This window comes from Ursus maritimus, unplaced genomic scaffold, assembly GCF_017311325.1.
Source record: "Ursus maritimus isolate PB19 unplaced genomic scaffold, ASM1731132v1 scaffold_16, whole genome shotgun sequence".
Taxonomy (NCBI): Eukaryota; Metazoa; Chordata; class Mammalia; order Carnivora; family Ursidae; genus Ursus; species Ursus maritimus.
In genome coordinates this window covers 29,950,879-30,095,057 of record NW_024424008.1, presented here as the reverse complement: position 1 = coordinate 30,095,057, position 144,179 = coordinate 29,950,879, and the positions used below count along the sequence as shown (strand labels likewise).

Genomic DNA, 144,179 nt, shown 5'->3' with positions numbered 1-144,179 from the left:
TCATAACCTTAGTCAAAGATGTCAATCCCCATCTCAATAATTATTACAACATGTAGACAGAAAATGAATAAGATATAGAAGACTTGAACAACTCAATCAACCAACTTGACCTAATTGACATTTTTAGAACACTCCACCCAAGAACAGAAGAATATCTATTTTTCAAGTGCATATGGTATATTTATCAATATAGACTATATTCTGGGCCACAGGACAAGTCTCAATATATTTAAAAGGATTAAAGTAAAAGCAGATTTATTCTTAGACCACAATAGAATTAAATTGGTAATTAATAACAATATGACCTCTGGAAAAATCCCAAATGTTAGGAAACAAACTGGTGCATTTTAAATAATGGATCAAAGAAGAAATCAAAAGGGAAATTTGATATTATTTTAAACCAAATGAAAATAAAAACACAACATACTAAAAATTCATAAGATGCTGGTACAGCAGGAGGGGCAGGGGCCAGGGAGAGAATCTACCTTATTCGGTCTCCAACTGGGCCATTGCTCTCAAGCCATATCCTCATCACTTTGTGCTCTGTAATGACGTTGTTTCCTCAGCCTAATAGATGAGTTCTGGTGATCATTGTTTTTCTGTTTTCCCACCTTCCTTTCATTGAATTCTGATCAAAAGTTATGCCAACCTTAACTGCTAAAGCCACACGGGTTTGGAGAGATGTGATAAAAAAAAAAAAATCCATTGTCTTGTCCCTGATCCAGCTTCGGTTCTTTGAACAAAAGAATAAAGCCTATTGTCCAGAGCTTAAAAAGATATGCCATTTTCTAACTTTTCCTTCTCTTTTGTCTCATAGTCCTCTCTCTTTTTGCCTCAGACATCTCTGTCTGACTCTTCCTCCAGAATAATCAATCCCTAGTACCCTTGTTGGGCATTAGAATTCCATAATTGCAGGCATTTGGTGATTGCCAATGGATTTATCTGATTTAGCAGAACTTTTAAATGAACTCTGGTCTTGCCATCTTCTGGCTCTGCTAGGAAGCAAGGGAGTTGGAGAGGGAGGTTTGGGGCAGTGGAATGTTGGAAGGATAGAAGAACGAGGGGCGGGAGGGAGGGAAGGGTGATTTTTCTACTCTGAGTTGCAGCAATTTTTTTCCCCCAAAGGCATCTGAAATGAAACATTTTACTACCATGAGAAGTCATTTCCTTCTTCAGACTTTCCTATCCCCAGTATGGGAAATTAGAGAAATTCAAATTCCTTCTTTTGGCCTATTTCTTGGAAAACAGTAACACAAGCTATGGATAGAGACTGCCTCTTTCCACCCTAATTACAGTCCACAACTTTCTCTCTCTGCTTGACAATTAGGGCTCCATAACTTCATTCTGAACCCATGTTTCTCTTTTGAGCACTGGAGTGAGGAAGAAAGGGGAGTTTTGGTTCACTCTACCAATGCCACCCCTCAATTTGGATAAACTAAAGGCTCCAATCAACAAGCAATTAATCACAAGATAACCTACAGTGGAGGCTATCATATAGGGTGGACAAAGAAGAAGATAATTGGTTATTGGCCATGTAGGTTACCGCTCCTACTGTTTCTGCAGAAACATCTAGAACAGCTTGGCCCTTGGTAGGAGGCAGTGGAATACATGTGAGTGAAGGAGCAGGGTACATGGAAATAAATGAAGATTACCTAAATGAGAACAAACAGAGGCCATTTATTCAGAGTTCCCTTTAACAAGGGAATCAGCTACCATCATTTGCCATTTGGTAGAGATTCAAAGGCAAGCAGGAAGCTTTACAGTAAAACAAACAAACAAACAAAACTTGGGGATAGCTTTGGGTATGCTCTGATTGGAGTTTGTTAGGACAGGGAAGGTGGAGGCCAGATAATTAGAAGTGAATATAATTGATTTGGAAAGCATATTTGGCATTTTAAGCTTGGTCCTGAGTTGAAAATAAGGGCAAAAAATCAGGAAGTGGGCAAGGTCTGTTGGGAAGATGGAGGAGTAGGAGGACCCTAAGCTTGTCTTGTCCCATGATGCTAGATAATATTCACATCAGTGTGTAAATAACCCAGAAAATGACCCAAAGACTGGCAGAACAAACTCCACACCTAAAGGTAGAGAAGAGGCCACATTGAAGAAGGTAGGAAGAGTGATGACATGATCTGGAAGGAAGGGTGAAGATCTGGCCATCCATGGTGGGGAGGGAACTGGTGGTGCAGAGAAGGGTGAAAAACAGACTTTCACACCAGGAAACCCACTAATGAACAGGAAACAGGGAGGATGAATCCCCATAACACTTGCCTTTGAAAGCAAGAGGGGCCAAATTTCATGAGTTCTTATAACCAGTGGGACTTAAAGCCTGGAATTTTAAAACTCAGGGCTCAGCTCTGGGAGAGCCTAGAGGGCATTAGGAAGTAGAATCCCTGCCCTTGAAGAGATAGCATGACAAACAGCCCTTGCAGATACAGCGTAGAACCAACACTTTGAAAAATGCCAGGAGCAGACAGGAGGGAGAATGATTTGCCCATCTCAGAGCATGGCCTGGGAGATGAGGATCATGGGGAGAGGCCTCCAGGAACAAAGGAGCTAGCAGGCACCATTTCCCTCCCCCACCCCACCCCAACATAAACAATGGCCACCTGTGGGATGCTGCCCCAACACTTGCTACCTAACTTGCTTACGCCAAGCCCTGACCCTATACTTTCATGAATCCACTCTTCCCAGTCAAGATGGCCTTAGTACCAGGGCTGTGGGTGCCCTCGCCCAGAAGACTGGTGCAAACCCTGTCAATAACACATCTTCTCACCTGCGTGTTTTGTGGGACCTCAGTTCTAGCAACAATAGGAGCAGACCTCATTTCACAGGCAAACCACCACACACCTTGTTAAAACACACTCCACCCCTGCTGGAGACCAAATGCTGCCCATAATAGGCATAGAGGGCCTCTGCAGAAACTGGATTGAAGGAAAAAGAGGCCAAAACTCAATAGCAGAGCACACATACCATTCCCTAAAGCAGCAGGCTCTGGGAGAACAGAGGACACAACTGCAGGGCACTACCTCTTCTTCATAAGGCTATTATTGTTAAGATCAAGAGAAGTAGATGACTTTCCTAACACAGAGAAAGAGACACAGAAATCAAACAAAATGAGGAGACAGAGAAATATTTCCCAAATGAAAGAATAGGACCAAACCACAGCAAGAGAAAAAACCCAAATGGGTATAAGTAATGTGCCTGATAGAAAATTTAAAGTAATGATCATAAAGATACTCACTAGACTTGAGAAAAGAGGGGAGGATATTAGTGAGGCCCTTAACACAGAGATAAAAAAAAGAACCATTCAGAGATCAAGAACACAATAAATGAAATTTAAAATACACCAAATGGAATAAATAGGCTAGATGAAGCAGAGGGACAAATTAATGACTTGGAAGACAGAGTAATGGACAGTAACCAAGCTGAGCAAAGGAGGGAGAATAAAATTACACAAATTGAGAACAGTCTTAGGGAAATGAGTGACTCCATCAAGCATAATACATTCACATTATGGGGGTCTCAGAAGAAGAAGAAAGAGAAAAGGGGGCAAAAAATTTATTTGAAGAAATAACAGCTGAAAACATCCCTAATCTCGGGGAGGAAACAGATATCCAGATCCAGGAGGCACAGAGATCCCCCCAAAAATTCAACACAAAGAGGTCTATACCAAGACACATAGTAATCAAAATGGCAAGAAGTAGTGAAAAAGAAAACATTCTAAAAGGATCAAGAGAAAAGATTGTTACATAAAAGGGAAACCCCATAAGGCTATCAGCAGGTTTTTCAGCAGAAACTTTGCAGGCCTGAAGGACGTGGCAGGATATATTCGAAGTGCTGAAAGGGAAAAATCTGCAGCCAAGAATATTCTATCCAGTAAGGCTATCATTCAGAATAGGAGAGATAAAGAGTTTCTCACACAAAGAAATACTAAAGGAGTTAGTGACCACTAAACCAGCTCTACAAGGAATATTAAAGGGGACTTTTTTAATGGAAAGGAAAGACCATAAGTGAGAGTATGAAAGGTAAAAAAAAAAAAAAAAAAAAAAAAAAAACCACAAAAAACACAAAAAACAAAACAAAAAAAACCGATAAAAGCGGTAAAAAATAAGTATTTCTGTAAAAATCAGTCAAGGGATTCATAAAATAAAAGGATGTAAAATATAACACCATATGCCTAAAATGGGGGCGGGGAGGAGAGGAGTAAAGAATGGATTCATACTTAAAAGACCATCAACTTAATATAGACTATGTGCAGAAGATGTTATATACAAACTGAATGGTAACCACAAATCAAAAACCAGTAACAGATATGCAAAGAATAAAGAGAAAGGGTTTCCAGTATGTCACTAAAGAAAGCCAACAAACCATGAAAGAGAGAAAGAGAAGAAAGGATCAGAGAAAATCTATAGAAACAACCATAAAACAAGCAACAAAATGACAATAAATATGTATCTATCAATAATTACTTAGGATGTAAATGGCCTAACCCTCCAATCAAAAGACATAGGGTGATGAAATGGATAAAAAAACAAGATCCATCTATATGCTGCCTACAAGTGATTCATTTCAAACCAAGACACCTGCAGATTGAAAGTGAGGGGATGGAGAAATATTTATCATGCAAATGTATGTTAAAAGAAGCCTGGAGGGACACCTGAGTGGCTCATTTGGTTAAGCATCTGCCTTCAGCTCAGGTCATGATCCCAGGGTTCTGAGATCATGTCCCACATCAGGCTCCTTGCTCAGTAGGGGTCCTGCTTCTCTCTCTGTCTGCTGCTCCCCCTACTTGTGTTCTCTCTCTCTCTCTGACAAATAAATAAAAACTAAAAACAAAACAAAACAAGAAAACCACACACACACTTAAAAAAAAAAAGAAACCTGGAGCAGCAATACTTATATTGGACAAAATAGGCTTTAAAACAAAGACTATAACAAGAGACAAATACTACATAGTAATAAAGGGGACAACCCAATAAGAGAACATAACAATTATAAATATTTATGCACCCAACATGGGAGCACCCAAGTACATAAAACAGTTCATAATAAATATAAAGGAACTAAGTGATAATAATACAATAATATTAGGGGACTTTAACACCCCATTTACATCAACAGACAGATCATCCAAACAGAAAATCAACAAGGAAATGGTGGCTTTGAATGACACACTGGACCAGAAGGATTTAATGGATATATTCAGGGCATTCTATGCTAAAACAGCAGAATACACTTTGTCTTCAAGGGCACATGGAACATTCTCCAGAATAGTTCACATATTAGGCCATAAAACAAGTCTCAACAAATTAAAAAGAAAAACAAAGTCATACCATGCATCTTTTCTGACCATGACACAATGAAAGTAGAAAACAACCACAAGAAAAGATCCGGAAAGGGCACAAATACATAGAGGTTAAATAACATGCTGCTAAACAATGAATGGATCAACCAAAAAAATCAAAGAAGAAATCAAAAATTACATGGAAACAAATGAAAATGAAAACACAATCGTCCAAAATCTTTGGTATGCCCCAAAAGTGGTTCTAAGAGGGGAGTTTATAGTGATACAGCCTTACCTCAGGAAGCAAGCAAAAACTCAAATAAACAACCTAACCTTATACCTAAGGGAGCTAGAAAGAGAAGAACAAGTAAAAGCCTAACCTGGCGAGTGGAAGGAAATAATAAAGATTAAAGCAGAAATAAATGATACAAGAACTAAAAACACTCCAGAATAGATTAATGAAACCAGGGGCTGGTTCTTTGAAAAGACCAATAAAATTGATAAACCTTTAGCAAGACTCACCAAAAGAGAGAGAGAGAGAGAGAAAACCCAAATAAACAAAATCACTAACAAAAGAGAAGAAATAACAATCAACACCACAAGAATACAAACAACTGTAACAAAATATTATGAAAACCTATATGCCAACAAATTGGACAAGTTAGAAGAAATGTATAAATTCCTAGAAACAAATGACCTATCAAAATTAAAGTAGGAAGATATAAAAAATTTGAACAAACTAATTACCAGCAATAAGATTGAATTAGTAATCAAAAAAACTCCCAGCAGCATTGTCCACAATAGCTAAATCGTGGAAGGAGCCGAGATGCCCTTCAACAGATGACTGGATTAAGAAGTTGTGGTCCATATATACAATGGAATATTACTCAGCTATCAGAAAGAACGAGTTCTCAACATTTGCTGCAACATGGACGGCACTGGAGGAGATAATGCTAAGTGAAATAAGTCAAGCAGAGAAAGACAATTATCATATGATTTCTCTCATCTATGGAACATAAGAACTAGGAAGATCGGTAGGGGAAGAAAGGGATAAAGAAAGGGGGGGTAATCAGAAGGGGGAATGAAACATGAGAGACTATGGACTATGAGAAACAAACTGAAGGCTTCAGAGGGGAGGGGAGTGGGGGAATGGGATAGACTGGTGATGGGTAGTAAGGAGGGCACACATTGCATGGTGCACTGGGTGTTATACACAACTAATGAATCATCGAACTTTACATCAGAAACCAGGGATGTACTGTATGGTGACTAACATAATATAATAAAAAACATTAAAATTAAAAAAAAATAAAGATTAAAAAAAAAACTCCCAACAAAGAAAAGCCCAGAATCAGACAGTTTTACATGCAAATTCTACCACACATTTAAAGAAGAGCTAATAACTATTTTCAAACTTTTCCAAAAAAATACAAGAGGGAGGAAAACTTACAAATTTATTCTATGAGGTTAATATTACCCTGATACCAAAACCAGATAAAGATACCACAAAAAAAGAAAACATCAATAAGAGAAAGGATAAAAACCATATGATCATTTCAATAGTTGCAGAAAAGGCATTTGAAAAAGTACAACATGTATTCTTGATAAAAAAAAATAGAACACACACACACACAAAACCCTCAACAAAGTAGGTCTAGAGGGAACCTACTTCAACATAATAAAGGCCTTTTGTGAAAAACCAATAGCTAACATCATACTCAATGGTGAAAAACTGAGTGCTTTTCCCCTAAGGTCAGAAGCAAGACAAGGATGTTCACTCTCACCACTCTTCTTCAGCATAATACTGGAAGTCCTAGCCACAGCAATCAGACAACATAAAGAACTAAAATGTATCCAAATTAGTAAAGAAGTAAAACTCTTTTATTATTTGCAGACAACATAATACTATACATAGAAAACACTAAAGTCTCCATCAAAAAACTACTAGAACTGATAAATAAGTTCAGTAAAGTTGTAGAATACAAAATCAATGTATAGAGATCTGTTGAATTCCTATATACTAATAATGAAGCAGCACAAAGAGAAATTTAAAAACAATGCCATTTACAACTGCACCAGAAACAATAATCTAGGAATAAACTTAACTAAAGAGGTGAAAGACCTGTATTCTGAAAACTATAAAGCACTGATGAAAGAAATTCAAGACGATGCAAAGAAATGGAAAGACATTCCATGTTCATGGATTGGAAGGATAAATATTGTTAAAATGTCTATACCATCCAAAACAATCTACAGATTTAATGCAATCTCTATCAAAATACTGACATTATTTTTCACAGAACTAGAACAAACAAACCTAAAATTTGTATGAAACCACAATAGACTTCATATAGCCAAAGCAATCTTAAAAAAGAAAAAGAAAATTGGAGGTATTACAATACCAGATTTCAAGTTATATTATAAGGTAGTTGTAATTAAAACAACATGTTACTGACATATAAACAGACACAGAAATCAATAGAATAAAAAACCCAGAATTAAACCCACAATTATATGGTCAATCAATCTTCAACAAAGGAGAAATGAATATACAATGGGGAAAAGTCTCTTCAACAAATGGTGTTGGGAAAACTGGACAGCAACATGCAAAAGAATGAAACTGGACCACTTTCTTTTACCATACACAAAAATAAACTCAAAAATTATTAAAGACCAAAATGTGAGGCCTGAATCCATAAAATCCTTGAAGAGAGCACAGGTAGTAATCTCTCTTACATCAGGTGTAGCAACATTTTCCTAGATATGCCCCCTGAGGCAAGGAAAATAAAAGCAAAAATAAACTACTGGGACTACAGCAAAATAAAAAGCTTCTGCACGGTGAAGGAAACAATCAATAAAACTAAAAGGCAACCTACTGAATGGAAGAAGATATTTGCAATTGACATCTCTGATAAAGGGTTAGTATCCAAATGTATAAAGAACTGATACAACTCAAGACCCAAAAGATAAAAAAAAAAATCAGAAGACATGAACAGATATTTGTCCAAAAAGACACCCAGATGGTCAATGGACACACGAAGAGACGCTGAGCATCACTCATCACGAGGGAAATGCAAATCAAAAGTACAATGAAATACCACCTCACGGCTGTCAGAATGGCTAAAATCAATAACACAAGAAACAACAGGTGTTGGTGAGGATGTGGAGAAAAAGGAACTCTAGTGTATTGTTGGTGGGAATGCTAACTAGTACAGCCACTGTGGAAAACAGTATGGAGGTCCCTTAAAAGTTAAAAATAGAACTACCTACCCTATGATCCAGCAATCACACTACTGGGTATTTACCCAAAGAATACAAAACATGAATTCAAAGGGAAACATGCATCCCTATGCTTATGGCAGCACTATTTACAATAGCCAAACTATGGAAACAGCCCCAGTGTCCATCAATTGATAAATTATCCAAATAAAGAAGATGTGTACACACACACACACACACACACACGCACGCACACGCACAGACTGGAATATTATTCAGCCATAAAAAAGAATAAAATCTTGCCTTTGCAACAATATGGATGGAGCTAGAAATTATAATGCTAAGTGAAATAAGTCAGTCAGAGAAAGACAAATACCGTATGATTTCACTCATGTGGAATTTAAGAAACAAAACAACAGAGCAAAGAAAAGAAAGAGAGAGAGAGACAAACCAAGAAACAGACTCTCAACCATAAAGAATAAACTGATGGTTATCAGCCAGGCAGTGGGTTGGAGGATGAGTGAGATAGGGGATTAAAGAGTACAATTATTATGAAGAAAGAAAGGAAAGGAAAGGAATGGAAAGGAAAGGAAAGGAAAGGAAATTAAAATAAAATAAAATATAAAATGAAAAAAATCAGGAAGCTAGTAGTCATTGACCAAGTACTGACCATTCTGGGACAATTGGTGCAGAGGCTATGATTTAGCTTCCTGGACTGGTTATTGCAGACTTCTCTCCTAATATGTGGTCTGGTCATTGTCCATGTATGTATTCAGTCTCCCCATGTTTAACCACCGCATTTTGTCTGATCTTACAGCTACTCGGGGGCCCCCCTCAGGAGCCTTTGTGTCCCCAGGTTCTAGACCTCCATGGAGGACTCCCATCATCAACTTCGTGTAGTTATCTACAGCTGTGTAACAAACTACTACCAAAATTTAGTGGCTTAAATCAATATTCACGATCACAGTTTCTGTGTATCAAGAATCCAGGTGTGGCTTAGCTGGTCCTCTGGTTTAGGGTCTCTTACAAGTATGCAATTAAGATATCACCTGTGTCTTGTCTGTTTGGGTTACTATTAACAGGATACCTGGACTGGGTGGCTTATAAATAACTGGGATTTATTTTTCACAGTTCCAAGGGAACTTGGCTGGGAAGTCCGAGATCAAGGTGCCAGCGCATTTGGTGTCCGGGAAGAATGTGTTTCCTGGCTCATAGACTTAGGTCTTTTTGCTGTAACTTCACATGCCAGAAGGGGTGAGGGCTTTCTAGAGTCTCTTCTATAAGGGTACGAATCCCATTCATGAGTGCTCCATGACCGCATTACCTCCCAGAGGCCCCACCTGCTAATACCATCATATTGGGGGTTCAGATTTCAACATATAAATTTGGTGGGGAGGAGACACAAATATTTAGTCCCTGGCATCCCAGTTCTGTAGTCATCTTAAGGATCAACTGGGGAAGGATCCACTGCCAAGTCCACTCACAACTATCCCACTCACACGGTTGTTGGCAGGATTCCGTTTTTTAAGGCTCATTGGACTGAGGGCATCAGCTCCTCACTGGCTGTTGGTTAGAGGCCACTTTCTGTTCCTTGCCTTGCCCTTTGTTTCTCTCCATGGGTCTCCTTAGTCCACACCATGGCAATTGTTTCATCGGAGCCAGGAAACCAAGAAGAGCCAGAAAAAGAATGCAAGCCAGACAGAAATCAGAGTCTTTTGCAACCTAATCTTAGGAGTGACATCCGATTGCTTTGGCCATGTATTCTATTCACTGTAAGTGCCAACTTTAAACCATCAGGAGGCAATAGTTAAGCCAAAGCATTTATTTAGGATCAAAGAATTGCAATTCAGGGTACACAGATTTGGGCAGCAACCCAAATAGCAAAAGTCAGAGGCTTTTAAAGACAAAAAGGTAATGCATGTATAAGTTGTTTACAAAGAATTTTGCTTGGTGTTGGCGGCAGAAAACTATCTGGGCTAACCATAGTTGGTTGCTAAGCCTATCGCTAAGCAAAAGTCTGTTACTGTAGCAAGTGGCAAGCCTTCTTGCTTGCACAGTCCTTGAAGCATTTGCAGTTTGGCCCTGCTCAAAAGTTCATGGTTCCCACCGTGAGGATATGCATAAGACCCATCTCTTTAATGGCCTCCCACTTTCATTTTAAAATCCCTTGTCATAAATGACTCCCTTTTATTTTACCGTTCTCAGAAGCAAAGTACTAGGTCCAGCTCACACTCAAGGGGAAGGATGATGCAAGAAAATGAACATGGGGATCATTGGGGGCCCTCTTGGAAGCGATCATAAAACTCTGTCAAATAAAGATCAGACCCAGATGAGTAAGAGACTTCATTGGTAGGGATTATTGTAAGGGGAGAGAAAGATTATTGCAATAAGGAGGACACTGACCAAAAAATGAGCAGGCATCTCACGTTTGGGAAGTTTTCTTTTATAAAGCAGAGTATACAAGGCTAGAAAGAACCCACGTCGTGAAACGGGATGAAAGGAGCTACTACCTGTATGAAGGTATGGCAGTTCAGAGAATGTCTTACCCTGAGGCCAGCCTCTCTTCCAAAAGGCCCTTTAAGGAAAGGCTATATGCTGGCTGAAGCAGAGGGTGGGCCAAAGTTCTGGGCCTGAGAGAACCAGAGAATTGTATCCTAGGGTCAGTTATCAGCGTTTTGTTCCTATTGTTCAGTGGGGACAAAACCAGTTCATTTGATCATTTATGAGGCCAAGAATGGGAATTTGGATAATAAAGAGGGTACCCAGGAGCCTTATCCAACTCATACCAGAAGGATGGTTCTTTGCGTTAGGTCATTTCCAGGAACACAAAGGGTGAGGAGATGTCTTAAGCTTCCCTGCTTTCCCTGCTCAGGTCAAATTCAGTATTTTCCTTCCCATCCCTCCTGCTCCCAGCGTGGGGTGCTTCCACAGAGGCCAGCCAACCTTGGTTTGGCTCTGCACCTCAGTTCTTTGCTCAATGGGCTGCTTCAGGCAGGTTGTGGAGGAAGAAGGCCAGGAAGAGGAAAGACAGGGAGACATCTACTGAGCAGTTGCAGGTGTCAGGAGTGTCTTCAATGCCTTTTCCACATTGCCTCATAAAGTTCCTCTTTAGCCACTTCTGGTTCTCTCTCACCCGTCCTCCAGGCCCCAGCCCTGACACGCCCCACTTCCCAGTCATGAACTCAAGCTGCCCCTCACTACTCAGGATGCCACTGCCATTCACCCCCTTCACTGCCTTACTATTATTTATAAATAATTCCTAGACTGAAGGTTGAGTGACCCACGCCCTTTTGCCAGTTCCTGGGCCTTCCTTTTTTTTTTTTTTTTTTATCTGTAAAAACTGAGACTGGAGAAGAAAACACCATGTTGGGTTTATAGAATCTTAGATTTTCTGATTCTCAGGTGACCACCAACCACTGGAAAACAGCCAACTCTCAAATCCATCTCAGAGAAGGAAATTTTCTTAACAATGGCACTTATCAGGCGCTTCTCATTGTAACAGAATCTTCTGCAACATTCTACCAAGGCCATCCCTCCTCTGATCCCACCACAAATAGAGCTCCCTCCTGCCCCATAGCAAATGCTGCCTGAGGAGTTTCTTATCTCCTTTCCACAGTATTCAAGAATTCCTTGACATTCAAATTACTTGTTTCTCCAACTATACCCAACTTCCTGGCACCTACCATAGTGTTTTATTTTTTTTTTATTTTTTTTTTAATTCAACCTATCCAACAAGGAAGTCATTTCCTACAAAGAAAGCCACGAAACACTATAGATGAGAGGAAATGCAGAATGTAACAAAGGAAGGTAATCCCATAATAACGCTAAGAGCTGCTTGGCCTCGGGGAGAATGAAGCTCACTATCTGCAAAATCACTGCTTAGAATACAGAAGTGGAAAGCAAGCACATCCTAAACCCTTTTGTTTTTTAGAGCTGTAAAAATCTATTGTGTTAGGAAATAGGCCTCTGTAAAGATTAACCCTCAGCTTCCACGTCAGTAGAGGCAAACCTTGTGTCATTGTGCTTTGCAGATAAATTTTTTACAGATTGAAGGTGTGTGGTAACCCTGTGTCAAGCAGGTCTGTTGGTACCATTTTTTCCAACAGCATTTTCTTACTTTGTGTCTCTGTGTCACATTTTGGTAATTCTCATAATATTCCAAACTTTTTCATTATTATATTTGGTATGGTGATCTGTGATCAGTGATCTTGGATGTATTGAAATTATTTGGGGGTACCACAAACCTTGCCCACATAAGACGGTGAATTTAATTGATAAGTGTTGTGTGTTTTGACTGCTCCACTGACCAGTCATTTCCTGCTTACATCCCATCTCTCTTCCCTCTCCTCGGGCTTCCCTATTCCCTGAGACACAACAATATTGATTTAGGCCAGTTAATAACCCTACAATGGTCTCTAACTGTTCAAGTGAAAGGAAGAGTCGATCTTTACAGCAAATTTCACTGTTGTCTTACTTTACGAAATTGCCACAGCCATCCCAGCCTTCAGTAACCACCTCCCTGATCGGTCAGCAGTCATCAGCATCAAGGCAAGATTCTCCCCCAGCCGAAAGATTACAATTCACTGAAAGCTCAGATGATTGTTAGCATTTTACAGCAACAAAGGTATTTTTAAATTAAGGAATGTACATTGTTTTTTTAGACATAATGGTATTATCTCAAGCTAAATAGACTACAATATAGTGTCAACATACTGTTTAAATGCACCAGGAAACCAAAATATGTATTCAACTGATCTTGCTGTAATATTCACTTTTTTATGGTGGCTGGAGCCAAACCTGCGATATCTCCAAGGGATGCCCATACACAGTAACAAATGCATTATTGTCTCCATTGTGTGAATGAGATTACCAAGTCTGGGAGCACACTCAAGGTTACAGAGCCTGTAAGTGGCACAGTGGTTTACAAGCCAGCCTGACTCCAAAACGTGTGCAATGAGCCCATGTACCCTGAGTGCTTCTCCCCTCTGCTACCCCCCCACCCACCCAGTGCTGTGTATTCCTGGAAGGCATGACGATATTTAACAATTATTTGTGCAACTTACATAGTGCTTTGTACATTATCAATCTTCAATAAGTGTTTAGAATTCTAGACCTATGGAAACCTATCAGTTGGAAATGGTTTCAAGAGCATGTAACAGAAAATCCAAGTAACAGGGGATCAGTTAAGTAGGGCCTTGTTTTGGTCACGTAACAATGTTTTGCTCACCTGGAGGTAGATAGCTGGCTTAGGTTCACATCTCTGGAATGCTCTTGAACTTTCAGAATGGGTGTTGGGTCAGACAATAGGCAGCGTTGGACACAGGCCTTTAGAAGGCATCTGGTCCCAAACCTTCATGTAACTGGTGAGGGACTGCAGCACACAGAAGTTAACTAACTTGCTCAAGATCTCACAGCGAAGTGGCCAAGCTCAGGTTTAAACCCAGACTCCCTAAACCATGGTCTTTTCTGCTTCCAAGAATTGATCCCCCTGGGATCCTGCTATCTACTAGAACTAACCTGATAGTGGATTTTAAATTGGTCTTTGATCACCCATATCCTCACCAGATTAATGGATTTATTTATAACCTAACCTGAGATTTCAATGACTCATTCCCAAGCAGTGGTCATAATGATGGAAACCACACTTCCTGTGTCATGCAGAGTGAGGAGAGGTCATTTGGAGGCCAGGGTTGGCTGTGTCTCCTCAGTCATATAAAAAATTGGTGACTCACTCAGGATGTCCATCTACTGAACTTCTGTTCAATCTTCTAAATCCAAGTGTGCTATAATAAAGAATTTGTCTCATTTATACCCAAGGTTCCTGGCATGGAGCCCCCAAAACCCTTGGAATTCCATGATTGATAGCAATGTTTTGTTATGCTACTGAAGTGACTCATGGTTGGCCCCTTGATAGCTTCAGGCTGGGGCTGATCACCATAAAGTCCAACTCACGATTAGGGGTTTGGAACTTTGGGCCATCCTAACCTCTGAGGAAGTGAGGGGGGCTGGAGATGGAGTTCAGTCACATGCCAATGATGTAACCAACCATGCCTCTATAAGAAAACCTCAATAAAAACTCTGGACACCAAAGTTCGGTGGAGCTTCCTTGTTGTTGACACTGATATGCCAGAGGGTGATACACCCCGACTTCATGGGGAGAGGGCACAGAAGCCCTGCATTCCTCCCATACCTCACCCTATGTATATCCTTTATATTAAACTATAATCATAAATATAGTGTCTTCACTAGGTTCTAGTGAATTATCCTACCTGAGGGAGCATGGGCACCCGTGAATCTGTACCCAGATAGTCAGAAGTGTCGGTGGCCTGGAGGCCCCTGGAACTTGTGGCTGATGAGGGCAGTCTTATGGAGGAGTTTGCCCTGAACCTGCAGGATCTGTGCTCACTCTGGGTAGTTGGTGTCAGAACTGAATGGTAGTGTACCCATTGTTGTTAAACAGGTTGGGGTGGAAACGGAATACCAACTCAGAGTCACCCCCTCCTGGATGCCTTTCCCTCTCCAGACAGGCATCCAGGAGGACAGCCAACCCTCGCTCTCCTCTGCTACCTTAAAATAAGCTGTATTTATCACACTGTATAGTGATATATTTATATTTTTGTTAATGCCCTCCAACAAGATCATTAGCTCCTAAAAGAAAAAGATTCTACTCTATCAATTTTTACCTGTGTTTTTTTTAAGATTTTATTTATTTATTTATTTATTTGGAAGAGAAAGAGTGAGGAAGTGAGAGAGAGAGCACAAGTAGCGGGGAGAGGCAGAGGGAGAGGGAGAAGCAGACTCCCCACTGAGCAGGGAGCCTGACATGGGGCTCAATCCCAGGACCTTGGGATAATGACCAGAGATGAAGGCAGACACTTAACCCACTGAGTCATGCAGGCACCCCTTACATGTGTTTCTATAGTACTTGGCAAATATGAGTGCTCAGTCCATTTTTAATGACCTAATGGATAAATGGATGAGTGTGTGACACTCTCTATTCAGCACCCCTATCTCTCTGCCCTTGCTTTGTTCCTCATGCTGTCCCGCTTCACTCTTTCTTGCACACACCAGGATAATTGTTCCACATAAGCACCACTTTATCATAGCTGCTCTTTGTTTTCTGCTGAAGAACAGAGGCTGCCTGCCACACAGGACGTTAATTTGTTTGTGTCTCAGGCGCCTCAGTGGCTCAGTCAGTTAAGCGTCTGCATTCCACTCAGGTCATGATCCCAGGGGCCTGGGATCAAGTGTTGCATCGGGGTCCCTGCTCCATAGGGAGTCTGTTTCTCTCTCTGTCTCTTCCCTCACCCGTTTTGTCTCTCTCTCAAATAAATAAATAAAATCTTTAAAAAAATGTGTTTGTGTCTCTGAGCCCTATGCCCAAATGACAAGTGACTGGCAGGACATGGCTAGCTGAAGAGCTGGTGGGTTCACAGGTTCTGAGCATCTCTCAGGCACTGTTCCCTGCTCAGTCCCCACCCTCACTGCCCTGAAAATGGAATGGTGTTGTTTATAATGATATCAGTTACTGTAAGAAGTAGGTGCCACCCATGAAACATCTGGAGCACAATAAGAAATAATTAAATAATCATATCCTAATCTCACCAAGACCCCCTCACCCCACCTTGACTGCTCTTCTGCTCCCTTGCCATATTTGACTTGGCCCATACCTCTCTATGAAGTTCTAAGTCTCCTCAATCCACATCTGAGAAAGCAGGACACCAGCCTAGGTTCCTCAATCTCTTCCACACCCATGTGCGTGTATCTAGCATCAGCCCCTCCAAGGCTTGGGGAGGGAATCATGGGCTGGAAGAACTCTTGTTCTTTTCTCTCCCCTTCTCCATCTTCACAGCATGACAGAAGTTTCTCCTTCCTTTTCCTATGTGACAGGAGCTCACTCTTGTGTCATTTCTTCTTTCTTCCTTGCTCTGTGGTCTTCTTTCATCTAGGTGATGTTTACAACGCCTTCTCTAAAGCAATAAGTCTTATGGCCAAAGCTTAATGCCTTTTTTTTTTAAAGATTTTATTTATTTATTTGACAGAGATAGAGACAGCCAGTGAGAGAGGGAACACAAGCAGGGGGAGTGGGAGAGGAAGAAGCAGGCTCACAGGAAGGAGCCTGATGTGGGGCTCGATCCCATAATGCGGAGATCACGCCCTGAGCCGAAGGCAGACGCTTAACCGCTGTGCCACCCAGGTGCCCCAAAGCTTAATGTCTTTTTAAATAAAGATTTTATTTATTTGTTTATTTGAGAAAGAGAGAGAAAGAACGAGTGGGGAAAGGGGCAGAAGAAGAAGGAGAAGCAGACTCCCTGGTGAGCAGGGACCCTGACGCATGGCTCAATTCCAGGACCATGAGATCATGACATGAGCTGAAGGCAGGTGCTTAACCAACTAAGCCATCCAGGTGCTCCCCCCACCCCCCCGCCGCAAATCTTAATGTCTTAAGGGCCTTTGAGGATGGAAATAATATCTCTAAGAGGAGAAATACAGAAGTCTTTGTAAAATATTATCTGTGTTATATAGACATCTAACCAACATTTATTTCTAGTTACTCTGTGCTGGGCAATCAAGAGAAGTCTAACCGAAAGGTAAGACATAATTTCCTCCCTCAGGCAGCAACGAGTAAATGGGAGAGACAGACAAGTAAAGAAGTGAATACAATCCAGAGAGTTTGAGGAAGACCAGAGTTCTGAGCTTTCACAGAAGAGGGAATCCTAACCCAGACTTTGGGGTCATAAGGCAAGGGGCATGATCCTGAGCTGATTTGTGAAAGACATGTAGAAGTTCAAAAAAAACCTTTGGTAAATAAGGGATAAAAGCAGGAGCATCTGTCTGTGCAGAGGTCCAGAACGTTAAGGAACTTCAAGTCAGTAGTTTGGCCTAGCAGGAGCTGAGGCAGGAAGAGAGGGAAGAGGTGAGACTCTGTGAGCAGGTAGGCTTTTGTAGGCAATGAGGGCCAGCAAAATGTTTTAGTCAGGAGATGACAGGCTTAGGGTTTGACTGCTTAGGATGAGGCTCTTGAGAAGGGGAGAGAAAGATGTTTTTTCTTCTAATGTGGGAGCAACTTCATCAAAAAAGCAATGGGGGCTCTTCAGTGTAGTTTTAAGAGCCAAGGTGATGTTGAGGCAGGCAGTGTCCATCCATGCCCAAGGCAGCCTCACAACAGAATCTAAATCCCTTGGTACCCACAGTTTGCTCCAAGGCAATGGCCTTCAAACACATTTAGGGCAGATGCCCCTACACAAATCAATCACAAACAAAAACAAAAGCCTCGAGAATGGGAACAAACAGAGATGCAGAATGGGAAGAATAAAGCTTCAAGGTAATTGTCAAGAGTAAGTGAGTGAATAGAAAGTCCTGGCAGCATGGTCTCCTCCAGAGTCTTTGTTCCATCAATGGTAATTCACGTCTCCTTCCTTTCTGAGCTATACTAGGAATCTTATAAGTGATAACAAGAGTTGCCATTTAACCAACATTTATTGAACATTTATCGAATTACAAAAGAATAAACACTTTACATGCATTATTTCATCCTTACAACCCATTTCACAGGTAATGAAATCGAGGTTCAGAGAAGTTAATTGAGTTGCCTAAAAGCACACATGGGTGAAATGGATTTAAGCCCATTTGTCTAACCCTAGCAGAGCTGTGGCATTAACCACGACACCCTCCTGTCCCTCCTGGCTTCAGAGTCACAGGATGAGACAAATCCCCAGCAAAGAACTCTTCACTGAGCCCTACCTCCCCAACAAGCACCTCTGAGGAAAGAGATTTCTCAGCCTTCCTGAGAAAACCATCCCATGTCCTCAAGCCTCACATTCACTACTCAGAGAACTCTCCTCTGTCAGAGCCTAATGGCTTCTTGCTCTAATTTCAACTCATTGTTTCTTCTTTCGTTTAGTTGGTAAAGCTTAGAATAAAATGGAATTGAAGTGTTATTTCAAAATACTTGTGTCTCCATCCTTCGTAAAAAACCACTCCATCCTTTTTTGGACTTGTTGGCAACAGTGATTTATTTCTTACTTTCAAGACCATGCTCTAGCTAGTAAAAATAAAAAAAAAATTTTTTTTTGGCTGGCAGGGGGTGGGGGTAGCAAAAATAAAAATTATTCATTGCCAAGGGAAAGAAGCTCGAAAATCATTTTTCTTTGAGGAGAATTTGGGAAAAAAAGAAAAAAGATCTAGAATGCTGTCCAAGCTATTGGTTTCTTCTTTGAACTTTTTTTTTTTTTTATATAAGTGCTGTGCTTTTTTTTCTCATGCTGAGGTTTGAGGACAACTTCACATCCTACATATGCTCAGATTAGTCTATTTCTAGCCCCCTACAGTTCTAATGACAAACATTCACCAAACAACATATACTGAACCTTCACTACTTTACCTGAAAAAGAAGGGGAAAAAAGCAAGCTGTTCAGGTCTCCTTCTCACAGGACAGCAGATCCTTGATATTTTCAAAGGGGTGTTTCCAAGACTTTGGCAAACTCCTAGCAATGACTTTTGTGAGAATGTTTAGACTGGTACCTAACTGTCCTTTAAATTAGTTTAATCAAAAGTCACATGTCTCTTATATACAACCACACAATCTAAGTTAATTAAAAGTTTTTATTTTTCATTTAAATTTTATCTTCCACCTAATAAACAAATTAGGGCTAACTGGACACTCACTGAAAATGCCATAAAATCCCCTTTACCTTGGCCCCCCCACCCTTTTCTTAGAGAAAGAGAGTGCACAAGTGGGGAGGGGAGGAGCAGAGAGAAAGGGAAAGAGAGAACCGCAAGCAGACCCCACACTCAGCACGGAGCCTGACGTAGAGCTCGACCTCACGACCCTGAGATCATGACCTGAGCCAAAATCAAGAGTCAGATGCCTAACCAACTGAACCACCCAGGCGTCCCCCACCCTTTGCCTTTTTTTATGGATTGGTCCTGTTCACATTAAAAACCTGAGTCCTTCCTAAGGCATCCCTCCTTAAAGTAGCCTGAACTTCTAATCTCTGGACAATCACAACTACTTTCTCTTAGAATAAGTGTAGGAAGCTATTTTGGTCATTTTTCGAGGTAAGTAATCAAAATAAGTGGTATAAATGTAACAGAACGAGAAAGGGACATTTAAGCAGATCATTCATAATAATACTTGTTATGGACTGAATTGTGTTCTCCCAAATTCATATGTTGAAGCCCTAATCCCCAGTGTGACTAGATGGAGATAGGGCCTTTAGGGAGGCAATTCAGGTTAAATGAGCCATAAGGGGGGTAACCCAATCTAATAGGACTGGTATGTTTATAAGAAGAGGATGAGACACCAGAGAGCATCCGCGCTCTCTTCCCCCCACCCCTAGCTGGAGCATACAAAAGAAAGGCCATAGAAGGGCACAGTGGGAAGGGGGCTATCTGCAAGCCAGGAGGGGAGGCCTCACTAGAACTTTGGTGGCACCTTGGCCTTGGACTTGTAGCCTCCTGAACTGTCATAAAATAAACTTCTGTTGCTTAATGCACCCAGTCTGTGGTGTTTTATTATGGCAGTCCTAGGAGACTCATACAATACCGCTGGATGGAATGAAAATGATTATTCAAGTGACAAAAGAAGGAAGAGTCCAGGAGAAGTGAGGAGGTGCAGAATTGTAAGTGAGCTGATTACTCGTGTCTTATGACAGGGAATCAATAGATATTGGAGCAAACTGATAATCAAGAAAGGGGAATTTTGAATACATTATTTAAAGTTACAGAGGTAAAACATTGAAGAATGCTTCTGCTTCAGTTAATAGAAAATTGCACATTGTGGGTTGAATAAATAGTTGTTTTTTCTCCCCATCCCTCATAACAAGCAGTGCAGGGGCAAGTAGTTGCTGGTATTAGTTCAGAAATACCCATTGTCAGGGCCAACATCACCATAATTCTGCGGCCTTCTCTTCATTTTTTTTTTTTTTAAGATTTTATTTATTTATTCGACAGAGATAGAGACAGCCAGCGAGAGAGGGAACACAAGCAGGGGGAGTGGGAGAGGAAGAAGCAGGCTCATAGCGGAGGAGCCTGATGTGGGGCTCGATCCCAGAACTCCGGGATCACGCCCTGAGCCGAAGGCAGACGCTTAACCGCTGTGCCACCCAGGCGCCCCTGGCCTTCTCTTCATGATCACAAGTTGGGTGTTGCAGCTCCAGCCATTAAGACCTCATTCCAGACAGGATTAGGAAGTGAGGGAGAAGGGATTGCACCAGCAGACAGCTTACATTTTTGGCCAGAACTGTAACATGGTTACCCTTAGCTGAAAGAAAGAAGGGGCTTAGAAATGGGTATTGCGTTAACCTTACCTACACATCTGTTACCAGAATGGTTAAAAGTAGTGTCCTCTAAAGTGTGAGGCCATGGGTAGATGGTCAGAGACTTTTGTTTCTATTTTGATCTTTTTCACGTTCAAAAATTTTTAAAACTTTAAAATTTTGAAAGCTTTGGAGGATGAAAAGAAATCATGCCTCAGGTTTGTAAATTACCACATGTCATGGACAACTTGGGGTGTGATCGTTGAAGCCACAAATTTAAAGCAAGGACTGCCAAGAATCTACTTGGTGTGATGTTTCCTGGGGTAGCTCAGGGAGGTTCCAAATTCATTTAGCACCTCTGAGGGTCTCATAGCCAGGTATTGAAGCCAGCCTCCTTGAACTGTCTACTCCAGGCCTGCATCATGGCTACTAGGTAATTTTTGGCAAGACCACAACTACATAGAATAGTGGTCAAAAGCATGGCCAGTGGAATTAGAAATATTTGGGTCTCACACCCACTACACACTTCTTACCAGTTGTGAAATTAGACAAATCACTTCAGCCTCAATTTTCTGCGTCTGTTTCCCTGCTTTCAAAATAGAGATGATAACACTCCCTAACACTGTTTACAGTGAGAATTCACTACTGTTTTGCTAGCACTTAGAATGCCTGAAACAATAAATATTTGTTGAATACTTCCTGAACCTTTTCATTCACAATTTTCCTAAGAATTATCATAACGTCTGAAATGGGCACATCATGTTCAGTTTATGGTGACTCTTAAGTAAGTTTTTAACCTTCAGTGGACTAAATTGCATATTAAATTGCATCTCTCAAGTTGTTAATGCATAACACATAGAAGCTGGTTTTAAAACACATTTTAAGAAATTCTTATGCAAAGTGAATGATTGAACTTTCTGTTCAAAATGTGTGCCTGGGCTGATGCAGGTTGCTCTCTGCCTACTACAAACACCTAGCAAAGTTGTTCAAGACTAAGAAATGGAAAAATCCAAATTCTATAAACAGGGAGTAAACTGAAAGCTAAGCTGGTAAGAAGGAGTTGATATCAGAACTGCCCATGAGAGGGGCGCCTGGGTGGCACAGCAGTTAAGTGTCTGCCTTCGGCTCAGGATGTGATCCCGGCGTTGTGGGATCGAGTCCCACATCAGGCTCCTCTGCTATGAGCCTGCTTCTTCCTCTCCCACTCCCCGTGCTTGTGTTCCCTCTCTCACTGGCTGTCTCTCTCTGTCAAATAAATAAATAAAATCCTTAAAAAAAAAAAAAAAAGAACTGCCCATGAGAATATCAGGATTGACTACATATTTTAGATGCTGAGGTTATACTGGGGTCAGGGCTGGAATTTCCTGCCTGAAGCCGGAAGCCTATGAGTGGCTGTGCTCTCAGACTAAATGGTGGAAGTGGAACTAGGAGATGGAAAGCCAGGGGAAGTGACATGGAAACTTCCCACTCATTCTGCGCCAAGGGTTGAAAATAGAGTTCCCCACAAGAAATTGGAAATCTAAGCCAACTCTACGCTTGGATGTGGGGCCAAATTCACACTACTCATGGGGTTTGGAAAGCCTATGCTGAAAATGACCTTACAAACTCATTCAGAGTGGTAATAACAGAAAATCTAGGTTGGATTAATCTTTTTGTATTAACAACTAAAAATCTGGAAAAATATTTTAAAGCAACTTTAGAAAGGCATTGGAGAGGGGAAAAAAAGCAGGTAGAAATGGGAAAGAGCTCACTCTTGATATACAATGACAACTGGTGTGATTTGGGAGTCAGAGGCTTTTGTCTACAGACATTCCTCAATATGCATGAAGCTCAGGGTGGCAGAAAGCCAGAACCTTCCTCCTTGAGATAGCACAAAGCAAAGTTCAGGGCTTAACGGCGTGACCAGAAATTTATGGGCAGAAATTGTGGAGAAGAAGAGTTGCAGAAGGAGTGAAACACAAAATCCTAATGTAAACTGAGCCCAAATCCTTGGCAGATCACTAAGCCATGCATGTGTTGGGGAAGCCCTGCAAAGCCCAGCTGTTAAGCAGCAGGTGGACATTGAGGGGGTTGAGAAGAGATTTTTTTCTACTGGACACCACAGGGGATATCAAGGTTACTGCCTGCTAGACCAAAATAAGAGAAACAAAACTCTTCAGAGAAACATAAAATCCAGAATCTGTTCAACATATCATTGTAATATTCATAATGCAGTCAATCAAGAAAAAAAAATCACTAAACATGCAAAGAAACAGAAATACATGACCCATTCTCTAAAGAAAAATCAGGCAATAGAAACCAATTCTGAGATGATCTAGAAGTTGTGTTCAGCAGACAAGAAACTTATTTAAAACAGCTACTATTGGAACTACTCAAATATTTTACAGGAAAATATACTCATTGTGAATGAACAGAGTGTTAATCTCAGCAAAGAAATAAAAATTATAAAAAATAATCAAATAGGGGAAGGACAGGACCTCTGTAATGGTGGCATAAAAAATTCAATTTCGATAAAAGTTATAAAATGGGACATTATTTAAAATAATTTCTGTTCTATGAAAGATAATGTCAAGAGAATGAGAAGACAAGCCACAGACTGGGAGAAAATGTTTGAAAAAGACACACCTGGCAAAGAACTGTTACAAAAGCCTCTTTAAATATAATAATAAGAAAAGAAACAACCCCATAGAAAAATGGGCCAAAGACCTTAACAGACACCTCACCAAAGAAGATACACAGGTGGCAAATAAGCATATGAAAAGATGTTTCACCTTGTCAACAGGGCAATGCAGTCAAACAAGAATGAGTTACCACTACACACTTAGAATAGCCTAATCTGGAACCAATTAAAAATTTTAAAACTAAAAAATACAACATCTAAAGTCCATGCCCAACACTTTAATTCACTATGGCAGAAGAAAATCTAGTTAGTATAAGAAGACAAGAAAATGATATGATAGTCATGTATATTACAAAGAAGAAGTAAAGCTGTCTTTATTTGCAAATGACATGATCATGTACACAGACAATTCTAAAGAATCTACAAAAAAAATCTAGAATGAATTATTGATTTAGCACAGTTGCAGGAGAAGAGTTCGATATAAAAAGAAAAGTTTTCTGTATCTTGAATCAACAGAAAGGAATGAGAATTCCAGAAGTGATGGCCTAACAAATGCCTTTCGGGCCCAACAGAGGCAGGGAACTTTAATGAAACATAAAATTAGGTGGGAAAAGTGCTTCAGCAAAACTTTGTATGATAAGGAAAAGAAGAGGTTCCAATATCCCCCAGAAAGAAAATCACGCCTCTCACTGATAAAATTGCTTTGGATGGATAAGGACTGAAAATGTATCCAGGATTTCTGAAGCACAGAGCTAGGTAATTCTTCCTTTGAAGTGACTATGTCTGGGTTGACTACCTGTACTCTTTCAACAGCTCTGCAGAGACTTCCCAAGGGCCCTCCCATGCTTTAAATCCCATGCCTGGAATGCTTTAAATTTTTGCATATTCCATAACTTGCAGCTAGCTATCCTAATGTGTCCCAGGTTCTGGCAGACACAGTCACAGAAGTGAGCTATGCAAAGGTGACTTCAGTAGACCTGGGAAGACCAGTGGGCTGAGTGAAGGTCAATGAGTTCTTCTCAGAAACACTGAGCTTGAGGCATTTGGTTGATTTGTGGCAGCTGCAGCAGAGATTCTACAATGCTGGGTGGTGAATGATTGTCAGTTGCCTCGGTGGGTTTCTTCTAGCCTTGTCCCATGGAGTAATGGAGCATTTCTCTTGGCTGCTGTGCTTCTGCTTTTAAAACATCCCAACTAGGTTCCCTAGTGTTCCTGAAAATCTTCTCTCTCTGATATCCTGTAAAAATGGCACTTAGATTTAAACTAGCTAGCGTGGGTTCTGTTTTCTGTAACAAAGACATTGATTACTGAAGAATTTGTTCCAGAACTGGTGGCAGGCTATAGACTTTCAAAGAAATGGGGATCTGGAATTAGTTATCTTACTTCATGGAGTTTGAAGGCAGTGGGGATTGGGCTAGCATTACAGGATGAGGCACAGTTGTTCTAGAACATGTTTTGGCTGAGCAGTCAAATGATCCACCGTGGTCACTTGGAATGAAATGCATATTGAAAGCAAAGCTTTGGTGGCCACAGCAATTGACCCTTATCATGGACATAAGAAATATATGAGTTGTGGGGACCTGGGTGGCTCAGCTGGTTAAGGGTCCAACTCCTGGTTTTGGCTCAGGTCATGATCTCATGGTCGTGAGATCAAGCCTTAGGTCAGGCTCTGCATTCAGCATGGAGTCTGCTTCAGATTCTCCTGCCCCACCCCCTGCTTCTCCCCCTGCTTATGCTCATTCTCTTAAATAAATAAATAAATAAATTTTAAAAATCTTTAAAAAAAGAAATATATATGAGTTCTAATCTGGGATGGATGCTTCTAACTAACTTATAATAGTTTTGTTTTTTGGGTTTTTTTAAATTACAATAATTTTAAAAAGAAAACAATACGCTGAGAATTTTACATCAGAGAATGAGGGATATTCTACCATTGTCCTGAAAGACTTTCCTGTATCTCCGAACTGCAGGACCAATGTAGCTAATAATAGTGGTTAATCAGACACAGTGGGCTGCCAAATTACAACAGAGTTTCAATTCACAGCCTTGTTTTGTCTCTAATGTGAGAGTTAAGGCATTTATAGGGAAAGTATGGCATCCTGAAAATTGGAATGGGAATATTTGTGGGTATTCACATGACTCCAATACCCCCACACTTCACTGAGCCTTTCTTGCTAAAGAAGCAGTTGGTCCTCTCCATCGATGAGGCCAGCCCACCCTGATTACAGACCTACAGTAACCTCATCAGAGAACACCAGAAATGAAATGTCAGGCCTCTTCAAGTTCCAGTGCTAATGCTAGGGCCCAGAGTGCCATAAGGGGCCATTTACAACAACAAACCCAGAGGTGATATTACACACCAAACAAACTGTATGATTTAAATAATTGAAATACATAAACATGGAGGTAACATACATTAGAATGGATGATCAGAGTGCTAGAACAGGGAGGAAAGAAATTAGGCTGAATTTATCAAATTGGGAAAACACACCAGAGATTCTGGAGTCAGCGGGTTAAGTTTGGGCTGCTGTGAATAGCTATTTGTTTTTGATATGCAATTTACATTCTTTTTTTAAAAATTGTGATTAAGGGGCATGGGTGGCTCAGTCAGTTAAGCATCTGCTTTCAGCTCAGGTCACAATCCCAGGGTTCTGGGATTGAGCCCCACATAGGGCTCCCTGCTCAGTGGGGAGCCTGCTTCTCCCTCTGCCTGCTGCTTCCCCTACTTGTGCTCTCTCTCTCTGTCAAATAATAAATAAATCCTTAAAAAAAGAAAAGAAATTTTAAAAATTGTAGTTAAAATACATATCATGTTTATATGTATACTGATATTCTAAAATATTTATAATACTTATAAATACAGATACTTACCATCTTAAGCTTTTTTTAAAGTAATATAAGACCAAAAAAAAAAAAAAGAGCATATGGTTCTTTTTTTTATTATTCTATTTACCATGGTAAGTGATGTTTACCATCTTAATCATTTTTAAGTGTACAGTTCAGTAGTGTTAAATACATTTATATTGTTGTGCAACTAATCTCCAGTACTCCTTTCACCTTGCAGAACACCAAACTCTATACCCATTAAACAATTACATATTCTTTCCTCCCCCAGCCACTGGAAACCACCATTTTACTTTCTGTTTCTATGAATTTGACTACTCTAGGTACCTCAGAGAAGTAAAACCATACAGTATTTGTCTTTTTGTTACTGACTAATTCACAGAGCATTATGTCCTCAAGGTTCATCCATGTTGTAGCATGTGTCAGAATTTCCCTCATTTTTAAGGCTGAATAATATTCCAGTGTGGGTATATATACCACATTTGTTTATCCATTCATAGACTGAGGGACACTTGAGTTGCTTCCACCTTCCAGCTCGTGAATAATGCTGCTATGAAGATGGGTGAACAAATATCTCTTCAAGACTCTACTTTCAAATCCTTTGGATTTTAAACCAAAAGTGGGATCTCTGAATCATATGGCAATCTATTTTTAATGTTTTGAGGAATTCTCATACTAGTTTCCCTAGCAGCTGTTCCCTTTTGTATTCCCATCAACCATGTATAAAAGTTCTAATTTCNCTACATTCTCTCCAAACTGGTTATTTTCTGGTTCTCTGATACTAGCCAGCCAAGGGTGGTATCTCACTGTGATTTAGATTTGCATCTCCCCTAATGATTTGTGATGTTGAGCATCTTTTCATATGTTTCTTGGTATATTTTCCCTGGAGTAATTTCTATGCTAATCCTTTGCCCATTTTTTAAAAGATTTTATTTATTTATTATTTGAGAAAGAGAGAGAGATAGTAAGAGAGAGCACAAGCAGGGGGACTGGCAGAGGGAGAGGAAGAAGCAGTCTTCCCGATGAACAGGGAGCCTGACCTGGACTTGATCCCAGAACCCTGGGATCATGACCTGAGCAGAAGGCAGACTCTTAACCGACTGAGCCACCCAGGTGCCCCTCCTTTGCCCATTTTTAATTGGATTTTTTTGTTGTTCTTGTTGAATTGTAGGAGTTCTTTATATATTCTGACTATTATCTCCTTATCGAATATTTGATTTGCAATTATTTTCTCCCATTGCATAGGTTGCCTTTTTACTCTGTCGATTATTTCCTTTGATGCACTGAAGTTTTAAATCTTGATGTAGTCAAATTTATCTTTTATTTTTATTGCCTGTGCTATTGGTGTCCTATCCAAGAAATTACTGCCAAATCCAATGTCATGAAGATTTGTTCCCTATGTTTTTTTTAAGAGTTTTATTGTTTTAGCTCTTATATTTAGGTCTTTGATCCATTTTGCATTGATTTTTGTATAAAGTATGCGGTAAGGGTCCAACTTCATTCTTTTGCATATGGATATCTAATTTACCTAACATCGTTTATTAAAAAGACTCCTTTCCCCCATTGGTCTTTGCACCCTGGTTGAAAATCATTTGACCATATATGTGAGGGTCTATGCCTGGCCTTTCTGTTCTATTCCATTGGTCTTTATGGCTGTCTTTTCGCCAGTATCACATTGTGTTGATTACCACAGATTTATAATAAGTTTTGAAATCAGGAAGTGTGAATCCTCCAACCTTGTTCTTCTTTTTTCAAGATTATTTTAGCTATTTAGGGTCTTGAGAACGGTTTTAACTAATTTAATAAGGAATAATAATTTTATAATTAATTTAATGATCTGCTAGGTTTCTATTATCTCTGGGCTCAGTACTGGTTTATGCCAAACAAGCTTGAGATGTCATAAATTCCTTTACAAGTTAGGAGAAGTAATGCAAAGACTTTGAGAAATAGGAATAGTGCGGTGGATTTATTAGGTATGGCCCATGCATTTACCCTTAAATATGTCCTCTGAGAGGGGCCAGACCTTTCCAAGTCATAGAGAAACATACTACTGAGAGAAATGCAGACATATATAAAGGTGCTAGAGTGGATCTTTGCCATGTATCAGAAATGATTATGAGGATGCTGTCTTTGAAATGGACTCCCTAATGTGAGTGAGGTTGATGGGATTGGATTCTGGGGTGGCAGAAGCCAAGTAGTAGTACTCACCTCTAGCGACACAGAGAGTATGGTTACTATGAGAATCAGCAGGGTCAGCTCATTAATCAATGATTTGGCCCACAGGAACTTCATAGTGACTACATTATCAGAGGGACCTTGAATAAACAGAAGGACATTCTACTAAGGTACTACTTGATTTGTGTAACAAAATAAAACAAAAAACATCTGTAGGTCTGGCAAATGGAGACCTAACTTTAGCTACCACATCTGAAATCAGAGCCCCTCATTTAATTTCCATACCCAAGTTAGTTTACAGATCATGGATCCCTTGAATAAAGAAAAGACTATGACAGTATCACTATAAGTGCTATAGTTCTCCCAATCAGCTTCTCCAAAGGGGCTTATGGAATGATCAATCTGGGGATAACTGGACTGGCTTTTCATTCACACCAACTCTTAGAGATGAAAAAAACCACTGTGGTCCACAGGTGAAAGTAAGAACTTGTAAAGGTCAAGTGATAAATGGAATTTTGGCTTGTGTCACACTCATATGGGGTCCATGGGTCTATCCTGTGGCTAATTCCTGAGTTCCAAAGTGTAGAGTTGGAATACTTAGCAACCGACAGAATCTACACATGAGGTCAGTTACAGTAGAATCAAATGGAAGCCCCCGAAGCTCCTCTTCCCAGTGAAAATATAAACCAAAAGCAATGTCATCTGTCTGAAGGAATCACAGAGGTTGTGCCAATATTAAATACTTCATAGGGGCAGAGGCAATGATTCTTATTATAGCCATTCAACTTACCTGCTTGGTCTCTACCTAAAATAGATCATCAGGTTACGTACATAGGACAAGGAATCAGAAAGTATCCAATTTCTCAGCAGAAGTGCTGGAAAGTAGGTGAGCAATGCTGGTAGGCAGAAAAATGGCCCCCCACATCCTGATTCCCAGAACCTAGGAATATGCTCAGGCAAAGGAGAGATAAGGTTGCAGATGGAATTATGGTTGCTAGTCACTGATTTTAAAATAAGAAGATTATCCTGGATTATTCAGGTGGATGTGATGTAATCACAAAGGTTTACAAATTACATCCTTGTAATCACCTTTGAAAAGTGGAGGGAATGAGCAGAAGAAGAGAGAAGGAAATGTGACTTTAGAAGGTCAGAGAGATGTCATGTTACTGGCTTTTAACATGGAAGAAGCGGTCCATGATCCAAGGAATGTGGGTGGTCTCTAGAGGCTGGACAAGACATGGAAATGGATCCAACCCAGAGCCTACAGAAGAGAATGCAGCCCTGAAGACACCTTAATTTTAACCCCATGAGACCTGTGTCAAATTCTGACCTACCTACAGAAGTGTAAGATAATAAATTTGTGTTGTTTAAGCCACTAAGACTGTGGTCATTTGTTATGGCAGCAATAGAAAACTAACAGAATGTCTTCAAAATTCAGTTAGTTTCTATGTACCTTTTCTTGGGCAACTGCTAGAGAATGTGGTCTTTCAAAATAAAGGAGTAAAGTTAAAAAAAAAAAAAAGAGGAAGACAGGGATCTAGGAAACTGCAAGACCTAGCCACTGGGTAGAGGTGAAGGGGGATCCTGGGAAAGCAGGTGTTCTACAGACAGAAAGAGCTGCTAGTCCCGGGAAGATCTGCTAGTCCCGGGAGGAGCAGCTGACAGCCCAGAAGGTATGGAGGAGAGGGGTTGGCAGACACTCCATGTGCGTGGTCAGGTCACAAAGGGGCTTTTAACTCTTCTGAAAAATTGGGAAGGAATTAGTGATAGTGACATCAAAAAGTAAGCCAGAAACGAAGAGGAAGTTTAACTCCAGAAGAGCAAGGTTGTTTGTAAAAAGGAAATATAATTGTCATACCCTACTTGTCTTGGAAATGAACTCTATTTGTGTGTTTTAATAATACAGACATAGGGGTAACTTGATTGGAAGGATACAGGGAAGAAAAATAAAGGCTTGGACCTCTAGATCTCCATTTTTATTGGTTTACTGCTTGCTTGTTTGTTTATAGACTACAGAGGCACAGAACTGAATTAATCATAATCCTTGGTTTATGGCTCCCTCTTAATGTTGCTCCCAACGAAAGCTAGAACCTCGACAATTACTTATAACCCATCACCCGACATGTCAACCCACACCACTTCTCCTCCTCTCAAGTAACCAACAGCCTAAATCCTGTATTCATGATCCCTTTGCCTTCTTCACTTTTAATCTGAGTGCTTTACATTCATGACGAGTCTGAGGATAAGGTTCCTGCCAGGCTAGAAACAGGAGGAGAGAAGCTATTAACATCAACCTCTTTGTACCCATAAAGCAACAAATAGCTTATTCTCAGCAAGAGAGGCTACAAAGTCTCAGAAAGGAGAGTGAACTCCAGGGCTTTCTCACATTAGAATATTCTTTAAGTGCCATCCAGCATTGCACGTACCTTATTGGTTCCCTCTTTAGCTACTCCTTGAAATGAGAGAGAATGGCGGGGGCAGGTACACAGAGATGCCAAAGGAAGATGCTAATGACCTGATCTCAGCACTACGACCATCTTTTACCACCTACAGGCAAAACTCTAAGACGAGCTTATTTTCCCAGGAGATGTTCCCCTGACATCTTCCAGATTTGCCCCTAGCCCCAGACACTCTGGTATGCCTCCTATTATCCTAGAGCCCGTACCTTGGAGAGCTGCACAGAGGCCCTGGAGGCATGCACATTATACCAGTTTGGAGCAGTGAGGGTTTTAGCTGAGTTCTGCCTGTGCCATCTGAGGACCCCGAGGCTAAAAAACAACTGTTTGCCTTGGCAACCTACCATGGTCGGTCAAGCAGGGCACCAGCAATCTGGAAGTCACTTACGGTCTGTTTGGAAGATATTTCTAACTAGAATTGAGTTCTCAAGGCAGCATGAGATCCTGCCTGTACTAGAACCAAGAACTCATTGGCCATGGAGCTGTGAGGGCCTCAGGGTCCGCCTAGTCAAGCATTTCCAAAACATGTAACTCAAGCACTTATTTTTAGGATGGCTAACAGGTTTTACCCCCAAAGTGTCTCAAAATCAAGGAAATTTGTAGAATGTTGAATTAAAAACAAATCAAAATTCTTTTTCTACATGCTTTCTCAAAATCTAATTTCCCAGAAGGTAGCGTTTTCCCAATTTTGCTGTGTGATCTATAGCTGAGCCTGTCTCCTCAACCGCAATATAGAAATGATACCCTAGAGGATTGCTGTGAGGGTGAATGAGATCATGAGCTGAGAACCATTTAGCATAGTATCTCTCATATTAGGTGTCAGCAAATCTTACTTCCCTTCTCCTTTTCATTTTTCTTTCAAGTCTTCTCCTAGATGCAGTAAATTACCTCTATATACAACCTTCCGTGAAATTATGTGATGCTGAATTCCTGGGCTCTGGGTGGCATCAGAGTAATTATGTATACCACGAAGGCCCCTACCCAGCTTACCTGGTAGGACAAGGGGACCCCAGGCCCAAGGGGGCAGAAATCCTGGTCAACACAGGAATGTGGCATCCATTGCACACTGTGAGTGGCAGAACCAATCCCAAAGCTCCAGGGGCAGCTCCGCCTCCTCCCGAATCACCAAGGACTCACGAGTGGAGTCCTGGGTCCTCAGCACAGATTCATAATCACCAAAGAGGGGACGTGGCAGCCAGCTCAATGGAAGAAGCCCTAGACTGAGATCAGAGGTTTCCAGCTGGCTATTTACCCTAGCCAAATCATGTCTGTGCTTCCTCAGTTGTAACACGCAGCGGTGTGGGCAGATGGTCTTCATGCTCTCTTTGTGATCCACATGGACCCCCGTTTTAAAGGTTACCAACTGTGGTTTAATCAGAAGTCCAAGAAGCATAGTCCATGCATCCTAAATATATTTTATTGAGACTGGAGCATTTACAGTAAAGTACTCATTATGACACATCAGAAAGACTCAAGTTCAACAACTTTTACATTCACAAATACAAATTGTCTTTTGCTCTGAGGCACACAGAGAACAAGGGGAATGGGGGAAGACAAGGTACTGATGGGAGACCCAGACCTAATGGGCCATCTGTGGGTCTTCCCCTGCAGAGAAGGGCCTCCTCTGACTTGGCAGCATTTCTAGATGCCCTCAGCAAGGAGGAAAAGTGACGCTTTCCCCATGAGTCCAGAGCAGGACAAATTATCTGTAGTCTTGCTGCTTTTCTTTCTGGTTCAAAGAATTTCTATGGCAGCATTAAGATGAAACCATTAGCTACTTGACATCACAGAGACAGTAGGCACAGGCCTGGAAGCATTCAACCTGAAAAATCCATCTTGGGATCCATATGGCTTAGAAGCCTCTCTGTCCCATGAAAGTCAAACATTTCAAACATTCTCATAAATAGAGAGTAGGAAGCAGATGATATGACCAAGTTCAGTTTCAATGAGCAGTCAAGAGACCTAAGTGAACCTTGGACAAAGCCCTTCTCCCCAGACCTCGGTTTCCCACTCAGCTCCATATCCATGTTTGCTTTCAAGATCTATCTGGTGCTAGAAAGAAACCTAAAACCAGTGTGCAAATGGCAATTGTTTAGGGTGGGTGAATTTAGTTCTATTCTGCCTGTGTCTCCTGGGTGACAGTGAGTCACTCAGGACCAGACGGAAGGTGATGAAAACATTCAGTCTCTGGAATGAGATTTCTCTGGCATGTTGAGTCCTTAAGGACTATCACGGTGACATAGGTTTCTGAAGGTGACATGTGAGCTGCCAGGGTGATGTTGACAAGTGAGTCGTCTTTGGGGAGCTGGCATGAAGAAGCCTTTTTATTCAGACAACACAGAAAAGTGGCCTGTCTAGACAGCTTGGGAGGATTTGAAGTGTCTAAGTGCAATTATTTCCGGCATGTTGGAGAGCCTGCCCCATCATCTCCTGTAAAGGCAGGGCAATGTTTTACCACCTCTTGTTCCATGTGAGTGCAGGAGAGAAGGAATTATGCCTCCGAGATGAGTTTTGTTCCCCGGCTCATCACGATGGCCGCCATCCGAGACGAGGTACTTCATCCAGGCCTTTCCCACCACTGGCTACAAGATGAGGGCAGTCTGTTGGCTCCATGACAGCCTTCTCCTTGGGTTCCTCTCCCACCTCTTCTTCCACTTCTTCTGGTGGACACCACTCCTGGGTAACAGTTCTCTGTTATGCCCTGTTTCTTGCTTATCTCTACATGGAAAACTGTAATTCAGAATGGAAGGAAGAGTGCGCGCACACGCACACAAAGGAAGAAGTTGCAGATAAATCCACAGCATATTAACGAAACTCATCACCGTTGGCGGCAGAAGGGGGTGGTTTTTGTTTTCTTCTTTGTGTTTTCCTAATTTTCCCAAGTTTTAATAATAATTCTTCTTTAAGAGAACTCAGTAATTCCTCTTTATTTTAAGGGACCAAATTGGTTCTTTCTTGTCATCTATCCAGCCAGATGCCACACCATTGTGATTCATCCTGGCACAGGTCTTCAGAAAGTGAGGCAAAATAAACCTTCCATGTCAGCGGTGGCTCCCTCACTTTTCACTGGCCAATGAACCTTGTTCAAGTACAGTTCTGTGCATTGGGGTCACACTCAAAGTATGACTCAGTTATCCTTTACGAACATTCGGTGGCAGGGAGGATTGTTAGGCAGCTGGCTGAGTCAGCCCTCGTGTGGGCTGAAGCTGTCCTGGGTTTGCTGGCTCAGGGAACCAGGGTGATACACCTCACAGCATTTCTTAGACAGGAATTCATAAACACATGTCTAATTGGTATTTGTCTTTTAGTTTTCACATCAAATGGGGTAGGAGGCTAGACAGTGTTTCCTAGGCAATCAAGGGTCCTATGGCTTCTATAGGACCTTGTTTCCGGCACTGTGAAGGTCATGTGTGAGAGGACAGGCTTTTTTCCAGGCTCTGTCCTCAGGCCCTTTTACAACCTCAGCTGGAGACAGAGCCCTCCCCCTGCCTCTTCCCACCACCCTCTAACTCATTGCCACAGTGGGCTCCACAGAAGACAGGTCTGTCTTCCCAGACTGGAGTTGGGAGGAGGGCAAGAGGTTGCTGGCTAGTGGAACCCTCCGGCCACTGCTCTTCTCTGTCCAAGCCACCCTGAAGGAAGGGACTGGGGAGGGCGGCCTTTCCTCCTGGGGCTTGGGCAGCCTTTGGCACATGCTCAGTAATGCCTTCAGCTCAACCCTAAAGTTCTCGTTGAGCCAGCAGTAGATAAACGGGTTGTAGCAAGTGCTGCTCGTGGCAAGCCAGTGGAAGGCGAAATAGAGGGCATTGTTGGTGTGGATGACCTTGCTGGACAGGAGGAGGACATAGCAGTTGAGGGGGAACCAGCAGAGGGCAAAGAGGACCACCACCAGCATCAGCATCTTGATGGTCTTCTTCTTCTTACGCCGTAGGGCCAGGTACTGCTCTGTGGTCACATCCCCAATTGTGTTGCACAACCACAGCTTCTTGGCCACTCGGGCGTAGGCCACGGAGATGATGAGGAGGGGTAGGATGTAAAGCAGGATGAAGGTGGCCAAGTCCAGGTACTTCCAGAAGAGGTCAGCTGGCTCAGGGAAGTCTGGCAGGCACAGGGAGCGGACAATGTCCTCACTGGTGGCAGGGGAGAGAGGGAGAGACAGAGACAGAGAAACAGAAAGAGGCAGAGAGAGAGAGAGAAAGAAAGAGGAGGGTTTGCCATTAGCGTGGAAAGGCCTCATCCCAAGAAGCACTGCCCTTTCTCCCCCTTGGGCTCCTGGCACATCCCTTAGAGTGCTTTTGCTATAGTGCAATTATTTGATACATTTCTGGCTCTCCGACTAGGCTGGGAGTTCTATAAAGATAAGGAAAACACCTGCTCTCTCTGTGTCCTCTTAACCTTATATTATTCTTGGCCTATAACACAGACCCAGTAAATACTTGTTCAATGAATGAATGTAACAGTGGTATTCCTAGTCTTAGAACTAACTCAACCTGAGAGTACAATGTACTCAGGAAATCTTGGAATTCCTCATTTTACTACCTACTTTCATTCCAGAGGGGAATTAAGGAGTGGGGCAAAGACATGATGGGTTTTAAGAACGTGAGTGGCAAAGCCTGAACTAACATACCTTCAGCCATTCATGTAACAAGTATTTATTTTTTATGGAATGCACCTGGTCCTCTTTGAGGAACCCCCAGAGCAGGGTTAAGAGTGTTAAGAGTGTTAAGACTCTGCAGATTATGACCTGCTGATTGAGGAGGCACGAGCCACCCATGCAGGGTTGGCAAGTATCTCCCTTGGCATCCAACCTCCCACTTTGGCGAAGTGAAAACCCTAGGGCCATTTTGATGGAAGGTGCAGTTTCAATACACTCACACAAAGGAAGCAAAGTCACAAGATTTATTACTTACAAATCCCAGAATGGAGGCACAGGGAGCTGGGGAAAGGGCAGTGCTCTGTCCCGGGGTCATGAGCAAGCAGGAGATAGAGGGCAGGGTTGCAAGCACCTATGTGTGGAAGGTGGTTGGGGCGGCGGTCACTCATTTTTCACAGCCTCGACTCTGAGTGGTCATTTTAGGAGGTGACCCGGGAAAAACAAGGCAGGGACTTGTGGTGGGAATCCTAACCCCGTGTCCTAATCTAAATGTCCAGACTATGGGTATGAACAGGGTTGTCATATTGCAAAACGTCTGAGCAGCAACTCAAAATGGCTGCTTTCTCCTCACACCATGTGGCTTGTTGCTCTTGTCGTATGTGCTGGTGGCCATCACTACTAAAAGAGAGAGAATTCTCTTTGCTTTTGTTAGCAGGAAAAAAACACAAAAGCCCAGCTCCCCATGTGTACGGGCAGATGGGAGTCTGAGTGCTCGGGGATTTGGGTATGTGATTCATTTCAGTATCGTAGAATTTGGGAAGGGAGCCTTTATAAATTACAGTTGACCCTTGAGCAACATAGAGGTTAGGGGTACCGACCCCTGCACAGTTGAAAACCCATGTATGACTTTCGACTCCCCCCAAATTAAACTACCAATAGCCGACTATTGACCGGAAGCCATATTGAAAACATAAAGTTGATTAACACATATTTTGTATACGTATTATATACTGTATTCTTCCAATAAAGTAAGAAAAAGAAAATGTTATTAAAAGCAGAAGGAAGAGGAAATACATTTATAGAGCTGGGCTGCATCAATTGCAAAACCCACACCGTTCAAACGAGTGTTGTTCAAGGGTCAACTGTGGCTGAACCAGCCTTCAGGGCTTACTCTCTTGACCCTGCCTGTGTCACAGAAATGTGTGTTTTTAACTGCACCCCTCAGGAGGAGCAGCACATGGCTACCACACCAGCACTGTACCCCCCTCATCCCCTCAGATCCCCTCTACTGGTCTGGAGCGCCAGGCCGCTAGCTCCCGGCCAACCCTGTGATCTTGTAGGTGCCGAGCTTCAGGGGCCACTGAAATCATTTCCTACAGATCCCCTAAGAGCCACAATAAGAGCCAGAAGGGGCTGGGAGTTTCCATTTTCCCCAGGGAAGCCTGGAATAGGAAAGCCCCGCTCCCTTGCCTCAAGGCCGAATGCACTCTGTTACCTTTGCTCTAGAGTACCCTGTGCAGCTGGCTGTGGCTACCCAAGCCATCCCTCCAACCCCCAAGCTCCCCCTTCCCTTCATCTCTCTCCACTTGCTATCCTACGTCACCACTCCCTCAGCCATGACCCCTGTGAGCACTTCCTTAAAATCACAAAGCATGACCTGTATCTCAGGGTCTGTTTCTAAGGAACCTCATCGAAAACACCTATGGAACTGATGAAAATCACTCGAAGCTCATTCATTCATCCATTCATTTATTCAGTAAGTAAGTATGTGCTGAGGGCTTGTTATGTGGAGACAGTAAGTCAGGTATTAGGTGACAGGAGGGCAGCAAAATCAGACATGGCGCCAGCTCTCCCCAGCCTTACAGTCGAGCCGGGGACAGCACCTTCAGTGAACTAGTAGCACACACGAGTGTTTAAGTAAAAAAAAAAAAAAAAAAAATGAAGTGCTTTGAAAGAAATTCTCGTTCTGTGAGAGCATATGACACAGAAGCCAGAACGGGACGTAGGGGAAGTGGAGCTTCCTGCCTCGGACACACGGACACGGGCATGTTTCGTCCACAGGTCGTGCGAGGGAATTCAAACATCGCCACTTTAGACAAGGCCCGCGTGACCTTGAATCTCAGTCTGTGTGCGTACACTTCCCCAGGGAAAGAAGTTGTTCGCTACTGCCTTGACCTTGCAGATAAACTGGGTGGAGAACAAGGAGGGAGCTAAAGTTGTTGAGAGGAAAAGAGGAGAAAGAGCGGAAGGAATGCTGCAGATAGGCCCGGGCTCAGAAGCAGGAGGTCGGGAGAGAGACAGAGCCAACAGCGGCGGGCAGCACGTACTGGGGAGCTCGCAGGCAGAGGGGCTCAGACTCCCCTCCGTCAAAGTCCTTGGAGGCCCCAGGCTGCTCCTTGCTAGTTAACTCACCTGTACTTTTTTTCTTTTGAATTTTTTTTATTTTTATGTTAGTCACCATACAGTACATCCCTAGTTTTTGATGCAATGTTCCATGATTCGTTAGTTGCGTATAACACCCAGTGCACCATGCAATACGTGCCCTCCTTACTACCCATCACCAGCCTAGCCCATTCCCCCACCCCCCTCCCCTCTGAAGCCCTCAGTTTGTAACTCACCTGTACTTGAAGGTAAATAATTTCTGGCAGATGGCGTGTGGGAGTGAAAAAAACGTAGCCATGGTCCAGATGACTGTGACGTAGATGGCACCTTTTGTGATGGAGATCCGGGGTTTTAACGGATGCATGATGACCTGGAAAACAAGGAAAGTGTGCATCGCCGGCTGAAGAAGTTCTGAAGCAGACGGAGTCCTGTGTGGCATCGCGGTAAGGCAGGTAAGTCCTATTTCTCGAGAGGCACCCCTTCTTTCAGGATGAAGCCCCTGGGCTGCCCCGGCCCCACAGCTCCCCTCCAGGGTGTCGGCTGGACTCAGAGGTCTCCTGTCGCTCATATGTGGCAGAACCAGGGTGCAGCGAGGGGACGGGGCAGGGGTGGAGTAGGAGGTCCGCTTGTGTGACAGCCACAAGGCCAGCAGAGGAAAAAGCCATGGTCAACTCCACCTTGGGATCTGATCACGCCCTGCCCCCCCCCCCAATTAGGTTATGGAGGGCTCTGAGAGGGTCTGAGGTGACAAACGTGGAGAGGAGACTCTCCCCACCTGTCATGCGAAGTTGCACTGACATTTATTTAAGGGTTCACAACACTGGTGATAAAATTCTCTGATTTGTTTATTTAAACTATTGCATTTATTGCTAAAATTGCAGTGGGGTCCGGTTTTCCCATGCCTATAGTAAAGCTGGGTTGTAGGCTTTGGGCTGAAAGGCATCTTGGAATTTCTACAGTATGACAATCCATCCTCCTGAAAGGTTTAAGTCAAGACTTGGGAATTTCAAGGCATCCTCATTTTAAGAGTAAGAGCATTATTTCTTGAAAAAGGCATCCTGAGACGGGTGACTCCAAGGTCAGGGGGAGAGGTCATGAAGAGCTGCCACTGCCAAAGATGTCGTCCAAGGATACAGTGAACACTCTGGCTGCATCCCCCCAAATTTTTCTCGTTTTTTTCTAGGTTTTATGGGAGGAAATGACTAGGCTTTAGAAGCTGCTCAGCACATCCCCCTTCTGGATTTTGTCATCTCTGCCCCTCACACTCCCTCCTTGTTCGGATTGCTGAAGGAAGTGAGAGCCTGGGTCCGAGGCCTGGACATCACTCGAAGATTTCAATGGCTTTGGGACAGGGCCCTATTTCTTGGGTTTATGTCACAGCAATATAGTCAATGTGGGCAAGACTTATCCCCTTGTTCCTCAGACTGACCCGTCTTTGGCCCAAGGGTCAACTGTCCCTTAGCTATGTTAAATGGGTGTAAGCACAGGCCAGGTAAAGGTGATCCAGAGTCCCTCTTGTTGAATGAGGGGAGAAGGTTAAGAAAAGGCAGAAAAATATTTGTATGCAGCCTTTTCAGATTTTCCCCAAAGCATTTGCAATATAAATGCCAAAATGATGGAATTTCAGGGCCAAAGAAATCTCATAGTTTGCCAACCCCAGATCCTTACCAGATGATGAATGTCCTCTAAAACACCCCTATCAAGTGTCCCCAGCCCTTGCTTAAAAATGGCCAGGAAATGAAACTCATTACCTCCCCAGGCAGCTTTGTTGTGTTAGAAAATTCGTTCTCATACTGAGCTGTGTCTTTGAATCTGCATCTTTGAAGCCTCTCTCCCTTGGTCTTTGTTTGCACCTCTTGGAGCTACTGAGAATAAATCCTACCCTCTCTTTGTCCTGCTGGCTCTTATGATGCTGGCCTTGTAGGTGCCCCTGAGCCTTCTCAGAGTAGGGGGGGCTAGTGATCAGAGCAGAGGCTTGAAGCCAGACAGACCTCAATGCTAATCCTAGCTGCATCATTCACCAGGCAGGTGATCTTGGGAAAGCTAAGCGTGCACTCTCCTGAGCTTCCATTCCTCGATTCAGCACAGACCTAAGGCTGCAACATGGATTTACTATGTTAGCACCTGCGAGGTTCTTGCCACGGAGCCATCCTCTTCCAGGATAGGCACGCCCAGGCCCTCGTTGGTTTCCTTAACCATATCCACCCATGTGCGTCTGATGGGGCAGGACAGTGAGCAGGGCCTTCCTGCCCTACCCTGAGGCCTGCTCCTGCCGCCTGGACACCCGAGCTTGTCCTCCTCAATAACTGGGACCAGGGAGTATCTATCTCCCTTGTCTCTTCCCTGCAATGATTTGCCAATCTCCTTTCATCTGCGATTTTCAGGTTTGCTTTTCTACCCCCCAAACAAGCTCATTAACTTCTGAGACACAAAATGGAAGCAATGAGCCTTTGTTGGAACAAACTGGGAATAATGACTTTTTGTAGCACTCAGCACACATGTTTTAAAATGCCTCATCTAAGTGCTCTTACTGGCCAATACGAAGACAAATACACTTATTGGAAAATGTGCTAAACAGTGTCGTGAGGGACCCTGCAGTTCCCTGAGAAGCAAAGCCTGAGGGGGAAGGACAGGGTGTTGGGGGTAGGTGCCCTCACCTGGTGGCGATCAACAGCAATGGCCGTCAACGTCAGTGCTGAGACGTGCAGGGAGCAGTACTGGGCAAAGCGGCTGACATGGCACATGCCTTTCCCGAACACCCATGTGCTGTTCACAAAGCGGACCTGGAAACCGGCCCACAGAGTCAGAAGACAAACAGGCCTTGACCCTGACACCCACCCCCCGTGGCCTCTGAGGAGTATCCCTCAGGAGGCTTCTTCCAGCTCCTCCCTTCCTCCATTCTACCTACTCAGTTGTGGGTCACCCATGATGTTCTCCAGTGTGACTCACTTTCAACCACTCGATTCAACAAAACCTAATCATATTGCTGGAGCCAAACCTTGTGAGGTGTCAGGAGAGCATGGGAATCCGTGAACTTTGGACTTGGACTTGCTGCCTCTGCTAGTTTCTAGCTGTGTGACTTTGGGCAAGGTATATAGTCTCTCTGAACCTCAGTTTCCTTATTTGCAAAACAAGGCTTAAAAATCTCTACCTTGTACGCTTATTGTAAGGATGAAGGTTTTAAAAAGTCTATAAAGGGTAGAATACCATGTCCGGCAGATTGGTAGAAAGATATTATTAGAAATAAATAGTAGCTATTTTTCTGGTAATAATAAAATCCATTCTTAGCCCACATGAGTTCAGACTTAATAGGAGAGACACATCTGAAAAATCATAACACAGTGTGGGGGCTGTGCTCTCTAATGTTGACTAAGCAAACCTTGCAATTTCATCGGGGAAGGGGATCGAGGGGCCTGGAGAGGGGGTGGGCAGGGTGGGGAGAAGACAAGCTCCAGGACAGCGCGGGGCCCTGGGAGCAGGCCCAGGCCTCGTCCCACATCACCCAAGGCTGCCTGTTCACTCCCTCAGCGCTCCAGCCTCTCCTGAGTGATGCCCCACACCCAAGAAAGATCAAGCGCTGATTCTGAACGAGTCTGGGGAGAGCACTCAGCTATCTCAGGCTGCAAGAAGGAAAGCATTCAATGCCCTACAGAAGGCCTGCACGAAGGGCATGGGGGCCACAAGCTGGGGTGGGAGGGGGCTGACAGAGAGAGGAAAAATGATAGAGAAAGAAACAGAGCAAGTCAGTTGGACAGAAAGAATGTCATGCAGTGATTTACAACAGAGGATTTGCCCCTTACGACTGTCACCCGGGACAAGGCTCTTAGGCTCTATGAGCTTCGCCGTCCTCATGGGTAAAATGGGCGAACCATTGTCACGAAAATCAAACAAGAGGTAACACGCGGAAAGTAGGTAGATCAGTGCTTTGTACAGAAGAAGCACTTACCACGATGAACTACCCTTGTTATGACATATGCGACACTTGAGAGGAGCTTTCAAGAGTAAGTAGCCTTTGTAGCTGGGGCTGTACTTGGCCCGCAGTCGGAAATCCCAGGCCCTGTCTGAGGAATAAGCAGTGGGATGGTTTAGCCGGACCGTGTGGAAGAGAGTCGTGAGGGACGACGAGTGTGGCCAGATGCTGAACTAGGACAGCAGACCGTAGCTTTACTCTCTCTGGGGTTGGCGGGTAGCAGCCATACGAGGCTTTCGAGCAGTCCGTTAACATTATGGAGCTAGACATCCTTAGCGACTCCTACTTCTCACCTCCCACATTCCATACATTACAGAGCCAACCAGGGCTGCCTCTCAATGGCTTTCAGATCCATTTCCTCTTCCCCAGTCCCAAGGCCCCGGCCCTCGTGGAGTGCCCCACCATTTCTCACTCGGACCGTTTACAGCCTCCTAGCGGCTTCCCCTGCCCTCCGGTCTTGTCCACTTGCCATTCAGCCTTCACACCACTGATGGTAATTTTCTTAACTAAAAATCAGATTATTGTCACCTTCCCACTTAGCATCACCTTGGCCCTCAGGACAGACCCAGATGCCTCTGGAGTATCCAGGCCCATTCCCAAGCTGGCCACAGCCTTCCTTTGTGGCCCATCTCCACCTGTCTCCAGCTCCCGCACACACCCCCACTGCGCTTCCTGCCTCACTCCTCACTCCAGCTGCCACCGCTCCTGCCTCACTGCTCCAGATCCATCGAGCCACTCAACATCCCCTCAACACACCATGAGCTTTGATGCCCTTTGCCTTTGTTCTCCGGGTCCCTCTGTCTGCATGGAATGTTCACCTCGACCTGGAAAACTGCCCTTCCAGGCCCCTTTGAAATGTCACGTTCTTTGTACAGTCTCCTTTGACCCTCTCCTGGGCCTCTGGCAGGACGGAGTAAGTGATTCTCTCCTCCAGCTCCCACCACACTCCGTGCACGCCTCTGCCATGGGAATTGTAACTGTTTGCTTTTCTCTCAATGACCAGAGCTGAACTTCATGCTCACCGTCGTGTGTAAAGCGGACAGGAAAGGAGACCAGGGAGGAAGAATATTGTCACCAGCTCGCAGGAAGACAGGATGCCTTACATTAGAAGACCCTTCCCCAACCCTTTCATCCTCCCTGCTGGCCAGCACCTTGTAAGCTCTGACAAGAGTTTAGATTGGGGCAGTTCCACGGGTCAGGTTCAAAGCCAAGCTGTGCTGGGTTATCTTGGGAGGAGTTCTGGGTTCTCAGGACCCTGCCACTTCCTCTCTTGCAGAATCATCCAATGCAGGACTTGTCAGGTCTCAGCAACAGCCTAGGCTGGGGTCCATGGCTTCTCTCCCTCCCCTCTTGTGTCTGCTGAAGATTCATTCTGCATCCTTCTCTGGGCAGCATTTCTCATCCTGGGTGGCCCAGCCCAACCCCAGCATTGCAGACTGTCAGGATAGAAACCAAGGGTTGGGGGGCAAGCCAAGGGGAGCCAGGGATAAACTCTCTTGTGCTTCAAGGTAACAGGGGGTAGGGGATGGGGTAGGTATTGGAAGCCCTTTTGTCCTTGGTTAGTGACGAGAAGATTCTGAGTAGCCAGGAATCGATACATATTAGCTGGCCAGAGAGCAGGAAAAGTCCATGGTTTGGAGTAGTGGAAGCTTAACATGGTCCTCATGAGGTGGCTTAGTGGACAGACCCCTGGACTTGAGTCAGGAAAGTAATTCTTATCCTGGCTCTGCCAATTACTAGCTAAGTGACTTTGGACAAGGGACTGAACCTCTGTCTGTGCCTTGGTTTCCTCATCTGCAAAATGCAATGTTCTCATAAGTGAGGACAAAAGAGAGACTGTAGTTTTAAAATGTGAGATTCAGCAGGATGTTCACACAGGTGGATGGACTCGTGGGAGTTCACGCTCTTCCTTTGGCGTGTCTATTATTTCTAATTGAGAGTGTGTGTGAGACAGACAGAGAGAGGTGTGAACAGATACTACTTTGGTAATAACTCACATAACAATAAGGTTATTCCATAAAGTGAAAAATCATAACTCATGCTACAGAACCCTAAGGGATAACGAACCGTCATTAAACTGTTCAGTCCTAGCCCTCACATCCCACACTACCCAGGAGCACCACACTCCCAGGTCACGGAGGGACGGAAATGGTACCACTAAGCCGAGCAGCCGGCATGTGGAGGGGAGCCTCATCTGCCGCCCACGTGCACGTGCCCCCAGCCTGGTCCTGGGACCCAAGCCCACCTCATCCCCATCTCTTCCCCAACACACACTTCCTACCACAGGCTCACAGTCAAACCACAAAAGAGAAAGGCAATTTAAGTGGTCCAAGAAAATGCACGTGAGTTTCCAGTAACAATTAGTAATTGTTTGATATTGCAGCTGTGGCACAAAGCAGCATCTTAGGGTGGCGGTGAAGGGGGGCACTGAATGGGCTGGACTTCGGGGATGAGGGGTGACTTAGCAATCCCTGCCAACATTTCCAGGAGCTTCCATATACTGCTTGATATCAAATAGCCCAGTGCCCAATGATATTAAATAGGAAGTGGTCATTCGCTCCTGGGTGACTGCAGACACTCCAGTCATTGACCCCAGTGCCCCCAGCTGCAGAAGCTCAGGCTCAGAAGGTGATGAGACAGAGACAGAAGAGAGAGAGAGAGAGGACAGAAAAACAAAACCACAGACAAGGACAGGAAGAGAGGGAAAGGGGAGCATAGAGACCGGGAGGGAAGGACAGTCACAGGGAGGGAAAAAGATGCAGGCACAAAGAGAAAGAGACAGCAAGGAGGGACAGAAAGTCTGCAAGACAGAACAGAGGACAGAGTTGAGACTTGAGCGAGGAGGGCAGAGGGGAAGGAGCCGGAGAGGCGCAGCCAGCCAGCCCCAGGGAAGCCGGAGGAGGAGAACTGTGTGGCCCGAGGAGAGGGGCCGGGGGAGCCGGACGGGAGGGCACGGAGGGCCGAGGAAGTAGAGCCGCGCCCGCCGAGGCAGGCGCGAGCCGGGGCCTCACCAAGGTGAAGGGCGTGTTGAGCAGCGTGATCATGATGTCGGCGACCGCCAGGTTGACGATGAAGAGGCTGGTGGCCGAGTGCATTCGCTGGTTCTTGAAGATGACATGACAGACCAGGACGTTGCCGAAGAGCGAGAAGACGATGATGAAGGAGTAAGCCACGATGAGCAGGGCTTTCACCGTGGGGTTCTGGGACTCGGCCCCGTAGCGCCTCCGGCCCACAAAGTTCTGCCAGTCGGAGAAGGTGTAGTTGCTCCAGAAGAAGTGCGAGGCGTTGGGCACGGCCAGGGCCGCCTCCAGGCCCGGCTCTTCGGCCCGGCCCTGGGGGCGCTCGGCGGCTCGCACCAAGGGGAGCAGGCAAAGCAGCACCCCGCGCGGGCCCATCCTGCGGGAGCCCCGCCGCCCGAGCCCGAGCCCGAGCCCGCGCCGACGTCCGCGGGGAGGGGAGGGCGCGCGGCTGCGCTCCGGGCTGCTAGCCGCACCTGTCCGGCTCTGCGCAACACCGAGGCTCCGGCTCCCGCTCCCACTCCCGCCCAGGCTCCCGCTCCCGCCCCGGCTCCCGCCCCGGCTCCCGCCCCGGCTCCGGCTCCGGCTTCGGCGGTGGCGCGCGCCCGCTCCGCCAGCTCCCGGCCGGCCGGATGCCCCTGCGGGAATGCAACCCCGCGGGGCTTGCAAGGCTCTTTACCCGGCGCGCCCTTTCTGGCGCTGCACCCCGCCCGCTCCCACGCCGGGAATGCAACCCTGCGGGGCTTGCAAGGCTCTTTCCCCCGCGCGCGCTCGCCCGCTGCCTTCCTGGCGCTCCGCACCCCGCCCGCTCCCACGCCGGGACTCAAACTCTGCCCGGCTTCCAGGGCTCTTCCCCGAAGTCACACTCGCCGCTCCATCCCGCCTCAGCCTCGTTACTGTCAAGGGAGCAGGGGCGGGCGGAAGCCGCCCCCGGGGGTGCCTGGCGACCGTGGCGGGCACGCCGTCAGGCTGGGTGTGCGGGCTCCAGGCGGCTCCCCGAAACCGGGATGCGTTCCACCCGTTTCCGTCTGAGCCTCAGCCGGGCGCGGTTTCCACACGGCGGCGGATCCCTGAGTCTGGCCGTTTTCGAAACAAGGCGAGCTTCTCCAAGCCCCTTCACGGACCAGACTTCAGATTTGCTGGAGCGCTTCCTAGGTTTTGTGTCCCTACATGTATTAAAACAAGGAGGGGGGGTTCCAAGGAAACTCTTCAAAGCGGGGCAATCTGCTGACAGGATCAAAGAATCAAAGGAGATAGTAGCTCTGTGCCTCTTCTTGCCACAGAAGCTTTGAAGCTGTAGTTAGGGGTATATTACCCCTGTGTTCGTTCTCTGCCTGCTTCACAGGAAATCTTGGTATCTTGCTCACCCGTTTTCATTCCCACTGTGTAGCGTCTCCCAGTCACCCCAGCCCGGCCACCCACCGACCCCATCCTGTGGAGTCAGGTTCAAATCACAACTTCGTCACTTCTGAGCTATGAAATCCTGGGCAAGTTTTTTAACTTTCCTGGCCTCGGTGAAAAGCTTTCCGGGGCACCTGGGGGGCTCAGTTGGTGAAGTGTCTGCCTTCAGCTCAGGTCCTGGGATTGAGCCTGGTATAGGGCTCCCTGCTCAGCGGGGAATCTGCTTCTCCCTTTGCCTGCCACCGCCCCGCCCCCGCTTGTGCTCGCTCTCTCTCCCCCCCAAAAATAAAATCTTTACAAGAAAAAAAAGCTTTCCTTTCCTTGCATGTGAGGTTTCCAGAGACCCCTGTAGGGATCTCGCTCTCTGGTGCTAGATATGCAGTATTCCATTGACTACTTGAAACTGCAGGTCTCACCCCCATTCAAATGGTAAAGGTCAGGTAGACTGTTATTGTAGCATTCACCCTGTTGGGACTCCAACAAATGACTTAAGCCCAGATTCCTTCTGAGAATTCCACTTGGCCCAGAGGAAAGCCTGCTCCTTTGTCCCACGGGAACCCTGGAGAATGGGCCCCTTGCCCCAAAGTCTTCTTTTCTCATGAGGTCATGAGGAGAGGCCCCAGCCACCTCTCACTTTGGAACTTTTCCGGGAAAGTTAGATGTCAGCTTCTGTACCCTCGTCAAGCTTCAGGGATGCAGTTCAAGCTCACCTCCTAATAAGCAGCTAGGAAATGGTTTAAGTGTCATCATAATAAAATACAGGTGCACTTATCCAGGTGGGAGGGAGTTTGGGAAGTCTTCCCAGAAAATGATACTTTGGCTCAATCCTAAGGCACCAGCAAGAGATAGGTCACAGAGGAGGAGGCAGAGGGAAGAAGATGGAGTATTCCGTGAGGAAGGAACCATGGTACACGCAAAGACATGGAGGTGAGTATGCTTGTGGCACATTCAGGAACTGCAGGAGTGATTTGAACGCTTTCCCGAGGGCACTGGAAATTCACAGAAAGGCTGTAAGTACAAAACTAACAAGATCAGGTCTGCATTTTAGAAAGAACACTGTAGTGACTTCCTGGGAAATAGAGGGGCTGTAGCCAGAGACAGGAGGTTTGGAGGCTATTCAAGTGATGCAGGAGCAGAGGTGAGACCTGAATCAAGGTGCTGGCAAGGGGAGGAGCAAGGGTGACAGAGATAGGAGGGACAAAGCATAGCTGATTCCCAAGTTTTCAGTTTGAAGTCAAACACAAAAAACACAAAAGATCCTCCTGTGACCTCACCCTCTCCTGGAGCTTTGAGCCTATCTTTCTCCATTATTTTATCAGCAAGTTCAAAGGAGTCCACTCCTGTCTCCAGTTTTCATTTCCCATTCACTCTTTAGGCTACTATGTGTAGGGGAGAGGATGGCGAGCAGATATCCTTCAATTCTGCTGATGGACCTGGTGGGTCCTGCAGGATTAGGTGGTCAGAGGGATTAGGTGACTGGTCCTAGGAGAAGGGACAGGAGTGCCAAGCAGATGAAGTAATGGGTATTTAGCTCTAGAAAAGAAACCAAGAAACTGCCTGTAGCATGTAATTCAAGAGCTTGGGTAGACTTGATATTCTACTGAGGTGAGTTGGCAAGAGTCAGGGAGGCAAGGCTGGACTGTGCTGGTAATTTAGAGAACAGAAGCCTACTTAATCACACTGTGCGCACTGTTGAGAAAGAATGAATGCACAGACTAAAGCTAGTCAGCATCGAGCGCAGAGAAAGGAATCAAAGGTAGGCAGTGCCCTTCCAAGCACTGTCTTGCAAGTACCCTGCTCGGTGGTCTGCGACGGGCGCACTAAGCTAACGCCTTCGCTTTGATTCCTTGCTCCCCATGCCCACCTCGTAGATGTGAGGGCATTTATGCCAGGTGCCTGAAACCTTGTCCCCAAAAGACCGGGTGGCATGTTTTAGCTCTTAGCTTTCCACAGAAGCAAACCCTGAGACAAAGATTCTAGAGCAAGGGTTTATTTGGGAAGTGAAGGCAAATACCAGTAGGGAAGTGGAAAAGCAAGACAAGGATGGGAAGGTGGCCAAGAAAGAGTCTATTGTCAGGCCAGCTACTACTGTGAGCAACTGGAGCTTCATCCTGTTGGGAAATCCATTGTAAAGCATACAGGTCAGCTCGCGGAACCAGTGGACAAGAGCTGGATACCCACCCACCAACTCCTGTCAGTCAGCGGTTAAGGCCGCTCCCAGGGGTGTGATAATTCTCTTGTACTCCTGGCCGTCAAGTAGGCAAGTAAACACCGGTGCTGGTAGTTGGAAGTTGGACTGATGAGCTCTGAAGGGGTGGAGGCTACTCACAATATCCAAGGTTAAGCACAAACCCTAGAATCACTTCCTCTTCCTCTTCTCTGGGCATTTGGCTCTCCACTCAGCCTCCCAAGTTCCCAGCGCCCAGCTCTCCTGGCCCCAATTTACCCTCAACTGTAGCAACAGCCCAGTGCTTAATGAAAGAAGAGCATCCCCCCACCCACCCCACATCAAGACTAGGTTTTAAAAAGAAGTTCCTTCCTCAGGGACTTTAATGGTTCTGTAACATTATCATTTGCTATTATGAAGAAGAACTGGGAAGACACAAAGGTGCTCTTACAGAATGAGACAGCTCCTTCCTTTGTGCATTCTGAATAAAACTGAGGACACCGTGTGTAGTCAGGATGTGCCAAATAGTAATTATATTTCTGTCTCTAATAATAGTCACACGTATTAAATATACCGAAAAGCAGAGAGTTTAACTCTTTCAAAAGGACTTGAGACAAGAAAAATAGTAAATCAGCTCCCCAGCATTCACAAGACAAAGAATTATAGAATAATAATACCACACAGAGGCCTCAGAAGGAAGCGTTTGTGCGCCTCACTACATTAACAGTGCCGGCATCGCAAGCAATTGCTCCTTTAACCCCAGTGTCACTTCCTAAAAAGGTCCTACTTGAGTTAAAAACTCCCCACACCCACAATTCTTTTCTGGTGCCAATCATAGTGGCAGAGGGGAAGAAAGAACAATTAGCATCATGTCAGGCACATGACAGTCACTCGAAGTTGACCTGTTTTAATGGCAAAGGTGGGATGTCATCATAGTGTAGTTACAAATGAATCAAGCAGACCTGAAATATGAAGTATGGCTTAAGAAATTCCCAATAAAAACACGGTGTGTGGGCATGTTACCCTCGGTTTCCAAGTGCACTGGAAATATTCCAGTACACTGGAGCCATAGGCTAAAATGACGTATTTCAGTGACGCCTGGGTGGCTCAGTCGGTTAAATGCCTGCCTTCGGTTCCGGTCATGATCCCAGGGTCCTGGGATGGAGCTCCCACATCGGGCTCCCTGCTCAGCGGGGAGTCTGCTTCTTCTTCTTCTCCCTCTGCCTGCTGCTCCCCATGCTTGTGCTCTCTCTCTGATAAATAAAATCTTTTAAAAAATGATCTATTTGGGATAAGTAAAAGGAAGTACACCCAAATTCCACAATTTGTGGCTCCAAATACTTCTGTAAGTTGTTTGAACTTACTCTGCACTTTTACATAGGAAGTTTTATAAATGATGGAGTGGGTACTGGGCCAACTCACAACAGCCCATTTAATCCATACAGTAGACAAATGGTAGCATTAGTTGTACCACTACAGAACTCCTACTACTGTTGGTGCTCCAGAGTGCCATTCTCCATTGTCTGGTCCTCTTGAATTAAATGTGCTCCTGGGTGACCTCAACCATCTCCATTGGTTGAACCATCACTCACAAGTGACTGCAAGATCTGTATCTCTACTTACCAATCCTCTTGAAAGTTCCAGGTTGATATTATACATTCAACTGTTGCCTGGACATTCCCACTTGGAATACCCCCACACACTTAAAATTCAACATGCTCCAAACTAAACTCATTATGTCCTCTTCTTCCCTCACTTTCTTACACTTGCTCCTTTTCTTGTTCCCCTTTTCACCGTGGTTAGAATCTTGAGGTCATCTCACAGCCTGCCCCGTTCATGATGCTATTGCATTCGAAGATGCTATTTCTGTCTATAATCATCCTGATTCCAGGGCCAGAAAGACTCCTCTTCATTGAAGACCTAGCTGAAGTGTTCTCTCTCCTGTGAAGACTCACTGACCCCCTTGATTTCCACAACCTGAGAACAAGCGGTGTTGCTCTATCTATTCAGTTAAAAGTGCTCTTGTAACTTGACATCCATTCTCTGATGTGCACTTCCCTTGTGGTACTCTATTTGTGACTTATCTGTCAGCTCTTCCAGGCCAGGATGGTGTTATTCCCAATGTCACATCTTAGAGCCTTGCACAGTGCCCAGACAGGGAAAATGGTAGTATATATTGTGGTAGACATTGGACCTGGAGTCAGACAACCCAAGAAGCAAGACTTAGTTTTTCTGGGTACGCCTTTTGCTATCTAGTAGGATCCTGGGGCATATCTAAGTTTTCATCATAGAAAATTACATAAACCTTCATCTTCTAAACTCAATATAAAACCTAACTTCTGTGAAAATATCTCCTGATTCTGTTGCTAGTTAACGACTTAAAATGAGGATTCCTTCGTTAGATCTCTGAGAAGGCAAAGAGAAGATAAGATTCCTCTAACAGGTGGAGCCATGGAGTTCATGTTTCAAAGAGGTTTTCTGTAATCCTACAGGTTGAGTCATATTTCCTAGCACAAGCTCTAAGTCTATGCTCTTAATTGCTATTGAGCTATTTTTCTACTTCTCTTTTATTTCTGCTGTGTGCTTTGTTTCAAATCAGATCCTTAGAAAGTGAAAGAAAATTAAGCATGGTATCTAAACTATTTGGTTAACACTGTATCTTATGGAGGGAGGAAGGATGTTTTCTGTTTTTTTGTTTTTTAAATAATGCCAAGTAAAAATATTTCTAGAACGCATCACTGGATCTGCAACTCATTTTCATAGGATGTAAGTAACAACTATCGTCGATCTTACACTCTTGAAAAGTGTTTTGTTTTTTTTTAATTGTCACTTGAGGTCATTAGCTTTGAGGGCCAGAAAAAAAGTTGTCTTTTCTCATATTAATTTTGTGATTTCTATTTTAGAAAGGTAGTACAACAATAAAGACAAATTCTAGCAATTACGGTTGAAAATTCAGCTTGCAGGCAGTGGAATCAAGGAAGTCTGTGGTGTTTGAAATATGACGATCACAGAGGAAGAGTTATACACAGTGAAGTAAACAAGTCGGATCTAAATGTAAAAGTCAGATCTCGACCAGCCTGGAATTAAGGGCTTACCAGTAATAAAATCTACTTTAAATTGTGTGGGGAAGATGACCACACTACTTATACGACACCTAGAAAGTTACTTGCTAAATAAAGGATCTTAGCAGCAAGTGACTTGAAACTATAAGCATACAAAAAGAGTATGAGCAAATTCCTCTGTAACTTGGGTATAAAGACAGACTTTCTAACTAAGTCCAGATGACGGGGAAAAAAGAAAAAAAGAAAGAAGAAAGAAAAAGAAAAGAAAAAATAGGACTACATTAAAAATAAACTAGTGCATTACAAAAAATACTATAAGCAAAATCAAAATACAAATAACAAATTGGAAAAAATTGGCATTATTAGACAAAGGGCTAATATCCTTAATATAAATTTTTTTTAATCAAAAAAGAAAAGGGAACTAAAAACCTTAGAAAAATGGACAAAACACATGAACAGGCAATTCACCAAAAATGGATACAAAAATGGCCCTTAAACATGTTTTTGCAAGTTCTTCATTCATAATAACAAAACTGCAAACTAAAAGTCCAGTGAGATACTCATCCATTAGATTGGCAAAAAAATCAAACGCTTGACAATAAATTCTGATGCCAAGGCTGTGGAGAAACAGGCAGTCTCACACATTGCTGCCAGAACTACAAAATGGTGCAATCTCTAGAATAGAGAATTTGGCAATGTTTAATAGAACTACATATACATTTACTCTTTGACCTAGTTACTCCAACTTCTAGGAATCTACTCTTGAAGATATACTTCCAAAAACATCAAAATACTAACACATGAGATGAGTATTACTGCATTATTTGTGTAATTGTAAATGTTGGAACTACTTAAATGCCCAAATATGAGAGAATGATAGTGTAAACTATGGTATTTAAACGCATTTGAATACTACGTGGCTATGAAAAAGAGGATCTTTGTAAAATGACATGATTTCCAGCACAGATTATTCAGGGAGGAAAAAAAGAGTGCGCGTGCGCACAGACACACACACATTTTTGTGTAAGAAAGAAGGGAAAATTTAAAAATACACAAAACTGCTTATTTTAGCAAAAAGAAATGCAGAAAGGGTAAACAGAATGGAATTGCTTACCTACAGTTGGTAGAGCAGAAAGGAGTGAAAGGGTTAGGGAAGGGAGATTCTGAGTACACATTTTGAATGGTTAGACTTCTGGAAGCATGTAAAAGTTCTAGGTATGAAAAAATAAAATTAAATCCTGGATTAAAGGGAAAAAACGTACTATGTAAGGAAATTATTGGGACAACTGACAAAATTGGAATATGGACTATAAAGTATTAAAAAATAAATAAAGGGGCGCCTGGGTGGCACAGCGGTTAAGCGTCTGCCTTCGGCTCAGGGCGTGATCCTGGCGTTGTGGGATCGAGCCCCGCATCAGGCTCCTCTGCTATGAGCCTGCTTCTTCCTCTCCCACTCCCCCTGCTTGTGTTCCCTCTCTCCCTGGCTGTCTCTGTCTCTGTCAAATAAATAAATAAAATCTTGAAAAAAAAAAAGATACTTTAAAAAAATATATAAATAAATAAATAAATAAATAAAATTTTGGGGCGCCTGGGTGGCTGTTAAGAGTCTGCTTTTGGCTCAGGTCATGATCCCAGGGTTCTGAGATCGAGCCCCAAGTTGGGCTCCCTGCTCAGCGGGAAGCCTGCTTCTCCCTCTCCCACTCTCTCTGCTGGTGTTCCCTCTCTCGCTGTGTCTCTATCTGTCCAATAAATAAATAAAATCTTTAAAAAATAAAATAAAATAAATAAAAATTTAGTGTTAAATCAATGTTAAATTTTCTGAAAGTCTAACTGTATTGATGTCATGCAAGATAATATCCTTACTCCTAGGGAATATACATTAAGTATGAGGGGTAAAGAAAGGAGCATTACTCCTTGAAACCTACTCTCAAAAGACTGAAAAAAAATTGTATTTATGTGTGTGCATATTCACGTATGCATATGAATATGTATGTATGTAATATACACACATATATGAATAATTTTTTAAATGACAAAATGTTAAAAATTAGTAAATCTAAGTAAAAGGTAAAAAAGTTCTCTATTATTCTTGCAAATCTTCCACAAAATTCAGTATTATTTTAAAATAAAAATTAAAAAAACATGATCTAGGGGTGCTTGGGTGGCTTACTGGTTAAGTGTCTGTCTTCAGCTCAGGTCATGATCTCAGGGTCCTGGCACTGAGCCCCAAATGGGCTCCCTGCTCAGCAGGGAGTCTGCTTCTCCTTCTCCCTCTGCTCTTCCCCCACCCCGCTTGTGCTCTCTCTCTCTCAAATACATATAAAATGTTTTTTAAAATTAAAAAAAAAAAAACCATGATATAGCTTTAAACCATTACTAAAAAACTCTGTATCGAGACTGGGATGCTAAATCACTGGGGGCTTTTGTCTATGATGGATGGATAGATGGACTGACTGATTTCAGTATTTATAGTAAGGCATTTTAATAAATGCAAAATGGATACCTTCATTTCAGGCATCCTATTTCCAGACTGTCATAGGACCAACAGAAACGCAGTTGTGCCTCTCACCCTATTAAGCAATGGCTTTTTGCCTTTGGCAATTTGCTCCATGTCCAGATACACCCTGTAATCAATTCAAATGCACTAATAGGTAGACTGGAGTTATATTTATAAGCTTACAGTTGAGCAAATACTGATTTTTAAATACAATAAACACGAAACCTTTGAAACTAAACAGGAGATGTGATCAAGGGTACTTAATGCAGTAACGCTGGTACGTCCACGTGAATCATCGGGACTGCAGAGTGGCTCTAAGAAGCAGAAGAGTGTGGCGCAGGTCAACCTGCCTAATACCCACTGCGCTTCTTTCAGTTAATCAACTATCACGTGCCAAGAGCCCTTTGAAAATCATCTTACCACTTTTGATAGCAAGGCACACAGATTAAACATTCTTGCATTTGACCCAAATGGAGTGCTAACATTTCAGTCCTGCGTTGAAAAGCAGCAGTTAGTCCTCAAAACAGACAATGGTGGTTTAACTAAAAGAGGTTGACAAAGCAGATGTGGAAACATCAGCATGTCAAGCACCAAGCTGAAAATACACCTTGATACAGGGACTAAAATATTTGAATACATAATTGGGGGTTCTAATTCAACAATTTTTGTCAGTAATCATGCTAAAGTAATTGGAGAAATATGTACCTAATTGTTGGGAGTTAAGTCTGGGGAGAGGATTACAGGGAAATATACAATTTTTAATACATATTCCGATTTTTGAATTTTAAAGAATATACATTGCCTTTATAATTTAAGAACAGCTAAAACTGGATCTAGTGAACGAACAGTAATGTTCAAGATTCAACTGGCTTTACAGAGATCAAACTAAAATTCTAGTGTCTTCAGACCCAGCTAATGAACATTGAGTTAAAGAGGATTAAAAGGGATAAGCAAATGACAAAATACAGACATTTTTTATTCAAGAATATGGAAGCTCGTTGGACTTAGAACACAAATCTTTATTCTATAAAACTTTTACAATAATCTTAATGGTAATTAGCTTTAAAAGCTACAGAACACCATGAGTTAAATGCATGATAGATTAAAAAAATCAGAGTACATTGGGGAAAAGTTATTTTTAAATATTGTACATTTCAAAAGACAAATTTTACAATGGGAGACTTTTTGATTTAATTTTTCTAATAAAGGGGTTTTCTCTTTGTTTATTAAAACATAAAATAGTTTCTTCTTGAACTGATACTTGCAAAATTTATCAAACTGGCAATTTCCTTAGTTACGGGCGGAGCCAGGTGAAATCTGTAAAGCAATTTACATCTAAGATTAGAAGGCTAATTTGGTATTACTGCATAGGCTTAGTATTAGTGCATAGGTTCCAAATGTACTGCAAAACTATACCAACTTCCTCCTTTCAGATTTGCTGTTGCATCATCCCATTTGCCATCTAACGGGGGAAGCACCACCTTGTGGCAAAAATAAAAGCTTCTCAATGACAGAAGTCAAGACTGGTTAGCTGGAGAGAACACTCAGTGGGCTTCCGGGGCACTAGTGAGTCTATTTCTTGACCTGCATAGAGATGCCATGAGTGCTCACTCTGTAATTCTTTATTAAACCACATGACTTGTCTGTTTTTGTACTCTGTAATTTTAAAACTTTAGGGAGAAAAAAACGATTTCTATGTACCTGAATTAAGTCATATGCCTAACTGCTTGAACTTTCTAAGCACCAGTCCTATTTCCTAAAATTTCCTAGAACTACAATGCATTCTTAACCTTGTAAATGCACTGCTATATTTTTATGATAGGAACAAAACACCAGAAAGAGGCATATTCTTTGGTAAATGAAGGAAGGATTTTTCCCTCGGAATGTTTTCATCGCTGCTCTCTCGGCCTCCCAGAGCAACTGCACGTGCTCTGCGATCGTCTGGAATCACCTACACACACCTGTACTAACGTGTCTGAAAACCCAGAAAACCCTAGATTTTATGGCATAGATACAGAACAGCAAAGCTGTATGGCATATTTATGTTAACAATATTCAATCAGAAAGGATTTTCTTTCATGTTTTATTTACCATATTGAAGTGACACAAACTGTTAACAAAATGACTTGGATTTGCTGAGAATTTCACTTCTCTAACTGCCATGGAATCACCTTTCTTAGGAGCTATCGACACGACATTTAGTACCTTTGTCATACCATGGAGCAATTTTTCGAGAAAAAGTCGTCTTTCTTCACAAGAACCTGTCAGCACGCTTTCGTGACTGTCTGCTCTGCGATGACCCTCACGCAAGCACATCTTGGTGGCAGGAGAGAAGAGCCATGAGCTGGCACTGCCCTGCATGCGGGCAGCGCTACATTGCCCAGATGCCGCCACCCAGACTGTCTTCCACTCCACATGGAAAGCAACTCTCATTCCTGGCTTCACTTCTGTGGGGAATAGTAAAGATGTCGGGACATGTACCTGAGAATATTTCACAGGACAACGCTTTCACTTAGTTAATGCTATCTGCTCACCTAATCTTTATGATCAAGTTGGGTACAGAAAATGTTTTTTAAAAAATATTTAAAACAGATGTTTTATCCCAACATCCCACAGAATGTTATATCCCAGTTCTTGACCAAGGCCATTTCAAAGGGCTATAATATGGAGAAAGCCACATGCAAATGTTCTTTTATAATTTGACATAGTCCAGGTGTGACCATGCCAGTAATCATGAATATTGCTCAGTCAAGTATTTAATTCTACAAGTGAAGAAATGTCAGGCTGTTGGACCACCACGATCTGTGACTTCCCTAAGGAGTCTTTAAATACAGCTACCTCAGAGATGAAAAGAAGAACTTAAATCTGAAGAGGTCAAATTGTTATGTCCTCCCCTGAACATCAGTGAAGAAACACAAGCTTGCCCACGGCCATACCCCCTCAATGTGCCTGATCGTGGAAGCTAAGCAGGATTGGGCCTGGTCAGTACTTGGATGGGAGAAAAAAAATGGACTTAACAAGGCTGCTTCATTAAGATTTCTGGAACTGGCCATGTCTGATGTTAAGATAAAATATTATTAATATGAAATTCTGGCACAGATAGTCCACAGAAGTTATATTTCAATATTTTAATCTAATCCAATGTTCAACTAATTACTCTATCTGAAAAAGTTCTACAATATTTTCTAAGAAAAATAAAGTTAAGAATTAGGTTGTTTTTTTTTTTAAACTTTTCCTTGTAGAAATAGATGAGAGAGCGCTAGAATAAGAGAAAGAGAGAACCATGAAGAATGAAGAAAATGACTAATGGGAACCCGATGGGAACACAATCTTTTAAAAACCTTTAAAACAACTAAAACACAATCTTTTAAAACATAATCTTTAAGAAACCTTTAAAAACAACTAAAATCAAAAACAATAAATCTGAGATTTTTCTCTTTTTTAATACAAATATATCTAATTCTTCAAAGCATAAGGTGCCTCTAACATTCTAAAGTCTCAGTGGTGGACACTATCACAAGCTTTAGAAAAAAAACAATACATAGTAATGAACAGCGAGCTTAGGCACAGTTTCACAAAGACTGTTTTACCTTCAGGAAATCCAGAATCTCTAGAAATTATTAAAATTATAAAGGGGTCAAATTTTATAAGGTGTTTTCCTCAACTGTGGCTAAACTTAACTACATTAAAATACTCATAGTCTTTGATCATGAAGCAGAAACATATAGTGATAGATTTCTTTTAATCCTTACTCTCAAGAATGGTATTTAAGCAAAGCCCTCATTCCATAAGACGTTCACTAATATATGTGAAGAAAATAACATTCTGATTTTATAGAGCAGCCCCAGGTAATGTTAACAACTAGATTAAGAAATAAGGAGAACCAGTATTATCCTGTATGTCCTTGAGCTAGGAAGCTTCTCAATTAAAGGAGTCATGTTCAGGAAATGATACTCAAAAACACAAGTTCTTTACATTAAATTTCCCTGTTAAGTAAGTCTCTTTCAAATTCTTTAGTTAACAGCAATACTTTAAAAATCGTCAACTGTAAACTCTTAGCTTGCAATGTTTTGATTCTTCCTGAATCTTGAAAACTTCCAAGTTATATTAAATATATTATCTTCTGTTTCTTCTTAAAGAACTCATGTTCATAAAAGGATCGTCATCGTCATCCTGAAATGACATACAAATGTTATGTGAGTGACTGCTCCATGCTTCACTCAGACAAGACAGATATGCTCACGGGTAAACAACAATACCCGTAAAAGCCATTTCCTCCTTTCACAAGAAGACTTTCATTATTCTATTACCTTTATAAATATGAATAGTCTGTTCATTTAGCTTTCCTCCCTTCCCTAGTAGCTATTTCACCATGGAAATAAGTCAATTAAATTCTTAGCAAGCACTGAAAATAATTCATCCTGATATGTGTGTGTGTGTGTGTGTGTGTATCCCTACAATATATACCATATGTATTTCTCTCAATTATTAACCTTAATAAAGGCAAATAAGGTATGGGTAAGCCAGGAAAATTAATACTCTTCAAGTCATTTCTGTTTGCTTTTTGAACAGGTTTTTTTCCAATTACATTTTATTACTGGTGTTACCTAATGTTCTGGAAATTCACCCCCCAAAATAATGAAGGCACATGACCTAACTCAGAAATAGCTATAATTCTTATTTCCTGTTACCCATTTCATGCCAGCAGTAAACAGCTACTCTCAGGCTGCTGCAAAAAACCACCCAGCAAATCAATCTTCCAAATATCTTTCTGGAAAAAGATGCAGTATGAAGAGTTCTCATGCTGGAATGAGGCTGAAGATTATATGCATAGTAAGAGCAGACAGGAATACCAGATATTAGAATTAGTAATTTGCTTAAAGAGTAGGAAAACTAACAAACCTCAGGTAAGCCCAAATTATAAAATTTGATGAGGATAACTTAGAATTGATTCTTACATATTCTCTAGCTAAATATTCAGAAGAAAGCAAATCTGCCTGTAAATTTTTTTTCTTTTTTAATTAATTAATTAATTTGAGAGGGAGAGTGAGCGATGAGAGTACAAGCAGGGGGAGTGGCAGAGGGAGAGGGAGAAGCAGGCTCCCCAATGAGCAGGGAGACCGATGTGGAACCGAGATTATGACCTGAGCCGAAGGCAGATGCTTAATCGACTGAGGCACTCAGGCACCCCTGATTTATGATTCTTTTAAGACATTAATAAAAAGGGATAATTATTTGGTATTAGGATTTGTTGGTGATATCACCATCAACAAATTCAAATGTTAGCTAAGTTAGCTATCTCTAGTGAGAAATGAATGCCTTGAAAAATACAAACTCACATTCATTGATTCATTTTCTGCTATTAACAAAGGCAGAACTTATTAAAAACCAGAGATAAATCCAACTTAAGGCATAATAATTTGCTAATTGTTCTTCTTTGCAGTTAACATGAACTATATACAAATCTTTAACATTTAACATGTCTATCTAGACGCTTGGAATGAACAAATGGGTCCACAACTGCTTGCTTCCCGCCTGGAGGCAACACAGTAGGTATTTCACAGGGAGCCTGAGCTCATGCTGCCATTTTTCTCTGCAGCCTACTGCTGGTGAGTCCTCTCCTCAAGCTGGCTCAAAACCACAGCTGGGATACAGGAACATGACAGCAACAGTTGAAGTTCAAAATGAAAGGTGTGAGTCACATGCTACAGCAGGGATAAACCTGCAGGACATTATGCTAAGTGACATAAGCCAGTCATTAAAAAGATAAATATTGTGACTCCACTGACAGCATGTATCTTGGGGAGTCCAATTCACAAAAACAAAAATTAGAATGGTGGTTACCAGGGGCTGGGAGGAAAGGGAAATGAGGAGTTGTTCAATGGGTGGAGATTTTTAATTCTGCAAGATGAAAAAATTCTGGAGATCTATTTGCACAACAAAGTGAATATACTTCACACTAGTGCACTGCACACTGAAAAATGTTTAAGATGGCAATTCCTTTTAATAAAGATTTTATTAATTTATTTGAGAAAAGTACAAGAGTGAGAGAGAGAGCATGAGCAGGGACAGAGGGAGAGGAAGAAGGGAGAAGCAGACCCCCGCTAAGCAGGGAGCCCAACATGGGGCTTGATCTCAAGACCCTGGGATCATGACCTGAGCCAAAGCCAGATGCTTAAGGGACTGAGCCACCCAGGCACCCCTAAGATGGCAAGTTTTACACCATATGTTTGTACCACAATTAAAAAACTTTTTAAATAAAAATAAAGAAATGGGGTGCCTTGGTGGCTCAAGTCAATTAGGCGTCTGCCTTTGGCTCAGGTCATGATCCCAGGGTCCTGGGATCCAGCTCCTGCTCAGCGGGGAGTCTGCTCCTCCCTTTCCCTGTGCCCCTCTCCCTGCTTGTGCGCTCTCCCTCTCTCTAATAAAATCTTTAAAAATTTTTTTTTAAATCCCCAAAGTAAATAAAAATAAAGAAATGAAAGGGATTATAGAGCTAAGAAAAACATGTGAAAGCAATTCAACAAAAACTAGCCAAGGCCCCTCAGCTGGCTGCCATGGCGGAACGGGAAAGGCCAGGCTTTAACGCCGCCGCTGAACCAACGGATGAATAAAGCCAAGAGGCGAGTCTTGAGTCTGCCTCTTCCCATTCCTTCTCATTCAGGTTAGAAGAGATTTGATCGTTTTCTGGCCCAGACAGAAATCAGAGTTTCTTTCACACGTCCTGCCATGTGGCACTTTAGGCAATATCTGAACACCTCTGTAAATGAAAATCACCACCACGTACATTTTATATATGAAATGTGTAAAGCATATAGTGAGTACTTAATATTTTATTAAAGTAACATTGAAAACTTCTAGAATATCACCACTTCTCCAAATATAAATGACAGAAGCTGAGAAAAACTATTCTGATCCACAATTAATAGGGCAAATTAAGTAGGAATTCAGTGAATATCATATTTTAAAAATTGGCGGGCCTTTTATATTTGAGTATTTACATTTACAGGTACTCAACAAATGCTACTTGTCGACTCTGAACATTAAGTACAGTTCAAAGGAAGGTTATCAATGCAAGTATTTTAAAAAATAATTTCAAGCAACTAGCTTAGCAGTCCTTATTTAAATTTTATAAACAGCTAAAAATAGATGAGATTTAACAATATTACTTTATTACCTCATCAGATTCAAAATCAACCCCTTTAGCTATCTGGCTCTGGGACATGCGCTTGCTTGATGATGATGTGCTCGACCACCTGAAGCAGAAACATGGAAAACACAAAGAAAATGAACCAGAGAATTCATAAGCCCTTTTAAGATAATTTTTCATTCTAGTAGCAGCCATGAATAAAAAAAGCTGATACCTTCCCTTCAATCTACATTAGAGACAGTAAAAACTTAATGGTGAGGAAAAGGACTCTGGGGCCAGGGTCTGAACTCCAGTTTTGTCATTTATTACTATGTGGCTTCAGACAAGTTACTTAGCCCCGCTGCCTCAATTTCCTCATCCATAAAATGAGGATAATAATTTTTCAGAGATTTACTGTGTTAATATACTAAAAGACTTAGATCAGTGCCTGACATATATTAAACACTACACCGATCCTTGCTTATTATAGTGCCTAGCATACATTAACATGCCTCTACTACCATCCCCCACTCCGGAATACTTTAACACTGAAATATTTGTGTTCAAATACCAGTATATGCTTCTGTAACAAGATAAAGGGATTTCAGGAGAGGCTCACCACTTTCTAGGGCTGCCTCACTGCTCATATTATTCACGTTCAATCCAAATCAAATAGCAAATATATACTGAGTGCTTGCTCTTTTCCAGGTACTCTGATAGGTCCTGGGAAATATCAGCAAACAAGATCATGATTCCCATCCTTATGAAGCCTAACTTGTGGTAATGAACTCATATTCATATGTCTTTTTATCAGTAAGAATTCTAAATCCTCTTCGATCAGGCCACTGCGGCCTATCCAACCTGCCTGGTTCTTTACTGCTTATGAACTAAGAATGGTTTTCCCATTTTGAAATGTGGTACATTTAAATGGTTATACAAATACCTATATAATATCCTCAATTTTGCCTCTTGGTCTGCAAAGTCTAAAATATTTAACCATCTGGCCCTTTGAGAAAGTCTGCTGACTCCCATCTTAAAGCAGCATTAGCTAATTAATTTATTACCATGCTTTGGAATGTTATAGCAAGAGAAGTACGTCTGAAGGTCTTGTCTGGACAAGGAGGTTGAGAATCAAGAGGTCATGTGTCAGAAGGAAAGAAAAAAATCACAGGTTCTTCTGCATAAAAGTAAAGGACAGGAGGATCTGTCATGCAAACTTGAAGGGCAACATGGCTCTGAGAGTAGAGATCAAGGATATTTATCAAGTGACCCATCTGGGACGTGCCGTGTGCCCATCTCTCTATACTTGACCTAAGCAGGAACTCGTAGTTGCTGACTTGTTTCTATCTGTGACAGGAAGAAGCAGATCATCAAAAGCATAAAGCCACAGTGGCAAGGTAGCAAAGTTAGGTGAATGCGTTCTTTTTGGGGGTTGGGCAAAGGGGGGGCTTATGGAAGGAAACACCCACTGAAACCCGACTCTGCTTCTGATGTCTCCCCAAATAACCAATAGGGTCCAGAAACAAGCCAGTCATCTATGATGGACAGTAGCTTATCTGATCATAGCAAGAGTCCTGAGTTCTGCATCAGGGAACCCCACAGACCTACAGATCTCACCTATAAAGGATCCCCTATCCTTAGAAGTCAACAGTGGGGAGGGAAAGAAATGGTTATGCTGTTTTTATTGCTGGGTCGCATAAATGGGCCTTGTCCTGGATATGAGAAAAGGTTTAATTTGATTTAGCTTCATGTGGAAGGCTAAAATAAATAGAGAGGGTGTGTCAAACTGAGTGCCAGGAGCTGTCATTTTTTTCCCTTTTTGTTCAGATATCATTTGGGGCCATAAACGAGAGTTCCTGTCTAGAGCTGTTCAGCCAAGAAGTCAGTTGTAGCAGCGTTATAAGCACAAGGTAACATGTTAAATTAGCCTTATGTTGTGCCTGGCACATAACAGGTGCTACAAAAATGTGAGTTCTCCACCACTCCAAGGTTGAACGGAATCCTCTCAATCTCTGCTCCTCTCCCCTGGCCCCATGGGGCTGGGTCTTCTCTTATTCGCTGTTTTGAGGGAGGGTCCTCAGTTTATTTGCCACCTCTATCGAACCTGAAGGGTCCTCTTATTCCTAGTACAAGGACAAAGTTAGCAACAACTTTTCCAGGGAAAAGTAGGCTTTCTGTTACCCATCTGGCAGAAGGGAGTTTTACAACTGGAAGTTATTTCCTTTTTCAAGTTAATTGCCAGACATATTAGTGCCTTTATTGCTTACCATTCCTCCTGTTACTCTTGTTCTATTTTCCCTAGCCTGTTATTTAATTTATTTAATAAACACTTACAGAGCTGTTACTGTGTGTCAGGCACTGTACTTAGCACTTTATAAATATTAACCCACTTAAATCTCATAACCCTATGGGGTAAATATAATTATATTCATTTTATAAATGAGGATACTGAGGCACAGAGAAGTGAAAAAAACTTGTACAAGGCCCATACCTAGTAAGTCGTAGGGCTTAAGAACCATAAATAATCAAAATAACCATACAATCCACGCCATTAGTAAATAACGCTTCAAAACCCGCCTAAATTATGTCATTCAGTTGCTGTCACCAGAAACACAAATCTACCGTGGCTGATTTCAGATCTGCTGCCAAAATGTTAATTTCTAAATTGCCTCTCATCATTTAAATGGTTCTTACTGCCTGCACAACAGTTTGAGAGGTAAATCTATTATGCTCCGAAGTGACAGCAGAGACAGGTCTGGAGCAGAATGCCTGGCTGTGTGACTGGCTGGGCCACTGTAGGTAAGTCTCTTAACCTCCTGTGCCTCACTTTCTTCCAAGGGACAATGGGGATAATGTAGTTGTAGCTTCATCCCCCTCCTGGGGTGCATGTGAGCACCACACAAGCTAATTCACATGCAAAGGCTCAGAAGAATACACAATTCAGTTATTCGTATTACCTTACGAGTGAATAGGAAAGCAACGGACATTTATTCTACTGAAAAGTAGACAACCCAAAATGGTAACAAAATCAAGATACTTTTCTTTAATACCCTTAAAATATATGTCAAACATACTAAGATAGTATTTTCATTAGTCCCAATAATGAAAAATAAGGACCTCATGCAAGGTAAACTTCTATAATCCTCTCAACTACTAACGCACTACAGGAAAAAAAAAAAAAACAACTCGGAAACCTACACTTGTTTTTTGTTCGTGTGTGTGTTTTAAATATTTTATTTATTTATTTGATAGAGAGAGACAGAGCACAAGTAGGCAGAGTGGCAGGCAGTGGGAGAAGCAGGCTCTCCGCTGAGCAGAGCGCCTAAAGCTGGGCTTGATCCCAGGACTCTGGGATCATGACCTGAGCCGAAGACAGACTGTCTGAGCCACCCACGTGCCCCTGTTTATGTTTTAATTCACAAAGATAAGAATGACCAAACAGGTACTGAAAGGGACTCTCTCTCTTCGATGGACTGAATAAATCTCCTTTCAATAAATCTCCTTTTCCCTAACCAAATTTGTGTTAGGTTTCTATTGGACCAAAGAACCAAAGGAGTCTTGATTAATATAGGACTCAAATTTAAGACTGTAACTCAAGACTAAGAAATTCTACCCCAATTATCCTCAACTATGGACCACAAATACACAATCTAACCGGCACCTGAGCCCGTCTTGCTATTTTGCACTCCTACCAAGGCCGGCACTGGCTTTGGCAACCCCATACTCTTCTGCGTCTTTCTCATTGCTTCTACTTTTCCTAAATTCTAAAAGTTAAAACTCAAGTACTGGAACACAAGCCCTCTTTTCTAACTTCTCTTTTAGGGTGATAATCCATTCCAATGGCTTCAAGTTAAATAACTGTATATCAGTTATATGCTGTTGAGAAGTAAATTTAGGTATCATTCAAACCTCTTATCTGAGCTCTGGACTCATATATCCAATTGCCTACAACCAATTCCTTCATATAAATTACACAGGCATCTCAAACTTCCCACGTCTAAAGCAGAACTTCTGATTATCTGCCTACCATCCCTTACAAAAATCTGTTTCTCTTCTTCTATGCCTTTCTCAGTGTATGGCACTAGGTATTCAAGTAGGAAACCTGGAAATCAACCATGATATCTCATTATCCTTCACTCCAAATATTCAATACACCCTGACCTCTGTCGTGTCTACCTCCCAATATACCCTGAAACCGTCTACTCTCTTCCTTTCCCCTGCTACTCCTCAGTGCAAGCCTCTGTCATCTTCTGGGGACTACTCACAGCATGCTCCTTTCAGGTCAGCCTGCTTGTACCCTGCCTCCTGTGCTACAGGGATCCTTTATAAACGTAAATCAGATGGTGCCACTACTCTCTCAAAATCCTTCCATGGATTCCCTGCATGTATAATAAAGTCCAAATACCTTACCCTGCTCAACTGTTCCTGCCTCATGATGTACTCCTGCCTTTCCTACTCCTATCTAAAATCCCTTCTTTTCCATGGTTTAGTCACTGGCTCCTAAACTACAGCAAGGTTGTTTCTTTTTCAAGAGATGAAGGATCTGTACTCCAAAACTACAGAACACTCATGAAAGAAATTGAGGAAGACACAAAGAAATGAAAATGAAAAATGTTCCATACTCGTGGATTGGAAGAACAAATATTGTTAAAATGTCTATGCTACCCAGAGCAATCTACACATTTAATGCAATCCCTATCAAAATACCATCAACTTTTTTCACAGAGCTGGAACAAATAATGCTAAGATTTGTATGGAACCAGAAAAGACCCTGAGTAGTCAAAGGAATGTTGAAAAAGAAAACCAAAACTGGTGGCGTCACAATTCCGGACTTCAAGTTCTATTACAAAGCTGTAATCATCAAGACAGTATGGTACTGGCACAAAAACAGACACAAAGATCAATGAATAGAATAGAGACCTCAGAAATGGACCCACAACTCTATGGTACTAATTTCTGATGAAGCAGAAAAGAATATCCAAAGGAAAAAAGACAGTCTCTTCAACAAATGGTGTTGGGAAAATTGGACAGGCACAGCAGAAAAATGAAACTGGACCACCTTCTTATACTAGAAACAAAAATAACCTCACAATGGATGCAAGACCTAAATGTGAGACAGGAATCCATCAAAATCCTAGAGAAGAACACAGGCAGTAACCTCTTTGATCCTGGCCACAGCAACTTCTTGCTAGACATGTCTCCAGAGGCAAGGGAAACCAAAGAAAAATGAACTACTGGGACTTCATCAGGATAAAAACTTTTGCACAGCAAACAGTCAACAAAACTAAAAGGCAACCTACAGAATGGGAGAAGACACTTGTAAATGACTTATCAGATAAAGGGCCAGTATCCATAACCTCTACAGAACTTATCACTCAACATCCAAAAAACAAAAAATCCAGTCAAGAAATGGGCAGAAGACGTGAACAGGTATTTCTCCAAAGAAGACATACAAACGGCCAACAGACACACAAAAAAACACTCAACATCACTCAGCATCAGGGAAATACAAATCAAAACCACAATGAGATACCGCCTCACACTAGTCAGAATGGCTAAAATTAACAAGTCAGGAAAAGACAGATGTTGGTGAGGATGTGGAGAAAGGGGAAACCTCCTACATTGTTGGTGGGAATGCAAGCTGGTGGAGCCACTCTGGAAAACAATATGGAGGTTCCTCAAAAAGTTAAAAATAGAGCTACCCTATGACCCAGCAACTGCACTACTAGGTACTTACAAATATATACGTGTATGTATATGTATACGTATATGTATATATATATGCATATACATATCTCGGGGGGGATATATTTTTATAAAGATACAAATGTAGTGATATCAAGAGGTACCTGCACCCCGATGTTTATAGCAGCAATGTTCACAATAGCTAAACTACAGAAAGAGCCCAGATAGCCATCAATAGATGAATGGATAAAGAAGATGGGGTGTATATATACAATGGAATACTACTCAGCCATCAGAAAAAAAAATGAAACCTTGGGTATTATGCTAAGCAAAATAAGTCAATCAGAGAAAGACAATTATATGATCTCACTCATACGTGGAATTTAAGAAACAAAACAGAGGATCATAGGGGAAGAGAGGAAAAAAAAAGAAACAAGAAGAACCCAGACAGGGAGACAAACCATAAGAGACACTTAATCACGGGAAACAAACTGAGGGTTGCTGGAGGGGAGGGAGGTGTGGGTATGGAGTAAACGGGTGATGGACATTAAGGAGGGCAGGTGATGTAATGAGCACTGGGTGTTATGTAAGACTGATGAAGCACAGACCTGTACCTCTGAAACCAGTAACACATTATACGTTAATTAACTGAATTTAAATTAAAAAGAAAAAACAAACTAATAAAAAAGAGAGAGAGAGAGAGAGAAAGAGACTCCATATGTGCTTTTCCCTCTGCTTTTTGCAAGGCCAAGTCCCTCAGTAAGATTTCAGCTTAAACCTGACCTCAGAGACCTTCCCTGATCTCCCTTTCAAAGCAGATGTCTGTGGCCTGTGACATTACTCTTTATTGCTGCACCCTGATAATTCTGTAGGGGCCAACGGGCAGGCGACCCCAACATGGGTTACTTTGGCATGACTATTATTTTGAGTTAAAAAGCAATAAAAACTCAGCAGATTCAGAAAAACCTCTTTACTTTCCCCTCCAATGCCTATATAAAGGATTTAGATATTGGGACCTGTTCTAGGAAGAGAGTGATCACCATAGATAAGTAACTACATTATGAACTAGGTATGGTAGACAGGGAGGAACGTAGCAAGGCTGTTTGGTTTGATCAAAGTCCTCTCTGTCCTACTGATTCTGAGTGGTAAACATTTGTTTACCAAGCATTTACTCTCTTTCATCTTCCTGTGAATTGCTTTCTTTCCTGTTAATGTCCAAGATCCCTACACCCCCTTCTCCTTAGTTCAGAATGACATACATACCTCATTTTGTCTGTCTTAGGAATTTCCACGTTTGTGTGGATTCCCCCTATGTACGAAATTAAATTTGATTTCCTCCTATCAATCTGTCTCGTGTCAATTTGGTTCTCCGCCCAGCTAGAAAGACCTTGAAATGCAGAAGAAATTCTTCCTCCTGGACAATTTCTTTTAAACATTCTTACACACCTGTTGAATATCCCCAAATGTTACCTACCTTCTTTGTGAAGTCTTCGATGACCTATTCTAGAAGACAGTGTCACTTCCCTTTAGATTTCATTACACTTGAATAAAACATTTACTTTGTTGGATTATTAGTGCCTTGTAATTAGCATACTGCTAAAGTGGAAATTCCTTGAAGGAAGGAGACATTTCTTCCATATTTCTACCCCTAACTCCTAGCATAACATGTAACTGAATAAACATATGGATATGGAACTACACATACCAATTTTCCCAACACAGACCCTTAATTCACATAAAGCCTACATTTTCAGTGGGGTCAATATCACACCCAAGGAAGAAAAGTGGTTCTAGGAGATGGGTTAGGTGAAAAATCTGAGATACTACAATGGTTTTGGCCTTTCCCAAGCTCAATCCTACCCAGCAAAATTTCATTCTTTAGTATTTATTTCTCTTATTTTAATTAATTTAAATCTAATTTAATTTTTATCCTTAGGTAATAAAAACAAGGTTGAGATCATGAAAACAAGGGTGAGAAAAACTGAGGTAGAGTTTTTTTCTCATTCTCCCCCTTATTGCTAACAGCTCCAGCTCAGGTCATTACTCTAGGCTGTCCTCCTCCACCCCTCTCCTACAGATGCTTCCTATCCCAAAACCTCAGCTAAATGTCACTCCCTCTAGAAAAGCTTTTTCTTCTTTCATAGCCCATAATTCTTGCTCTGTTTTCCAAGGGACTATGAGCACTCACACCTAGTCTGTATCATAAAATTTCACACATAATTATGTACTGACTAATCATCCTTTAATGGATTGAAATGTGTTCATCTCTCTTTTCCACTATAACTTAGTTACCTAAAGGCAGTAACCATGTTAAAACATTTATTCTGTCCCCCATCAGACCTAATATAATGCTCACATAGTAAATTAGAAAAAACAAGCTCCTGATTATTTTCTTAAATAGAAATTTTCATTAACTGAGCTTCAGTTAAGCAGCGTCCACCTAAAATACTAACACAGAGAAAGGCTAACAGTGCTTCAAGTCAGGCTTAACAGCAAGAATAGCAAAACCCAAAAGGGACGGGAAAAAGCACACAAGTACTCCAAAGGCAGGAAAAATCAATGTGGTCCTCTTTTTAGTGTTTGGCACAGCACCCTGTGTAACTCAGTATGTAAAAATGTGATAATGAAGAAGAGAAGCTGAAATCAAATATTAAAAAAAAACACGAAACTATTTCCTGTTAATTAGAGAGAACACAGAACTCCATCAGGAAAATCCTTGAGTAATAAAGGCAAAAGGAAACCAATTACAGGTTCAGTTTCATTGGAAAACACCTACAATAATGCTGCATCACCTCTATGAACGAGCCTTTGCTCTATTTTTCACTTCTCTATTTACGTGACCAGTTGAAAATAAATCTGTTAAACTCCTATGGCATAGAAAAACGTACAGGTAGAGTTCTGGATAATTTTAAATTTTTCAGAGGTTTCTTCTTGCAGAAAATCACTGCACCTACCTTTGTTCTGTTTTTGAAGTGGTAGGAAAAATGTCGTCTTCCACATCGGACTCATCCACCTCAATCACCTAAGGGAAAAACAAAATAGTGACTAGTTTTTAGGGGAACAGAATTTATCTGAAATAAAAATAAATAGTTGCATCTCAAAAAACATTTTTTTAAATATACAAAAATAAAGTCAGAAAAGGGAGCAGAAGCCACATAAAAAGCAATTGTTAAAACTGAAGCTTTGGGGCACCTGGGTGGCTTAGTTGGTTAAGCGTCTGCCTTTGGCTTAGGTCATGATCTCAGGGTCCTGGGATGGAGTCCTGTGTCAGGCTCCCGGCTCAGCAGGGAGTCTGCTTCTCCTTCTGCTCCTCCCTCTTCCTCCCTGCTCATGCATGTTCTCTGTCTCAAATAAATACATATAATCTTAAAAAAAAAAAAAAACAAACACAACCTGATGCTTAGCCTGACCTCCCTCCAGTGTCACTCTTCAATCACAAATGGTATTCTATACATGTCTGAGCTCACTTTTCTTCTGGACACCACGGCAGCAGGGGTACCTAGAGGAATATGCGGTTAAACTGACTGGTGAGTGACTCACACAGGGTCATGTGCACACAGTGCCTGGGGTTTTCTTGGGTTCTAGTGAGGAGTCAGACCATTAGTGTTCCATTTCCACTTTAAAATTCGGTGTAAGACCATGTGGGAAGTACTGGATATCTATCTTTCTATTACATTTATCCCGGTTAAACACCATTTGTTAGTTTTAGGTCCCAGTAGATATTTGTTAATTCTTTTTTTTTTTTTTTAAGATTTTATTTATTTAAGAGAGTGACCAAGAGAGCACAAGCAGGGAGAGCAGCAGAGGGAGGCGAAGAGGGAGAAGCAGGCTCCCTGCAAGCAGTGACCCACCCCCCCCATGCAGGGCTCCATCCCAGGACCTTGGGATCGTGACCTGAGCTGAAGACAGACGCTTAACCAAATGAGCCACCCAGGCACCCCGAGATATTTGTTATTCTTGATTCTATCATCCAAAATACTCCTTATCCCTCTACATTTTGTGTTATCTTGACACTTAATACATATATTTGCTATGTCTTTAATGAATGAGGCCAAGGACAAAACAGTGAAAAAAGAGCACCTGAGATCTCCCCCTCCAGGCTGACATTGAACTATTAATAAAAAATTGTTAAATGTAGTTGTCCAAGAAGCTATGAATCCAGCCAATATTTCTGCATTTTGTCATAAAACTATCAGAAGATTGTCTTATGTGCCTTGAAGGAATCAAATGTATTCAACACTCCTCCAATCTACCACTGTGTAACCACAATCAAAAAATGAAAAAAAAAAAAAAAAAAAAAAAGCTGGTTTAGCACAACTTGTTTCTTCTGAACTCATGTTCCTTCCTTACAAGAGAAAAATCCAGAAAAGAAGCTACCTTGTGGATGTGTTGATTTTGCTTTTAGATGATCTGCAAGTGACAGCAGGCAACAGTTGAACACAAATAATAAAATGGAGCTCAGGATAAAAGTTATTAGCACTGGTACCCACATATCAGCAACAACAGGAAGAAGGGGTGGGGGTGGGGGGGGAGATGAATTTAAGGGAGATAAAATGACAAAATGAGAATCAGAAAAGAGAAGTTTCCCGGAAAAGGAGGGTGGTCAATTGTGTCACATACTCAGAGACGAAGAATGAAATTTGAGAAAAATGCTGCTGGGGCAGGTATGATATAGAACACGGATTCTCAACTGGAGGTGATAATAACTATTATTCTGGAAACATGGACATATCTTGAGAACATTTTTGATTGTCATAATTAGGGGGGCTGCTACTGGCATCTGGAGAGCAGAGGATAAGATGTTGCTAAAAACCCTACATTGCAGTGGACAGCCCCTCCCAGTATGACTTACTTGGTCCAAGACTTATCTGGTCAATAGTGCTGCTACTGAGAAACCCTGACACAGAAGCAAGAGCACTGCCTTAGGCGTAAAGACATGTGGGTCTTGAAAGGCAGGTAATAGAAGCATCAAGACCATATAAAATCTTGGAATCCAAAGGAAGTGCAGAGGGCCTATATGTTAAATCTAGAGCTTAAGACAGAGGTCCTTTCACTCTGACTGCTTAGTTTGTCTTGAGGCTAGCTCCAGCCATGAGCGAACAAGCCACAGTATTATGAGAAGTAACAAAAGGAAGCCAGATTTAAATAAGACTTCTGTCTGCACTGAACTCCAGTCTCCAATATTACTATTTCATGCATGGACCTTTTTGGCTCAACACTGTTAACCATGAAAATATTACTGGAAACATACACTTATGGATTTCTAATCATGAGATACAGTATTTAAAAACAAAAACAAAAATCCTAGAAGCCCTCGTCTGGATAATCCATAAAATTCTTTCCAGCTTTAATGTTCCCCACTTTTTCTTCTTTTATTTACTTTGTAGATCAAAGAATTGACAATTCATAATGCGGCGGGGAGCATAAATTATTAACACACAACTATAAAACTTTTTATCTTACCTCTGAATAATTCTTAGTAGCAACATTTCGGGATGGCTGCTGTCTTGCAGACTTAAAGGCTATAATGTGAAAGAATAAACATCCATCATGTTATTCTTAAAATAACTGAGAAAAATTTGTACGTATCTTTAGCTGAAGATTTTGCAAGCTCTATCTATAAAAATCCATGATCGCCAATTATAAAACATTTATATTTTTTAAAATCTAAAGGGAGGTGGAATTATATGTTCAAATAAATCAATGCCGAGCTGCTAGTCTCCTGATTTCCTGGCTTATTCAAATATAATGACAGGTGATGTTCATAAATACACCTACACTAAAAATATTTTATAGAAACTACATGAAGGATAAAATCTAATGGATTAAACTCCAAATATATTGTAAGCCTCCTCATGTCTTCTTTCTCTTACAGTTGGCAGTACCTTTCCCTGTGGCTATATTAGGAGCCATGTGGTTCCACTAACAGCTTTCTTATTCTCCTCTACTGTGTTAGCCATATTCAGTATCTAAGAAAGAAGAGGAAATCCTAGGAAACAGCGTAATCGTTTATGCTATGATAAAACTTCCCACTAAAATCTTTACATTTCAGCTTTAAAAACTTATGAACATGAAGTTTAGCTAACCCTTTACTTTCCCCAAGATCAAAACCATGATACTATGATTTTCTAATAAGAAATATGTCTTTGGTCTTGGTCCCCATTTCTGCCAGAGCTCCTAAGACCCTAGGAAATTCCTAAGTACTAAGAGCCAGGAAAATGTCTTTTGCTATGTTAATGAAGTGACTTTTGGACCAAACCTAAAGCTGGGGGCTGGTTGCCAGGGGAACCAACCAGGAAATGGGGAAATGGAGGTTGAACTCAGTCCCACCCCCATGATTTCCAAGGAGACACGGGGACAGAGGTTGATTCAATCGCCAATAGTCAATGATTTAATCAATTAATGGTAATGAAGCTGCCATAGAAACCTAAAAGAGGGGCTTGGCAAGCTTAGAGGTGGTAAACCAGAATGCTTCCACATGCCAGGCTGCTGGCCCCCAAACTCTCTGAGGATACAAGTCCTTTGTTTGCAACCTTACCTTCTGTATCTCTTTATCTGGCTGCTGATTTGTATTCTTTGTAATAAACCAGTAATTTAGTGAATAAACCAGTTTCCTGAGTTCTGTGAGCCGCCCCAGCAAATTAATTAAACCCAAAGAGGGAATTAGGGGAAACTGATTGACAGCCAGTCAGCCAGAAGCACAGCTAGATTTGTGACTAGCCTCTGAACTGGAGGGAGGCGATTTTGTGGAACTCAGCTCTTCTTATCCTGTGGAATCTGATACTACCTCTGGGTAGACAGTGTCAGAATTGAGTCAAATTGTAGGAAACCCAGTTGATGTCCAAGAATTGCTTAGTGGCGTGAGGCAACCCACCAGCCTATCCCACTCCCCCCACACTGAATTGGGTGTAGATATTTAAAATCTAGAATAAATTTCAAACTGCCAATTAGAGTTTTATTTTCTCCTAAGCCTTACCAGTTTCTTAAATAAAATAATGTTTTCCCCCAAGACAACCTCCAAACCAAACAGAGCAAGAGGAGAAAAAAAGACTAAAGGCCTTGAAAAGCCAAAAGCTCAAAGAAACCCACAAAGTCCAAAATTCTTGCAGTCTGAAAACTCAGGAATTGTTCTCCCTAGCCTAAATTTATGATTTATGATAAATTCCTTTGGAAACTTTCTTTATCTCTGTTCCCCAAGATACATGCTGGCAATCATCCCCCAAGTGTATGACCCACCAATATACATCTGAAGGGTCTCATGACGGAGTTTTTACTAAACAGTAATAAATGACCTTTCCTAACAACAGCTAGCCCCCTGAGGATCCTGGAAACCTTATTTCCAAAATACCTGGGAGGCTTACACTATCCCCAACCCCCTCTCAACTTGAAAGTATATAATGGGCCATTCCTCATGATCTCCGTGCAGCTTTCCGCAGCTCTTTCTGCCCACGGCTCCTGTCCCTGTGCTTTAATAAAACCACCTTTTTGCACCAAAGACATTTCAAGAATTCTTTCCGGGCCGTTGGCTTCGAACCCTAACATCTTTCCTACGTCATAAAATAGTGTTAATAATAATTCATAAAAGAAAATCTTTGCAAAGATAAAAAGAGGTGGTTAACGGAAACGGTTCTGCCAAGTGCCTAGAAGTAGCAGGTATTCAAATAACGTAGCCAGTGGCAGGAGACGCAGATGCAGCGGTGGCCAGGCAACGATAAACTACACGCAATCGCAGAGCCTTCAAAGGGACTACGCACTTAGTCACCATCCTCCGCAGACAAACTTCAAGGGAAAAATTTGGACTGTCAACTCTTATTTACAACTGCTGCTGGCTGGAAGTGTAATATCTACTGTTCCCAATAAAATTCCAGTACAATAATAAATCTCTACACTCCACGGGCTTGTAATAATAGAATCATACCGTTATAGCTCTCTTCATACCTCCATTTACAATAGGGATTTGGAAGTTTCAGTTTTAAAGGTGCTTTTGTCCCAACGTTACAGTAGCTATAGTTAGTACCCCATGGTTATTTTGTCAGAAACTTAACACCAAATCTAACCTAATAGAAATGTTTTACATGTATGTGTTAAAAAGTCTATTTCACGGGCACCTAGGTGGCTCAGTTGTTAAGCGTCTGCCTTCGGCTCAGGGCGTGATCCCAGGGTCCTGGGATGGAGCCCCGCAACAGGGCTCCCTGCTCTGCTGGGAGCCTGCTTCTTCCTCTCCCACTCCCCCTGCTTGTGTTCCCTCTCTTGCTGGCTGTCTCTCCCTCTGTCAAATAAATAAGTAAAATCTTTAAAAAAAAAAAAAAAGTCTATTTCACTTTTCAAAAAAAGTCCCAATGTCAGAGACAGTTCAATTGTAAACCATCAGACCAAATCAATTTACATAAAAGACAAATTTAGACTAATATTTATAAAACATCCATTTTCATAAGTTTATCTTAAACACTGCCACAATACTAATAGCAGCAATCATTCTTTGGATTCTTACTAAATCCCGTGCTAAGTAATGTGTGAGTTCACCCATGAGTTCACCCATACTTGTGACTACTCTGTGGAGTTAGTACTACACTGCCAATTTTACAGCTGAGGATCTGAAGCTTATGGAAGAGAAAGAAACAGTTTACGCCTCCTGGGGGCTTAATACGTATACATACTACGCCAAATAGTCCACATATATTTTCTCATTAATCCTCAAAAAAACCCAATGAGATAAATGCAATCACCCCACTTACAGATGAGGACACTGAAGATGGAAAGCCTAATTAATGTTCTGAAGGACACATAGCCAGTAAATCAAGAAGTCAGAATTCAAGCCAATGGCTGACTTTAGAAGCATGCTTTTAAACTTAAAGCTATCCAATCTCTAAGTAACTTTTACTCAGTCATTCTGAACTATTTAATGAGTATCTACTACAGCCAGGCACTACCCATACCATGATGAAAAAGAATGACTCCGCCCCTGTTCTGCCATTGTTCGTGGTGTAAGGGCACAGAGCCAGCCAGTGAAGAGCTGGCTGACCATACCAGGTCTAACTCCAAAGCCCAGGTTCTTAACCACACCATCTGCTACAAAAGGCACCACAATCAGATCTTCTCCTAAACATAACTCAGGAAATCTTAATTAAGTTTCATATTAATTTGGCTTACTTTTTGCAAATGAATATTATTACTTTTAAAAAAGGGATTATTTGTGAACATTTTAAAGCACTGTAACTAGTCTCTTGTTTTCTCTATACAAACAGAAGCTTTCTTCCACATTATCAATGGGTAACACAGCAGGGCTCATGAAAGAATATCTGTGAAAAGTCTCACAGGCATAGTAGTTCTGAAAGGAGCTGAGGGTAGAATGTGAAAAAAACAATGCTCACAAAAAGCCCATGAGATATAAAGTTCTAGATGCAAAGGAGGCAGCCACATGTGAGTTTTAAAGAAAGAAAATAAAGGTAAAACCTCTGTTATTTGTTTACTGTGGGCTAGGTTGTCAGACAAACACTGCTGCTCAAAGCAACTCGAACTGTTCATCAAACATATAAAAAAAATTCTAATGGCACTGAGTTGCTCATCACATAAATAATTAACAGGCCAAAACAGAAGAAAAGCTCAAACTCAGAGGCAAGCAGAATCCTTTTCCCTGGAGACCTGTTGACCTGGACAAATGTTCACACTGGTTTTGACAGCTCTGTAGAGAGAGGGAAAGAGCTACCACAGGTTAAGGCCGGCTCAAGGTGGGGGGCCTGATGCATTTCCTCCCTACCTTAAGCTGGGACCCCAATGGTTAAGGAGAGAAGCAGACGTAAACAGGATTTTCCAAGTGCATTATCAGCTGGTCGAACCTCAAGTCACAAATTTAAACGTAGTTTAATGTGGCCCAAGACTTGCGGTGTCCCTAGAAGCCTGGAGGAACAAATATGCATCGACTCTGGGGGAACTTAACTTCATCCCTGATCCCAAATTATTCCTCCTGATCATTCTTAGGGACAATAGATAACAAACATGCAATGAAACAAGTCACCATAAATGAGCACCAAAAGAAAGAGAAATCAGAAACGGACAATAAAAAGAGGCCAAAGACATTCAGACACTGGGTTATTAGACACAGAATACAGAACAAATATCCTTACTATGCACATACATATGCTTAAAAACATCTGCAGGGATTTTTAAAAATCACACAGCGTATTTCAAAAGAAATAAGTGGAATTCCTACCCCATCAAAAACAATGAAAATAAATTCAAAGGACAGTTTTAAGAACAGATGGGCAGGGGGGCTTGCTTGGCTCAGTCCATAGAACAAGTGACTTCTGATCTTGGGGTCATGGGTTTGAACCCCATGTTGGGGTTAGAGTTTACTTAAAAAAAAACAACAACAGATGGGTGAATTGGAAGATCAATACAGCACAGAAAGATAAAACAAGGGAAAATACAAGAGATTAATAGTCATGGGAGGACAGAGTGATTCTTACATTTATTTAACTGAAGACTCCGAAGGGAGGAGAGAAAGAGCACAGAGAAAGGATTTTCTAGGAATGATGAAAGATACCAATTCACAGTTTCATGAAGTCCAATAAATCCTAAGCAGGATAAAAAGAATCTCCTACCTAGATTCCTCAGTGAAACCAGAGAACACCAAAGACAGCCAGCTGGAGGAAAAAACTGACTACTCCAAACAAAAAAAGCAAGTTAACTAATAGTTCATTTCTTAACAACAAAATGGAAGCCCAAAGATTCACTTTAAGTGATTAATTCTGCCCACTGGTGCCAAGGAAAGCTTAACATAAAATAGTTAAGCCAGGACAAAAAAAAGGCAGTTTGGGGAAGGTAAAGGGGGGGGATGCCTTTGTGTCATATGCTAACCAACGTCTGGTGACTTAACATGGAACCCTACGTATTTTTTTCACTTTTCTTTTCTTTTTTTTTTTTAAGACTTTATTTATCTGACAGAGAGAGACAGCCAGCGAGAGAGGGAACACAAGCAGGGGGAGTGGGAGATGAAGAAGCAGGCTCCCAGCGGAGAAGCCTGATGTGGGGCTCCATCCCAGGACTCTGGGATCACCCCGGGAGCCGAAGGCAAATGCCTAAGGACCAAGCCACCCAGGCGCCCCTCACCTTGCTTTTCTATCTCCCATTGTTTTTGTTTTTTTTTTCTAATAAGTAACATTTTGTAAAGGCCTACTATGTGCCAGACTCTCTGCCTTTCATCTTCAGAACAACCCACTACGTAGTCTCTTATGTAAACGAACTTAGGAGTCTGAGTGATTTGCTCAAAGTCACAAGGCTCTTCCATGTTGAACTCTGCCTGGATCCTTTCTATGCTGCCTATTTTTCCCCTTCTCTGCTTTTTATCTCCTGCCAAGAATGGGAGAGAACCTTTTTGGACGCCACTTTCTAAAAGACAACATGCTTTTGAAGTCAAGATGAGAATCTCGGTTGGCTCTCCTCAAGTACTGAATAATCACTTAGTAAAAAATACACCAACAGGGGCGCCTGGGTAGCTCAGTCGTTAAGCTTCTGCCTTCGGCTCAGGCCCTGATCCCAGCATTCTGGGATCGAGCCCCACATCAGGCTCCCTGCTCCCCTGCTCGGCGGGAAGCCTGCTTCTCCCTCTCCCACTCCCCCTGCTTGTGTTCCCTCTTGCTGTGTCTGTCAAATAAATAAGATCTTTAAAAAAAAAATACAGCAACAGAACTTTTAAAAATTATTATTATTATTTTTTCAAGTAGGCTCCATGCCCAGCATGGAGCCCAACACAGGGCTTGAACTTACAACCCTGAGATCAAGGCTTGCATTTCTCCCTCTGCCGCTCCCCCTGCTTGTGATCATTCTCTCTCTGTCAAATAAATAAAATCTTTTAAAAAATTAATTACTAAAAATTAAAAAAAATAAGTTTCTTTAAGAGTCATTTACTGGACTTGTACTATTGATAAATTGTTGAACTCTAAAACAACAACAACAACAACAACAAAGAGTCATTTACTGGATGTGATGTTTGTATCCTTCCTTCAATGTCAGTTGCCAACCAATAAATGTCAAAGACTTCCTCTGATGGTGTCACAATTCACTTCCTTCTGTGGCGGTTTACTCTATCTCCACATTAATTAGATACATTATTCTGTATAATGCAAAGACCTCTCTACTGAGAACCAGTAGCTAGGTCTCTAATCTTACCCTGCTCTGGAAACTAGCAGTACAGTTGACCCTTGAACTCAGGGGTTAGGGGCACTGACCCCTGCGCAGTCCAGAAATCCCCATGTAACTTCTGACTCCCCTAAAACTTACCTACTAATAGCCTATTATTTATTGGAAGCCTTACTGACAACATAAACAGTTGATTAACACTTATTTTGTATGTTGTTTATACACTGTATTCTTATAACAAAGTAAGCTCGAGAAAAGAAAATGTTAAGAAAATCATATGGAAGGGAAAATACATTTACAGTACTGTATTCATCAAAAAAACCCCACATATAAGTGGACCTGCGGAGTTCAAACCCATTCTGTTCAAGGGTCAACTATACAGTGGTTAACCACTGGTTCTGGAGTCTGGGGAATGTGGGATTAACCCAAGCTCTAAAATTTACTAGTTGTGAGACCATGGGTAAACTGCTATCTTTTCAAAGTCTCTGATCCCTTTTCTGTAAAACAGGGATAATGTAAATATCTAACCACAGAGCTTTGAGAAACATGCAATAACTCTTTCATAGACATTAGCTATTATGAGTATCATCTTAAATACAAATCATAGGACTTCCTTGTGCTAACCACAGAGCCGGAGAAAAGCAGCATAAGAAAGTAAACACTACACTAAGAAGCAGCACTTTCTCTCTTGATCATTGCTGACATACTGACCAACTGACTCACTTTTCTGTCTTCATGATCCCTCCTCTATAAGAAGGAAATAATCAAATTTGTCTAAAAGTATGGGATTAAAAAAAAATAATTTTTAAGGTTCACCCTCTTCAATAGCTTATGAATGGCAAAGACCTTTTAAAGAATAATTTATCTTGTAATCCTAATAACCCTTTTGACTCCCCAGCGATGGCAACACAAACCAACAAGGTTTCCTAATGAGGATTTCCTAGGTCTTCCTATGTTGGGATTTATAAATAACTGCTAGATAATCATTTGTAATCCATACTCACCATCTATAATAGACATGTTTCCAGATGTTGACACAGTGGTCTTTGAACTTCTGCTTCGAGTAGAAGTCTCTAGACCAGTGCCTATTGTTAGAATAATGAGCGGTCACTATACAATTCCATCAGTAGCCAAGGTTTTTTTTTTTTAAGACAATGCCAAAATGAAATGTAAATAAAGTTATGTCAAAGCATAGTTTATGTATAAGAAGTCAAAGACATATATAACAAGAAACACATAGTCTAATCAACTTTCAAAAAACTATACTTAAACCACATTTGGTTCATACTCTTCCACTCAAAATTTAAGGAAACACTGTGTCAACTTTAAGGATAATGAAAATAAATTATCACCAGAGTATGAGGATCTCTTTCCTTGGAAATTTTTAACTTTCAAGTACTATTTTACCAGCTTAAAATTCCTATGGATAAATATTTAATAAAAACAATTTAAAAATATTCCTAGAAACAAATTTATACAATGCATCAGGAAGTCACTGGATAACCAATTTTCTATTATTTGGATGATTCAATGACAACAGTCCCACGTTAAATATAATGATGGCAATTCATGTTAATTACTGCTTTAAGAGATCAAATTGTTTTAGGGTAGTTTTCTTTTTGAACAAATTTTATGAAGCCATAAATGCCCATATGAATGTGGGCATTTGTATCTTAGGACAGTAAAAAAATAATAATGTTTATGACTTGGAGTTTCTTTCTGCTGCCAATGGTCATTAGGTAGTCATTTTCCTCAGCAGCTCATATTTGCCTATTATTTTATATGTGTGAGAGTAAATAAGACGTTAAATGTACGCAAAAGGTACTGTGAGAGGAGCGTAGTGAAGTTCCTGAAGAAATGTTAAGAGTCATTAAAACATTACATGCACGTGGCCATTAAAATTTATTTAAATAAACATACACGTTAGAACTGTATTAAGGAGTGACTTTACGCATTATAAAAACAAAATTTCAGAAAACTGCATAACTTAATTTTGACGACAGGAATACAGTCCTGTGTGTCCCATTCAACTGCCAAGTCTGAATATGTGTGAAAGCCAGTACTTAATGCTAACCTCTTCCTCTCTGAGACCCTCCTCTCAAGGCTGAACTCTGCCCTCTTCCTCCTCGCCGGCCTCTTCCTCGGCCTCTTCCTCTGTTGGCTGCTGCTGTGACATCCTCATCAGAGTCATCGGCCATCTGTTCTGCCAAATCTATACTCATAAGATCCTCAGCGCTAAAGGCGGAAGCAGAGTCTTCAGATTGAGATCTGAGGGCTCTGGCCCTTGTCATTGCCTGAGAGGGAAAGTGGAGAAAATACACATTAGTAGATAATGCAGCATCCTAAGTCATTAATCTGGTCATTCGGGTAACATTTAATATCATGAAACTGTCTACACTATTATTTTCACTAATCATGCTATAAAAATGCCAAGCAGGAGAACTCCCCCATCTATCAAATTCAATTCCTATGATTTGTCAGATCAATCTGCCATACTATCTGTAAAATGAGACCTTTTGAAAAGGTGTGCTGAGAACGATAACATTTCACAGAATCAAAACTTTTAGAACAGGTAAGAATACTGGCAATCACCCCTAATTCAACATCACCATTTGTAATAGACTGTCATCATTTGAGCTACTCTGTACAATGGGCTCTTAATAAATAAGAAAAATGGTTACAAAAAAATGGCTGTTATCTCTGGGTGATAAAATTTCACGGTGCTCTTGTTTTCTAATTTACAAATATTATAAATTTTCTACAATATAGTTTTCTAAAATATTACTTTATAATCAGAAAATCATGAGCAATAATCTCTTATAAAAATTAAGGAAAATTAAGAATAAGAAGATAAAAAGAGGGGCGCCTGGGTGGTTCAGTTGGTTAAGTATCCAACTCTTGATTTTGGCTCAGGTCATGATCTCAGGGTCGTGAGATGAGGCCCTGCATCAGGCTCCATGCTCAGTTTGGAGCCGGCTTGTCCTTGTCTTTTTGCTCTTCCCCACCACCTTGTGCTCTCAAATAAATAACTATATAAAATCTTAAAGAAAACAAAACCGAGATAAAAAGAATTAAGTAGAATATAACAACTGAAGGCCTAGAAAAGAATAAAAAGCTTAGGACCAAGAATATGCCACAAATTTTAATTTGATAAGAAACTGCCTAGAAAAGACAAGTTTGAGACTTAATGAAATATTTTAACTCTGAAATGAATACAGATTTTCCAGATAAAAATAAAATAAAAGCAATGCTGCCCTGGGTGCTTCCCTTAAACCAATCAAAATGTAGTTGAGAACAGAAATGAGACATAATATTCTCAATAAAATTAGAAAATAGCTCCAACTTCAAAACACAAAATCTCTGAAGAACTAATGGATATAATGAATATCTGACCTAAGGAACAAGGTAGAGAAGAGTCTTAGTATAGAGCTCTGTAAAACGGATCTATATATCCTCAGTGACCATGACTAGTCTCTCTTGCTTAGAATAAAAAATTCTGGGTCTAAGAATAGGTAGGTGGAGCATTTCTGAGCTCTCTGTGATACCATGAACTAAAGAGAGGCAAGGCTAAATGAGGAGATGAGAACAAAGCACGTAGGGTAGAAGTAGGAGTGAAGTGGGAGGTGGGAGATAATCCAGCTGCATGAGGATGATCTCAGTTTAAAGGAAGTAACAGCTTAATCATGGCATGAAGAGCTCAGCATAACATTACCATGTAAAAAGAAGAAACTTCAGAGAACATAACAAAAAATACAAAGAAAAAATAGCAGAAAAAGATTTCAGCTCATTTTTCTTGTTCCAGGTGAAGTACAGTCAATCCTCATTATTCCAGGATTCTGTATTTGCAAATCACCTACTTGCCAAAATTTATTTGTAATCCCCAGAATACTCCTGATACTTTTGCAGTCATGTGTGGACCTGTGCAGAGTGCTAAAAATTCTGAATCTCCTGACACACATGTTCCCAGATGAAGACGAATGAAACACTCAGCCTTCCTGTTTCAGTTCTCACACTTTAAACAAGTGTTCTTTCTGTAGCATATTTAGTGCCATGTTTTTCATATTTTTGTGCTTTTGGCTGGTGATTCAATGTAGCTGAAGTGCTGTCCAATACTCCCCAGAAGGCTGTGATGTACCTTACAGACAAAATATGTGTGCTCAATAAGCTTCATTCAGCTATGATTATAGGGTTGCTGGCTCTAAATTCAATGTCAATGACTCAACAATATATATTAAAACAGAAACACACATGAAAAAGGTTTGTACTGATCAGTGGATAAAAATGTTGTAACCAGTAGTTGGCAGGAACCCAATCCTGTATTTCCCCTAAGAGCATACAGTTGAGTATTCACTAGTTTAGTGTTTGCAGTGACAAAGACCATAAAGAAATAACAAGAACCAGCTGTACTACATTTTCTTACAGTAAATTTAAAGGGAAAAAGGAGACCTAAATTACTTAATTAATAAGACAGATCTAATTGATGTATGTTGAACTTTCTACTCTGTAAATAAATATATACTTCTTTGCAAGACCTCATGAAATGTTTAACTAATACATCATGGGGTGTTAAGAAAAATATCAACTAAGTTCTAAATAGTAAAGGCTGTTATATAGTCTAATTGACACGAATAAAATAAGAAATTAATGATAATAAAACAAAAACACCTGCCTCCAAACCATAAAACTAAAATTGTAGAAATCTAGAAAATAATACAAATATTGTATACCAAAATACATGAAACAAAGCAGTGTTTATAAAGGAAGCTTACAGCCTGTTAAAAAAGAATGAATGTAAATAAGTAGATTTGATATTTAAAAAGTTAGGACAAATAAAACCCATCCAAAGGCAATTATGAGAAATCAATAAAGATACAATCATAAATAAATTTTAAGCAAAAATCCATTAAAATTAGTACTAATTTAAGAACTGATCCTCAAGGACAAAGCCACATTGATAAAAATCACTAACTTAATAAAAAGGGAAAAAAAAGACAAATATACACCATTAAAAATCTGAATGGAGGGGAAAAAGGATTGAGGGAAAATTAAAAGAATCTTGACAAAATTCTCTTCAATTCTAAGTAATTTGAAAACTCAAATGACCTAAATGGATCCAACAACAGACATACAGTCTCAACAGACTAATAATAGTATCAAAGACTAAAGTGAGAAAATTGTTAAAGGAACAATATCCCCAGAAAAGGAACCATAACCAGAAAGTTTCACAGGAATTCCATCAAATCTTCAAAGAACAGATAATTCCACTATTTCCACAGTACCAGAGCAAAAAGAAAGCAAGTTTCCAATTTCTTTATACAAAGCCAGCAAAAACTGACAAACAACTGCAGGCCCGAAAAGATTACAGGATCTTACTTATGAATATTAAAGTAAACAAAGAGAATCCAGGAACATATGGAAAAACCAGGATACCCATTACCAGAAGGTTCACAAAGGGGTAACAAGGATGGGGCAATGACAGAATATGTTTTAATATAATTCGCCAAATTAATAGAATGAAGGAGGAAAAATCCCACACGCCTAACTCCACAGATGTCAAAAAGGCACTTAATTCATCACCTGTTCTGGATTTGAACAAACCCCAAAACTCTTCTTTTACACGACAAATACCCTAAAATATGCTACCCCCTCCCCCCCACATACTGTATATGCACACTTTCCTGTGAACGCTCTTACAGAAAGACCAATGCCCTAGGCACAAAAACCAAACCAAACACACATTACTGGGCAAAGAACATGACCAGGTGTTTCATGTAAATACAAATGGTTTATAAACATAAAAATCACTGAGTCACTAGTAACAAAAGTAGTACGGGTTAAAAACAATTGTAAGAAACAGTTTCCTCACCCCTCGGATTTGTAAAGATCAAAAGACATCATAATTTGTCATGATGACAAGGACGTGGGGAAATAAGCACTCCCAAATACTGGTAAGAATGCAAACTGGTGTCACATCTCTGGAGTGATATGGCAGTATCCAGCAAAAATTTAAGATGCATATGCCCTTTTATGATTATTTCTTGAAATGAATTACCCACCATCGTTTCCAAATTTTATACCTTCCCTTTGTCTAAATACCATACCTTCATTTTATCATTTAACATTACATTTAACTATTTTAACTCCACTTTTCTGTGCAACAGACTCTGGAGTTTATGGATATATGTGATATATGTTACTTCTAAGAATAAGCAGTGGAATTCTAACTGAGCTCAGGAGTGTAGGTCCAGAGCCATCGTTAAGTGCAGGTCTAGAGCCACTGATAGGACAATATTTCCATACACTTTTTTGTGAGATTCGAAAACCTACTATCCAGGTAGTACACCTTTTTTTTTGTTGTTTTAACTGTGACAAATATACATACGTAAAATTGAGCATCTTAACCATTTTTAAGTGTACAGTTCATTGGCATGAAGCCATTCACACTGTTGTGCAAAATCACCACATCCACCTCCAGACCTTTCTCGTCATTTCAAACTGAAACTGACACTCCATACCTGTTAAAAAATAACTCCCCATTCCCTAACCCCCCTTCCCCTCATTACCACTATTCTACTTTCTGTCTGTACGAATTTGACTACTCTAGAGATCTCATTTCAGTGGAATCATGTAATACTCATCCTTTCACCTGTCTTACTTTGCTTAGTATGTTTTCAAGGTTCGTCCATATTGTAAAATTATTGAGCTTCATTCCTTTTAAGGCTAAGCAGAAGTCCATCATCACACATATACACCTCGTTCTGTTTATCTGTACACCTTCTGATGTCCATTTGAATTGCTACTACCTTTTGGCTACTGTGAATGCTATGAGCATGGGTGTACAAATATCTGAGTTCTTGCTTTCAATTCCTTGGGGTAAATACCTAGAAGTGCAATTGCTAAGTCACATAATTCTATTTTTAACTTTTTGAGGAATCATACTATTTTCCACAGAAGCTTTTACATTCCCACCAGCAATGCACGAGGCTTACGAAATTTCTCCATATTCTTGGCAACACTATTTTCTTTTTTGTAATAGTCATCTTAATAAATGCAAAGTGGCTTTGTGGTTTTGATTTGCATTTCACTAGTGATGTTGAGCATCTCATGTGCTTATTGGTCACCTGTTTATCTTCTTTGCAGAAATGTCTATTCAAATCCTTCATCCATTTTTTAAGTTGTTTTTTTGCTGTTGTGATTGAGTTTTAGGAATTCTTTTTATGTTCTGGATATTAATCATTTACCAAATACATGATTTGCAATTATCTTCGCCCATCCTAGGGGGTGCCTTTTCACTTTGTTGACAGTGTTTAGTATTACAGTTTGAAATAGAGTTATCAACCGTGCCTCAAATTCAGGTAGAACACAGGAAACCAGAGGCTGGGTAAACTATGGACTATGGGCCAGACTAAGAATAGATTTTACATTTTTAAAGGATTATTTAAAAAAAACAAAACAAAACAAAACCAACCACATACACAGAGAAGAATATGTGACAAAGACCACATACGGCCTGCATAGCCCAAAATATTTATTGCTTGGCCTTTTATCTAAACGTGAACTTATAGTTAAAGAAAATACTTAGAGCTTTTCAATGTGAACAAGAGGTTTTAAAGCCTCTTGGAAGGACTAATGCTTTTGTCTGTTTGTTTAAATAATTTAAACACGGTACTAGGATTCATGTTCTGACCTAAATGATTCTACATGGCTGGGAGTTACAGCTCAGGAAAGTCTCAAACTCCATTACAAGTCCTAAATAGTATGCTAAGCATAAAAACCATTTATAACATCCTATGGCAAGCTGACAAATTACCTAGGAAACCCCGATTACCTGCTAAAGTCTTAAAATATAGCTGAAAAATCTAAACCCAAAAGTGCTTTCTTCTGATAAACTCCCAAATGCAATTTGTCATGTCCTCTACTACCTTCCTTTTATAAAATATTCGCTCTAATTCTTTAAAAGACTAATGAAAAACTGAGCTTAGGGGCTCCAAACACAAAGGGCATGCCAAGAACTATTTCTGTCATCTGTTAAGTTGAAATGGTTAAGTTTAAATGACCTAAGAACTAGGAGTCATTTCTTTCTTCTAGTATTCATTCTTGCTATTTAGCAAACTCTCTTCTAACTTTAAGGGTGCTCTGTAAGATGAATACAAATATAAATATGGGAAGGGATCCCTAATCTCTAGCTTCCTCCTCTTAGCTCCCCAAAACCATCTTGTAAAACACACAGCAGTTGCATCTATGCTTCTGAGGGACACTGATTTTTTAAATTCTGTACATCAAAACTTTCAGAAATTTCAGATATTTAGTCATTCATTAGCCATACATTATATTAACATTATTATAATATAAAGTTCTGATAGGACACAGTATGGTAGAAAAGTCTAGACTTGAAGGTAGATATAGGTTCAAATCCCACCTCACCATGTATCCTTTACTGTGCTCTCACTGTCATTTGTGAAATGGAAACTGAAATTGTGTATGTGACACATCTAGAAAAAATCCAATAAGTGAAAATTTAATGAATACCATTTGCCCTTTCCCCTTTAAAACAGCAATGAATAAAACCAAGTAGGTAATGCGTTCTGCTTTTTCCACTACATTTATGTAGGGGAATGACTTTGACATCGGGAATGTTGAATGTGAAATTCAGTGGATGGCGAGAGCTTTTAGTTCTATAATCAAGTACTGAAAGCTATTAATGAAAGGGAAGAAGGAGGCAGGAAAAAAACTGTAGTCAGTACTGGTACTACTGCTGCTAATGCTAGTAATGTTGAAAAATTCTCCATACTACATGATGGAGACAGTGTAAGTTGTACAAAGGGAAGAAACCGGACACAAAACTAGACACTGAGATTATCCTTGCATATCCTCTCTAAAAAATGGTTCTTAACTGAGTTACTGTACTGCTCCTATTTCTACATATTCTAATGAACGGGGACATAATTTTTTGGGGGGTGACTTCCCCATAGTAAACACAGGGCATCAAACTTTTGTAGTACGAGAAAAGAAAAAAATAACACCCAAAATGCTATGTTCCTATTCCTTAATATTCCAGGTAAGGAACGTTATTGGATCAGCCTAAAATCCTAAGTAGCCTGTACGCTATGACAGACGATGAAGTAAATCAGATACAGACTTGGAGATTTTATTTAAAAAAGAAAGAAAAAGGTCTGTCTCATGGCCTTTAGAGATGGCACCAAAGAATATTTGATAACTGATTTTTCCTCTGTCAGGATTTAAACTGCTTCACATGAAAGGCTGCGGTATTACCTAGTGGTCATCAGTAGATCAACCACTAAACAGGGATTCCTTTGGAAAAGAGGTCAGAGGAAAAAGGAGTAAATTGAGAGTCCCATTCTCCTTAGGCAGGGTTCTTTTCCTTTTTAGTGTCCTGGGTACTGACTTTTACCTAAGGAGTGTGCTTAAAACAAGGCAAAAAATATTTAAAGGGCAGGGGTGGGGGGGAGAAGGGTGTCTTATTAATTCTTTTTTGCTTGCAGCAGAGAAAATAGTGGAAGCTATAAAAATTAATTTGAGGGATGTGTCGAGTGCTCTGGCTCTTGCCAATTCACCGCCTGTCAGAGGCAGTTCTGAAATACTTAGGAAAATGTCAATGGACTAGTGAGACTGTTAATTCAGCGAGGGTGACCCTTTAAGGTCATGCTAAGGTTTAATATTTTTCTTTCTACATATGTCTGCCTCACCTACTAAACCGAGAGTCTCTGCTGAACACGAACCACACATTTTCCATATCTGTATTGCTAATGCAAAGTAGAATGGCTAGGCTATAACGGATACAAATGAAAGCAATAAAGACAAAATCCCAACAGTAAATAGTTATGAGATAACCTTTAAATACTAGATGGCAATCATAAAACACTAAGGACAATCATGGGCGCCTGGGTGGCACAGCGGTTAAGCATCTGCCTTCAGCTCAGGGCGTGATCCCGGCGATCCGGGATCGAGCCCCACATCAGGCTCTCCCGATATGAGCCTGCTTCTTCCTCTCCCACTCCCCCTGCTTGTGTTCCCTCTCTCGCTGGCTGTCTCTCTCTCTGTTGAATAAATAAATAAAATCTTTAAAAAAAAAAATAAATAAAACACTAAGGACAATCATAAAATAGAAAAATATATTTCAACTGTGAATTCACCAAGTACCAGATAGAGGCCCGAAGTTTCAGTAAATGGTTGCTAACCAGAAGTTCCTAAACTGCAAAGAGACTGAGAAAGACAGCATGGATAGTGATCAAGCCCATTTCAACATTTTAGAAAGCCCAGTGGACACTGCATATTTATCTTTGGTAATATTGCTAGCAAAACTCAAGTTTCTTCCTTTTTGCCCAAAATAATATCAGCTCAGTAGGGTAAAATTTCATCTTAGGCTAATAAGATGCTCTGATAGCAATTATGTATTATTTTGATTACTAAGGGCTCTTGTTATATATGCCCCCCCGCAAACACACAATTAAATAAGTTTCAGACAAGAGAAAAAGGATAAAAAGGGGATATCAGCAAGCCGAATATTGGTAGTCTGCACTGGTATAAATCAAAGGCAGCTATCCTCAGCCAATCCCTGCTCAGTTCTATCTACCAAAGCAAGGTCCCATGGACTATTCTAAACAAACCTACTAGTCATTCTAGCTTAACAAACTGACATAGAAGCACAGTAATTTACACGAGAAATTACCTCTCGAACTTCATCATCTTCTTCATTAGTGTTTTTTTGTCTGCTTTCTCTGAAACGGCGTACCTGTGTTAAAACAGTAAATCAAAAAAGTTGCTTAGTCCTATCATGGAAATATAAAACAATGGGCTACGACTCATTAAGAAATGCTTTCCATTACAACATAAAACTTGGGAATTTTTGTTTCATATTTTTATTTAAATTCTAGTTAGTTAACAGGTAGCGTCATACTGGTTTCAGGAGTAGAATTCAGTGATTCATCACTTACATATAATACCTAGCGCTCATCATAACAAGTGTCCTCCTTTTTTTTTTTTTTTTAAGATTTTATTTATTTATCCGACAGAGATAGAGACAGCCAGCGAGAGAGGGAACACAAGCAGGGGGAGTGGGAGAGGAAGAAGCAGGCTCATAGCGGAGGAGCCTAATGTGGGGCTCGATCCCATAATGCCGGGATCACACCCTGAGCCGAAGACAGACGCCCAACCGCTGTGCCACCCAGGCGCCCCAACAAGTGTCCTCCTCAATTGCCATCACCACCTAGACCATCCCCCACCCACCTCCCCCCATCAACCTTCAGTTTGTTCTCTATTGTTAAGTCTCTTATGGTTTGCTTCCCTCTTTTTTTCTTCCCATAAGTTCATCTGTTTTGTTTCTTAAATTTCACATGAGTGAAATCCTATGGTATTTGTCTTTCTCTGACTTATTTTGCTTAGTATAATACATTCTAGCTCCATCCGTGTTGTTGCAAATGGCAAGATTTCATTCTTTTTGATGGCTGAGTAATATTTCATTATATACATACACATCACATCTTATACTACCATATTTATCACAATTATTCTGATGGCTAGGTAATATTCCATCATATATATATCATATATCATACACACACAAATACCACATCTTCTTTATCCACTCATCAGTCGATGGACATTTGCAGTCTTTCCATAGTCTGGCTATTGTTGATAATGCTGCTAAAAACATCAGGGTGCATGTGCCCTTTCAAATCTGTATTTTTGTATCCTTTGGGTAAATACCCAGTAGTGCGAAATTGCTAGGTCATATTTTTAACTTTCTGAGCAACCTCTATACTGTTTTCAAGAGAAGCTGCACCAAAAACTTGGAAATTTAAGGAGTTTTGTCGATTGATTAAAGAAATCATATTTTCCCAGTGACTTACATTAAAATTTCAGAATTGTACTCTAAAAATATATATTGGCCCTAAGCAAAACTGTATTACCACCTGCCAAAATGTTCCATGTCACTGAAAAATGGTCTATTAGACTGCAAAAGAAAAAAACTCTGATACCTATGAGTGTTATACTTCAGTAAAATCATTAAAAACAAAAATCTCTTCTTTCAGAGGCTTGAAATATTACATGGCTCAAATCATTCTTAGACACTTGGCTCTAAGACATCCAGGAGGCTCGCTAAAATAGTATCTGCGGGCAGCTGGGTGGCTCAGTAGGTTAAGCGTCCAACTCTTAATTTTGGCTCAGGTATGATCTCAGAGTCCCGAGATGAAGCCCACATACATCTCTGCACTCAGTCTCTCCCTGTCTGCCCCTCCCCCTGCTCACATGTGCATGCTCTCTCTCAAATAAATAAATCAATCTCTAAAAAAGTAGTATCTGAAGCGGGTGGGCCTCTGGAAATCATTTTATCAAGTCAACTACTAAATGTTTACTGTTTGCTGACAATGGTCCTGGAACCAAAAGGGAAACTAGAGATTTTAAAAAAATTCCTGCCCAACAGGCTCTTATATAGTATAGTTATGAAATTAGGGAAAAGCTCTATTTGCTTAATAATTTACTTAGCACCCCTTTACTGGGCACCCATTATGTGCCAAGCACTACTGTAGGAACTGAGAATCCAACAATGAACAAAATAGCTATGAATTCTGCCCCCATGGAGTCTAGGATCGTGTACCTGTGTATGGAGCCAACAAACAAAAACAAAATAAGAAGTTATATTGTGTTTTAGAAGGTGCGCCAGACTGAGTTAATTTACAGCTAGACTAAGAAAGCTCTGTCATCTCTGGGGAGCCATTTATTTACTGATGGTTCTCAACCTGCATAACCAGTTAGAAGCATGGCTTGATTATGAGACCAGAGGGGTATAAAAGATCCCCTGGGAACTTCTGCACAAATCTTGGTGTGTTCAATCCAGGGACCACTGTGTGCAAATAAGGACATGAGAGTTCCTCACAGGTATCTAATGCCTGCCCATAATCTCTTTCTTGACGCATCATATCTTTTGCCTTTAAATAAAAACCTTAAATAAGTATGCTCAGTGGAGTCTTGAGTTCTTCAAATATTTGAACCTGTGAACACTTTGCAAAAGACAATAAGTATGCAGAGAGAAATAAAGCAGGAAGAGGGTGAGGAACACTGCCGAGAGGTCACATATGAATAGAATGATCATGCAAGGCCTCACTGAGAAGGTAATTTATGAGCAAAGGGAATGAATTTTGCATAACTAGGAGAGAATATTCTAAACAAAGGAAAAAATGTGCATAAAGGCACTGGGGGAGGGGTGCTTGGGTGGCTCAGCCAGTTAAGTGTCTGACTCTTGGTTTTGGCTCAGGTCGTGATCTCAGGGGGGTGAGATTAAGCCTCCACATTGGGCTCTGTGCTCAGCTTGCTGTCTGCTCGAGATTCCCTTTCCGTCTCCTTCTGCCCCTCCCCCTGCCCTAAATAAATAAATAAGTAAATAAAATAGTTTTTTAAAAAGGCATTGGGGCAGAACGTATGGTATGTTTAAAAAATAGCAAGGAGGTTGCTGTGGCTCAAGTAGATACGAAGTTAAGAAAGTAACAGAAAGCCAGACTGAATAGGGTCTTGTAAAAAAAACTAGAAGCACATTTCTTTAAGTCAGGAGTGACTTGATCTGAAATGTTACTATCACTGACAGCTGAACTAAGGACAGAATGGGGAGTGGAGGAAGGGCACAGGTAGAAAAAGGGAGACGAGTTTGGAGGCTATTAGAATAATCTAAGTGAGAAATGGCAATGCGATGGACCTCTGGTAGTGATGGGAGACTTCAGAAGTAGTCAGATTCTGTATACATTCTGAAATAATGCCAAAAGGACTTCTAGACAGTCAGATTCCAGGTGCCATAAAGAGAATCTACACATAGAGCAAAGACTGAAAATCAGCAATTCAGACTGGGAATGTTAGTGGTTTGAGGTGTCTATTAAACATCCAAGTAGAAATGTCTAGCAGACTGCTGACTGCAGAAATCTTGAGCTGAGAGAGGTCTGAGCTAGACTTTGGAAAATCACCACATTTACATCCAGGCAGCTGGATGAGATTACAAAGGGAAAGTGTAGCCGAAGAAGGGCTCCAAGGACTGAGTTCTGGGGACTTCCAATCTAAGAGGCAGGAGACATGCGAGAAACCAACAAGAGAAACTGAGAATATGCACCATTAGACAGGAAGAAAAGCAGAAGAGTGTGAGGTCCTAAAGCCAAAGAGAAAAAGGTTTCAAGAAGAGTTCAAGGGAGATTTAAGATGAACCCACAGTGGATTTAGCAATGGAGGTCATTGGTAACTTCGATGTGAGCAGTGTCACTGGAATAACGGGTCAAAACCCCTGGATGATGGGTGGAAGAGAAAAGGGAGGGAGAAAAATCAGGGCAGCAAATACAGAAAACTCTGAAGCAATTCTGCTATAAAAGAGAAACAAAGAAGATGAGTAGTAGCTAAAGGGAAATGGGAGTGAAGAGGGCTTTATTGTTTAAGCTGAAAGAAATGACAGTATCTTTGTTACGATTCAGTGGAGGGGATAAAAACTGTTTTTAAAAATGGCACAGTATGTGACAGTGCTCTAGGTAGTATATACCAGATCAAAAGTGCTAAGTCATTCGCAGAAATGAGTCAGTAAAAATACTGAGTAGGTACCATGTGCTGCCAGTGTTCTGGGACTTTACATGTATTCTTTTGATCCTCACGACAATCTTGAAGGAGTTTATTATCCCCATTTTACAGATGAGGAAATGGAGGTGGAGAGAGGTTTAAAAACTCACTGTTAGTTACACAGGTAGTAAGGGTTTTGATTTTGAACACAGGTGGTTTGGTCCAGAGTCCACACTCTTAGCTACATCCCCCCATCCCTTATGCACCCTCTCAGGAGTCATGATAGCTCTCCAGGTGGGGATGCTGAAGTTATTTGCTTTTGTGTTTATCTGTGTGTGTTTTTTTGTTTAAGTGTAGTTTTAGGTTCACAAAAAAACTGAGAAGGAGGTACTGAGATTTCCCGTATACCCCCCAGCCCCACAGATGCATAGACTTCCCTATTATCAACCTCCCTCCACCAGAATTGGTACATTTGTCACAACTGATGAACTTACACGGCCACATCATAATCACCCAAAGTCCAAACGTGGTGGTGGTTGTTGTTTTTAAGATTTTATTTTTAAGTAATCTCTATACCCGGTGTGGGGTTCAAACTTAAAACCCCAAGAGCAAGACTTGCATGCTCCACCAATGGGGCCAGGCAGGCACCCCCGAAGTCGAATTTATATTACGGTTCACTCTTGGTGTGCTAGGAGTCTGGAAAACGGTATAATGACATGCATCCACCTAAATTACAGTATCATACAGGGCAGTTTAACTGCCCTAAAAATCCTCTGCACACCTATTCATCCCTTCCCTCGCTCCTCACTCAACCCCTGCAACCTCTGATCTTCTTACTGTCTCTATTAGTTTTGCTTTCTTCCAGAATGTTGCACAGTTGAAATCATACAGTTTGTACGATTGTATAATTGATGATGTTGTATAGTTGAAATCATACAATCCTTTGCAGGCTAGCTTTTTCACTTAGTAATATGCATTTAAGTTTCCTCCATGACTCTTCACGGATTGACAATTCCTTTCTCCTTGGCCTAAATAATATTCCCAAGTCTGGGTGTTTCACAATAAACTTACCCATTCATCTACTGAAGGACATCTTAGTTGCTTTCAAGTTTTGGCAACTATGAATAAAGCTGCTATATACACCTGTGTGCAGGTTGTTATGTGAACATAAGCTTTCAACATCTTTGGGTAGATACCAAGGAGCACGACTGCTGGATCATATGGTAAGAGTACATTAAGTTGTTCAGGAAACTGCCAAACTGTCTTCCAAAGTGACCATACCATTTTGCATTTCCATCAGCAATGCGTGAGCATTCCTGTTGTCCACATCCCCACCAGAATTTGGTGTTGTCAGTGTTCCAGATTTTGGCCGTTCTAATAGGTGCATAGTGGTATATTTCATTACTAATCTGCATTTCCCTGATGACATATGATATAGAGCATGTTTTCATACGCTTATTTGCCATTTGTACATCTTTGGTGAGATGTCTGTTAAGTTCTTTGGTCTGTTTTTACATCAGTTTGCCTATTTTCTTACTGCTGGATTTTGTTTTGTTTTAAAAGATTTATTTGAGAGAGAGAGAGAGAGGAAGGAGGAACAGAGGGAGAGGGACAAGCAGACTCTGCACTGAGCATGGAGCCCGACTTGGGGTTCAAGTGGAAACCAAGAGTCGGACACTTAACCAACTGAGCCACCTAGGCGCCCCTTACTGCTGAGTTTTAAGAAGTCTTCGTATTTTTTTGGATAATAGTTCTTTATTAGATGTGTCTTTTACAAATATTTTCTCCTCCAAGTCTGTTGCTTGTCTTCTTATTCTTTTGACACAGTCTTTCACTGAGCAGTTTCTCATTTTGATAAAGTCCAGCTTATCAATTCCTTCTCTCACAGATCATACCTTTGGTGTCGTATCTAAAAAGTCATTGCCACACAAGGTCATCTAGATTTTCTCCTATGTTATCTCCTAGGAGTTTCATAGTTTAATATTTACATTTGAGTAGGATGGTCATGTTTTATTTCTGGTACCTAACGGAGAAATGCATCCCTGCCAAAAACTTATGAACCCCATATAACCAGAGTACTTGGCCTGGAATATTACTAGTTGCATACTGACATCATAAGGCTCTAAGAGAACCATGCTGACTAATTAAAAGCACTAAAATCAAAGTCAAAGGGAATGAGTTTTAAAAATGTTTTGTTCTGCTTAGAGGGAATCTAGAAGATACAGAAAATGATCCCCTATAATCTCATTACCTGAACATAACCAATGAGAATGTTTGGAATATTTTCTTTCATTCTTTGCACGTACACCTACACTTGCATATAAACTAAAAATCACTGGAATCATACTGTATATAGTTTTAAATCTATTGCGTTCTTTCCCTATATAACATTGAAAATATTTCTCCACCTTCTTCAAAAGTATGATTTTTAATGCTGCACAGTATCTAGTGTGTATGTGCCAACATTTACTTCATCATACATTTTCCAAATTTTCCCACTGCAGACCACACTCAGATAAATTACTCCATACACAAATTTCCACCTCACTGTTGTCTTGGGAAAGGGATGAGTTAAAGGACAAATCTTAAGCCTCTTGATATACACTGACAAACTGCCTTCCAATGCAGCAGCTCAAACTAGACACTCCCATGAGCAGCATACTAAATACTTTTCTCAAACTGCCGTCACTCTGACAAATAACAAACACATCTGAGTTCCTTTGAACACCATTTTCATATGCTTATTACCATTTGTATTTCTTTTATGAACCACTTATTCATGTCTTTGTTCATTATTCTATTGAAATGTTATGAGTATCAACCTTTCTTGCGCCCACATAGGAATATGTTCTTCACGTCAATACATTTTGTTTTTTGATAATCTGACATGCAAACATTTACAATTTCTATGCAGTCAAACCTAAGGGGCTTCTCCTCTGATCCTTCTACTGCATTTATGCTTAGAGATGAATTTGAATTTCTAGATAAAATTCAAAATCTCAAACAAAACCTACTAAAAAATTGAAAAGAACATAGTTTTCATCCTGTAAGGTTCATTTTAAAGCATTTTCATGATATTCAAGAGAAGATGCTATCTATGGAGAACAAAGCTAACATTTAATGGGTTTCAAGCATGTTTAAGATTCTGTTCCAGACCTTTTCTACTTTAATCCTCATTTTACAAACTCAATTTTGTAGAGGAGGAAACTAAACAAATCAAAGAGGTTAAACAGTGGTTTAACAGAAAGAAAGTCAGCGCTGCTCTTGAGGAAAGAGTGTCTAACTAGACTTCTCCACCCCAAATTGGTTACCTCTTCATCGATCTTATCTTCTAGGGCATCAATATGACGCTCCTTAAGAAATCGCTGTGTTTTTTCCAACTGGTATTTCACTAATTCCTCTATGGCGTCTTTTTCTTCCTTGTCCACAAATTCTTGTACTGCTTCACCCATCCCCCTTTCTGTTAGAAGTGAGAGCTGCACATTCTGTAAAAGAGGCACAAATCACTGGATGCAGAAATCAGTATCTATTCCTTACCAAATAATTCTATATGAGCAAGGAAAATCAGGGTATAACGTCACCAGGGAAAAAAGACAAAAAAGTTATCCAGTTGCTGAAGGGAAACAAAATAAAACGAAACAATGGACAGTAAGTAAGCCTACTAATAAATTTTATGGGCCAGAAAAAGCCACGTAAAAATAAGAAACAGGAGTAGTGTTTAAGACAGGTGGGAATGTAGAGGCCTGAGTGGCTGGGATGTAGAGTCCTGAAATGCTAGCTGATGATTAAGAGATTAGGTTAACTGTGTAGTGGGCACAGTAATGGCCCCCTAAAGATGTCCACATCCCAATCTCTGGGCTGTGAATATGTTCGTGGCCAAGGAAAACTATGGTTGGTTACGGATGGAATTAAGATTACTAAACAGCTGACTGTACAATCAGGAGATTATCAGGGACTATGCAGGTGGGCCCAGTGCAATCATGAGCATCCTTAAAAGTGGAAGAGGGAGGCTAAAGGAGGGAGTTAGAGGGAGATCTGACTGGTGGAAATGGCCAGAGAAATCTAACATTGCTGGCTTTGGAGGTGGAAGGAGGCTGTTAGCCAAAGAATGTGGACAACTCTAGAAACTGGATAAGATTTGCCCCTAGAATCTCCAGAAAGGAACACAACCCTACTAACACCTTGATTTTAGGCCAGTGAGACTGGTGTCAGATTTCTGAGCTACAGAACTGTAAGATAACAAATGTGTGTTATCTTCATTTATTAAGTTTGTGGAAATTTGTTTCAGCAGCAACAGGCAATTAATAGAACCAGATCTTAAAGTGACACAAACTCATAACAACGAAAGTAGCTTCACCATCCTGTGGCTGTCTTATTAAAGTAGTTCTGAAACTACATCTAGACGCAACAGAGGTAAATCCTGGATTCAGAAACATGCGGTAGAGATAAAAAGGAAGAGCAAAACAACGCCACCTATAATAGCCACAATAATAACACCATTAATTAAGCACTGATTTTTCGTGATGAAGAGTAACCGGAAGTAAATGTAATTAATTGTTGTCCCACTTAGTTCATGGAAACATTGTGAGGATCCCTTTTGTTTGAAGTATGAATTATACATATCCCAAATTAAAGTCAGTTATCCTCAGAGAGCCATTCTTCAACATGTAGGCCGTAATTAAGAAATTACCTTCTCTGCAGTCTGAAAATACTGTTTTACAAGGTCTTCGACTCTTAGGGTTGTTCCTTCTGAAGGTTTTGTGATGAGCTTCCCGAAGTTGATCTCTTCTCCTAGAAAAAAGAAGTCCGTGGAAAAGTAGTAGCTTCTGTGACAGTGTGAAAGTGCCCAGACTCATGGCAGGTTTGGTCAGTAGAGGAGGTTTGGCCAAACTTGATTAACGATCAGCTTGCTCAACATGGTAAATTTTGAGGCAAAAACATGGCATCATTGTTAACAGCTGCAGTCTTTTCCTGAAAACGTGTATCTCTTTGTCTATCTCTAAGTCTTATGTCTCCTACAGCTATTCTCAAAGGATGATCTTCAGACCTCTGATCTCCAAGACCATTTCAGGGGATGTTCAGGGACAAAACTCCTTTCGTAACAACACCAAGATGCTATTTACCTGTTCCGCTCCATTGCCATTTGCCCTGATGATACAAAAGCAATTATGGGTACAACTGCCGGTCCCTTATTATAAATCAAGGCAGTGGCTTGGAACTGTACAACATTCACCACCACAACCACACAGCTCAAAGCAAAACAAGGAAAGTCAGTTTCACTTAAGAATGTCCTTGATGAAACTGTAGAAATTATTCATTTAATTAAATCTCAGCTCTTAAGTATGTACCTTCTTAATATTCTGTGAGACAAATGGGATGTATGCTTACAGCACTTTCGCTGCATTCCTAACCAGGACAGCGGTCTCAAAAATAGGTAAAGAATACAAAGAGTACTGGGTAGGAAGCCAAGAAGCAGAGAGTCCAGGACCTACTCTGCTGATAACCTTTGTTAGGAAAATAAATATTAACTGTCTAGTGGATGTTGGACCTGGCCATGAAAACACAATGGTGAAAAGACAGGATCCCTGCCCACAAGAGCAAATGATTACAACAATGGTGGGAAATGCTATGAGAGGTAAAAAGACAGTATGGCACACAGAGAAGAAATAACCTAATTCTTCTCAGAGAAGATTGAAAATAATGTAGCTATCATTTGAATCAAGTCTTGCAGAATGAGTAAGATTCACTAAGCGAAACAGGGAAAAGAAAAAACTACTTGAGACAGAGGGAAAAATACGTGCCATGGCTTGGAGGGTGAAGAGGCACAACGTGCTGTGTGCCTTTTGCAAGGTGCTGAAGACAAGTGAACAGAAATCTTTTTCAAATCTCAGGACAGTAGAATTAATATGGCTCCATAAGTACGATGACTACATTTTACGATGCCAGACACTATGTTTAGACTATTTAAACACATCTATCATCTAATCGTCACCACGATTCTATGACGAAGGCTCAGTCACTATCCTGATTTCACAGACAAGAAGATCAAACATCAGAGGGCTTATGTAATTTGTACAACGTTACACAGGTACGTGAGAAGTAGAGCTGGCCAAAATAATAAAAAAATGCTTTCAATAAAACACACAAAAGGGTTATTGCTTCCATTTAGCAATTTATGTTTAAACCAAAAAGGAATCATTAGAATAAAACTGATTATGATGAAACTCAAGTAACAACGTACTAGTTCTATATTCTGTATTATTATGAACGCTACACCCATGAAATCTCAAGGGATTGATAAGGATGGACAATTAAAGTAAACCACTATCAATAACTAGTTAAAATTCATAGCATAAGAAAGTAATTATCTGATAAGGATTTTTTTCCTAAAACACTATTTTATGAGTTCCACTTAAATATCTGAACGAATATTTCAGGTTGAATTAACAGCATACAGAATTTGGTCACAATTTGACACTGAAAATCGAAGCTCATTAAATCTCAGTTAATAAAAACTGAAATAGCTTTACCTATAAAACAAGGGCCATATTTTTCTATAAAAATTCTCTGACTCAACAGCTTAAAGAAAAGGCTCTATATGTAACATGATCAACATTTCTTATGTAAAAGCACTATTTCAGCTGGATAGCCTATTTTTATAAATGCATTTCAAAGTAAGGGCAATGAGTTTTTATAAAATTTAATTACAAATTAATTATGTGATCATGAGAAACATCAAACTATGAGACACCTCTTATTCCAAAAGACTGGAGTCTTCCTAAATCCTGTATACTCAAAAGTTGAAATACTTGATGCAGAATTTGAGTACATTGTCTGAACAATAATGTATTGTCAACAATATATACTTTGAGCAATAAATCTTTAAAATCTGTGTGCACTGTTACTCAGCAGCACTGTTTTTAAAAACTACATCTGCAGAGAAAGGCTTCCCTTTCTTTACTGTTACCCACAGGTTTAAAATGATTACACTCTAATTTTTAGAAGAGATTTAATTATTTCAACTGCCAGCTTAAGATACCAGAAATAATCATATAGAAATATTTTCATCATTTTCTACTTCTTTTACTAAAGAGAGATTTTTGTAAACCCTGTAAAAAGCAATTCTTAATTTGTGAAAATAACTAGCTTACCCGTGTTTTCCTTTTGTTCTCTATGCCTGAAAAAATGGATAACATCTTTTGGATTAGCTACCAGATCCACAAATTTCTGGCTAAAGCGAAGAACACTGAAAGGCTCAAAACCTCCACTATAGTCCACCTGGAAATACAAAATAAGTTATGAAGGCCTAGAAACAACAGTTTACTAATTTCGTTAGTTATGTTTATGCTCAATACTTTTAAGGTAATAAATTAATGTTCTATAATTCATGTTAGAGATCATGATGGTGTTATACTTTTTATTCTACTGAGAAAACAAAGCTTCAAAGGTTTACGAGCTTAACGAGACATTTTGTTCAATGGACCCAAGATACAACAAGAATTCCCACAAGGTCTGAATGATTACATCTCCCTATGGTAACATTAAGAGCCTAGGCACCAGGAGTACCACCTGGAAAGGAGGTGAAATTTCTAAACATAAAGTATTTAAACTTTTGAAACAGGAAGAAAACTCTCCACTAAAATAAAATGCCAGCCCTAGATGCATTAGTTAATTGGTCTATCATCTTAGGGATATACTTTCACACTAACAAAGAAATGCTGGGAAAATCCACGCAGGAAAAGAATCCAATGTGTTAGCTTTGAGAAATGATTACCTTCAAAGCACGTATCTATTTAGATGTCACAATCCCACTCAAAGCAGGCTCTTTCTAAGTTAAGAAGTTTAGAGTCATACAGAGACCTTTCCAAAGAGAAATGCATACTAGAATTTTTTCCCAAGAGATATATTATTTCCCTAAACTAGCTGTTCTAAACACAGGCTCCGGGAACCAGCACTGTACCGCATCACTGGCCTATCCAAACTCCTCTCCCCTCCACCCAGTTTACACTATTCATCACACTTCGCACTGGCTGGCATTTTGTTCATTTATTTGCTACCTATTTTTTATGTCTCTCCTCACACCGCCACCTCCCATAAGCCCAATAAATTCAAAACCTCCTGTTTTATCGTCACTGTGTCCCCCAGCATGCAGAACAAAATGTACTCCAAAAGTATTTGTTTACTGAATCATAAAATTAATGAGGGTCCCTGAGTTGATACAATGTTACTTCTGGACTATTAGTAATGAAAATATCTGTTCCTTTGTTTCATGAATGATTTAATAATTCACTGTGTTTAGGAAAAGAAATGCCAATTTTCTCTTTAACAGTGCTTGGTTCTAATGGTATTAGGCAGACATAGATGAGAAACATGGGATCTTTTGCCCAGATAAAGAGAAGTATGTGGTTCTCCCAAAACAACTGTGTATTACATCTCTACAGCAACCACATTACAAAAAGAGAAAATACTAAATGCTTAGGCTATGGGGTTTCCAGAAAACTCTTCATTTTATCAATGATACTCCAGCTTAGGTTGATTTGTAATTTTCTGCTGCTAAGAGTCACAAAACTTGTCCATTAAGCAAACTTTACTGAGGAGTTCACAATGTGCTAGGCACTCTAAGGACCAGGGATACAGCCATAAAAAAACGTATAATCTTGGTTGTCGAGAAATTCACAAGCTGACTGGGAGGACAAACATGTAAATAAATAAGTACAAGCAGAATGGGAACGGTGCTTAACAAGTACATACAAAGCAGACTGAGGGCACAAAGGTAGAAGCACTGACTCTGAAGGGAGGTCAAGACAGGCTCTTGGAAAAGGGAAAAGCTTTAAGTGCATGTTGAAGGAGATGCTATGGAAGGAGAGAAGCACATTCCACAGAGCAGGGTCAGCGTGGGTGAAGGTACGGAAGATTGAAATAGACTCCACTGGACCCAGGGAACACTTTTAGTCTAATGTAGCTGGAATTTAGAAGGTTCTGGCAGAAAAACGAGGGAGAAGCCAAGGAGGTCGGTTTCGACCAGGTCATGTAAACCTCTGAATGCCGTGCAAGACTTGTTCCTATTAGCACTAGGAGATCAAGTCATTTTCAGCAGAAAAGACATGCAAGACTGTATTTTACAAAGATGAATTTGGCAGTAGTGTGAATAGGCTACAGGTGTGTGTGGGGGGAAGAAACTGAAGGCAGGGTCAGGAAGGAAACTGCATTTATAGGCCAGATAAAAGAAAAATCAGGGCTCAACTTCAGCAACAACAATGGGATAGACAGAAAGGACCAGATTACTTACTGTGCAACAGGTAATATTTAATTCATTTTGATCTTGTAAATCTATGAGGTAGAAACCAAGGGACAAAAGACCCAACTGCTCAAGGTCACATAGCTAGTAGTGGCAGAGCCAGAACTGAACCCAGGCATTTAGGCTCTAGACTGTACTCTTTATCTTCACACTAAATATCCCAGAGCTTCTTAGATTTTAATGTGCATACAAATATCTTAGGGATCTTGTTAAAATGCAATTCGATGGGTCTGATGTAGGGCCTGAGATTCTGCATTTTAAAAAATTTCCCATGTGAGAATGAAGCATGAGAGACTATGGACTCTGAGAAACAAACCGAGGGCTTCAGAGGGGAGGGGGGTGGGGAATGGGATAGGCTGGTGATGGGTAGTAAGGAGGGCACGTATTGTATGGTGCACTGGGTGTTATACGCAACTAATGAATCTTGGAACTTTACATCAAAAACCAGGGATGTACTGTACGGTGACTAACATGACAAAAAAATATTATTATAATAAAAAAAATAAAAAAGTAAAAATAAAATAATCTCATTGAGAATAAAAAAAAATTTTTCCCATGTGAGGGGCACCTGGGTGGCTCAGTCGGTTAAGCTTCTAACTTCTGATTTTAGTTCCAGTCATGAACTCAGGGTTGTGAGATCGAGCCCTGCACTGGGCTGCCCGCTGGGCATGGAGTTTGCTTGGGATTATCCATTGCCCTCTGGCCTCTGCTTCTCTCTCTCCTTCTCTAGAAGTAAGCAAATAAATAAATAAAAGCAGTAATTGTTAAAAAAAAAAAAAAGTTTCCCAGGTGATGTCAGTGCTGCTGTTTTGATTATTCCTTGAGTATCAGGCTTTGTGTGCGTGTGGCGGGGGGGCTCTTGGGCCTCAACAAGGACATCTAAGCTGGAGGTAAACATGTGGGCATCATCACTGTATAGCTGGTCCTTAAAGCCATACGCCTAGGCTGAAAAGAGGGCTAAAAGAGAGCACAGGTCAAACACAACTCGAAGAAAAGAATGTCAAAGAGTGATTCAGCCAGAAGAAAACAAGCTACTGGCTTTGACAACTGAACGTCATCTTTTCCACCTGAGATGGTAGCGTCAGAGCCTTGGTTACAATGGACTGAGGAACAGAATGTTAAATGAGCAGTAAGAGCTATGTATTTCGAGAGGTTTGGAAGAAAATAAAAGACAAGGGCAGAACTAGCTGAAGGGAAAGGCACAGGGACCAAAAAAAAAAAAAGGTTACTTTTTATATGATGGAAATGAGTAAGCAGGTTTACAAGCATAGGAAGCGCTTCAATTTCTTTAAATTTTTTATTTTTTTTCTTTTTTTCTTTTAAAGATTTTATTTATTTATTTGACAGAGATAGAGACAGCCAGCGAGAGAGGGAACACAAGCAGGGGGAGTGGGAGAGGAAGAAGCAGGCTCCCATCGGAGGAGCCTGATGTGGGGCTCAATCCCAGAATGCTGGGATCACGCCCTGAGCCGAAGGCAGACGCTTAACCGCTGTGCCACCCAGGCGCCCCTCTTTAAATTTTTTAATACTCTCAAATACTTGATTCTTCTAACATATTTCTCAAGCACTTGCTATATGCCAGTATTGTTCTGAAATCTTTGGATACATCAGTTAACAAAATTCACGAGTTCCATGCTCTCATGGAGCTTACAGTTTTGTAGTTGGGGACACACAATAACCAAAATAAATACACTGCATATAGTAGGTTAGGAAGATGTGTTGTGGAAAACAAAGAAAAGAACAAGCAGAAGAGGGTAAGTGAAATCAGGAGTGCTGGTGAGAAGATATGGGGGTCCCATCTCATTGGGGAGGGCCTCACTGAGCAGACAAGGAGGGGAGAGTGTGAGAGCAGAGAACTGCTGGAGGCCACAGGGAGTGAGGGGAGAGATAGTAAAAGATGGAGTCAGACTCGGCCAACCTATTAAATAGAACAATAGACTATTCAGAAAAAATCAGGAAAAAAAATCAAATTTATTAGAATCAAACTATGATTAAATCAAATCCTGACAGCTTTATTATTTCTGGTGCCAGATGATGATTGCTCCTATTACTGTATATACTCTCCTTACTAATTTAAAAAACAAATTTATGTTAACTGTATAGTACTATCCTCTGAAAATCAATAAAGTTTAATTTATCTACATAGGACTTACTCGCAGTCGTATAAGAGGCTTCTCTGGCTGTTGAGAATTTCCCAGACGTTCTCGCTCAGCATTTTCAAGCATTTCTTTAATCTCAAAATAAAAATATTGTCGTGACTTGGGGGAAGGATACTACTGGCCTCTGGCGGGTAGAGGCCAGAGAGGATATTGTTGAAATCCCACAATGCAACCTAGCACAACAAAGGATTACCCAGTCCAAAATCTCAGTTGTGTCAAAGCTGAGAGATATGACATAGACCTCACCAATCAATCCATTTTCCACCTCCCAGGGACACATACGTGACCTCAGTACAACAGAACTCAGTGCCAGGAGTTGATTTGGAACTACTGGGAAAACAGGCTCTTTCAGGTTTAAGGACATTGTCAGTCTAGGGGCCACCCTGTGGACATACCCTCCTCAGAGTGAAGCGTCAGACAGCTACCTACAAAGCAGGTGTCATGGGGGCTAAACACAGAAAAAGAGACAGAAACTGCAGTCTTAATGTAAGCTTTTGGGTCTAATCCTCTTGAAACCAGCAAACTCTACAGCTTTTCACCTATGTGAGTTACGTGTTGCTGGGAAGGCCATGACACTGGGTGAGTGATTTCATCTACGGTTCAGTTCCTCTTTCCATAAAACGATAGAATCTACGTACCTACAGCATCGTTGAGTGGATTAAATGCAAAATGCTGTCAACAGTGCCCAGAATATGTAAGCAATCAATGAATATCAGTGACAATTGTAAGAATTATAGCAACCGTAAGCAATGAACAGTATTGCGCTGCTGATTTACATATCAGTAAGTGCATTCGCACAATTTCTGCAGCAGTTTCTTCTCCACTTCACATTCTTCCATCTCCAAGACTAAAAAGAAAAGGTCTTTGATACGATTAAACTCATTTATGGAACAACAGTGCTTCCTTGTGGGCTTTGTGAGACTGTAACAAGTCTAAAAGACTTCCCTTCCTCTATGGAACTATTTAATTCAAGGTAAATCATCTCTCAACTAAAGTAGATCTCACTGACCCTTATCTAGAGGAATTACCTTCTCCAAACAGAAGCTCTGTATGGCCTGGGTTACTTTAGGGTTATCCGGGTTAAAAATGTCTGGGTGATCAGCCAGAACAACATCCTCCATGAAAAACTGCCGTACTGTGTGAAGAGGAATCTTCTGCATATTCATCTTCCTTCCTTTTATACGCAGCAAACCAACATGTCTGAAATGAGGGAAATGAAAGTCTAGTCACACTGTAAATTTTCTCGGGAAAATGTGCACACCAAAACTACGTTATCTCTAAGTTTCTACAAAATATTTCTCTACAAAATCATATTCATAACAAATTTTTTTTGACAAGTTACTGTTATATCACAGGAAAAAAAATGTCAATATTCTTCCCCAGAATAAAATCCACTCATCCCTCCCTGACTGAACAGACACTCTAGTGAGGGAAGACAGACAGAGAGACAGTAGGTAGGACACAACACTACCAGGACTATGACCGTAGTATCAATAGGACAGACTATCACACATATATGGATTATCTGTGAGTATATACGTACACACACATACATAAAATGAATTAGCAGAACTCTGAAGAAAAAAGCCAAATTTACATCCTACTAACCAGATTCTTTAAAGCTACTATTATCGTAACAATCAAAATCTGAGTGGATTCAAAAGGTGAAATCCATTATAAAAATTGGGCTTAATCGCCATTAACTACTTTATCATATAATTCCCCTAAAGAACTAAAAGAAATGAGATATGTTATAATGTTGCATTTATAACCAGAAAAACCTCAATTAAGTGGCTTTAGGCGAATTTGTTTATAAACAGACTTTGTGAAATTAGTAAAATCATCATCCATAGCACTCTAACCTGAAATTTAATTAGTAAAAATGCTAGCCCTGAATATGCGTAATAAGCAGCTAAATCATTAACACCATTGGGATATCTCCTGTTGAAAATGCCTTAAGATCTGGGAAAATAGTAAGACTACATCAAATAACCATCTTCATAAAGAAATCTATCATATAAAAAACTATCAGTACACTGAACCTGTAGGATGATGATAGCAAGAAATTTTTTTATTTTAATTGATTTGGAAAATATAACAATTACTTACTTCTTTACAGCTTCTCCTGGGGAAAGAGAAGTAACCACTGAACTTCCAGGTTGTGATACATAAAAGAGTTGTTGTTCATTTTTGGTTGGAGCTATTTTACACTCATGTTCATGGCCCCAGATAACAAGATCAATGAAGTCATCCAAAAATTGTTCTGGAATGAAGTTAGTATTTCCGTGCTTACTCCTATACCAAGATTTTTAAAAGTAAATATTAATGTCCAGAGATACAGAAACGCTTCATATTAAGAAAAGCTATACAGATCTTTCTTTCTCATTAAAGCCTTATTATATCTCTTCTTTGTGCCAGAAACTATTCAAGGGATTAGGGGTGCAAAGATAATACCTAATTCCTGCCCTCAAAAGGTTTACAAACTTGCAGGACACAGACAAGCAGGAGCCACAAAAGAGAAAATGGTCAATTCTACACTGAGAAGCAGACTGCAAAAGGCTTTAACAGAGGGAAAGTCAGAAAAGCATGAATTCCATCAATAGTGTTGCTGAGCAGAATGAAAACAAGGAAGAGCTGGAAGTGAGATCAGAAAAGCAGCAGCATGAGCTCTATCGATAGTGAAAACATACAAAATGGTTTGATTATATATATATATAGAGAGAGAGAGAGTAAACGAAAGTAAGTTAAGTCTAAACTTTGTAGAATAAAAACAAATCTCTAAAGACGTCCAGCCATTTTTTAACATATAAGAATGGGAGTAACAATTTCAGTCTTACATAAGAGATGAGTTTTCAATATTAAATAAAATATTGTATGAAGATTTGCAAACTATGGTTTTATACCTAGACTAGTTGTTATTATTGAAAGATACGTGAAAACCCAAAGTGACGAAAGACAAGAAGGAAGTTTTCCCTAACACCGACTTTATCATCACTGGGAATGTAAGTAAAAGTGTTCAAATACTTCAACCTAGCATTCACTTACGGCAAATCAGTATTCATTCAACAAATATTTCCTGTTTGTCTAGTCTGTGCCAGGTGTCCCAGGCCTCTTCTAGACACCAAAGACACAGCAGGGAACAAAGTTCTTGCTGTAGTTGGGGAACAAGCAATAATGCAATATGTACACGTATGTGCATGTGTACTCACATAGAATCTGTCAGGTGGGCATAAGTGCTATAAAGAGAAATAAAGGGAGAAGTGACACAGATCAGGAATGCTACTGTGCACAGGGTGGTCAGGCTAGGCTGCCCTGCCAGGTGACACATGAGCAGAGAACCACGACGAGGAATCAAGCATGCAAGGGAAGAAGTCCCAGGCAGAGGGCTGAGTCCTGGGCAGAGTCCTAGAGTAGAGCGATGGCAGAGGTGTTGAAATGGGAATGTATTTGGCAAGTTCAAGGACCGCAAGGGGAGGAATGGCAGAGCAGAAGGAATGCAAGGAGGAGCTGGAAGTGAAATCAGAGAAGCAGCAGGCTCATGTATCTAGGGATGCTCTTATGTCTACCTAGGGGAGGACATTATCACAATTACTGAAGAAACACAGAATAACTCAAACACTATATGATGCAATTGTGCTTTCATAAAGCACTGACTCTTTCACGCAAGAGGGGATTAAGCTGGTGAGCTGACTCTAATTTGTGACTTAGAAGTTGACCAAACATCCCTGTGGAAATATTTTGCATGACAAGGTGCTCTTCTGCTTCACAGTCTTTTTTTTTTTTTTCAGCCAAAGAAAGAAACCGGCCCATATACAGACACAAACAGAAATAAAATAAAATGTAAAAGGCTCATGAAAAAGTCACTCACTAGGACAAACCCTGTTTTTTATACTCCATGAAAGCAATAAAAAAGTACATAAGAATGCAGAGGGTGACAAATGAGCGTAACAGTATTAACAGTATTACGGACGAACTGCCTAATCACGCTGCAGGGGGTGGGGGAAATGGAGCTGGCCTAAGTGACCCTAGAAGGGCTGTTCTGACTAGATACAGTAAGGCTAAAGACTAAAGTAACTTACATAAACACTGTACACTAGTTGGCAAATTTGTTTCTCATGGGTACAGGTCAGCAAATTTTGAAATTACCTTACATGTCAACCAAGACTGAAAAAATTAAGTAAATATATTATAGATAATATGATCCAGGTTTCTAACTGTTAGAGAAAGAACTCCCAAAAAAGGAAGGGAGAAGAAAAAAAATGAACCCTACAAGGCTGGATTAGAGTAAGTTCAAACTCATGCTTGCATGTGTGTTTTTACAAATACAGATGCATATGCATGGGTTAGGATATAAACATGTATTTTTTTTAACTCTGATCACTGAGGGCTAAGAGAGTCCCAGCAGCAACAAGTAAACACGCAACAAGCAAACCTGTATCTGGGTTTCTAAATACGGTTCTCAAATAAAGGCAATCAGGGATCCTTAGAGAAGTGATTGATTTTAGGGCTAGGGCAGAAAAACACAAGATGAGCCTGCAGCATCTTGCAGTACCAGAAAGTGAAGGACATGATCACAAATAAATAAATAAAAAGGAAGAGGGCATGTTGAAAGGACACAGAAGCTAATATAAAAGAACCCTCAATGGTCAAAACTAGAACAATCTGAACAACAACAACAACAAAAAAAACTGATAGTATTGGATTATAATTCAAAGGATAAAATAAATATCCTTGAGTCTGTAACAACATAGATAAATAAATGAATAAATCAACAAGTGAGAAGGGACAAATCCTCCTTACAGAAGAAATTGCAATTAATAAATGCAGAAAGAATGAGAGAAATTAAGAAATAACAATTCCAACACCACAGTATTTGTTGCTAGAAATGAAATCCACCAAAGGATGCTAAAATTAGCAGGCAGAATTTTAAGGCCAAACAGGATATTCAAATACTCAGAAAGTATTTTTCCCAAAAATATTATTACAAAATGGAAAATGGGACCTTGACATTGGAGCAACCTGGCACACACCACCTTAATCAAATGATCAATGTTAATATCACCAGCAACTAGGCATTATCAACATCATGCATACACCCATTCCTGAGGCTGCCATTCCACCTCTATTTCTGGCTGAAGTTCTTGGAATCACTTAGATTTTTCCTTCTGACTCTTCCCTACTTTGGGAAAGTAGAGTGTGTAGCAGAACTGGGAAGCCCTGAGCAAGAAAAAGAACCAACTCCCAGTGGTGCAAAGTTATAGGGAGACTGCACTTATTAAAACTCTGGCCTGCTCCTCCTTTGAAACTCACTGTTTGAGAGCGTCCATAAGGCAACAGAAGGCTGCCTCATGGAAACTTTCCTCTCACTAAGCGCTTAGTGGGTTTTAATACCAGAGTATTCTGCATTGATTTCTGTTTAGTAAGTAATAAATATAATCGGGCCCAAATCCCTTTGGATTCTTCCTTGTAACATCTCAGGTTTGTCTCTTCCACATCAGTTTCACCGCCGTCATTTCACTACCGTCATTCCACACTGTAACTGCAGTCATCACACAATAAATCTTGCATTGAGTCTTCTTTCCTTTCAATCAATCCCTCACACTACCAACAGATCCAACTTCTTCAAAATACTAACAAAAGACAGTTGATCTCGCTATATTTAATATATTCTAGAAAAACACCTGCCTATACGCACCAGGAGATGCATGTAACAATATTCATAACAAAAAGGTTTAAAAAAGCAAGACTCTGGAGATAACATAAAATATTCACCAATACAAGAAAAAGTATAACTGTACAGATCAGTGAAAATTAATTATGCTTTTAAGCATCAAAATGGATGAAACTTAGTAATAAAACATAATAAGCCAGCTGCAAAATATACAGCAGGGTTCCAGTTGTACCAAAACTAAATAAAATACTCATGATAGATATGTGATTAAATGGTAAAGAAAAGCAACAGACTGATTAAATACAAATTAAAAACTGTGCTTCTCTCTGGGGTCTGTGGTAAGAGATGGGGTCAGGGAAGTGCACAGGATAATGTACTGGTAATGTCCTACTTCTTTGCTGAATTTAAGAGTATTCAATTTTATGGTTATTCTTGCACTTTATCCACGTCATAAATATTCTTTACAGATATCATTTATTAGAAACAATTTCAAAATGCAGTCGAAGCACATGTAAGTTATGCATGATCCTGCACTGACAACTTTCAAAGAATAAGGAATATTTTACGGAAATACAGAAGCCTGGAAACAGAGATTTGAGGAACCTCACCACTTGACTCAAAAATTTTTTCCAAGAATACTTTTACCTGTTCTGATGAATCACAAATAAGTTAAACCAAGAGTTCTCATCTTCTTTTGGTCTCAACATTGTTACTTTTTTATTGACGAACATTCGATAGAGCCTTTCATCTGGAATGGACCCTAAAACAGACATTATTTTAAAACCGGTTTCTTATTTGGTTTAAAAATGAATGTTTTGCTTCTAAACTATGTGCTTCTCTAAGTATTTCATTTTCTTATAAGAGATATATTTGAAATCTGGAATCATTATTTACAAATGAGTATGTTCCAAGTTCTTGCACGACAGCTGCTGAGAAGACACTTGTATTTAAAAAATGTTTCTCATGTCAGGCATACATACCTTCAAAATCTGGAAAACATGGAATGAAAATTTAAAGTTTTCTATGCTTAAATTCTTACTAAAATTTCCAATAATATGGTTTTTCACTATATTTATTATATATACTTTCGATCTAATATACACATTATAAAACAGAGATGTTAAAATAGGATGAGATAAAAACACGTACTTAAAAATAATATTCTTATAAATTATTTTTAAATAAAGATATTATGCTTTTAATAATATATGACTTTTAAATAATTCTTCTTGTACCCCCAAAGGATCACCTTAGTCTAGTAGAGAAGGCCAACAAAAACAACTTAACACACAAATTACACTTTTAAATACTATAAAACGGAAAAACGATGCTCAGATGGCAAATACCAGCGGGGGAACAAGTTGCTACTTTATACGGTCATTAGGGAAGGCCTTGGAAGAAAAGCCAATAATGCAGAAGCTAAAAACCAGAAGAAGTCTATCTTCTTAAAGAGAATTTATAGAGTGTGACCAATGGAACAGATGGTGGAATGCAGAACATATAAACTGGAAAAAAAAAAAAGTCAAGGCATACAAAGTCCAGGGCATTAAAAGGAGGATCTACTTAGGTGTTGGAAGCCTTGAGAATGCTGACAAAATCTGAAGTGAAAAATTTGAGGGGAAAGGGCAGGGCAGTTTAGCCAATTAGCCTCGAGAGGTCAGGGTGTTTGCAGACAGGAAAGGAAGGGGCAAGCAGGAAGAAGGGCAATCAGTGACCCCCCCCCCCCCACAAAATCTGTAAGTCTTCTGCCCTAAAGTCTGTAAGAAGCCTGAGAGAAGCTTGTGGGACACAGAACCTTAGGGACTGGTCAGTTTCCCTGTAGGTTGGGGAGTAGAGAAGAAACGTGAAATGAGGGAATCTGCTAACTGTAGAGAGAAGGGCTGGGGTGAGAATGTGGGGTGGGGGCTGGAATCCAGTTAAGGAGAAGAGAACAAGATGAAACAAGAGTTTGGGAGAAAATGGATGACTTGAGCGATGCCCCAGGCGGTGCCTGAGGCATAATGGGATCCGTCTTAGTCTGAAAGTGGAAGATCATCCATTTTCTGCAGCTACGATCCCTAGCACTGCAGTCATTAAAATACCTGTTCAAATCTTTTTAAAAAAATGTGTTTCACTTCCTGCTCTACCACTTGGGAAATCAGATATAACACTTTGATCTCATTTTCCTTATCTCTAAAATATAGATAACCATGATGCTTTTCTACTTTTTAGAAATCATGAACACTGGACAAAGACTATAAGCTCCCTAGGGTAAGTATTTAAATAAACCACCCATTATTCTTTTAAAAACATATATAAAGAGGGGCTCCTTGGGTGGCTCATTTGGTTGAGTGACCTGCCTTTGGCTCAGATCATGATCTCAAGGTCATGGGATCTAGCCCCATGTCAGGTTCCCTGCTCAGCGGGGAGCCTGCTTCTCCCTCTCCTGCTCTCCCTGCTTGTCCTCTCCCTCTCTCTCTGGCAAATAAATAAATAAAATCTTAAAAAATACACACACACACACACACACACACACAGAGACTTGAATGAAGTAAATAAGGTCTCCTAAGGCTTCTATTATACTAAACTCACCCCAAAAATATAAAAACTGCAGGATGAAGTTGTTTTCTGATTTCTCTCAGGGTACTTTAAGGTTGATTTAACATGGAATATAATTTTTATAATTATACACAATAAAAACAGTAAAGCTATTACATTCATAAAACAAAGCATATCAAGCTGAACTTAATCCAAGGAAGACTCAACAAACAGACTTTGAATGTACTCTAAAAATATTCTTTGATCTTTGTTTATATGGAATCAAACCTAGCAAATAGGTTTTTACCTACTGGACATTAAATAAATTGTAGATAGCCAAATTGATAAAGCAAATATTCTGAGCATTATAGATAACAGCTCTGGACTAACACTGTCTAATAAAAATATAATGTGGGCCACTAACGCAGTCCAAATATGTAATTTTAAATTTTCTAGTAACCACATTAAAACAAGTAGAAACAGGTGAAATTAATTTTAATTTATTTAAGCCAATACATTAATAAGGTATTTTACATTTTTTTCTAAGTCTTGGAAGTCTGCTGTGATTTTATATTTACAGCACATCTCAATTCAGACCAGCTGCATGTCAAGTGCTCAATATCTACATGAGGCTGGTAGTTACCGTACTGGACAGTCAAGCTTTAGACATTCCAAAGACTTCCAAGATACCAAAATGCAGCTTTTCTAATTACTCTATAATTCTAACATTCAGGATTCTATACCTGAGTCTAAAATAAAGAAAAAAATTCAACAACAGAAACTAAAGGAATTTTTTTTTAAAACTAAAACTGCTATTAAAAGAAGTATCAAGGGATAGTGGTCCTTATTAAATACTAAAAAATTTCAACCAAAACCTTCTGGCATTTTTTAGTCACTCACCAAGAATAATTAGATCTGCCTCACTTTTTTCTAAACAGCAACAAAGTTAATTTCAGAATCTGATTTCAGTTGCTGTTTAAGCAACTATTTATTGACATAAATAGTAAAATAAAACCATCTTACCTAAGCCATATAAAGCAATTTTTGTGCTTCCTTTTTGGAGCAAAACTGGACTAATGTCGATCTTCTCCACAGACACTGAACGTCCAAAGTGATTTACAAATCCAGCACAACTTAAAATATCCAGGGCACACAGTGCATCTGCCTATGCAAAATATTGTCAAAGAATATTAATGTATATCTAAAAATAAGTAATCTACATATCGTATTATTACCTATTAAAGTATATTCCATATACTACTTACTAAAACATAGATTAGGTAGTGTCTCCTCAAAACAAAATTACAGTAGTAAAAGTATTTTCTAACTTTCTTCAATTACAAATGACCTACTGCAACTCGAACCACATGCTAAATACAAAGTTAACATTTCATCAAAACTTAAGATGTGAGACACCTGGGTGGCTCAGTCGGTGAAGCGTCTGCCTTCGGCTCAGGTCATGATCCCAGAGTCCCAGGATAAAGCCCCACATCAGGCTCTCTACTCACCAGAGGGGCTTCTCCCTCTGCCCCTCCTCCTGCTCATGCTAACACACTCTCTCCCCCAAATAAATAAATAAATAAAATCTTAAAAAAAAAAAAAAAAAACCAACAAAACTTATGAAGTCTTGGCCACCAAAAACAAAAACCAGGGGCACCTGGGTGGCTCAGTTGGTTAAATGTCCCACTCTTTTTTATTTTTTTAAAGATTTTATTTATTTATGTGACAGAGAGACAGCCAGCGAGAGAGGGAACACAGTAGGGGGAGTGGGAGAGGAAGAAGCAGGCTCCCAACGGAGGAGCCAGATGTAGGACTCGATCCCGGAACTCCGGGATCATGCCCTGAGCCAAAGGCAGACGCTTAACGACTGCGCTACCCAGGCGCCCCAAATGTCCCACTCTTGATCTCAGCTCAGCATTAAAAAATAAATAAATAAATAAAAACCAGCCCTGAAATATGCACTTTGTAGTGTTAAGCAGACCTCTTAAGCCATGGGGGAAAAAACTACATAGCTAATGATTTATGGTATTAATGATCAGATAAAACAAAACAAAAAAATACTTGAAGTGCAGGACCGCTATTATTACCTTCCCTATCAAACAGGCAATAAGATGATCTAATTTAGATGTGAAACTACTGATGAGAAATCATTTCCTACAGCTAAGATTTTGAGCTAAGATACAAAAACACCAGGTAAACTATAAAGCTTTATACAAATGTTAGGTATTTATCCCTACTCCTGGTTACTTATTGTCAACCTCAGCACTAATGAAATAAAAGCATACCTCACACACCAATTATTATTCCAGATTTTAAAAAATTATCCAAAAAGCAGTATAAAAGCTTATATGAATGATACAAAGTCAATTTGACTTTCTGACTCAATTTGACTAAAGATTTCTGGGAAGGACAAGAATGCTTTCCACAAACTAAAGTGACAACAAACTGTAATGTAAGAACCCAATAATTACCCCTGTAGGATCGTCGTGATTGCCGTGAATACTAAACACTGGAATAGAAATGTTGAGATTGTCATCTTGGTAGTTCACCCATGGAAACCTTTAAAAAAAAAAAAAAAGTTAATGTTTCTATAAAAGACAAAAGCTGTTTTTCCCAATATCCTCCTCTAAAAAAGTAATGCAATTATGGGCAAACTGGATGATATAAGTTGGCAGAAGACCACTAGCTTGGAGCTTTAAAGAAATAAAATGCCAGGCAACGATTCATTTCAAGTTTGAACTATCTCAAAGTATTACACTTTAAAGAAAACACTGTAATATATGGTATTTGTGAGTTATATAAAAGATAGGCACACCTGACTAATGGGGAGTAAAAAAGCCTTAAGAATTTCGAAAGCCTTTGCGTTAGGGTTATTTGGAGAAGGGGGAGGGAAGGAAACATCCACTTTGGAATCCGAGATTCAAAATTCCAGTTCTACACTTACTACTTGTGCAATTTACAAGTCTCCCACCTACTCCTGCCCCTAATCATCCAGCAACTCTTCTCAGAGGCAAATGCAATTAGCAACTTCTAGTGTATCTTTGCAATAATATCTTATACCTTCATTAGCAAATAAATGCATCTCGTTCCTTCTTACACAAATGGTAGCGCAATATAGATTTCTGTACCCTGCTTTTTCATTTAACACGTTTTAGAAACCATTTTGTATCAGTACATAAAAAGGTTCCTTGTGCTTTCTTGGGCAGGACAGTACTTCAATTGAATGAGCTACCATAATGTGTTTAAGTAGTTACGTAACTAATGGACATTTAGAATATTTCCAGTTTTTTTACTTTACGAATAATGCTACAATGGGTAATCTTGTACAAAGTTGCCCTTGTCAAGTATAAGAAAATATCTAGAGGAGAGCTAGATCAAAGGATGCACATGCAGTTGTAAATTTGGAAATACTGCCAATTCCCTCCATAGAAGTTGGACAAATTTACACATAATACAACAGCAATTCATGAGAGACAACTTTTTCCCTTTATTCTATCTACATAGTAAGTTACCAAGCTTTTAAATTTATGCCCATGGTTTTAAACGCTAGTGGCATGTTAGAATCATCTAGGAATCTTTTAAGATATAACAATGCTGATGACACACTGAGAGAGTAATTGATCTGAAGACCGTCATCAGTATTTTTAAAAATATTTCTAGGTAACTACAATGTGCACCAGAATTGAGAATTACTGATCTATGCCAATCTGACAGGAGAAAAATATCTCAGTAGAGTTTAATTTTGTATCTTTCTTATGAATGAATTGTTTTGTATTTTTCATATTCTTATATGTTTAAATGACACTTTTCCTGTGAACTATATATCCGTATTCTTTACCTACGTTTTTATTAACTCTTGGATTTTTAAAATTGATTTGAAAGAGCTATTTATCTATTGGGGAAATTAGACCTTAATTTGCAATGAGTTATAAATATTCTTCCTAGTTGAACTCTGACTTTCCATTTTGTTTGAGGCAGTTTTTGCCAAGCACAAATTTACTTTTACAAAGAAAAACATCAATTTTACTTTTACGGGTTCTCAGTTTGTATCATACACAGAAAGGCCTTTCCCACATCTAAATTTTTTAAAAATAACTAACAGTTTCTTCTAGTACGTTTATTGAATAATCCATATTTTTCCTGGAGATATGAGACACCACCTTCTTCAAATACTAAATTCCTACATGTGTTGAGGCTATTTTTGGAAGCTCTATACTCTTTCTCTTATCTGCCTGTCGAGTCGTGAGTCTTATCACATTTTTAATTACCGCAGCATTGTATTTTTTCCAGTTTTATCATGAAATAATTGACATACAACAATGCATAACTGTGAGGTATACAATGTGTTATTTAAAACACATATATTGCAAAATAACCGTTACAGCTAACACTCGCATCATGTCACTTTCCTTTTTGTGACAAGAACATTTGAAATCTACTCTCTCAGCAACTTTCAAGTATAAAATATTACCAACTATAATCACTATGCTGTACATTAGATCCTCAGAATTTACTCATTTTGTAACTGAAAGTTTATACTCTTTGATCAACATCTCCCCTTTTCCCTCAAGCCCTGGCCCCGGTTAACCACCATTCTAGTCTGTTTCTGAGTTCAGCTTTGTTAGAGTCCATACGTTAAGTGATGCTACACAGTATTTTTGTCTGACTTATTTCACAGCGTAATGCTCTCAAGGTCCATCCATGTTACAAACAGCAAGATGTCCTTCTTTCTCATAGCTAAGTAATATTTCATGTTCATATATACATGCCACATCATCTTAATCCATCTTTATCCACTCATCCATTGATAGGCCCTTAGGTTGTTTCCGTATCTTGGCTACTGTGAATAATGCTGCAATGAACACAGAAATGCAGATTATCTCTTCAAGATCCTGTTTGCATTTCTTTTGGATACATATCCAGAAGAGGATTGCTTGATCATATGGTAGTTCTATTTTTAATTTTTTGAGGATCCACTACACTGCTTTCCATTGTGGCTTAGTCAATTTACATTCCCACCAACAGTGCACAAGGTTCCTTTTTCTCCACATCCTCTTCAACATTGGTTCTCTCTTATCTTTTTGATGACAGCCCTTCTAACAGGTGTGAGGTGATACCTCATTGTGGTTTGGATTTACATTTCCCTGATGACTAGTGATTTGGAGTACCTTTTCATATACCTGTGGTTATTTGTAGATCTTCTTTAGAAAAACGTCTAGTCAGTTCCTTTGCTCATTTTTAATTGGATTGAATTTTGCTATTTTTTTTGCTATTGAGTTATGTAAGTTCTTTACATATTTTGGATGTTAACTCCTTATCAGATGTACGACTTTGTATTTTCTTCCATTCCATAGGTTGATTCTGTTGATGGTTTCCTTTACTGTGCAGAAGCTTTTTAATTTGATGTAGCCCCACTTGTTTATTTTTCCTTTTGCTGTCAAATCCAAAAAATCACTGCTAAGTATGATGTTAAGGAACTTACTCCCCATGCTTTCTTCTAGTTTTACGGTCTCATATTCAAGTCTTTAATCCATTTTGAGTTGATTTCTGTGTATGGTATAAAAGAGGGGGCAGCCTCATTCTTTTGTATGTGGCTGTCCAGTTTTCCCAATACCATTTATTGAAGAGACTGTTCTTCCTCATTGTACAGTCTTGGCTCCCTTGTCATAAATTAATTGACCAAATATGCATGGGTTTATTTCTGTGCTCTTTAATCTGTTGTAATGACCTATATGTCTGTTTTTATGCCAATACCACACTGTTTTGATTACTACCGCTTTGTAATAGAGTTTGAAATCAGCCTCCACCTTTATCTTTCTTAAGACTGCTTTGGATATGGGGGGCCTTTCGTGGTTCCACACAAATTTTAGGATTGTTTGTTCTATTTCTATGAAAAATACCATTAGAATTTTGATAGCAATTGCACTGAATCTGTAATCACTTTGGGTAATAAGGACAGGTTACCAATATTAATTCTTCCAATCTACACACATAGAATATCTTTCCATTTTTTGTCTTCACTTTATTTCACCAATGTCATACCCTTCAGTATACAGACCTTTCACCTCCTTGATTAAATGTATTCCTAAGTATTTTATTCTTTTTTCCTTCTATTTTTTTAATTTCTCTTTCTGTTAATTCATTGTATATAGAAATGCAATTGGTTTTTGTATACTGATTTTGTATCCTGCAGCTTTACTGAATTCATTTATTAGTTCTAACAGTTTTTTGATGAAATCTTTCAGGTTTCTATATATAATATTGTCATCTACAAATAGAGACGATTTCACTCCTTCATTTCTAATTTGGATGCCTTTTATTTCTTTTTCTTGCCTAACCGCTCAGGCTAAGACTTCTAAAATGATGTTGAATAGGAAGGGTGAGAGTGGGAATCTTGTCTTGCTCCCCATCTTAGAAGAAAAGCTTTCAGCTTTTCACCACCAGATATAATGTTAGCAGTGGGCTTGTCATATATGGCTTTTATTACGCTGAGATAGGTTTCCTCTATGCCCACTTTGTTGGGGAAATTTTTATCATAAAAGGATGCTGAATTTTGTCAAATGCTTTTTCTGCATCTATTGAGATTATTGTATAATTTTTATCCTTTGTTTTGTTAATGTGGAATAATACAGTTTCATATCTAATGAGGCTAGTCATTATTTAGCAGTCTTTCAGTTTCTCTATTTTTTTCTCTTATCTATTTTTCTATATGAACTAGTAAGTAAGAAGGGGAAATTATTCAGAATACAGCACAAAGAGATAAAGTAATGGACAAAATAACAACAAGGTTAAGAGAGATAAATAATATTTTAAAAGAGAAAGAACAGGAAATAAAGTCTGAAAATGTAATGAATAAAAATTTCCTAAAATTGCTTAAAAAAAAAAATCCTCAGATTGAAATGCATGATACCCAACAGAACAATTAGAACTAAATCCACAGATATATATGTCATAGTAAGACTGTGAAATGCTAAGGAAAATTAGAAAAACTTAATAGTTAAGTTTTCTTAACTGTTTTCTTTCTGCCAGTTACTATTCTAAGCAATTTTCTTATTAACTCAACTACTTCTCACAACAACTCTGTCAGATCACCACTATTGTTTTCCCATTTTATAATTATAAAAGTAAGATAGAGCAAAGCTAGGACACAAATTCAGATGGTCTTATATCAGAACCTATGCTTTTAATCACTATGTTATACTACTTAAATGATAGCAACTAAAATGATAGCGGACTTCTCAACAGCAACCAAAAATGAGAGTTTAGGACTCACTGACACTCAGTGAAAAAACTACTGAAAACTGTACTTCAGAAAGAAGAAAACGGAAGCCAGAGATAAAAATGAAATAGAAGAAGCAACAACAGTGAGCAAAGAAATAGGTAAACAGGTTGCAAAGGTGGGTGGAGCAGTTTAAAAATAGCATACAGTTTAAAAATAAGATGAAAGAAAGAAGAAAACACTCAAGTTCTAGATCTGAATAGAAGACAGTAAAGATACTGATCAGAATTCATAAAAACAAGGCTGTATGTTTAAAATTACAGTAATCTTTTAAAATCCAGTTCTATACTAACCAAATTATCAATCCAGAGTAAAGTTAAATATAGCCATTTTCTTACATATAAAAATCTCTAAAAATTTCCCTCCCAACCTGAACTTATTTTAAAAATATAAATAAATAAATAAATACAGATAGGTCTGTTTTCATGCGTCAGTACATATATGTGTATTTCTTAGCTCTGGGGACTGAGAGAGCCTAGATGCAGTGACAAGATAATAGCAATGTGCAAGCCCAGCATCTAGATTTGGGCTTTTAAATATCATTCTCCAATGGAACCAGGGCTCTCTGAAGAAATGGATGGGTCTAACGCTAGGGAAGGGAAAATAAAAATTTAGCCTGGAGCATCTTCTAGCACCAAAAAGTAAGAGGGGGGAAAGGATGAAGGTATGTCAAAAGCAGATAGGAACCCATATGAAAAAGCATCCAATGGCTAAACTGAGAACAAATCATTTGAGCAACAAAATAGGTTACAATAGTATTAAATTATAATCCAAAGGAAAAAAATGGGTTCATATTGATATAAGCAAAATTATAAGTGCCTACTGATAGACAGCTGAGTACAACAAATGCGGGATAAGGGACAAATCTTCCTTACAGAAGAATTCTAATTAATAAATGTAGGAAAAATGTGGGAAACGGAAAATCACCATTAAAACACCACAGTTATAACTACTATAGGCAAGAACCACTGGTGAATGCTAAAATAGAGGACAAACTTTAAGGAAATACAGAATAGGTGCACAGCCTCAAAATATCTCCCTCAAAATAATTACTAATGACTACGATAGTTTCAATATGCCCATATCCTATGACACTCCTTCCTCTCTCTAGGAAGTGGAACTTAAATCCCTCTCCTCTTTGAGTGTGGGCTAGACTTAGCAACTCATTTCTAATGAACAGTGTATGAAAAGGGAAAAATCCTAACTTGACAGCAGGGAACCCTGGCAGACACCACCTTAATCAAGAGATCAAGGTTATCCTCACCAGTAATAAGCCATGCTGACAGCATATACTCTGGATATGCTATGAGAAGGGCACTTCACCTCTGTGGAATATTCTTTCCTGAAAACCCACAATCCTGGTCTAGTCACGAGAAAAACCGAAATTGAGGGACGGTCTATAAATATAAAATAGCTGACCAGTATACTTCAAAATTGGCAGGGAAATGAAAGGTAAGAAAAGACAGAAACTGGCATAGTCTGAGGAGACTGAGAGAACATTTCAACTACGTGCAGTGTGGTATCCTGTACAATGTTTAAGAAAAGATATGAGACTATCTTTACAACATGGGGTTCTAGGTGGATATTGTCAGTCAGTCCCCAGGAACAAATCTTAAGGAGAAAAAAAATGAGGTATCTGACTAAAATTTAGTATTTGTCAACAAAAGTCTCCACAAAAAAAGTCAAAAGACAATCCACTGACTGGAAAGAAAAAATAAAGGCCTAACAAATGTTTAATCTCTAGAATATATAAATAACCTCTACACATTCAAAAGGAAAAGACAAAAATCCCAATTTTTAAAATGGGCAAAGATATGAACAGGACCCAAATGTACAATAAAAATGTGAGAAGATACTCAGTCCCACAATTAGGGAAATATAAATTAGTACAATGATGTACAGAAAATTCAAAGAATTACACTTATTATGAAAATAACTTTTTGTAAAAGTGAAATGGCTAATTGTTGAGGTGTCTTTTACAAAAAATATTATACACAAGGAAACATTCACTTAAGCATTTAAATATACTTACTTACTAAAACCAAAGTTGACTGACTGATCGCTGAGAATTTCAAACTGTACAGGACGATCACCCATGCAATATTTTCTTAATAACTCAAGGCAGGTATGTAATGTTTTTCTTGACGGCTTATTTTCATGAAAAAGATCACCACCTAACAAAATAAAATCCACCTAATCAACAGAAAATAGTGTGAAAATTAGTATGTTTTCTGGGTAAAAATGTCAAAACTACAGATTAAAGAGGTAGAAAAAAAAATCTCATAAAAGATACTATTGTGTATGGAGATTTAAAGTTTTATAATTTATTTATTCAAGGGGCCTGCCAGTCTGTTGATTAATCTGACTCCAACTCAGGTTCCTAGGCCACCCTTCAAAAACGCCACCTTCAAATTATTATACCAAACCTCTGACTCATGCTACCCGAAGTGATCATTATTTCTTTTGTTGTTGTTATTCAAATCAAACAAATTTAGCACTTTAACAGCACCTATGGACAAGACAGCCAATTCAATTCAGATTATTCAGTCAATTCATTCAACAATTATTTAGGGCTCCTATAGGCACTGGCACCTAAGGAAATAGCAATCTACAAAACAGATGATGTCCATGCCCTCATTAAACACTGACAATGTGCAATTCCCCGTACTGGGCCCTGAGGATACAAAATGGATAAAATACAATCTCTTCCCTAAATATTTTGAGTCAAACTCAGACATGCAACAGAATGGATATGTAAACACACCAGGAGCAGCAATGACATCATAATCAATTCTAACTGAAGGGAAAAAAACCTCATCTGAGGGCAGGGAGTCCAGAAGGGATATGCCAACACGGTGGCATCGGAGTAGCACTATAAAAAATAAATGAGACTTTAAGGAAGAGCATTCTAGGGGCGCCTGGGTGGCACAGCGGTTAAGCGTCTGCCTTCGGCTCAGGGCGTGATCCCGGTGTTATGGGATCGAGCCCCACATCAGGCTCTTCCACTATGAGCCTGCTTCTTCCTCTCCCACTCCCCCTGCTTATGTTCCCTCTCTCGCTGGCTGTCTCTATCTCTGTCGAATAAATAAATAAAATCTTTAAAAAAAAAAAAAAGGAAGAGCATTCTAGAAACAAGAGAGAAGCAAGAAATTACACAGAAAAAGTCCAACACTCACACTTTCAAGAAGTGTATAATTTACCTAAAGAAACTTGATTAAACTCTTACTTATACAAAAGAACCCAGCAGTACAGATCACTTGGGCTACAGCAGTGAAGGGGGGAGGAATACAGCACCCCCAAAAGAGGCACTTTGGCATGTGGACTGCTTTGAGCTAAAGGCAGTTAAGACTCGGCAGACTCAGGAAAAGCTTTTTTTTTTTTTTATTGTTTTACCCCCCTTAACTGCCTGAAAGAATTTAGACAGGGGCCCATACCAGGAAGAGAGCTATTATCAGAGATAACTTTTTATATCCAAGAGACTTCTCTACACGGTATGGAAAACATTTGTTCTTCCCATCTTCCTATGAATTATCTTCCTCCCCTTTAAAGCCCCAGACCTCTACCCCCTTTCTCCTTAGCTTAGAATGGCAATATAAGTAAGCCTCAATTACTGACTGTCAGGGAGTCTAATATTTTTATGAGGCTCCTGTACATACAAAATTTGTTTTGCTCCTGTTCATGTCTCTTATGTCAATTTAATTATTAGGCCAGCCCAAGAACCTAAAAGAAAAGAAATGAAAAGTTTTCCATCCTACAGTAGACAGAGAAGCTGTAATGAAAATGTGGGACTTAAGCTAGGTCTTCAAAAATGAACAAGATTTAAGGAAGGAAATGATCACAACAGTAGGAAAAAACAAAACAAAACAAAAAACATTTTGAGGGGGAGGGGGAATAGTGATCTAAATGATATAGTTTCACTTTCGCACCATGAAGAATTCTGGAGGCTGGGTACACAGCAATGTGAATGTGCTTAATGCTGATAAAGTGTACACTTAAAAATGGTTAAGATGATAAATTTTGTTATTTGTATTTACCACAAACTAAAAAAAAATTTTTTTTTAATTTTTAAAAGCTGGTTTGTGACTCCAGGGAACACTAAAAAGGAAACAACCTGCTTCTGTGGTATTCCTGCCAAAAGTGAATCTAATCATGAGGAAATATCAGACAAATCCAACTGAAGAATATTCTACAAAATAACTAACCTCAACTCTTCAAAAATGTCAGGGTCATGAAAAGACAAAGGCAGACTGACAAAAGGCAGATTAGAAGAAACTAAGGAGGCATGACAATTTCATGCAAAATGTAATCCTAGTTTAGGACCTGGACTCTACCATCCTGCCCCCAAATTGCTGTAACAGACATTACTGAGACAATTAGCAACATCTTAAAATTATGTAACAGTACTGAAACAATATTAGTTTCCTGGTGTTGATAACTGTACTGTGGTTATACATGCAATTTACTCTCAAATGGTTCAGAAAATCTACCCCAGTTCACGCTCTCATGCTCTCTCTCTCAAATAAATAAATAAAATCTTAAAAAAAAAATGGTTCGGAAAAAAAGTGTGCCTGTGTATATGTAATGAGAGAGAATAAAACAAATGTGGTAAAATGTAGGAAAATCTGGATGAAAGGTAAGGAGAGGAATTCTTTGTACTATTCCTGCAACATTTCTGTGAGACTGCTATTGTTTCAAAATTAAAAGTTAAAAAAAAAAATTCCAAGGAATCAAGGAGTAGAGATAAGGCTAGTTAGTGGCATGGACACACAAAATAGGGGACTCAAAGTCAGGAGAAATTTAGATTTCAATAATAAGAAATACTAAATACAAATAAAGGGTAACAGTAAATATACATCTGGAAGTACCAGCATGGGGCTGTTCGGGAGGGGGATGTTAAAATTAAGGAATGCAGGAAGGGAAACAAGGAAACAGAAGGGAAGCAAAGGACAAAGTACAAGAAAGAAGGTTATGCTCAGGAATAGAAGTATTTAGTACCTAAGAGAAGAAAGAAAACATGACTCTCTAGCAGGAAACAGACCTTCTTTAGCTGCCAAGTTTCTCTGCCCTCAGGGAAGGAGGAAGCCATCTTAAAAGGCAATAGTATTAGACATTCCCTCATTCATTAACAAATTTTTAAGAGTTACTTACTGCTTGCTAGATCCTTCCTAGATTTTAAGATAAAGCATGAACAAGCAGAAAAGATTTTCACTCTCATGTTGACTTTCTAGTGGAAAAGATCGATAAACAAGTAGACAATTCAACATATTATTTCAGATGGTGTTATGAAAGAAAATAAAGAGTAATTGAAATGTTTGGAGATATCCAGGAAGACCTCTCCAAAAAGGTAAATAAACTGTGCTCCAAGGAGAGGGAATCAGACATGCAAAGGTCCCAGAGTAGAACATGCCAGTGTGGATGGAGCACAGTGAACAATGCAGAGCTGTAGAAGTCTCCCGGCAGGGGCCAGATCAAGTTAAGCCTTGTAGTTTGAATTTTATTTTAGATTCAGTGGAAGGCCACTTGAAGATTTTAAGCAGCAGAGTGATATGATCTGACTGATGATTTTAAAAGTTCACTTGTGCAGCTATGCTGAATAGATGTAGGGAAAAAGAATGCCAACAGAAAGACTAATGGGGAGCTACTGCAGTCCAAAATAGGATAATATTTTGGGCTAAACATATAGGCACAGAAACAGAGTTTCCATATACATTCAGGAAGAAGAACCAAAAGACTTACAGAAAAACTGAACGAAACTCTGAGGAAAAGTCAAAGTTGAAGAAACTAATTTGTAAGTGCTAAGCATTTATGTTTACTCCCAAGCTCCCTCCAGAAATGTCCAACAGGTCATTTCAATGGCTTGCTGGAATGTTGACCTGAATGTCCTATTGGAATCTACAACTCAAAGGGTCTAAATCAGAATTCATCACCTTCCCACATAAAGAAGTACCTCTCCCTTATTTAGAAGGTATTCCTATTATTGGTACTACCATACACCCAAATATAACATACTCTACTTTGTCCTCCCCCTTTCCTTCAACTCTACCCCTCAAGTATGCAAATCCAATCTTTAAATACCTCTTGTATTCACTTCCTCTTTTCCACCCCATGCCATTACTTTAAAAGTCGGCTGGTCTCCAATTCATGCTCTACCCTGTTGCCAGAAGATGTTTCATTGAATTGGGTACAAACTCCTCAATCTGGCATTTGAAGCCCTCCATTAATGCAGCTCAAACAGCATTTTCAGTCTTTCAGCACGCTAACATGTGGACTACTAACGAGCCAAACTGACCTGTTGTACCCCTAACAGATCTCATACTGTCTCACCTCTATGCCCTTCTTCCTGCTTCCTGTGAAATGTACATTTTCTACGGTCTTCACCCATCAAAAGCCTACCCTTCCTTCAAAGCCCGGTTAAGTGCCACCTCATTCATTAAACTGATCTTGCTATCCTCTATATGTGATCTCTTCTACCTCTAAACTCCTGGAAAGGCTATTCGTAAGTTTCTTATGGTTCTTACCACATAAGACCTGGCATCTGAGCATTATGGACGTTTGTTTTATCTCACATACCGGTATCCTCTATGTTCTTGGAAAGCAAAAACTATGAGTCATCTTTCCATTTCAAACAGAAACTGCCACAGGATCCTGCACTTAGTAAACACCCCATAAATACGTGTAAATTTTTACACACTTCTAACAAACTAGCTCCTACCTGAATTAAGGTCACAAAGCACTTAAAATCCGTTTTGCGTTTATAGTATATTGATATTTAACCAGGCAATGTGAGCACATGAGCCTAAAAACAAACCTCCAACTTTAAGAAAGGAAAAGAGTCTGCTGACGAGGGGAGCATAGTGGAAACTTAAAAAATGTAAACCAAACTCACTTCATTTTCCTGGGCAAGTCTTAAAATTTCATCCAGTGTTACAAATGTATCCTTTCCTCTGACTGCATCTTTCTCCATAAATCCCAGATGAATATCTGTTGCAACTAAGATTTTAAATGTATTTCCATCATCACTATATAAAAAAAGAACAAACATTTCAGATAATTCATTAAAAGATGCTCAAGCAGATTAAAACCTAAATTCAGAAGATAAATAATAGTAGTTATACAGTGAAGTCACTTTTCTAGCTTTAAAATAGGTCTGAAAATTTGAAGCGTTCAACAGATCTACGTTACATAGTTTGCCTACAGCTAATTCAAAACAGAATACACATGAATTTTAAAAAGATTCTGTGACTCATTTCAAAAAAGTATAACCTTATTACAACTCCAGTTTTATACACTCCTTTGGACCCTGGACCTAAAATCTCCATTGTTTTCCAATTCTGTTCCGTCCCAAAATCCCAAGAGGATTTGACTCCACGTCTAAACTTGCTATTTATCTATTTTGTACTCTGCCAGGAAAATCAGAGTTGATTATTAATTTAAAAAGCCCTTCCTCTTACTTTATAAGTAGATTTTATCCCAATAAACTAGTAACTTACATTCAAGCCCCTGAAGGCACTTGCTTGATTCTATTCCCTATACAAAGTTAGTGTTTCATTAACAAATCTGGCCAAGTAACAAAACAGAATTATTTACAATTCCATTTGAATTTGGTAGTATTCAAAGGTACTCTCAGTTGAAGCAGCAATGTAGTAGTTATTAATACCTTCTTCAGTTTAATGAAACTTTTAACTTTCTCTAAATACTCAGGGTGCCTGGGTGCCTCAGTCAGTTAAGTGTCTCCCTTCAGCTCAGGTCATGATCTTGGGATTAGGATTGAGCCCCAGGGATCCCTGCTCAGTGGGAAGCCTGACTTTCCCTTCCCCCCCCACCCCCCACTGGAGCTCTCATTCTCAAATAATAAAAACTTTAAATTTAAAAAAAAACCTTTCTTTAAAACTTATGTATCTGTGATCTCATCTCAACTTCCACATGTAAAGAAGTAGGTATTACTATCTCTGAAAAATGAGAAAACTAAACAGAAATTAAATGATTTATCACACAACTAAGTGGAAGAAACAGGATTTAACCACTCGGTTTATTTTCACTAAAACATAATGAACTTAAAAAAACTTTCACATATATCTCCAAAATTGAAAGCTTTATAGATGAGATTTTTCCAGAAAAGATTTCTCTTCAGAAACTTCGAAAATGATATATATGCACACAGTTCTAACTGCTACATACACACAGGCTTATCAGAATACTTTCAAGATCACATTACCCTATGCTTCCATAGCAATTTATAAAATATTTTCAAATGAATTCTCAGTTAAACATCTAAATTAACCTGAGAAAGGCAATTTTATTCCAATTACATACATAAAGTGAAGAAATTGAGGCAAGTTTCAGAGAATTGCTAACCTGCCCAAGGTGACACAGTATTAACCAAGGAACTGAAATCAGGGTGAAAGACTCCAAATCTAAGGCTTTTTCCACATAACTTCTGATTCTTTGATTTTCATTTTACTCAAATTCATTTCCAATTTATTCAATGCTAGAGCAATTTACTACTCTAAAAATCTGCTTAAATAGGTTTGCATTGACCAGTAAGACGTCCTCACAAAAGCTCAAGAATATTGATAGCTTCAATATTTTAAGACAAAATCTTAGAATATAAACTACATACTACAGTAATATGCCAAATTACTACAAGGCCTCAATCTATAGCTGTATATTATCTTTTAGTCAGTAAACATATAATATTAATTTTCTAACAATCTAAATATTCTTTTTGATGAATAACATTTCTGTTCACAGGCAAGCTATTTACTGCTAATTTTTTAAAGTAACTTTTCGTTCATGGGGATCATAGCTGATGGGCCTTAGAAATCCAAAGCAACAAAAATGATTCCAGAAGGCAAGTTCTTACAGGGCATCTGCAGGACTCATTTCTGTGGTCAGTCCAGTTCCTCTGGAACCAGTTTTCTCTCCAAGTACTCCCGGGTAGTGTGATCAAATACGTCAGAAAACTCACTCGATTCCAAATTCTAGCAAATTCTAAAAGCAAAATTACATTACTGTAAAACACATTATTTCAAAAACTATCAATTTTAGGAATCTCATTTTCATCTAAGCACCTACTGTATTTTTATTTTTTAAGAGCTCACAATAGAAAACAGCACATCTCCAGTACCATTTTAGTTTCACCACTATGATTAAACTATGGGAAACTAATGTTTATTAGATAAATGGACAGAAAGGGTCACATCCAGTAGTTCTGGTTTAACACAGAAACAACTCTGGATGTGCAGAAATGTTTAAATAGCAGCAAAGGCTACCCTGGAGCGTGGAGAAAATCCCGTATTTCCTGCTCAACCACAAGGCTGTTTAAAGGAATGGTCCAGTTTAGGAAAAAAGAAAGGCCCCACCTTTAAAAGTAGTGTAAATAAACAGAAACACGTGCTCCGCGGAAAACGCCCGGCGCCCTATAGACAAGTGGAAATGGCCAAGATATTTGGGGAAATAACCCCTTCCACGTCCGGACTCCTGGTTCCTTCCAGATTCTAAGCCTCAACACACCGCCCCCCCCCAACAACTGGACTCTTTGAAGCCAGAACCAGAATCCTCAAGGACTTAGCCGACCCGTCCTATTCTTTCCAAAGTGTCAATCCACTCAGGGCTTCCGCCCGGGATCCCACAAAATAGAAGGCGGTACGATTCCCAAATTACCCCAAACCTACACTCTCCAAAGCCCCCCGCCCTCACCGGACCCCCAGGCTATCTTTTACCCGGGAAAAAGGAGCGGGATTCGTGAGAAGAAAAGCAACAGAACCTCCTAAACCTGCGTGTTGAGAACCCGCTGGGCCATAAACCTGAATTAGGCGGGAGAAGATTAAAAAAAAAAAAGGCAGCTTTTTCTCTCGCGATACCTCATTGATGACGTGCGCTTCAAGTCTTCCTCGGCTCTCATTGGCTGCCGAATGCCGTGAGGGATCGGGGAAAGAAGCGGCGACGCCCCGCCCTCAAGCAGGAGCCAATCCTGAGAAGCCGAGGGACGACCCCGGAAGCGAGGTTCGCGAAGGTGGTGTTTCCCTTCTTTAAGGTGGGTAGCTCTTGCTTGTCCGGGACCGCGATCCTTGGTCCCCTCGCGCCACCTAAAAACTACTGGGCCCTAGGGGGCGGGTCACCTGTCGACCTTAGCTGAGCCCTGCAGTTCAGGTCGCGTCGTGGGTCCGGCTTAGGGCTGGAGCGGCTTCTCCGCTCTTGGCTGTTTGGAAGGCCGCAGGCGCGACTCCGGGCCTGGGAAATGACCAATCGGTGCCAGAGGGCCGGGACTGGGGGCCTTCTCCCTCACTCCCACTCCCCCGAGTTAGAGCATTCGGACCCTTTTACTCTCTCTGCTTCCCCTTATTTTCACCCCTGGATCCCGGGGTTGGCACGTCTGTACTGCTTTGTGATGATAGCCGAAAGATACAGTACAGTAAAAAAAAAAAAAGTGAAACTTTTGAATTACAAAATCAGACCTTTTAGTTCCATTGAAGCGTCCCTAATCTAGGGCACGTTTTAATATGTCCGAAGTTCGGTGCTTATGACCGCATCTGTCACAGAGTACTTGTGAGGCGTCGACATGGTTAGATCTCTGTCGAAATGGCTTCTTTTAAGAAACATACTCTATTTTCTTCCTGGTGGAGTACCGTCAAGTAAGAATCTTAATCGATTTTTTAAAATCCTGAATCAGGGAGATGCACCTAGGTTAGACTCTTTAAATTAAATCTGTCTAAAATTAAAAAAGAAATTTTGTGTGTGAGTTATTGTATCTGGAGCAGTAAATTCAGAATTTATTTTAAAAAGTGGGGGGAGTTTTATAGAAAGGAAAGGGGAGGATAATATATGTGCCTTATTGGTTCTGTATTTGATATAATTAAATGAACTTTATGGTATCTGTTCAGAGTGTTTAATGAACTGATATGTGATCATTTTTGTGTTGCAAGGTTCAGGGATTAGCTTGATAGTAAAAAAATGAGAACCCCAATAGGAGTTCCTACATACAGATCATAAATAACAGAGAACAAACTGGTGATTGCCAGAGGGGAGAGTGGTGGGGAGATAGACAAAATGGGTGAAAGGTTTGAGGAGGTACAAACTTCCAGTTATAAAATAAGTAAGTCACAGAGATGAATAGTACAGCATAGAGAATATAGTCAATAATACAGCAAGTATAGTCAGTAATATAGTATACTGTGGTGAGCGTTGAGTAATGTATAGAATTGTTGAATCACTGTGTTTGTACACCTGAAACTAATATAACACTATATCAACAATACTTCAATAATAAAAAGTGAAAATTCCAAGAGAACTAATAAAACATAAAGCAATTCTGATGGGGTCTCAGTAGACTCTGAAAAGCTGAGCATGACTTGGAAATCCTTTAGTACAGTCATTACATTTTACAATGAAGTGACAGGCCCAGAGACATTATTAGTCATGAGTGATAAATTTAAACTTAAGATTAGTACTTTTGGCACTAGTAATAAAATCTAATGCTACATTAGGATTGAATACTATTAAACTTGTGAAATTAGAAAGAAATTAGTATCTTAAGGGAAGACTAACTCTGGAACTTCTCAGAATCCATTCCAGACGAAATCAATTGATAGGGCTTTAATTAAATTTGATTCCACAAATATTGATTAATGCCTTCTGTATAAGCAGGATATAAATATAAGTTAAATACGGTCCCTATCCTTAAGCTTATAATCATCTAAGGAAATAATTAGTGCTGAAATAAGGCAATAGGTAGAACAAAAAAAGCTGATAGAGAGAAATCTAATTTGGAAGTTCAAAGAAAGTCTTAATGAAAGAGATAACATCTGAGAAGAGCCTTGAAAGACTGATAAGATTTCAAGAAATATAATCGGGAGCCTGAGAAATGGTATTTTTTAAAGATACTTGTTAGTTATTTGCATTTTTAAAAATTGGTTAAGATTTAATAAGCTGTGTAACTCTTTAAACTGATGCTGGTTTATAAATTAATGTGGCAGCTTAGTTGAATAAATGTCACTTCCTTCAAGAAGCCTTCTCTAATCCCTTAGGACTGGGTTAATTATAACCCTCTTGTATACTCATTGTATCTGGACAAAGTCCTGTGGTAACACAGATCTTGCTATTGTTGGCAGTCACCTCCACTAGACAATAGCCTTCGTGAGCTAAGACATGGATCTTGTTCATTAATGAACCCCAATACCCAAAGACTGGCACAGACCAGGCATCCTTTCATATTTGTTGAATGGAGTGAATGACAGACGAAATTCAGTTCAAAGCAAGAAGCCAACTAAGAACTATATTTGTCTATCAATGAATGGGACTCCTTTTTAAAGCGATGAATTTTCCCAAGCCTGAAATTATTAAAGTAGAAATAGGATAGTTATAGATGTTATAATAAAGATATCTGCATTGATGAGAGATTTGTACAGATGTCCTTGGGGCTATTCCATCTCTAAGAGTGCCTGATTCTTTGAAGTAATTTATTAGAAACTAAAAGTTTTTGTTTCTGCTTTACATCATCTATGTGTCTAGTTTATAAAAATCATGAATGTGCCTGTCTTTTTAATTATGATTTAAAAGCTTTAAGCATTTATCACTCTTAGTATAATACAATAGTATCAGAACAAACAAAATAAGGAGTTTTAACCATTAAAGGTATAGATAACAAATCTCAGCTCTGGTATTTAGAGAATGTAAAGACTACCAATAAAACCAAAAAGTTTAGACAGGGTTTATTGTGTATGTTTGCAAGATTTATCTATGCTGTTGATAAACAGTTACTGTCTTGCTAATAATTTTTGTGTTTGTGTTTCCAGATCTTGATGGATAAAATACAGCAGACATAATTCATCTCTAGAAAGATTATTTATACCCTGGCATTTGAAATGTTTTGTATTTAGTGTCATAGTAAAAATGGAAAAAGGGAAAGTAAATGATGATGGAAAACCAGACCCAGAAAATTCCTTGGACTTTTCTGAACACTTTAACCAACTTGAATTGTTGGAAACACATGGACACCTTATTCCCACTGGTACCCAAAGTCTCTGGGTAGGGAATTCTGATGAAGACGAGGAGCAAGATGAAAAAACAGAAGAGTGGTATCAATTGCAAGAAAAAAAGATGGAGAAAGATCCAAGCAAATTGCTTCTTTGGGCTGCGGAAAAAAATCGGGTAAAAAAAAAAAAATTAAAGAGGAAACCATCATATAGTAGGAAAAGTATTGGATTCAGAGCCAGAAGACATGCCCCTGAACCTCTATTTGGTTTGTGACTTTGGGCATATCCTACCATTCCTGAACCTCTATTTTCCTACCTATAAAAGTGGCCATGATAATACCTGTATCTTTTATACAGGATTTGAGGATCGAATGAGGCAATGTCCGTGAAAGGACATAGTAAGTCACAAAGCATACTATTGGGTGTTATTTGGAAGTTAAAGGGATAATTATAAAGTTAGCAAGAAATCACCTATATTTTTAAATCATTTATATTCAGTCATTAAGATCATCCTAGAGACAACTATCATTTAGAAGAGGGAGGATGGGAATTAACATATGTTGTTTTGAATGCCGACTATACCATGCACTTTACTACATTATTTGATTTAATCCTCATATATCCCCACAAGATAAGTAATATTCTTCCCTTTTACAGTTCAAGAAAATGGGATTCAGGAATATTAATTTGCCCAATATCATCTAAGTAGCATCATCAAATGTATTCTTCCCACTCAGCCACGTCTACATTTTACTAAGTTCTTCCATGTCAGTGGTAGTAAATTAATACCTAAAAGTCTTGCATGTTTGGATAACTTTTTCACCCAGGAGCACACTGCATCCCACCAGAGATCCAAAGACCAAATTGAAAATCACTTCCTGAAAACATGTTTCTAAAGTTGTTTTAGTTTGAAGGAATTGAGCTCCTTAATCTCTGGATTTCCTTGTTACCATTGTATTCTTCAGATAAAGAAGTTTATTTTTCAAAGTTTTATGCACTATGTATATTGGTGCGATAATCCTACTGTGGAAAAATCAGTTATTATGTTTTCACTAATGAAGTATAAAATATTAAATACAATTATAGTCTGTATTACTCATCTAGAACTAAAGCTTTTATGCAATGGGCCTTAATTGGACCAGGAGTAAATGTATGATAGTCATACATTCAATATTGATATTTGATATTCAGAGAGTCACATTCTTAGAAGCAAGAGTGTGGTCAACACTAACTTGTTCATTCTTAAGTCTGTGGCCCTCTCTGCCCCCAAAAGAAACCTTTAATCATTTTTTTCTTAAAGTCATCTGCTAAGTTTTTATGGAACTTAAATAAATTTACCACCACTAGACAGTTTAATCTTCTTCATTTACTGTTTTGGGTCCAGTTGGGTTTTGAAAAGATCCCTTTTCCTTCTCAGCTTACTACAGTGCGGAGACTACTGTCCGAAAAGGCCACTCATGTGAACACGCGAGATGAGGATGAATACACGCCTCTTCATCGAGCAGCCTACAGTGGACACTTAGATGTGGTGCGTGAGCTGATTGCCCAAGGGGCAGATGTCCACGCGGTGACTGTGGATGGCTGGACACCCTTGCACAGTGCTTGTAAGTGGAACAATACCAGAGTAGCTTCTTTCTTACTCCAGCATGACGCAGATATTAACGCCCAGACAAAAGGCCTCTTGACGCCCTTACATCTCGCTGCCGGGAACAGGGACAGCAAAGATACCCTGGAGCTTCTCCTGATGAACCGCTACATCAAACCAGGTCTGAAGAACAACTTGGAAGAAACTGCCTTTGATATTGCCAGGCGAACAAGTATCTATCACTACCTCTTTGAAGTTGTGGAAGGCTGCACAAATTCTTCACCTCAGCCATAACGGTTCTAATAATTTTCTTAAGTTTCCAAGTACCAGTGCCTCCTTTGTGTGAGATAGGAAATATCCCCATGATACAAAGTTGACATCAAAAGTTTTACGATAGAAATGCAGTGGTACACATTCTAATGCCCTTCCAAGTGAAATGCCTAACCTCGATGTCAAAATGTATTTGAAAGTTGTTTGGATATATCTTTACCGATCTATGTGGACTTTGTAATTTTTATCAGAAATAATTTTAACACACTTATACTCAAAAACTTGTAACGGGTTGTACAGAAAACTAATGATATTTTTGGTGCTGATCCAAGAGAAGTGTATTTTTAAATATCCCCCATCCTGGATCTTTGTGGAGTATTTAGTATATTGACATGTATTTTTATAAGGTGAGGTAACTTGGAATTTAATTTAAAAATCTCAAGTATACTGGTGCAGTTCAGCCATTTTCTCTACATCACTATAGCCATTTGCTTTCATTTTAAACCATCAGAACTAACTTATTAGTGACTTGAATTGTCAGAAGTTTAAAAAAACATTTAAAAAGCTTAGATCTTTGTCTTTTAGAGCATAGACCATTTTCAGCAAAGTAGTCAGCTAAAGAGTTTAGTCCGTGAATGTTATATACTGCCTCGGCTACCACAGCTCACACAATCCTGTGCACAGTCCTACCTCACCCTGGTCAACCCACATGATCCTTCTTCCATTGGTGAGTCAGCATGACCTTTTAGACATGCACACAACTCTACCTTGGTCCAAGAGATCCTCATATATCTGCTCGCCAATTGGTTTTACCTGCCTAATCCTGTTGTTCGGGGCACTGCTCAGATGGTCTCTCTAGTTCACAGGAAGTATTGATTTTCCAAGGTCCTCCTTTTATACAAATCGTACAAAGGCAAAGAGACAAGGGAAAAGGAATTCTAACAGTGAAGGGATGGTGATTATATTGGGGCTAGAACCACAAAGTGGCTCAGGCTATAAAAAGCCACAGTGTGGATGGTGACACAAGCATAAATATTCAGAAAAAAATAAAAAATAAAAGTTTTGAACAACAAAAATGGCACCAATTCTTTTTTTTTTTTTTTTTTTTTTTTTTTTTTACCAGCACATGTCTTCCTCAGATCCATAATCTGTGTATTCATTGAGCATACATTGATTGAGCAACTACTTTCTGTCTCTCCAGCAGGAGTTTCCCACTGACTAGCCTCTCTGTGACTATTCCCAAACGGTTTTCTCTTCTTAACATCAGAGCTGACATCCTATGGGAAGGAAACTAAACCAATGGGCCTTTTCTTCAGTTACATATTCACCAAGGTTTGTCTTTTGGAGCCAGCCCATGTGATCCAATCACTCTAGACTAACTAATAATGTTATTTAATCAAATATGTTTCGTGGCTTTGGGGTTAAAAAAATTGAATCATCTCAGAAAAGTTAATGTATGAACTGAATCATCATGACAAACAGGATGCAAGAATTAGGAGAGCTTTAATTCTGTGATCTCTGGCTAGGGGATGCCTCCGTTTCACAGTATCAGTGTCTATAATGCAAGGGATTTGGCAGAATGTGTTGGGCCCAGGGTGCCTGGATGGCTCATTTGGTTAAGCATGTGACTCTTGATTTTGGTTCAGGTCATGACCTCAGGGAGATGAGATCAAGCCCTGTGTGGGGCTCTGTGCTGGGTGTGGAGACTGCTCAAGATTCTCTCCCTCTCTGCCCGTTCGCCCTTCCCATGTGTGTGCACATGCACACTCTTTCTTAAAAAAAAAAAAAAAAAGGTGACCCAGTTTAGGGATACCAAATGACAGGTACAGCTGACAGGCAATGACAATAGAATAGGACCCCACCTATCCTAGCAGACTGCTAAACGAGCTACCTGCTTACCTGAAAGTCACAGAGTCCATGGCTCCTTTCTTACTTTGGAATGAGTTGCATCCATGATTTGTTGTAAGCTTTCCACTTAAGGGACCAAAGAGGCCTCCTCATTTATGATAAGGAGCTGAGATGTGACTCACTACTCCCTTGGTTTCAGTCATCATTCAACCAGAACTGAGGAGCAAACTCCACATTTAAAAGAAATCCCTTCCATCTCTCAGGGACAAATTTGTATTGTTTGCTTCCTTTGTACTTCCTTAGTATTTACTAGTGTTTCCTATCCACAGAATGCATTCATTAATCACGCTTTTGACTCTCTTACTTACCTGTACCTTCCAGTTTGCTTTAAGAAGGAAACCGCCCCCCCCCAAAAAAACTCAGTTTGCAAACACAATTTTCTCTAATCTGAGAGAGTTTATCCAAACACTTTTTAAAAAAAAAAAAATCTGTCTTTCATAACTATGGGCTTAATTTTGATTTGCTTATATGCCTAAGGAAAGGTGAATGTCATTATTCAAAGAACACATCATAGTTCACAGGCTCACAGTGAAATGAGTTGGCTTTGCTTATCTATGCTTCTCCAGGGAGCTTTCTGACCCACAACCTACCACGGTGATGGGATTTAGAGTCTTTATTCTGTGGGTGTAAAAGCATTCATTTATTTCTATTCATTGGCATCTATTATGACAAAAATCCAAACACCTCCATTCCTGGAAACACTGTTTATCCCATTTTCGAAGGTCCCTTTCAGGCATCAGAGGTCTCCAACTGAAGGGAAAAAAACCCCAAGGAATAAGAAAAGAAAAGAAAAAAAGGATTTTAGCAAATAATTACAAGGACTGAGAGGAAATGAGATTCTGAGAGAAAATGTGTTTTCCTGTATCCAGGTCTGAGAAGCTGAGAGTGGCTTATTTTTTGTTCTGTATACTGCTCCTCAATGCCTATTACCTGAGTTCCTCTAAATTCATACCTAATTTTTCCCCCTTTCAGGCTGAGTCTTATTAATGTTGAGCAAATGGAATAAAAGCACAAAAACACTCATATTTGGCTCATCACTGATTATCCAGTCAACACTTAGGTACATCTAATAGCCATCATTATGAATTTAATGACATGGCCACATTTGCCGGTGGGTCTCAGAGGAGGAGGATTTGTAGGCTAGCAAATCCGCTTAATGAAATAAATATAAAATCTAAAAGCAGCTACCCAATTTGTTGATTTTTCTTCTCTTCATCACGTATATTCAGACTTTCATCGACTAGATGTACAGTCTTTGAAAATTAGGCAAACATCATTGGAGAGTTAATGTGAGTCGATAAGGAGCACTGTCTCCTGAGCAGTCACTGGAGTTCCGTTTTCGGACACAGATGCCTTAAACAGGGACGATTTTTAGGAATCAAAACAAACAACAACAACTACAACAACAAAAAACCAAGGGGTGCCTGGGTGGCTCAGTCAGTTAAGCGGCTGCCTTCAGCTTGGGTCGTTGATTCCAGGGTCCTGGGATCCAGCCCCACATCGGGCTCCCTGCTCCGCAGTGAGTCTGCTTCTCCCTCTCCCTTTACCCTCCCCCCTGCTAGTGCTCTCTCTCTCAAATAAATAAATAAATAAAATCTTAAAAAAAGAAAACAAGAAAATGAACCTGCCTTTCTTTAAAAAATCAAGTGCCTATCAGTATTTTCAAACCTCAATGTAATAATTCATGAAGAAAACATATCCTGATTGAAGCGACCAACTCTAGGACCAAGACACAGCTCTGTTGGGAGAATCACATTAAGACTGGATACAAAAATCAGATCCTTCAGGGCACATACCAGAAAAAAGCACTAGAGTTCAGATTTGCTTTGACATGCTTTTGTATGTTTTTTATTTGAAGATATGCAAAGCCTATAAGAAGAATCAAATGAGAGAAAAAAGTATTAGGGTCTTTATCCATTCTTTTGATTTTAGTCTGTGCCCTTGGACACAATGAGAAGGTTTTGGGTCCCATCCAGAAAAGTAGTTGAATGTCAGCATTCCTCACATTATTGACATTGGAGCCAAATAATTCTTTGTTGTGGGAAGCATGCTGTGCATTGGAAGATGTGAGGCAGCATCCTTGGCCTTGACTTATTAGATGCCAGCAGTACCTTCTGCCCCCTCTCCCTGGTTGTGACAAATGTGTCCAGACATTGCCAAGTATTCCCTGCTGTATGTAAGGCAGAAGATTTCATAGTTTGGCCAGCCTCAAGGTTGTTTTATTAGAATGTAATTAAATTTTATTTGATGTACATGTTTTCTTTATAGTCCAAACATTCACCAGTATACGTTCAAGAATTAGATCATCATTGATTCTATTTTAAATTTTTAGTATTTTATTAATGAGATTCTTTGAACACATTCAAAAATTGGGATAAAACATGCAATAAAAAAAAGAAAACTCTTCAATACTGAGTATCATTCGTAAAAACAGTCCACTTCCTACTCCCAGCTTTGGCTTCTAGGAAACTTACTCCTTTGCTCAGATGAGTTTATTTTTAGGGAAATTGTCACTTCTGGATATTAATTGGTATAATAATCAAATCCTGATTTTTAATAGGTTGCACCATTATAACTAAATTTTTATTGCATTGCTGGATAAAATGCTCTTAGGGAGATACACAGGCTTTTTACTTCTAGAAGGGAGAAGAGAAGCCAATGCCTTCTTTCAGAGAAGAAAGAAATGAGGAGGGAGTTAGCAGCTTCCAAGTGTAAACAGCTGGGAAAACAGCAGATAATCTCTTAATGTCATTACAGATCTAAAATTTTAGTTTGGTACTTACATATAAAAATAATATGGTATAATTTTTTGGCAATTACTTTTACCTTAAAAATTAATTCCAAGATGAAATGTGTCAAAATCAATGTAAAAAAAAAATTCACGTCTGATCATCAGCCTTTCCCAATCATCTTTTATGTAATGCTCAAGTGACATAGTCTCATCTGATCTTGTTTGCAAAAGTTCTTACATGTCCAAGATGTGATACACCAAAACACTGTGATAATATTAATAGCTAACAATTGAGTGCTTGCTGTATGCCATCTGTGCTATAGGCATTCATTAACATCTCATGTGAGCCCCACGATAACTTTTGAGTTGCCCTTGTACAAGTCTCTTGGGCTTATGGAGGTTAAGTAAATGACCCATTGTGATGAACTATGTTTCCAGAAAGCTCATGTTCAAATACAGCTTTTCATCTGTGGTGTCCTTGAATCTTAATATCCATGTACCACCAATTAGTCTATCAAATAATCACAACAAAAATTCCACTTTCTTTTAAATTGTTTTGTTAGTTTATTTATAGTAGTGTTTGGGGACGTAAAAATTACCCTTATTAGGAGCAAATTGCATTTTATGGCATAAAACATTAAGCAGTTCCTAAGTCATAAGAGCGAAAGCAATTTTTAAAAAGAACAACAAAGCTGGGGGATTTACACAACCTGATTCAAAACGAACTACGAAACAGCAGTATCAAGACAGTGTGGTATTGGATAGACATGTAGATCAGTAGGAAAAAAGAGAATCTAGGAACAGATCCAGATATAAATGGTTAATTAATTTTTGACAAAGTTGCCAAGGATTGCAGTAGGAAATTCTCTTAAAGAAATAGTGCTGTGTTCCAATTGAATATCCACTTGGGGGAAAATTAACTCATTTATAGACAGCGGAGCAGTGGTTGCCTGGTGACAGGGACAGAAGTTGGATTGCAAAAGGGCAGGAAGAATCTTTCAGAGGAGAAGGAAATGTTCTATATCTTGTTTGTGGTGGTAGTTTTATAGATGTATGCAACTGTCCAAGTCATTAAGTTGTGTTCCTTAAATGAAATGTAGGTTTTTGTACATAAGTTATATTTTAATATAGTCGATTTTTTAAAAAGTAGGTATCCAGAGATGAAGAGTTTCATCCTTGTGTTATTTTCCATAGCAAGCAGGGGCATATGAGATCCTCTTCACTGAATTCTAGTGGTATAACTCTGGGCGCTGCAGAGTCCTGTGAGTCAAAGAAGGAGGAGAAGAAGAAGGAGGAGAAGGATGGGGAGGGGAAGGGGGAGGGAAGGGGGAGAGGGAGGGGGTTAAGGAGGTGAGGGAGAGGGGGAGGAGAAGAACAAGAAGAAAAAGGAGGCGGGGAGGGGAGGATGTCGCCAATTCACTGAAATTTTACAATCCCAAGCAAAAAGCCCTTTATAACAGGCAGAAATGTTTTCTCCATTAAATGATAGAGTAGGAAACAAAATAATTACCTTAAAATAATTAGTCCATTTGACAGCATTCAACAAATTTGAAAGATGGCTTAGTTACTATAAGAACGACTTTGTTGGCTTTTTAAATAATTTAGACGAGAACTGTTAGAATCTAGAGTAGGAAATCAAAACAGTTATTGAATCTAATTCTCTGAAGAAAAAACAATAACATTAAACATCCATTGCTTTATTCAGTTGCCCTGTTTACTAAGCAGAAGACAGACTGAGGTGACTTCTGGAGATACACTTAAAATCTGTAAAATTAAACACAGAATATGAAACTTGATCCATCTAGCTTTTACTAATATACCATTAAGTAATATAAAGCAATATATTAACTCTGGTAATATATTAAGCCTTTATTTCTTTGCTAAAGTCTGTATGTTTTTACATTAAATAAAATATTTTTTACAAGAAAAATTTAGTCTTGGGGTTTGCCTCCATCTAGTGGACATGTTGGTCTTTTACATGTAATTGAAAAAAGGTATAAGCATCCTGGTTTTGTTGTTCATTTTTAGTTTTTTGGATTTAAAAAAAGTAAAGAAAAATGGTAACCACAATTCCAAGATAAAATAGTAGGTATTACACTTATTTTCATCAGAAATTGATTCCCGAGAAGATTTGAGGTGGTAACATAATTGAAAACACACGTATAGTAAGAAGAAATAGAAAATCAAAAGCCATTTAGGAGGAAGATGGAAATAAAGCACCTAAATTAATACGGTACTACAATTGACAATTATCCCCAAGATTTTATTGGAAACAGAAAAGAAAAGAAACCAGTAACTGCGTAATTCCTTATTATGTGATCAAAGTGTACCACATTGTTTTTTAAGAATAAAAATATTTCCAGACTAATTTTTTTCTAACTAAAATATGCTTCATTTTTGTATAACTCTGCAGCGGTATAGAAAACAGAGGAAAGTTCAGATATCTTGGCGAATTCTACAAAGTGAACATACCCACATAACCAGCACCCCAAAAGTCTACTTTGTGCTCCCTTTCAGAGTTCCTTCAAAGGTAACCACCACCCTAACTTCTATCACCATCATTTCATTCTGCCTACGTAAACAGAACTATTTATTGTATATATTTTTGTTTGCTTCATGCACTCAACCTTACATCTGTGAGATTCATTCATATTTTTGTACATAGCAGGGGTTTGTCCCTTTTCACTGCTGTCGAGTATTCCTTATGTGAACACACAATAGTGTATTTATTGCTGTCTTTTGGAGGGCCTTTGAATTGTTTCCAGTTTGGGGCTTTTACAAATGGGGCTGGCATAAACATTCTAGGATATGACTGGGGTGTACACAGTATAGGTTTTTGTAAACTTGCATCCTAGTGTTAGGACTGCCAGGCAACAGAGTATACCTATATTCAGCTTTAATAAAAATTGCCAAAACTGTTTTCCAAAGGGGTTGTACCAATATACACTCATAGCAGCAAGGAATTAGAGTTCCAGTTGCTCCATATCCTCCCAATCCTTGTTACGGTCACCAGGTTTGTTGTTGTTTAAACAGCTATATGTATATTGTCATGTATCTGGTGACCATATATGATTGGAGCTGTTTCTAGACTCTATTTTTTTCTGTTGATCTCTCTGTCCTTCAGTACCACAGTTTTAATTCTGTAGCATGAATAGTAAGCCTTGCTATCTGGTAGTGTAAATGTTCCAACTTTGTTTTTATTCTTCAAGGGTTATTTTTGTTTTTGTTTTTGTTTTTTTGCCATTCTTGGCCCTTTGCATGTACACTTCGATATGAGAATGTCCTTGTAAGTTTCATTTTAAAACAATTGAGATTGAGATTGGAGTTATATTATAGATCAGTTTGAGGAGAATTAACATGATTATAATGTTGTATTATAATTTTTTAAAATTTATTTTTATCAAGTTTTTTAAAATTTTAATTCCAGTATAGTTCACACACAATATTATATTAGTTTCAGGTGTGCAATATAGTGATTCAAGAACTCTATACATTATGCAGTATTCATCATAAGTGTACTTTTTAATCCCCATCACATAGTTCAGCCATCCCCCCATTCAATTCTTGAATATGATTTATTTATGTATTTATTTTAAAATTCAAGTTAGTTAACATATAGTGTAGTATTGGTTTCAGGAGTAGAATTTAGTGATTAGTCACTTATGTATAACACCCAGTGCTCATCCTAACAAGCGCCCTCCTTAATGCCCATCACCCATTTAGCCCATACCCCCACCCACCTCTCTTCCAGCAAGCCTCACTTTGTTCTCTATATTTAAGAGTCTCTTATGGTTTGCCTCCCTCTATGATTTTGTCTTACTTTATTTATTTATTTATTTAATATTTCCTTCCCTTCCCCTACATTCATCTGTTTTGTTTCTTAAATTCCACATATGAGTGAAACCATATGATATTTGTTTTTCTTTGACTGATTTATTTTGCTTAGCATAATATTTATTTGTTGCTGTACATAAATTAACTTTTTAAATTTACTTTTCCTTATTGACTGTGTGTCGTGACCTTAATAGAATTATTAATTCTAATAGGTTATCTGTATATTCATTTGAATTTCCTTTATGTAAATCATGGTGACAGAAAATAACAGCTTAATTTCTTCCTTTGTCTTTCTTTTATTTTCTTAATGCAGTAAATTATGTTGCTTGATTTTCAAATGTTAAACCAACCTTGCATTCCTAGTACAATCACTTTATTACGATGTGCTAACCTTTTTTTGTTAACATGTTGGGTTGTTTTGCTAATATTTAATTTAATATTTGAATCAATCTTCATGAGGTAGATTGTCCTATATTTTTACTTTTTTGTAATATTCTTTCAGATTT

General features: G+C 39.8%; 3 protein-coding genes across 8 annotated transcripts; 1 reads left to right on the top strand and 2 right to left on the bottom strand.

The window, feature by feature from the left end:
• Positions 1 to 32,259: 32,259 nt before the first annotated feature.
• On the bottom strand, positions 32,260 to 45,199 carry GPR83 (G protein-coupled receptor 83). Its single transcript, XM_008688418.2, has 4 exons — positions 44,816 to 45,199; positions 40,492 to 40,617; positions 38,071 to 38,204; positions 32,260 to 34,988 (listed from the first exon to the last, which is right to left on the bottom strand). Exons 1-4 carry the CDS (start codon positions 45,197 to 45,199, stop codon positions 34,364 to 34,366), a joined length of 1,269 nt encoding a protein of 422 aa, XP_008686640.2. The 3' UTR covers positions 32,260 to 34,363.
• A 9,751-nt stretch (positions 45,200 to 54,950) lies between these two features.
• Positions 54,951 to 130,219, bottom strand: MRE11 (MRE11 homolog, double strand break repair nuclease). 5 transcript variants are annotated; one of them, XR_005835016.1, is made up of 20 exons: positions 129,235 to 130,219; positions 127,258 to 127,390; positions 122,404 to 122,564; positions 115,564 to 115,651; positions 114,116 to 114,257; positions 111,221 to 111,335; positions 107,014 to 107,199; positions 105,933 to 106,104; positions 104,899 to 104,979; positions 100,599 to 100,725; positions 98,138 to 98,238; positions 96,759 to 96,932; positions 89,591 to 89,653; positions 80,975 to 81,194; positions 79,905 to 79,985; positions 72,226 to 72,284; positions 69,717 to 69,784; positions 61,126 to 61,204; positions 57,979 to 58,121; positions 54,951 to 56,395 (listed from the first exon to the last, which is right to left on the bottom strand). XR_005835016.1 is itself a non-coding variant. In XM_008688361.2 (20 exons), exons 2-20 carry the CDS (start codon positions 129,252 to 129,254, stop codon positions 58,065 to 58,067), a joined length of 2,127 nt encoding a protein of 708 aa, XP_008686583.1. In that variant the 5' UTR covers positions 129,255 to 129,362; positions 130,094 to 130,217; the 3' UTR covers positions 57,373 to 58,064. The 5 variants fall into 5 exon arrangements, 4 of the variants coding, with proteins under 4 accessions (XP_008686583.1, XP_008686584.1, XP_040486922.1 ...); XM_008688361.2 differs by lacking the exon at positions 54,951 to 56,395 and having other exon boundaries at positions 57,373 to 58,121; positions 129,235 to 129,362; positions 130,094 to 130,217; XM_008688362.2 differs by lacking the exon at positions 54,951 to 56,395 and having other exon boundaries at positions 57,373 to 58,121; positions 129,235 to 129,362; positions 130,138 to 130,206.
• Positions 130,220 to 130,332: 113 nt separating this feature from the next.
• Positions 130,333 to 136,276, top strand: ANKRD49 (ankyrin repeat domain 49). Of its 2 annotated transcripts, none has more exons than XM_008688366.2 (3): positions 130,333 to 130,407; positions 133,166 to 133,520; positions 134,763 to 136,276. In XM_008688366.2, the coding sequence occupies exons 2-3, from the start codon at positions 133,263 to 133,265 to the stop codon at positions 135,222 to 135,224; spliced, it is 720 nt and encodes a 239-aa protein (XP_008686588.1). In that variant the 5' UTR covers positions 130,333 to 130,407; positions 133,166 to 133,262; the 3' UTR covers positions 135,225 to 136,276. The 2 variants fall into 2 exon arrangements, with proteins under 2 accessions (XP_008686588.1, XP_008686589.1); XM_008688367.2 differs by having other exon boundaries at positions 130,351 to 131,005.
• Positions 136,277 to 144,179: the final 7,903 nt, after the last annotated feature.

Coding starts and splice junctions, on each gene's coding strand:
- GPR83 (XM_008688418.2), bottom strand. CDS start 45,199: ATGGGCCCGCGCGGGGTGCTGCTTTGCCTGCTCCCCTTGGTGCGAGCC. Junction 40,618..44,815: donor TCAACACGCCCTTCACCTTG/GTGAGGCCCCGG, acceptor GCCGGTTTCCAG/GTCCGCTTTGTGAACAGCAC. Junction 34,989..38,070: donor TTATTTACCTTCAAGTACAG/GTGAGTTACAAA, acceptor CCCTGCCACCAG/TGAGGACATTGTCCGCTCCC.
- MRE11 (XM_008688361.2), bottom strand. CDS start 129,254: ATGAGTCCTGCAGATGCCCT. Junction 127,391..129,234: donor ATGAGTCCTGCAGATGCCCT/GTAAGAACTTGC, acceptor TTTTTTATATAG/TGATGATGGAAATACATTTA. Junction 107,200..111,220: donor TTTGTGATTCATCAGAACAG/GTAAAAGTATTC, acceptor ATCTTGGTATAG/GAGTAAGCACGGAAATACTA.
- ANKRD49 (XM_008688366.2), top strand. CDS start 133,263: ATGGAAAAAGGGAAAGTAAATGATGATGGAAAACCAGACCCAGAAAAT. Junction 133,521..134,762: donor GGGCTGCGGAAAAAAATCGG/GTAAAAAAAAAA, acceptor TTTCCTTCTCAG/CTTACTACAGTGCGGAGACT.